The sequence below is a fragment of the Solanum lycopersicum genome, chromosome 8, assembly GCF_036512215.1.
Source record: "Solanum lycopersicum chromosome 8, SLM_r2.1".
In the NCBI taxonomy this organism is placed as follows: domain Eukaryota; kingdom Viridiplantae; phylum Streptophyta; class Magnoliopsida; order Solanales; family Solanaceae; genus Solanum; species Solanum lycopersicum.
The window spans coordinates 62,338,317-62,445,996 of NC_090807.1; the positions used below are offsets into that span (position 1 = coordinate 62,338,317).

The following is a 107,680-nucleotide window of genomic DNA, read 5'->3' on the forward strand; positions in this document are numbered from 1 at the left end:
CATTTTATCTCGTTTAAGTTTATATTATAAAATTTATTATTGTTTTGACATAAATTTAACATAGCTAGATATCATGTAAAATAAGCAGTTTTAACCTCAAAATAATCAGTATTCGTAGAATCCAAGAATGAATTTCATTTCAAGAGGTATAATGTAAACAATCTATTCTATTATAAATAATTGTTTTTACGTATTATAATACGTGACCTATAGATCAAATAAAGATAACTTTACGTTATTCCAAAACTACCCTTCATGAAAAATATATTAAAAAATATCTCCCAACCATGTACACCTTCATATGGACCCCACTTACCCACCCACCCTCCAGCACATTATCTGATTACATAATAGTACAAACTCTGTCTCTCTCTCTCAAAATAATACAGCTTTTACATTGTCCATGTATTATTGTGTATATATATGTATATATCTTTTAGCACCTTCTTCTTCTTCTTCTTCAAAAGGGTAGATTCCCCAAAAGATTACTCTTTTATGGTTATATTTTTTTAACTTTTACTTTTTACAGAGAGCTTTGGAGCTTGAAAAAAGTGAACCCAAATTTTTTCAACTATCTTTTACCCTTATAACTCAGATTCATGTTCTCAGCATTGCTTGTCACTTTCTTTAAGGTATACAAAAATTCAACCCCTTTTTCTTTCTTTTTGCTTTTCTCCTTTTTTTGTGTGTGTTATGTATCAAAGTTTAAAACTTTTGTCTTTCTTTTATTAATAACTCTTTTCTTGACATTTCTACAAAAGACCCCTTTTTTTTAACATTAGTTTATCTGTGTGTGTTTTTATTGAAAGTTGAAATGTCTCCAAGTATTTAATGGTTGGGAAGTTAGGAATATCTTTGTTTATGTTTGACTAAATTTTGGAACATTTCAACCTTCAAAGCTGCCAACTTTGGTTTTTTTTCTTTCTATGTGTAGTTGTTTGGGTTGAAAAAGATTCTTGAAGTTTAGGATGATTTCAAAGGTTTGATCAGTTGAGTTAATTGAATCTTTCCAAATTGAGGGTCTTTGCTGAAAAGGACAAATCTTTGATTTTATTTGTAGAGTGATTGACTTTTGTAGCAGTCTATGAGTTTTTGGTTTATGCTAAGAAGTGTTTTGGTTTACCAGATGGATGGTTTTTGCAGTATCAAGAAATTGTAAGTAGTGAAATTGAGGCTGCAACTGAGTAGAAAAAACAGGAAAAGATTGAATTTTTTGGGGGGTTGAAAGATATGGAGAAAAAAGATGGAGAGCATTGGAAGGAAATGGTGAAAAGAATGCTTCCTCAGGGAGGAGATGGGGAAAATATTGAATATTCAATAGCAATGGAGTATACTGGTCCTTTGTTGTCATATGAGGTTCCTAAAGTAGAGCCTCTTGATGTGAATTCTAGTGCAATTCCAATAGCAGAACCTCTTTCAGAATCAAGAAGATCATTGAGTAATGGTGTTGCCCCGGTTATCGAACCTATTCCATTGCCGGTATCTCGTATTGCTGGAGTAACAAGTTCCCCTAGTCATAGTCCAAGGGTATCTTATAGTTCTGAGTCTCAAGTGTCTGTCTTGCAGAACCCTGATTCTTCTTCAGGTTCTCCATCAGCATCCCCGGGTTCAGTGCTGAATCACCAGGGGAGAAGAGCCCCAGTAGTCACCTTTGTTGACAGATCTGAAAGAGTAACGGGGGAAATTGAGAATCAAGTCTTTCCTGAAGATGTTGGAGTTTCTAAGGAGAGAAAAAAGAATAAGAAGTCAAGAGTCTGTCATAGGTGTGGAAAAGGGAAGTGGGAAAGTAAAGAGTCTTGCTTGGTTTGTGATGCAAAGTATTGTAGCAATTGTGTGCTTAGAGCAATGGGTTCAATGCCGGAAGGGCGGAAATGTGTGAGTTGCATTAGCCAGCCAATTGATGAGTCAAAGAGGTCCAAACTTGGTAAAAATTCTAGAGTCTTATCGCGTTTGCTTAGTCCTTTGGAAGTCAAGCAGATAATGAAAGCAGAAAGAGAATGTGCTGCTAATCAGCTCCGCCCAGAACAGCTGATTGTGAACGGATCTCCTTTAAAGCCAGATGAGATGGCAGAACTCTTTGGGTGCCTTTTACCTCCTAGGAAGTTGAAGCCTGGGAGGTATTGGTATGATAAGGAATCTGGACTATGGGGAAAGGTAATCTTTTGTGTTGAGTTAAATCAAGTTCTGTTATTTATTTCTTATGTTAGAAAGAAGATGCTAATATAGTTTCGATCATTTAACAGGAAGGAGAAAAACCAGACAGAGTTGTCAGTTCAAACCTAAATTTTACGGGAAAACTTAGTGCTCATGCTAGCAATGGAAGTACTCAGGTTTACATTAATGGCCGAGAGATAACAAGACGTGAACTCCGAGTGCTGAAGGTTTGTTTCTTTTTTTTTTATAATTAATTGTGCGTATGCCTAAACTATATGTATGACAATATATTTAATTCTAGAATTGTTGTTATCCACAATTTAAAGGCCACCTTCTATTTACTAACCTGTTGTTATGTGTTCATGACAGCTTCTATAAAATTTGTCGCTTCTTTTCAATCACCCAGCAATGAAGCTGGATTAACTTTCTTTCCTTATTTATGCTCCAATTATGTGTTTTATCGCGTCCCTCCAATCAGTCGTTGTTTGGTACGTAGGTAAGGATAATAATCCTGGGAGAAAAATTGGTATCAACTTTATCTCATGTTTGGTTTGAGGTATTAGCTAATTCCATGATTGTTTTAGCCCACCATTTGCACTAAAATGGTGGGATGACTATCCCAAGTAATCCCATAGGTGCGGTAAAATAACCCGATAGGATATCCTTGCTTATCCCATCTCACATACCAAACAGGAATTTCACTGATGGTAGATATTAATAACATCCATGCATATAATCATTTATAGATCTTAGATTCTTTCCTTTTTATCTGTTCATGGGATGAATTTTGCTGGTTGAAAGTGGTGAGTCATACCTCCCAATTCTTCTCCTAAATTTTTTGCATATGGAGATGCCATAATTTTTACAACTTCCGTTCACCCGATCTATAAACTTTCTCAATCTGTTATTTCTCCATTCATTTGTTTCTTCTCTTTCCTTCTAAGCTGTCAAACTATTGTAAGATTTCACTAAAACTAAAAATTAATTATGTATGTCCATAAAATCATTTATAGCTTCGAGTGTCTTTCCTTTCATCTTAGATGGTCGTGAAAAGTAACATTTTTTGCCTTGTATAGTAGATTTTAGTTGTCATTTTCTAGAGCTAGTGCATTAAGTAGCTTTGACATCTTTAGATTTGTATTTCGCTTTTAACTGTCCGAGCTAGTTATTTGACTGATTGTCATGTTACAATCTACAATTTTGGATCTAACAGATTTTCGTTGTACCTTCTCACAAAAGGAAAGAAATGGGTTCCAGCTGACCTTTACCCTTTTTCAAGTACTTTTATTATTCCCTTGAACTTCATCTTGTTTTTTTTTGGGCTAAAATAGTAGAATCTCAAGTATCCCGGTGAATCATATTAAACGTCCGGAACTTTCCAAAATTAACCTTTCCTTGCCTATCACCGCAACATAATCAATCAGCCAGGTTTGTCATTATTGAGCTCAGAATCTAAAAGAAGTACCTCCAGAATGTAGTTTCCTCACAGAAAAGCTTCATGCACCATATATGTAAAAAAACCAATGGAACAACCTAATTTACCACTGTTTGAAACAGTGGTAACAACCACCTATTGAGAAGATAGTAATATTCTTTCCATGTTCTTTTAGCCCAGTTCTCATTCAACTCTGCTAAGCCTGGTGCTGGCAGTTTTGATCAAACCTGTCTACCACACATGGACTTCATTGGTTCCAGAGATTTCAGTGATACCCAATTCAGGATGATCCAGTGTCGATGTTACACCTGATCCAGACTAGCTAATACGTTGTTACAACATTCAACTTAAGGCCCTTCGATTGGCCTTTCTTCAAATGATGTTCTTCCTAGAATGCAACTCTGTGCATGCTTATTTGTTTCCTCATCCTTTTATGTACAATGAGTCCTGACATAAGTATCATTTCAGTTTGCAAAAGTGCAATGCCCTCGTGACACTCACTTTTGGGTATATGATGATGGTCGTTACGAGGAAGAAGGACAAAACAACATTCGGGGTAACATATGGGAAAAGGTAGCACATTGAATTGAATGTAGGGTATGGTTTCAACTATGTCATTCAACGAAGTTTTTGATTTTATATCTAATAATTATATTGACATGCAGGCGACAACAAGGTTTGTTTGCTCTCTGTTTTCCTTGCCTGTACCACATGGTCAACCCTATGGACAGAGAGACGAGCCTAGCAATTATACTACTGTTCCAAATTACTTGGAGCAGAAAAGGATTCAAAAGCTACTTTTACTAGGGCTTGAAGGTTCTGGAACAAGCACTATTTTCAAACAGGTATTGGCCTTATGCAGCATTCCTTTTTCTGGAAAAAAGGGTTATATTCATTATTTTCTTGATTAATTATTGAAAGCTTCTTTCTATATATAGGTCAAATCTCTAAGATTTTTATCTTTGCGCTCTGAGTACGTTAACTGTTTTCAGATCTCTGTAGTATAGCTTGCTAAGTTGCGGTTCATTTGTTCTATGGACTTGAATCTGCTAGCATTCACATATTTTGTTTTGCTGCCAGAAATTTTTCTAGCATCATATTGCAGCCCAATTCCCCAATCAGTTTGGGATTCGAGGCTGGGTTAATTGATTGGTTGATATATTGAGGCTGAGTTATTTTGCTTAGAAATCAGATTAGATGACTTACTGTAACGACACCATTGTATTAGCCATCATAAATGAGGTACAAATGGAATTAGTCATAAATTTAAATGGATAAATTGTAAAATGAGGATTGACAGGAAAGAGATATCGTAGTGGTAAGGGTTCTCCTCCTCCAACCTTCGGTTTGAGTCTATAAGGGAGCTCAGTAGGAAAACCATTGTTCATCACTTAGTGTTTACCATATAATTTTCTTTTTTTGGAAAAATTCCCTCCTTTTCGAAAAGAATGACCCCTTTCTTTTTTTGGCAACACTTTAATCTCAACTTTCCACGTGGCATGTTTAAGGCAACAAGATTAAAGCGCATTTTGGCACATTTGACATAACTTTGATTTAGGACCATAAGATTGAAAAGTCTTCTTTATTTTTGTATATGTTTGAACAGGACAGATAATTGAGAAAATATTGGATTGAAGAGGCTTTACCGAGAAGTATAAAAGTGGGATACATGAAAATTTGGATGTAGTATAAAAAGATCTTATCTTTTCTTCTAGACTGTATTTAAAAAGACGGAAAGCAGAAATGCTTGCTTAATGTGAAGGGAAGGAGTGTCAGGTTTATTGACAATGTATTGAGAGATTGATCATGTATTTGCATGTCTCTATAGTGCTATTCCCTTTTCTCCTCCTCCGTTGTTTTATCCTTTGCTCCCTTCCTGCTCTGTGGTATAATTTATTATTGCATTCTGAACGTGAAATAAAACGTTCGCGGTATAATGTCTTTCTTTACCATTTAAGTGTTAGTTGGTGCTCCTTGCTGTCTATCATTTGTGTGTACTCATTTGCTTCTGCTTATAACCTTATTGTGTAGGCGAAATTTTTGTATGGTAACACTTTTACCTCTGAAGAAATTCAAGACATCAAATTGATGATTCAAAGCAATATTTACAAGTATCTGAGCATTCTTCTTGATGGAAGGGAGCGCTTTGAGGAGGAGGCTTTAGCAAGAATAAATGTGGAAGGTAATTTAAAATATATACTTTTAAGTATTGATAGAAAGGTGTTGTGTTAATAAACAAAGAGTTTCGTTAGATGCGTTAGACTGGCAGTTATCAGCTGGACTTGCAGGCTTTGCTCCCCTCCATCCTCCCCCATACCTTTGAACTCCATTTCCATTTGTGGCAAATTGTGCCAAAAGTGGAGCTCTTACCCCCTCATAACTGAATGGCATAATACATATATTGGACCCTAAACTTGGCTTCAAATTTTAACTTTGACCTCCAACTTTCATAATGCACAAACAGACACTTTAACTATCCAACTTTTAAATAAATAAACACATGAGTCCTACATGACACAATACACGTAGGACACCATGTCGGACAAAAAATGACAAGTAGGACATGTGTGTTTATTTGTTCAACTTTATACAAGTTTAAGTGTCTACTTGTGCACATTCAAAGTTGAAGGGCATAAATGTGATTTGAAGCCAAGTTAGAGGGCATATTTATGTATTATGCCTAACTCAATTGCAGAAGAAGAGATGTATGTTATATGCACCAAGTTTCATCTGCCAATAGTCAAATCTGCTCAACAGATATATTGGCATTTTTATTCTGTAAAATTCTCGAAAATGAAAGTTAGTTAGATTTATATGTAAGGTTTTCGTTTCTGTGGTTTCGGACGTCAAAAACATATGTCAGTCTACCCCCATTCTATGCGTTCATTTCTCTCAGATCTCCACTGAATGTCCCTTCTACGGAAAAGAGATTAGGGGATTAACTTGTAATTGCATAAACATTCATACTATTGGGAGGTAAATTATTTATCAGGACCTGTTTTAAATTGTCATCACCTGATAGAATATTTTGCATTGCCTTGCTACACCGTAAATGCAGCTTACATAGTTGTCATCTAGGATGGGAGAGCTTAGGTCCTCTTCTTGTCAATCCCTTCCTTCCAGTTGTGAATGAAATTGATCCTTTGTTGTGTGCTTGTGCCTTGTTGCTGAAACGATTTTGAGAAAGAGTGCAAGATCTTGTCTATTCTTGATTAAGTTCTTTTCAAAGAAAATAATCTTCAAGGAGTTCAGCTAACTGGTACTTCTTCAGTTATTGGTACTCTTTTTTCACATTCGATCAAATTCAAAGATCGTTATGACTCTAGCAGTCTTCCCCAATTTATCATATGGAAATTAAATACTGCATACCAATCTCATTGTCCACTATTGGAAGCTGGCAATGGCATGGACAAAGGACCAAGTGGCTGCAGTTTACTAACTGATCTCAATTTTTATAGATTGTAACACAGAATCTCCAGAAGACAGCAAGTGTATCTATACCTTAAATCAAAGGTTGAAGCATTTCTCTGATTGGCTACTGGATATTATAGCCACCGGTGATTTGGATGCTTTCTTCCCTGCAGCAACACGTGAATATGCTCCGTTGGTTGAAGAGGTCTGGAAGGATCCTGCTATACAGGAAACATACAAGAGAAGAAATGAGCTTCATTTTCTTCCAGATGTGGCGGATTACTTCTTGAGCAAGGTATTTTGCATATGACTCATTTTAACCAACCTATCCAATATAGTCTTCGTAATTAGTTCAGTCCACAAACATACTTTTTGCTAACTGTCTCGGATGTTTATGGAGGAATTATTTTAAGTATCTAGTTGATCCCAGTGGTGGACTTAACACTTTGTCACTTTTCACCTGCTAATTTCATCTAACCGTATTCTAGCTTCATACATCCGTTGTGTGCTATGATAAGATCTATATCACGATGTCTTCTCTAAAGATTCTACTAACCTATTCTTTCGATAAATAAGTTTGTAGTTATTTGTTCCCTGATCTCTTTTGTAATTTTCTTTTGACTTCTGGTGTGAGTGCCGATGTACCTTCATAGACATTCTAATGTTGACTGCTAGAATGTCATTCCTGTCCATGATTGTAGAATCTAGATCATTCCCCAAGGCACTATGGTTTATATGTAGCCCCACTTCTCTTTATTCTTAATTACACTTTCTTGAATGAGTTGATTTTGCTTATCATAGTGGAAGGTAAAAATGGATATTTGACTCTCTTTTTAGGCTGTGGAGGTATCAAGCAATGAGTATGCTCCTTCGGAGCAAGACATTCTGTATGCAGAAGGAGTTACGCAAGGTAATGGGTTGGCCTTTATGGAGTTCCAATTGGATGATCGTAGCCCAATGTCTGAAACCTATGGAGACAATCTGGAAGCTCCTCCCCCTCTCACCAGGTAGCGATTCTCTCTCTACTATGATATTTGTATTTTTTGTCCATGAAGCTACTATCCAGTAGTTTTTTTGATAAATGCAACGACGATACATTACATTTACATGTCTAATAGTCTATAAGAGTTTAGGGACATAGACTACTGCACTACTAATCAGCTTCAGAACTAGAATTGAAATATTTTTATAGAGTACAGCCTCTTCGATATAATATGAGTGTACTTGTACAAGTTATGAATGATTTTGGTAATTATGCTCTTTATGTCCTTCCGAACAGGTATCAGCTAATTCGACTAAATGCCAAAGGAATGAATGAAGGATGCAAATGGGTGGAGATGTTTGAAGATGTCCGTGTCGTAGTATTCTGTGTTTCCCTTAGTGATTATGATCAGATGTGGGTTGCTCCAGAGGAAAATGGTAGCGGTGCACTACTCCAGAACAAGATGATGCATAACAGGGAACTTTTCGAAACAATGATCAGGCATCCTTGTTTCAAAGAGACCCCATTTGTTTTAGTATTGAACAAGTATGACCTGTTTGAGGAAAAGGTCAACCGTGTGCCATTGGGCGCTTGTGAATGGTTCACTGACTTCAGTCCGTTGAGACCTCACACCAATAGCCAGTCACTAGCTCACCAAGCGTATTACTATGTTGCAATGAAGTTCAAAGGCCTCTATGCTTCCCTCACAAGTAGAAAGCTATTTGTGTGGCAAGCTCGGGCTAGGGAACGAATAACTGTTGATGAAGCATTCAAGTATATAAGGGAGGTCGCGAAGTGGGACGAGGAAAAAGAAGAGACCTACAACGTTGGAGCAGAAGATTCATTTTACAGTACAACCGATATTAGCTCGTCTCCTTTCTTCCGACAGGAGTGAAATAACTTAAAGACATGTTGATAGTGTAGATTAGGACACAGAGAGAGAGAGAGGGAGAGAGGAATGTAATATGGAAATAAGTTGTACTTACATTTTTTCGCCATCGCGTTTTTGCGGTTTTTACAGAGATAATGGTGTTGTTTCAGGTGAATATCTGGAGTTTGTGCCATATATTGTATGTTCTGATGCTCCTCAGAGAGATTTTGAATGGCAATACAAGGTTGAGAATAAGTACATATTTTGCATTCTGTCTCATCTTTCTGTTGTAAATTGTAGTATTTTATATCACACAACGTAGACAAACACATCCTAATTTATCTTGATATACCTCTTAGTATAGTGGCGGAACTAAGATTTTTATCAAAAAATAGTCAACATATTATTTACACCTTATAAGTCCTTCGAATATGTGGAATTTACAACACTTGCCTCTCGTTAATAGTTTGACTCTATCATTATTTAGTCGCGTAAAATATGCCCTTATACAATAGAAATTTAACCGTAATTATTTAACGAAGGAGTGTTGATCGACTCCCATAGTAATGGTAGCTCCATTCATGCTAGTACACAACAAAGAGAAAGAAAAAAAAAACTTTTCAAGTCTCCTAATTGTTTTATTTCATAGTTTTTTTGTGTATATGATATTATATTATTTTTGATAAAAATAACATCGAGATAGATTCTATTCTTTTTCATTATTGTATGATTTCGGCGTCTTATAGTAAAGGATAAAATATGAGTATTAGATAGTAAAACAAAACGAGAAATCACGCTAAATTATTTATCTATTACCATTATATAACGATGAATTTGACAATCATCTAAACAAGTTATATAAAAGCTTATTAGTGGATCTGATAAGGCTATTGATTGTGAAATGACTAATCCACCACTTAAGCTTAGTGGATGTTCACCTCTCTTGATTTTGACTAAATAAGTTGCTCCATCACCAAATATTATACTACATTGTTGTTATTTTAAGTGACACATAGTCATTATAAAGTAATTTTAAAAGATAGGTAAAATAAACTTTTGTCATCTCATTCATGTAACATACTTTTGGTACGAGTCCGGAGTTTAAAAGTTATAAAATATTAATAAAAATTTTAAAATGGTATATAAAATTTTATATTAATCAAAACGGTAAAATCACTGGAACAACAGCGATTTCCTCCACCGAAAAAAGCAAAATCGCTGTTACTGCAGCGATTTTGCAAAATGTGGTTTTTTTTCAAATTTTTTTTTTATGAAAATCGCTATTTAAGAAAATCAGTGCTATTTTCGTAATTTTTTTTAATTTTTTCAAAAATCTCTGATTTTTTTTTTTAAAAAATCACATACTGCAGCGATTTTGCTTTTTCGGCGGAGGAAATCGCTGTTTTTCCAACGACTTTACTATTTTGATTAATATAAAATTTTATATACCGTTTTAAAATTTTTGTTAATATTTTATACCCTTTACGCGCCGAACTCCTTATAAGTCTCTTTGAATTATAAATTTTTTTTACCATATGTAACTCTTTATATCAACTATGTATGTATAATAAAGGGAAAAACCACAATTATCTCTTCAACATGTGTTTATTTTCTATCACTTTTCGACCTACATGACAAGCTTAAAAATAAAAAATCAACAAATATTGAGCCCACAAAATAGTACCACATAAATTAACCTACGTATTAAAATTTGTTTTCAAATTTTAAAATTATGCAATCAATCAAATACTTTCATATAAAATATCATAGATCATAGAAGGAGTAATAATTGTAAGAGATAGCTAGCTATCCACTTGAGTTTCACAAATAATAAATTCATTCATTTAGTAGATAAACTTCACCAACAGAATGATGATAACAACACAAGTAAATCATGACCAACAAAAGCAATAACCAAACAACTACTACAACAATTATGGACGAGGAATAAAAAAGAATGAAAAAAACTAAAAAAAGAATGAAAAAAGCTACTTCTGTATCTTACTCGAACTCTTCAGAAATAACAAACAGATATATATATATATATATTTACAAAATTCGACACGAGTGATACATCGAAAACGCAAGTGAATGAGACAATACTCGTGGTCCAACAAAAAGTAATCAATACATAGAGTGAAACCTGTGAACTAAAAAAGTGACTTCTAAGTGAAGTAAAGACACCCCTTTTTTTCCTCTATAAAAAAGAACCCTTTAACTCACACAAGAATTCAATCTAAAAAAAAAAACACAACACACAAAATGGTATTCAAGTTGAGACCTTTTTGCACTTTGCTTCTTATTCTTGTCTTCATTTTCCTAAGTTCAACAGTTCATTCATCAACTTTTGTTCATAGTAAACATGGCATAAGACATGTTCATGGAGTCCATCAAAGGTGGAAAAAGGAGCCATGGATGAATCATGGAAGCAACAGAGGACCTCGAAAACACCTTGTTAATCCAACGATTAATCATCGATTCGATATACCAGAATTGCCCCTTTAGATGTTAGTTTTAGCCTTTTTATAGTTAAACATCATGTTTTTATAGAGTTAGAAGTATATTTAAATTAATGTAAGTTCATATCTCATATCAAGACTATGTTTTCTTTCTATTGGTTGATTATATAGTCGATCTCATCTTATTTTAGCTAGCTATTTGTAAAATAGTAATATTTGATTCAAGCTAGCATGCACCTCAATTATTTTATCGAGTACTTTCTATCTTCTGCTAGCACAATTGGATCCACGAAAATAGAAATAGAAATCATCCGATTGTATGCCCTGTCTTGAAAAAATATATTATAGTCCGATGACAAATTAAAATTTAGACAGATAGAAAAAAATCATCAAGATGGTTATCATTTAATATAATTTATATCTAATTAGGCTAAGTAGGGTGCTCATGTACAAAGAGTACTCATCATTGATTAACAAAAATTATTATAATACCACATGGTTTATCTCAAAGTATAGTAGTCAACAATACTAATTTATATCTTGTGTGTTTGAGAGATAAGCTTCTTCATATAGGCATGCTAAAAGTGGAAGCAAATGAATTATTCCCCCTTCTTTTTGAAGCAAAGGATATTATATAAATAATTATTCGAATTTGGCTTTACCTGACAATTAAACACTTCAACTAGTATGTTTCGTGAGCACTCAATACTAACGTGACACAAATTTGTCAAGACTCGAATTCATGAATTTTCACTAAAACATCAACTCTCATACAAGAAAGATTAAAAGAAGGTATAATATATACATTAAAATGCATTTTAACTTTGTCTCAACTGATATCGATGCTCTCCTATTTTGAATTTACACAAATAGATCTTAATTTAATGATGCACATGTTCTATGTGGTATTCTACAGCATAATTTGTTATCTTATATTCCTACGTGCATTATATCATACAAAACGTATATATATTTATTTAATTTTATATAAATTAAAGTGTCTGCATATACACAGCTAAAATTGAAAAACATAAAAGCCAGTTATGATCAAATTAAATAACAAATTTATGTATTATATATATGAAAGAAAACAGTAGAAGATAAAAATCAATAATTTGAGAAACAAAACATCAACCAACACTCCAACAGTTAAATTGCAAGTGTTTGTTTGGATGCAACAACAACAAGAAGAAAAAGTCAACAAAATGGAGAGGACAATGAAAGGGGTCACAGAAGTTGACAGCATTTCAAATAAATTAAATTATGATTATCAATTTATCATATCATAAAATTTCAAAAATTTAAATATTTTAAAATCATATTTAATTAATTTAGTATATGATTACGATATAATATTTTTCAAAGTCAAAATTATTGATTCCAGATTTCCTCGTCCATGCTGGGATTCTAACCTTCACATGGTTGGTAGAAATAATTGTTTTTTTTTTCTTCACCTTTTCCATCACTAATAATGTCTGTTTAGTACTAAGTATAATACTATTAGTATTAATTTTAAAAATGATTAAACTGTCTAAAAGTAGCTATGTTACCCTTGTAAAGCATTGTTATACTTGTTACCTCCTTACTTCTAGTTAAAATCCAACTTGTTAAACTTAGAAATGTAAAAACTATCGTATTTTATCGGGACATAGAAATATAACTCTATAAAGAAATAAGAAGGTGATAATTGTCCGCTCAAAAGTCATGATTTAATCCTAAATGCATTCATTTCAGTAACACAAATCCACCAACAGAATGATGATGACAACACAAGTAGAGAGACATGACCCTCTACAATAAAAACAAAACACCAATAATCACAGGCTCTAATTAACACAAGCAATCAATGTTCAGTGTGTGACTTTATTGTGTGATGCAAAATAATATTTCTTGTGACATATTTTTATTAAATGAAAGAAAAAAGTAACACTTTTTTTACTCTATAAGAAGCCCCAATTATCCAAGAAATGCATATCAGTTACAAAAAACACAACATAATGGTCCTGCAGTTTAAGCCTTTTTGCTACCTTCTTCTTCTTGTCTTCATTTTCAGCTCTTCTGCATCAGTTCATTCAACTGATATAGGACTTGGTCATGGGGAACTTGGCGCTAGCCGTGTCCACGATATGCATCAAAGATGGCAATGGAGGTCATGGATGAACCATGGGAGCTTTCGCGGACCTCGAAAATACCTTGTGAATCCCAAAGCTAAGCATCCATTTGATGTTCCCAAATTGCCTGTTTAGCTCTTCTAAATTTCTAAGTCACCTATAAGCTCTTAAGAACTTGTGGAAGAATCACGCGGTGTGTGTTTCTCTTAAAATGGTGGTGTCCGCTCCAGTTTGTGCATATCTCGACAATTTCACAGGTACCCTGCCACCTCCCACTAGTACAAGTACACTCTGCACCATCAAGAACCAGACAGCTGTGAAAGAAGCAATACATCTTAGTGTAAAAATGCATGTATATTTTGATCAATGAAAAAGACCTTTCATCCCCTCCCCCTTTGTTTACTTTTTGATCATGCTTTCAATGTCAGCTCATTAGTTACAGCTCATACAGGGCCTCCTTCACTTTTTTCCTAATGAGGAAATGAAATATAACCACTACTTTCACTAACCTTGCTGTCACTATGTCAGTTTACCTTGTCTGTCTCACCAAGAAAATGAACATCTCCAGATTAAGCTAGGCTGTAAAATCCTAGCTTAATGTTGCTAATGTGACAAGCAAGACCCACTACTCTTGACAAACAAATCATACCAGCACATGGTTTCTCTCAGTAGAAGGAATTGACTTTGCTAATCAACTTCTGTATTCAAAGATGAAACTTTCAAATCAAACATGCCAAAAGAAAGTCAATGAATACCCCTCCCCCCCCTAGTTGTTGAAGGAAAGGATAATATGAAGTTATGCATCAATACCAAACAAGTTGGGATTGACTATATGAATTTTAACTGACCATGTTATTCTATAGTATTTCTTACCTCCCACCCACACATCTATCGGTTGAATCTACCAACCAAGGCTTAGATGGAAAAATTCATCTAGCTTTTTCTTAACCCTGATCTCCATAGTTTTCATCACCTACCATTGACCTTAATGGCTATCATGTTTCATTCACCCTTGGGTACTTGTGCTTTATTTTTCCACAATATACCATCAGATGCTATTTAGTCTACACTGAAAAGGATAGTTTAGATATGTAGATCAACTCCCATATTGAAGAACTCTACAGTATTCCTTCTACAGAACCACAGCTTTGCCTTTTGAGTGAAAATGCAGAATGAAAGAACATTCTATGCCATTTCATCAAAACACGTGCGCAACTTCGAACTCATTCTAGTGCAAATGGAGAAGAATTTAAAAGGGTTGCATATATATCGATCAGTTTGATATCTATGAATTCACATGCCTAATCTCTATTTGACCTCAAATTGATATCTAAGGTTTTCAACATTCCTTTCACTGGATTTACATTTTACTCAATGTAGAGTCATTTCAGTGCCCTTCAGCTATAAATAATGGAGTTCAAAAGTTTCAAAAATCACATCCTATCAAAATTTACTAACCTAGTTATCCATTGTATACCTAAAAGAAATTCATACTTCATGTGAGTGCATGAACAACTACAGGTAATACCATAAATCACATAACTTCCTTGGCATGTCTTTTGAGTAAAGTTATCACAGATGGTATCATTATATAACACACCTAGATGATACAATCAGCTAATGACCATGGTGGAGCAATTGGAAACTATATTTCAATCAGTGTGAAAAGAAATATTTACACTCAAAATGTGTGAAGTTTCCTATAAAAATAGAATTACAAACATTTCATCGAAAGCAACAAGAGAAACTTGGAAAGAAGTAAAATATGAAATTTCATCAGGTTTATCTGGTATAACAAATGTACTCTGAGACAGGTTCAGCAATGCATCAGCTAAATTCCAGATTCCTCCAGTAGTTTGAGGATACTGTGTTCAGGTGCACTTATTGACGGAAGAATAACCCGATTCATCGATGGTCTAGGTTTCGTTCCAGCAGACTCAGGCGCTGCAGTTGTTCCTTCCTGCATAACAGGAATATCAGCCCTTCTTCGCACTGCAGACACTCGCTCTTTCCATATTCTCCCATCCTGTGAGTGACAAAATACATACATTCCCAGTCAGCAGTCCAAAGAAGTAGATAAACAGGTATAAAAAGGAGCTGGGAGACCAAGTGACCCTATTATTTCTTGAGCAATGTAAAGTAATCCACTATTCTCTCAAACGAGATAGGCAAATGTTTTGTTGGTTTTGACAAACCATACCACTATATCCAACAGCTGAACTTAGACACCTTATATAACCAGCATGTGAAGAAAACAAGCGAAGCAGATAGATAGTAACTGGCATTAGATTTTCCAACCACATAACCCTTAACCACCAAACTTTATCATGTCTTATGACTCTTGTCAACTCTCAAGTCATTTGTGTACAGACACAAGAAAAGTATAGCTTTTTGTTCAGAAATTGCAGCAAACCGTTTTTTTTCTTATTCATACATGCAGAAAGGAATAATCAAGGAAGGCTTCCCTTTTGAGATTGTAATTCTCATCAGGGATATAACCTTTCCTTTAAAACAATGACAAGCTCCATTGGCATACATATTCTATCACTCATGATATAATGCTAACCGACTCAAAAGCCGACAGATTACAGAAGGCAAAGAAGAATTATTCAATTTAGCATCTTAATAACAAAAATCAAAACTTTATGACTATATGTGATGAGCATAAAAGAATGTGACTTGTGTATCACATCTATCTAACAAGGCACAGAATTCAAAAAAGCAGACTAGTCTATAGATGTTTAATGACATGAAAACTGGTTATAATGTTCTGTACAAGAAAAAAAATTAAAAAGAAAAAACAAGAAACAATTCAAGATAAGATCTGATAAAACAATTGTTAGGTTATTCGAATATCAGTTTGTTTTGTTTAGATGGACATAAGAAGAAAAATCAATGAAATGATGGGAATAGAAGGCAGAAAAGAGGTGCAAAGAAGTTGAGAACATCTCTTTCCTTGCTTTTCCATTCGTAGATTTCTTAATTTCTTCTTCTGTCATTTAAACCCCCCATCGAAAAGGCAAAAGTGTGTGAAGCATTCATTCTGTAGGAAGTATTTGACAGTTAAGACCAATAAACAGAATTTGATAACCAATCACAAAAAATCCTATTTACTTTTGGAAAACCTACAAATTATGATGGTTGATTCATGTCTTACAAGTCGAAGCTAAGAAAATTCTTAATTTCTGGACAGTGGCTTCTTGGAGCAAAGATACTAAGAACCTATAAAAGTCAATTAATCAAATAATTTCTGAAAGCTAGAAATAGGTCAACAGCCTGAAGCTATAAAGAAACTAGCAATATCAAGAACTGATTTTTTCACCAGTCCTCGTATCTCTCTATAGTAATGCAATATAGTTAACTGCAACTCATATAGAAAGTTTTCTCAGTTGCGAAATGCCATTATTGTACTTGCATAGACATCTAACACAATAACAGCATTCAAACAAACATGTTTGATAGGAAAAACAACAGCATACAGGCATATCAAACACAACTTCATGATACAGAACAAAAGCAAACTTACATTCAATATTGAAGGTTCTGGTAACGGACATAGAATTGGCCGATCATTATGTAGAGGCTCAGTCGGGTGTTCAACTGGTTTGAACTCAACTGCAATTTCAATACCATGAGGGTTGATAGAAGAAGCTCCAGCTAAAGTAACAGCACCTATTGTCTCTGTATTAGGGGGCAACACTTCTGTTTCATCCTGCATTTTCATATAGAACAGAAATCACTATAAATAAAACCAGATACTATAGTTTCAAGTGAAAAAAGTATGCTTTTATAAAATTATTTACAACAACATACTCAGTGTAATCCCGCAAGTGGGGTCTAGGGAGAGCAAGATTAACACAAACCATACCTCTACCTTTGCGGGGTAGAGCTCAAATACATTTACTTACACAGTAAAATCAATCCGGACGTAAAATAAAGTCAGTATAGTTGATTTTGACAGTTAAGAACACTAACACAAACATGTCAGCAGCAAAATCTCCATAATCAAACTCAAATTTAGACTCACCTACAGGCTACACACCATGAACCAGTCAATCCCACATTCCAAAAATCTAAAAAAAGAACCTAACTTTACAAAATTCTTAAACCAAATTCATACCAACACAAAAGATTAACCCATTAACAATCTAAACCCAATAACTATTCCTTGTGTGTGATCAGTCGATCTAAAGCAACAATCTTTTCAAATGAAAAGGATCAAATAACTCATATAATTATCAAATTAACATAATTAAAGAAGAAACTATTGATTCCCAGATCGAAAAACAATCCAATTTACATAATAGTTAAAGAATTTACCAAAAAAAAAACTCAACAACAAAAAAAAACTTACAAGTGCACTTTGAGCTCGACGATGCCCAGTTCTGCTAACAGAAAATCTAGAAAAAATTCCCACCATATTAGTCTCTTCACTATCAGAACAAAAATTCACCCAAAAGGGTGTCTTTTGATCTTATTAATTGACACAAAAATTCAGCTTCTCTTTCTAGAAATATAGTGAGAGAAACCAAGAAAAGGAGATGATAAGTTAGCTTGCATTGATGGTTTTGTCTAGATTCGATTTTAATTTTAATTAATTTATATTTCATTAATATTTTTTTTTTTAAATTCCTCCCATGTCATGATATTCATATTAAAATCGAACTAAATCTGAAATGGTATCAAAAATTCAGCACTCCACTTTCAATTTGCTATTTTTATTTTATTTTATTTCGATATAAAAGCTATCAAAATGATTTTCATTCTTATCATATTTTACTGAAAATCGAAATTAAGAAATTACTTAAAATTGTTTTTATAAAATTTTTAGAAAAAGTAAGACGAAATAAATTGGAGAAAAAATGACTTGATTCGATTACTTTGAAAACTTAAAAAAAAAAAATTATCATAAATTGGATGTAGGAAATATATAGTATAGTATTTATTTGGTAGTTGAAAGTGATACAAATTGAAAGTTGCCAATAAACACAAAGGGACGGTTTGTCAAGATTCATTGATTAGACAAAAAACTAAATTAAAATATCCAATTGGTTGGAGGGGAAGCAAACTACTTAAATTAGACGTAAGTGCCATGTGAGTGTGTTCATAATTATACCGGCGGTGGTAACAAATATACGAATTCTAAATTCGATTATAATTATTTGATATATGTTATTGATTCTATCGTATTAATTGATGTAAATTATTTCATTGGATTTGAGAGGTGCTTAAAAGATCATTGCGATGTTATACTTAGAGGTGAACCGATAGGAAAGGGAGAAGTTACTTACTAAAAACAATTGATTCAGATATGTTTATAGTTTAGTCTTGTATAGAGGTAATAGGATTTAATTTAATTAACGTGTGTCTGAGATCTCAATCATGTTAGTTGAATTATTTTTTGATTTTATTCGTTTATTCATTGAATTCACAATCACAAGAGGTCGGAAGTCAATCTGTACTGTTAAACACCAGTTTTGAATCGAATAATAATCTAGTGATACTTGTGTCTTTGTCCTTTTTAAAAAGGGAAAAGGATCGAACGTGTTATCAAACTTTGAGAAGAAACTCATGTATGTCATTTCTTAAAAATTTAGTTCATTTATGTTATTTTCGTTTGAGAGAACGTTTATTCATATTATTATGTTCTAATTAAAATAACATAAATAAATATTTTCTCGAAAGTCGATGACATATTTAAGTATTTTTCTTTTTTTAAATGGCATGTGGCTGTCTTCTTCACTGTATCACAGTGGATGTGGGGTTATTGAGAGTTAGATTGAGAATTTTGAAGATTTTAAATATAAAATTTAGTGAAAATTAAAAATATTAGATTATTATTTTTATTTATTCTAACTCTAATGAATATAGTTATGTAATACTTGTTGATGTTAAGTTGTACATCAAGATCACAAAAAATTACAAAATCTGAAATAATCAACATTTAGATATTAATATTTTAAACACAAGATAGAAGTTGGTTTAATTATTTGAAAAATTCAAATTTCACCTTAAGATTATAAAAACAAATTTTAGGTATTGCCTTTTTTTTTAAAGCCCCTATATTAATAAGTAATATAACATTACATGTAATGATAGATGCATTAATACAATATAGTTATGAAGGAAGATATGTATCAATTCTCAGTCGAGCTCGTTGTACTATGATTTACGTCTCATATATAATTTATGTGCCATTGATAAAAGTGGATTACCCAATACACACTAAATAAGGCTTGCAAATTTTCCTCGATCGAGATTTCCACAAATAAAAATATGATATTGATTATTATGTACATAATATTCTTGTATGGATATTGTAAAGTACATTTATAGGATTTAATATTATCACTTTCGTTATGTTATTAATTATTGACATAACTGAATAATTAAATCGAATAAAAAAAATCAACCCAAATCAAAAACCGATAAGTCCAATTGGGTTACATATTTACAAAATCAAAAAACTTTAAATTCGAAGTGAGTTATATTTTTACAAAATCAAAAATCAATACATTTAAATCGTATCAAATCAAACCAAAACATCGAGTTTTATTGTATGAATAATATATACGATTTTACATGATATAACTAGAAATACTAAATTTTATAATATATGGTTATAATTGTTTTTGTTTTTATTTTTTCAAGTGAATTAGTCTATTAAAAAATACATAACTAATGATGATTGTTATATGTAGTTGACTTTGACCTAAGAAAGTCGTTAGAATTAAAGTTGAATAGTGTAATTGTTAAAGGAAACATTTTTATGAGCTAACATTTAGGTAGAATAAAATTAAGCAGCCAAATAATGAATTGTATATCTTTTTTATTTTAATGAAAAATGTTGAACTCAATATTAAAGTAATTTTCCAAAGTTGACTTCATCAAAACAATGTCCTAATCATAAATTTAATTTATTTTTTTTTATCAGTACGTTCTCACAGGAAATATAAAGAATTAATGTATTTTTTATTTATTATCGAAAAAAAGGAAAATTTGTATCTTTTAATACGAAGATCGAAGGAAAAGTTATATATACTTAAGAATTTTCTCCTCGAAATCAATGTTGAAAATAAATTAAAAGTTACATTGTTTATGTGGTAACTTCTTAGTTTTATGTATTTATTTTAAACGGATCAAGATCATTTATATGCAATCCACAATCCAAATTTAATATCAATATCTCTCTTTTCGCACGTAGTGACCGACTAAATCCAAACCAACACCATTTTAGGACACATAATTCATACACACAAATAATTAACTAGACCCAAACCAATACCACACATACCAAACAAAATTGACTATTAACACGAGGAACTTCTTATTCACAATATCTTAAACATTATTCACTATTTTAGTAGTTAGTTATCAAAATTTTCAATTCCTAAGAGACGAACTCGAGTTGATATTTAACTTTACACTTAAAATATATTTGATACTGTCATGGTAAGTAGCCCAAGACATAAGAGTAAACACATTTTTAACTTTAAATTTAACACCTTACCTCTTCAAGACATATTTCCTTTAAATCAGGATAAATTATTTTAATTATTACCTAAATTATATCATCTATAAGGACTCCACATAATTAGACATTCACTGTAGTATAAATTGTTTATAACATCTTTCAAATATTTGATCAAAACATCTCATGGCTAACGTATTTTAAATAAAACATTTTTAGCAAATAAAAATCTAATGGGCTACAAATGACCTAAAAGAAACATTTGGGGAAGAAAAAGGAAATACCAAAAACTATTGGGAGCATTTTGACATATCACTTAAATTACTGTCTCTTTTCGAATAATACTCTGACAAAAGGGGCAAAGCGCGCGAAAATGGAGAAATCGAGCAGATGAAAAATATAAACTGAAAAAAAAAAGAGAAACCTTTACAGCAATGGCGGACGAGGGTTTCGACGAAGAATGGGACGCAGATTTCGTCGACCAACTTGTTCAAGCTGAAGAGCAAGCATTGTCCATCGCCACTCAGAAATCCCTTCTACCTCCGCCGCTACCGCCGCCGCCGCTGCAGCAATCATATCCGGCGGTGTCGTACGTCGAGGTTAGCTATTCGCCTCCGCGGGACTTGTCTCAGAGAGTTCCAGAAGTTCCTAAAGGTTTCAATCAGTTACCCGATGTCGACATTTTCTCCGCTGCCGCTGCCGCTGCCCGCTCCTATCTCCCTGCTGGCGGGTCCCACAATGCCAAAGAAGAAGAGATTGATAGTTTGAAGGTTAGAAAATGCCACTAGTATGTAATTAATAGTAATGTTGATAAATGAAGTAGTCATTCTCTGATCAATTGGCTGGGCAGTAGACTACTTTTACCCTCCCATTATATAGAATGTTCTTTGAATGGATTGGGCTATTTTTTTTTAATTGCAGAGGGAGCTTGGTAGAATTTCAGAGGAGCGGAATCGTTTGGTACGATCATATACCCTACCCATCAATCCTCTCGTGTATTCTGTATAAAATTTGAATTTTTCGAGTTCGGGAATTTAAATGTTTTTCTAAGGTTTCTATATGATTGTAGAGGCATTAGGGTATCAGGTATCTGTTTGAGTTGATTTTAATCAGTAATTGAATTACAGTTGCTTTTACATGTTATGGATGTTAGCAAACACTTGAGTGCATGACCTCATTGAAGGAACTTTTTAATTTTAAGCACCCACATTGTGTTGTACTATTTGTTTAGCTGGTTCCACTTGGATTATGTCTGATTCATATCACTTGACTTATCAGTTAGCGTTCTTTACACTGGTTTACCTTGATGGATAATCTTTATGTGCATGACATCGACATTGAGTAGATGCTGAAGACGTAGTATAGTTGTTTTATGACATAAGTTGTCTTCAATGTATTTCTGATGAGAATTCCCTAGTAGATAATGATCTTTTGCACCGCTTCAGGAGCAAGAGTGCATTAAGCTCAGAAAGGAAAGAGATAAGAAAGAGAAGAGACTCAAGGTTGCTCCTCCAAAGATTGTGAACCTGTAAGTGCCTAGTGGAATTTGTGTTTGACAGGTAGTTGCAGGAAAGTTTGGTTATGGTGTTCTTCTTCTAGGATATACTATAGCTTATGCATAATAAAAGTTGACCACAATTATTCTTGATTAAGGCACGTACCACATAAGATAATAAGGAGATAGCCTGATCCGACAAGCAATAACCAGACATTTTTTAATAATCTAATCTTCATAAGATTCCTTTTCTTCCCTCTGTCAATGTGCATGCAAAATCATATAACTACTCCTTAGCCTATATTATTCATAATGTTATTGCTCTATCCTTTTAGTATCATTTTTGTTGCAAGTTATATTATATTTTCGGTTGTTCCTATTTCACTTTGATAGTTTGATTATACCTTAGTTAATATGCACGATTGAGATAGTATCTAAATGGAGGTGAATACAAACTATATAAGAAGTTTAGTTTCAATAACTTCTACAATTTCATAAAATGAAAATTTGTCATTTCTTCTCCCTTTTCGTCCGGCAATGAACCTCTTTTCATTGTGGCATTATTCCAATCATTTTATCACATTGGTGTGGTACATGACAAAGAAGTGTAATGCATGGCTATATTTCAGAGGGTGGAGATTTACATATTATCTCCAAATTATAATTCAACAACAAAGATGCTAAGAGATGAAAAACAAGGAAATATATGCATCAGGGGCACAATATATCTTGAAGAATAGAATGTAAAATGTTTTAAATTTCCTTTTAAGAAGGTTTTGGAAGAAAAGATATCAAATTTATTTATCAGAGTTAGTAATGTCATTCTCTAAGGTTCCTATGAATCAAAATTGGTACAAAAAAATTTCTTTGTAACAAACCATGGTCACATGTGTCATTCTACTGCTAGTTGACAAAGTGCCAAACCTTTTGCAACTGTGCTGATTGTTTTGAAATTTTAGGGAAAAAATACATATATTGTGTGCTTAGGAAGGAACTTTGTGATGCAATATCATGTTCTTTCTCATGTTTTTTGGTGAAACTTTAAACTTCCCAGTTGAACACTAAAAGGGAAATAGAAGAATTTTAGTGAAGGTTGCTTCTTGTAGTGTGTAAAAGTTGAAGGAGTCATAACGTTGGAAAAATTCTTATCTTTGCTAATATGCTTTATATGAGTTATATATATTCGATTGCTAGTTTCCTTATCCATTTAATTTGACTTTTATCCTTGTTATTCTGGAATGAGAATGATTAGGTTTTAACTGTCATGATTTGCTTGCACTGCAAATGAGGTCAATCTCATGACAGTTAAAACCTAATCATTCTCATTCCAGAATGATTCGAGTGACAGTTAAAACCTAATCAATCTCATGCTTTATGGTCTCGTCTGTGTTTACAGTAGTGTAGATTCGAGTTTCAACATCCAAGGAGACCAAATAAAATCCCTCGAATTCCAAAACACACGCTCTATGAATGAGCATATTGGCTCTAGCACAAAAATTGGTTAGTTCAAACTGACATGTGGAATTAAAATCAATTATATGTCATGGTTCCTGAAAATAAGTTCTTTCATGATCTGCTCATCCATTCTTCCTTGCATGCTGAATCATAGGTACAATATCCTCTAAGGATGTTGGGATCCAGACTGAAAGACCTGATAGATCTACCAGTTTATCAGCTGAAAACAATTTATCTGATACTTTTTGCCTTCGAAACAAGTTGTTGGATGCATGGAGCTCGTCTTGTGGCCAAAGATTAGGAAGGCTTCTCATTTCAAAGTTGTACGCGACATGTGAAGTTGATTTCCGTGTCCTTTCTGGATACCTAAACACGAGTTTGCCCTTAAGGACAATTGTGGAGTCAAAGATTTCTTTGAAGGATAATCTGCAGTATACTCATTCTGGTGAGAGTGCAAAAGTGTCTCATCTTTTCTCTGTATTGACCAAGGTATATCCATTAAGTGATATCTTTTTTCACTTTGACTACACTTCACCTTCAGGTTCTTGTTTATCTAGATGTGCATGCTAACAATCATTAACCAGATGATAGATCTCTCTCAATGTTTCGGATTTTTCTTTTATATGAATTGGTATTCCTTATATTTGTTACTCATTCACTATTTACTTTCAACTCAACCACGAAAAAGGAAGTTAAGGGACTGGAATTTAAGATTTTCCTATTTTGACTTGCTTGAACCCTTTTTCTCATATTTTGCTTGACACTTGCTTTGGTCATGCATTTAAATTAAAGGCAGTTGCCCTCTTAAAAAAAGGGGAAGCCCAATGCACAAAGTCTCCCACGTTAGCAGGGTGGGGGGAAGAGCCGAACCCAAAGGGTGTGATGTAAGCATCCTACCCTAATGCAAACATTAGTGGGCTGACCAAAACAATTGCTCTCTTAAGCTAGTGTTGGCCCTAGATTGCCAAATATTTTTGGTAAACCAGATTTGGGTGAAGTTTGGATTGAAGTTTCAAAATGTATTTGGCTCATAGTTTTTGGAAAGATGTTTCACTTTTTTAAAAAATAAAATAAAATGAAACATGACTTAAACCCATAAGTTCTAAAAACTATCAAAAATGCTCATACGTTTAGCACAAAATTATCATTTTTATTATGAACTAAATAGTACCTTATCCTAAAATTTTAAAAAATATTCTAACATAGTAACATAAAGCTTCCTACTTTTGAGGGTCTGATATGCTTATAATTATTAATAATGCTTTCTATCAAGTGTTTCTCTAATACATCAATACAAAAGTATAATGAGTTGAAATGTTTACATTGCAAATTTAACCTGGATGAGTTATATTTTACCAATTCTGATTGTAGTGACAATTTAAATTATTTTCCATTCCATATTGCATTTTAAGTGTGACTTTGGTTAGTTTTGAATTCACTATCATAACATATTTGAGTTCCTAAGATTAACAAACAAGTTATTTTTTTTTGTTAAATAGTAACTTGATTAGTCAAATATAAAATTTGTTCTTTCTTTTATATTTAATTGTTTTAGTTTTCTTTCTTGGAATCTTGCATAATAACTTCTTATAAATTCCTTTATAATGGGGAAATAATGGAAAGAGTACCAATCAACATTTGAAGTGAATATTATTCTCATAATGTAGGTATAAAATATCAGTAACAATAACAAGTATGGTTCAATCCCTAACTAGTTGGGTTTGCTATGTGAATCCTCACTATCCGTTTTACTTAATTTGGATCCATTTACATTATTTATAAATTGGTATTCTCTTAATTAGTGGGTATTTCCATTTTCTACTGACAAATTTCTTAACAACCGAAGACTTACTATATACAAGAGTACCAACCTGATTAAACCTTAATCATTACTTGTTGCTATTCTTTATATGGATCTTTTGCTTCTTGTGACTATGCTTTTATACGACACCAGTTGGGGCTAACTATGTGAATCTTCACTACCCATTTTGCTCCACTTGAACTCGTGTGATTCCAAACTTCCAATATTCAATAGTTTAAGGTTCTCTAACATAAGATTTTTTTTTTTTGCATTTTGAACTGACATACAATCTCTAAACAAACTCTTAGTAAAAATTGGACCCTAATGTAAGTACTGACTAAACCTAAAACCTTACTATGAAGTCTCGCCTATATGGATCTTTTGCTTCCATTATGTTCTATTTTTCTCCCACTTGGTGAAATTCCAACAAAATTACAATAAAATGAGATAAATAATGTTTTTTCCGAGTACCTTTATTTCATTAAAAAGGCTTTTCCTACACTTGATCTGCACCACGTTTCTTTTTATTTTGCAAATACTATGCGTAGCTTATTTACCTTATTTTGTCTTCGACTCTTAGTAGGGTTGAGCTCTCATAATTTGTGGTCTTGTATCTTGTAGATTAATGATGAAATGGTGAGATTCGAAGATTTGTTAGAAGCGTTGGTTGGTCTTTGCAATCTTAAAAATGTGCGATTGTAAGCTTTGATATTTATCATTTCCTTCTGCTTTAGTTGTTAATGTGGAATTTACATTTTTAAACGTGTAAAACTTTTTAATGGCAATATCCATTTATCTCAGTAAAACGTCCAGGTTAATAGTGCAGACTTTTGTAATCAGAGCAATGATATTCCTTTTTGAATGGTAAATTTGGGTTTGAGTATATCTTTGTGCTGATGATGTATGATCCTGTTACCATTCTCAACGAAAAAAGTTTTCAGTCCTGCAAAGCTGTATCCATCTCATATTCCTGAAAAGAAAAGGAGAAAGAAAGCTGGTAGGCCACAGTTCTAGCAATTATTTGAAAAATCGTTTTTCAGTATACACAATTTCCTAATGAACTTAAAAAGTGAAAAATCTTGGTTTAATTTTTGAAAGCTCTGTGAATATTTCTGAAAATCTTAATAGTACGAGACACGATCCTTAACGTACTAGGTGTGTGAAATCTATCTTGACTTTCAAGTAGCTCTTGATTGAGGATAAACTCCAAATTCATCCTTTCTGGTACTATGCCTATTTGCTTCTCTTCTTTCAAGTGAAAGATAAGGACATCATTGTTGGGACCACTTTTTGCATTGGAATATGCCTCGCACACCTATTATACCGGTTTGCATCAATTGGCAAACTGGTCTGTTCGAGTTCACCTTCTTTGTTCTACCACTTAGATTCTAATCTTCGTTATGCACCTTCTTTCTACGCGACTGATACATACTGACAGAACTCTCAACTCCACAGGAGGATAGATAGGGTGATTTGGGTGAGATCCATTGTACATCCAATTTTTGATTCACTAGTGAGATCCCACCCACCATGAAGATCCTCACCCCCACCTTCCATAAATAAGTTATAACTTGATAATCTAGAATTGAGGTTCAAATCCTACCCAAAATTTCCACTCAACAAGTGACCTGCGGCAAGAGCAAGAGAGTATTATGGAAATCAGAGTCGGATGAGAGGTGGCTGATTGGCCAAGGAGCAGAAAACTATGCAAACAACAAAACTTCTAAGAGTAAAGGATATATATTTAAAAATATAAGTATGTATCGATTACTAAGTTTTTTTTTTTTTTTTTTTTTTAATAATTTCTTTGAAGGATTACAACAACTATGTCTCAGTTCCAATCATGTTGGGGTCTGCTATATAGTTCTTTTGAATGATTACTGTATCATGTTGAAGTAAAAGGGAATTCATAAAGGCTTCATATTTGTATCATTCCATAGAAGTTTCTTGTCACTAGCTTCATAACACTATTCATTCCATACAGGTTTCTATTATTCATAGGGCTTTGCATATACTGCAAGAGGTTTTGAGTTTCACTTTCAATATGGAAAGAAAAATTGGTAAAAGGTATATATTACTTACTCAAATGCAAGCTCTTCTTTCTCTATTCTGTTTCTGAGATATTGTCGTGGATTCTTTTAGCACCAATGCAGAAGAATGATTTGATTTAAGTGTTTGACAACTGTTTAACCATTCCCTTTGTGTAAGAAGCTTGCATTTGTCTGGATTCATAAGGAAGCTCAATTAGAAAACAGAAGCAAAAGTTAGAATCCACCGATTATCATGCAAACTAGTCTCTCCAGTCATTTGATTCTTCACATTTCAAGATAGATCTTCAAGTGTTTTTCTGTTCTCTTACTAGTGCTAGTTGTCTATTTCCTTATTGGGGTAAATGATGTTTCCGTAACCTCAAAAAGTTAAGACAAATAAATAAAGGAAAGGAAAAAGGAGAAAAGATTGTCTCTATCATCTGATCCAGGAATATTTTATGTGCTTTGATTTGATCTTCCCAGTGTACTCTATCAGGGACAATATTGTTGTTGACGGACCTGTTTGTTGGAATAATGCGTCAGAACTGTATGAATATGGATATCCTGGAAATAGAGGACTGCCGCATGTCCATGCTGAGAAAATATTTGATCAAGACCACACTGATGGCCTGAGAGTGAATACTCTTGAAACTTGCACCAGAATAGGATTCATCAATTATGAATCTAGCTGTTTGATATCATCTTCTTTCAACTACGTTCCTCTGTTTGAATTAATGTGCGAAATTGTCATGATTCATGACGTAGAACATATAAGACTTGAAGCAGTTTCAGTCATGAATCTGATTGTTGCAAGAAGTAATGCCTATTTGGAGAGGGACAAGTAAGTTCATATCCTTCTCTTATTTGCTTGCGAATATTTTTGGAGCTCTGTAATATGCTTATGCTATTTCCTCTTTTGTATAGGTACGGAACAGATATACTATTCCAAAGTATTGTAAAATTATTGAAGAAGGGAGCCCGCTTGCATGTAAAGAAGAAAACTGTGCATCTTCTTCATATGCTACTGAATTGTAAGCACATATGTTTGGTCACGTGTTGGGCACATGTTCATATATCAATTTGATGTTATCTGGCTCCTGGAAGTTTGTTCTTGAACTTGCTTACTGCACCTCAATGTTCAATATGTAGCTTTTACTACTTGAACTACCACGTCTTGTTATTTATATCATATTTATCTTCCTACAGTGTCTCTAGTTATTTATATCATATTTCTCTTCCTACAGTGTCTCTAGTTATTTATATCATATTTTCTCTTCCTACAGTGTCTCTACTATCTTATGGAGAATAAGCCAATATATTCTTTCTGATCCAAGTTAAAGATTGATGCATTTTCTCCAAGTTTATTATTAAGGAAGAATACTTCATTATATTTTAATGTATTTTACTCATGCACCACAGTGGTAGTTGTAGTAGATTGCTGCTAATTGTAAGATATACTCTGATGAAGATATAAAGGTTATTTCTGAGAAATTAATCCATCTCAAAATCACTAGCAGTTTGTTTTTGCTTTGTGTAATGGTTTACCTGACTATATTATTCAATAAAGGTCCAAGAGTAATGGCCTCATTCTGCAGCTGTTTCATGGAGGGAGATGGCAGTGGAATGGTTGACATCAATTCCAATGAGAGTTCAACTTTTTCCGTAATCAGTGTGATCTTTGAGAGTTTGGCAGAGTGTATCACCTGCACTGGAAGTAATGCCGAGGTAAGCCTAGTATTTAACTTCAATTAGCATATCTTCTCACCTTTTCTCATTTCGTATTTTCATTCTCTCTCTAAACTCCTCTGAACACTGCTAGCGTATTTAACATGGATTTTGTCTTGAATTTACCAAGAACGGAATTGACCCCTTCCTGCTGTTTGTTACCCTTGAATCTTGATTCTTTAATTATTCAGGAACTGCAGCTTCGGAAGCACACTATTGTTTTGCTAGCTTTCTTCGCATCATCCGGAAAATGTGGTGTTGAAATTCTATTAAATTATGGGCTTCCAAGAGGAAAGGATTTCCCAGCAATTATTTTGCAAAGCTTAGTATGCGATTTGGATCTAGAAGAATCAGATACTGCTCAGCAGCCAGAAGTATTCAAAGAGAGGTATCTTTGGGCACTTAAATGTGTTTGAGGTTTATTTCAGTCTTCCAAATATATGCATGAAGTGGAGTTAGTTTATTTGAGTTTCCATGTGGTGAAGTACACAATGATTATCTAAAACTGAACATCAAAATGCTTTCTTTTTTTACTTTTTAGTTTGACAACCCACTTGTTCACCACCTTGAGTTTGAGTCCTCCTTGATTCTCATAATTAGCTTTGTTTTTTTAGATCTTCTGAAAGGACCTTTGCATTTTCGAAGTAATTTTTCAATTTGATTGTATTGAAATTTCATTTTCTCAATCTTTTCTGTCTTATTTGCCAGGACTCTGCTGATTCGAGAGGTACTCATACTCTTGAATAGACTAGTTTCACATCCAAAGTACTCCAGCCACGCTCTGCGTGCATTAACAAACAGTCGAGAGAAGGCCACTTTGACTGTTGATGTAACAAACAGATTATCCAGTAAGCGCACATTCTTTTGGCAGGATGTCAGTATGTCTCGGCAGATTAGGGAATCTGAAATCGTAGATTTAGCTCAGGTGTTGAGAAGAAGAGTGTTCACGTTTCTTGGAGGTAGCAACCAATGAAAGAAGCATGAAAACTTTTGCTGTGCATACATGCTTGAAGAAAACCGCCCATGGAGCTATCGAGTATGATGATACTATGACAAGAATGGGCATGGAGCAACGTTGCAGCTTATGTGCTGAGATCCCTTCGAATAGGTTGTCTGTAAAAGTTGCATTACCGATCACCCTCATGTATAAGGTGTTGTATCGGTTTTTCTGTATATATATTTCTAATGTATGTCATTGGCTGAAGAATAATGTTCGCAATTGCATTAAATATATAATGTTAGAGCTTCAGAGATGAAGCAGTTTCCCCATGGGGGACATTGCAGAATGCAACTTTTTCCTAGGAGTGGCAGTTTATAGATCGCGCTCATACTGTCCAATGCAAAAGATGAAAAGTACATTTGTGATGTAGTCTTTGTTACACCAACTTTTTCAATCTACTTGCAAACCTAAGCAAGCAAGTCTCCACTTTTTTTGAGTGTAGGACAGAAGTTAATACTAAACTTATAGCACAGAATCCCATCTCCAGCAATTGTAAGGTGCAATAAATATACAATCAGTCATTTAAGAGTTAACATTTGTATTCTGGTAATGAAACGAATTACATAAAAGAATAGTAAGATTCTAAAACACTATTATCTAGAACACTGCAGTGCAATAAATTTAGACATGAGCACATAGCTGTGGGACATCATCTCTTGCACTCTTCTCACAACGATCCACTACTGCGTGTATCCACCAAATGATTCTGTAGTGTCAGGACGGTGAAGCTTGGAACCAATTCAAAGGAGTTGTGCTACACTGCTGCTACAACTCAATGACAAACTGGCACAATTGATATTCGTTTTCTCAATCTTCATTATCAGAATCACCAAATTTTATTTTGGTGGCCTTTGGAGCATTTGCATCAATTTCTCTAAAATGAGCACCATAGAGCTTGGACTCCTGTAAATTGCAACTCAACAATGTAACAAAGAACATGTGCAGCAATAGAAAACTAGCAATGCGGGTGGAGAAATAAGATTCAACAGTTGACAATTACTAACAGGAAGGCATGTGTAGTAGATCTATTCATCAGTCTCAATCAAACAAATTGTGCCAGCAAGAAAACACGCAATCACAAAGTATAACTTTTTGTAGTAATACATTGTTGCTTCACCATCTTGTGGATATCCAAACTGTTATTGTAATTAGGTTGCAAAATTATCCCAGGAAAACGCAACTCCTTAGGCTCGGTCTCACTCAATTTTTACCAGCCCATTTATAAACTCGGCAATTTTGACCCTCCTAATTCGGTCCATCCAATCATTGGGTTGATAAGTAGGTGTTTAAATTGATCAATGAGGAATCTTGTCAAAAGTGTTTTTAAAACAAAAAAAAATATTATATTTCGATACGTTATAGATTAGCCAAATAGCCATAAATAAAGACAAATTTTGTTAGGTACATGAACAAATAGACTAAGAACATAGTAAGAAATGGGGGAATTGGGTCAAGATTTGTTTAGTCCCTTTCAGCCCAAGTTACTTTTGTACTAGTTAATGGAGATGGTTTTAAGCCCATCTGCCCAACTCATTTCAGCCAATGTAAATTTTGGGCAGTTCACATTTACTAACAACTCATTTTGAACCGTTCATTTGACACCCCTATTTATAGATACTATGTTGTTAAGACTATGCACAAGCAGCTGCTAATAACATTCTGGGCTTCCTGCCAAGAACATAACACGACATGATACTTTGTTTCTTAGTTTGGGCCAAGCCACATAAGATCCTTCTTTTTTGAATAGATTCTACTTGCAATGCAAGCATGACATGTAAAGACAAATACAGCTACTAGGATATCAAGAATTAGGCAAATCCTTGTGTCAGTTGTGTGAGGAACAATAATTTCTTCCAAAATGAGATGCTGAAATTTAGGAAAACTATAAAATCCTTTTTGGATTGGCTTAAAAAAAAGTAGTTTTAAGTCAAATAAAAAGTCAAAATTGAAATGACTTTTAAGACAAAAAATAAGGTTTTTAAGTTATTTTTAACCTTGCCAAACACTTTCTAACTTATTTTACGCCATTTTTTGACTTATTTTAAGTTATTATTATTTTTGTCAAATACTTCCAGAAGTCAAAAACTGACTTAAACGTAGGTTTGACCAACTTTTAAGCCAATCCGAACACCCTCTAATACATTTGCATTTCAAATCATACGCAATAGCCAATATGCAAATAGAAAGCTTACCTTTTTCTTTACATGGGTTCCAAAGTTAAGAAGGGCAGCTGGAACAGTCTGTCCAGCTTCTCTGAGGACATTTATCAACTCCCCAGAAAGTCCCTGTGATAGACAGGCTCGATGTAAGAATCAAACTAGCAAAGCACTGAGACAATAGTATAAGAAAATAAAAGTGAGTTCTCTATCCTAAAGATCAGCCAAACAGTACCTTGTTATCTTTAGTGAAGAATGTATGAGCTACACCTTTTTTACCAGCCCTTCCAGTTCTTCCAATTCTATGAACATAATCCTCTGTTGTCAAAGGGAAGCTATAATTTATCACAACTTCAACATCAGGTATATCAAGCCCTCGAGCAGCTACATCAGTAGCTATCTGCAGAAGCATAAACAATTATGTTAATGAGGCTTTAGCATGTTTCAACACGCACGGAAGAAAAATGAGCAAACACAGCAAGATCATTCATGAACAGTCGATCCAAATTCAACCGGAAGTCACAACACAATTCCCAGCCAGCACCAGAGCAACACAAATAGATGTCATCGAAAGTTTGGGAAATATATCTTGCAGGAATGAGGAAGAACCGAAGAAGCAAAATCTTGCAAAACATTTTAATGGGGAAAAAAGAGTAAGCATCCTATTATTCTTGGACGGAAGAGGATTGGCTAGAAATGAGAACTCCAACAATACAGATCAGGTTTAGTCAAAGAATAAACTGATGTAAATTAGTATATGATAAAACAAAACCAAAAATATAGCAATATCAGTGGTTTTAGTCAAGAGTATAAAAACACATCTGAGGTTCTTCTTTATTAAAAGCACATTTTCTTTGGTTCCTATATGCTTAATTAGTTGGCCTTCATGGTTTGCATCTTCTTGAGATTCTATCCTGTTAGTCTACCTATCAAATAAACATCACTGGACGTGGAAACAAAGATGATGATAGGAAAACAGTGTGTACCAGTAGAGGACAGCTTCCATCCTTGAAGAGTGACAGGGCCTTAGTACGAGCATGTTGTTGCTTGTCACCACTTATAGAGACAACTTTCCAACCCCTGAGGCAAAGACACTTTAAACATTACAAAATGTAAACCAGATATGATACACAATACTACATGTACCAATGTTGCCAGGGTCAAATTAGTTGGAACATGTATTATATTATTATCAGCAAGTAATTAGAAGCTAGACATAGGAATCTAATGTTTCACAACTAAACAGAATAGCAATAGAATTACCTTTTCTGTAGCATAATTTCTACACGAGATGCTTCCTTCTTGTATAAAACAAACACCAATACTCTATTCCTGTTCAAAGTTTGCAACCTCTTGTAAGCATCCATTATAAAGAGTCCAAAAAATCAAATACCAAGGTTAAACGCCAAACAGGACAGAAATAATGCAAACACTATCCCCAATAACTGATGATTGAGGAATGTCTAAAACCATTGCTACGAAGAACAACTGTGCTAGACAATGGATAAGGAATTAAAGAAGAATGATACAACAACGGAAATCCGCTGAGCAAGTACAATGAACTCATCCACAATATGATTTTGAAAAGAAAAAAGGAAGAGGAGATGATAGAGTGTGTGTGTGTGCGCGCGCGTGACAGAGAGAGAGAATGCACTTCCCCCGTGCCCCATGGTTCGATAAACATACTACCTCCTAGTAGAAAAATAGAACCACTACTTTTAGGCTACCCCTCACTTGGTCAACCATCTAAATAAACATAGGGGGACACCAGAGGACTGTGTTTAGACAACATTGGGCACCAATAGAAATTAGCAACCACACATGGGCAGATAATCATTTTCAGACTTTTTATGAGAAAGGCAAGTAAATATTGAACACAGGCACAAAGGCGGTGCTGGTCTAGTCTCTTTGCACTTAAGTCACTTAAGAGTGATTTTAAAATAAAGAGAACTGTTCTAGTTGACTTAACAGGAAAAAAGCAATCCATTCAATTCCTACAAGTACAAGAGAATTACAAGCCTACTTTGTACACAGGTAAGAAAGCAGGATATTAAAACCACACGCAAAGACCTAATACATGAATATCATTATTCATATACTATATTATAGGAAGATTTATGGATGTCAGCAAGAGACAACGAACGCAGGCTTTAGAGATATATGATATTAGAAATGTGTTGGCAGAAATTTTTGTTAAGATACCTTCTAGACTTGTGGTATTTTTCCAGCAAACATTGTAAACGCTCATCCCGTGCTCGATCTTCCAAGACCTACGATGTAAAAGGAAGTGGACAGGCAATTCAGTAGGAAGAAATGGAGATGAACTTATAAGTCTTCTCCTATTTGCTCTTTGAATTTTAATTTTGGCTCTCTATTGATCTATTGGCTAGAAGGGAGGCAACAATATGAAAGAGTTGGAAAGAAAAATGCATCTAACAAGTCCTTAGAATTTCTATAACGCAGTTTACCTCAACAATTTGCATGACATCATGGTTGGCAGCCAAATCTTCTGAACCTACAACTACCTGAACAGACTTCAGTTTTAAGCCGGGAAAGGAACCAAAACAAATTTGAGAATATATTCTGAATGGTAAATGAGACCTTGATTGGATTGGGATCCATGAACTCTTGAGCTAATTGATGAACTTCCGGAGGCCATGTAGCACTGAACATAACCATCTGCCGAACTGCACAATTTGATGGAACTTAAATGGACACAAAAAATGCATGTACACAATTTAAACTTCATCTAGCTATATATGAAGTGCAAAAAACAAGTAACAAAGTCCTACCATAATGTGGGAGGATGAGGATATGAATCAAAACACTACAAGACTTGAAACATTCACAAGATTCAACTTTTTTAAAAAAAATACTTTTTTGGTATTACTATATACTGAAAAAATGAAACAAAAACAAACTTTAACATATGGATGTACTTCATTTACAAAATGGATCGGAAGTGAAACTACAAAATGTCTCATTGGGGCATATATATTTTTACTGAGGTTAAAAAAGGGTACTTGGAGATAATACAATAAGCTATGAAAGACATTCAGATCCAAACATTTCATTTTAAAAAAAAAAGACACTAAGCAGGCTAAGTCTATATAATGAGATGTCCATCAAAGCTCCAGCTTTAAGAATTCAAGTGATGGAACCAAACGTAGAGGGCATTATTCATACCAGAGCATGTTTGGCTTAATATGGCACGGACCGCTGGTTCAAAACCTAAATCAAGCATGCGATCAGCTTCATCTAGCACCTGTAGCAATATTAGTAACATCAGACAAAGGTAAAGGAGCATGACAGTTAATGTGTACCACATTTATATTAAGTTCATACTACATAGGGGAAAAAATCAAATCATATTTAAGAAGTTATCTCATGAACATGTCATGGAATCAAGATAAATAGAAACAGTTCTATTTCTTAATTTCTGATCACATTACAAAAAATGAAGGATAATACAATCTATATGCTTTCTTCTGTCACATGACAGTAGTCACCCTATCATGGTAACTTTGAAACATTTATTACATGGAGCTAATTTGAAGGCTCTTATTCAAGTGCCAGTTTGTCTCTGAATAAGCTGAAAATGAAGGATATTGGTTCAGTTTATGATGATCCAGAATAAAAAATGGCAAAGCTTTGGGCCATTAAAAGCATATCGTTTGTAAGTTCTACAACAGCTAAGCTACAGAAATATGTACATCTGTATATTTTCTAGCATCAACTACCAAGACATTCAAGTAACCCTAAAGATAAACTCCGCAAACAGTCAAGTAATAGTACAAAGATGCTAAACAGAATGTTAACGACAAAAGGTGATTATCAGGCATATTTTCAGCCTGTATTTCAAACAAGACCTACATTTTAAATACCTCACAAAGTTCATGTTCAACAACTTGAGATTACCCGGAAAAAAAAAGGGAAAATACTACTCCTAAACTAAATAATAAAATAAAATCAAAAAGTACTTACACAAATTAGATGACCAAAAATGCAGAACAAAAGCATCCAAACTATCTACACTAGTTGACCAAATAAACTTCCATGACATCATGCATACTCAGACTTCATCAAAGATCCTGAAAGTCCAAACATAAATGAAGGCCATAAAAGCACTCACCACAAAAGAAACCTCTTTTAAATTGCAAGCTCCCATTTCCATCAGATCTTGCAAACGACCAGGGGTTCCAATAACAATATCCTGCAAGCATAGGATATGATCTGAGGTGCCGACAAGAAAACTTCAAGTATGACATGTGTGAAGCACGTGTAACATCCATTAAAAAGTCTAAGAAAGCAAGCAACCATAAGACCTTAAATTAACTTAGATATTAATTATATGATACTGAAAAAATCATCATCCAAGACTCATTGCAATAATAAATTCAGAACGAGTAAATATAAAAGAATCTTAGAAAAAATCATCATTTAAGAACTCATTGCAATAAAAAATTCAGAAAGAGTAAAATCAAAGAATCTTACCACGCCAGATCTAAGAGAAGCCTTTTGATGGTGCTTATCAACTCCGCCATATAGACAAACTGACTGCACACCAGTAGGCTTCCCAGCCTCACAGAGAACATCTGATATCTATTATAAAAGAGAAAGTTATCAATAAAGAATAAAATATGCATTGGCATTTTGTATTTGAGAACACAAGGCAAAACATGCATATTGATTTAATAAAAGAAAGCATAAGGCAGGAGTTGAAAGACACTCTGGGAAGATACTACAAGACATCTAGAACTAAAAACTCACATAAATTAGCCTTCTACAATTTATTATGCACAGTATAAGGTTGTATCTTGGTAATTGGGACCAGATGATTTTCCCCTACTCTTAGAAGTTAGAGCAATAGAAAAGCAATAAAACTGTCTTCACATATAGTTTTCTTACTTTTCTATTGCTCTTTGAAGCAATAAATATCAGGTGTAAACATAAATTACACTAAGAGACACAGACAAGGTTCTCAATATCCGACAGTAGGAAGATTTACTAGGATGCAATGTGGGACTATTACCAACTAAATATTTAGGTATACTGTTTGGATGTCAATCACAGAGAATACTAGGAAGGAATGACTGAAAAGTGAGACAAGAGACTAACAAATGTACTTGTCCTTGGGATGGAGGTTCTAATCATTAGTGTTTTGGATGCACCCCTACTTGAACTATGTCTCTATTTCAATACCTAACAAGATGCATAAAAGAAGCAACAAATTAAACAGGAATATTCAGTGGCACGGAAACAACTAAGAAGTCTTTCATTTAGGCTATGTGGGGAACAGTGATCACCAGTAAGAAGCAAGTAGGCTTGGAAGTCAATAATATAAGGCCACGGAACATTCTCCTCCTGAACTGGCTATGAAGACTTTGCAATGAGGAGGAGGCACTGGACAAATGTGATTATATAGAGAAGTATAAGGTGGAAAATTCTTGGAACACGTGAACACAAATGCATTTGTACGCAATTGGAAACTGAATAGATTAGAAACTTATTGAATATATACTAAGAACACATTCACATTATAACCATGATGCCACAGAAAACGATTACTAGTCTACTCATTGAAAACATGAAATAAAACATTCATTTTCCCTTTACCATGCTAAATTTGAAAAAGAACTACAAAGTTCAAGCTTTTGATGAGTGACAACGCTATTCAGTAAGTGAAACATTACTTCAAGTGAAATCAAACTCACACAACAGAATCAGTAAAATACCAATAATGCAAGAAAGCAAACAACTTTAAACAGTCCAGGTGTAGATTTGAAGAACATACTTGTTGAGCTAACTCTCTTGTAGGTGAAAGCACAAGGCAAACAGGATTCTTAGACTTCTTACTCTTCCGCTCAGTCGTGATGTGCATAATAGCCGGAATACCAAAAGCCAATGTCTTACCTGATCAAACAAAAATATAATTTAACTGAAAAATCCATAAACCATAGCCTACTACCGCACTAAAAAGAACTCAATTCAAATGTTATACCTGATCCAGTTCTAGCTATGCCAATGAAATCACGCCCATCTAAAAGAAAAGGCCATGAATGAGATTGAATTGGTGATGGTTTCTCAAAATTCTTACAACATTCCAACACCTCACTTGGAAGCCCTGCATCCACAAACTTCTCTAAAGCTTTGTACTTTAACTCATTAGCACCCTTACCCGTAACCACCACATTTGTACTACTTTCTTTAACCTTCCCATTAACAACAGTAACATCCGACCCATCATCCAAATTCCCTTCCTTTACCTTACTCTTCTTCTCCTTCTTCGACTTCTTCTTTTCCGATAACTCAGCTGACCCATCAAATATTTCAGTATTTCCATTCGACCCATCAAGAGTTTCAGTGTTCCCATTGGACCCATCTTCTTCTTGCTTCGGCTTCTGCTTCTTCTTCTTCTTTTTCTCTTTTTTGGATTCTACAACAACTTCTTCAACCTCAGCGTCTTCAAGCTTTCTCTTCTGTTTCTTGTGAGATTTGGATTCATAGTTGAGGGTTTGTGGTTCGTCATCTAACTGTTTTGCTACCATGGCTGCTCAAATTTATGGCGAAATCGCAAAACCCTAAGGTTTAAGGAAACAAATGGATGTTGTATTTATAGAAGTTCGCTATTACCGAATTTCCCAAACAAACCTCTGTTTTTAGTGAAATTACAATGAGAAAATAATCAAAATGGTCCTTTATGTATTGGGTTTGGTTCATTATGATCCTTTGGTGTATATAAGTTAACAGTTATGATCCTACTTCACTGTTTTTTTTTAAAATTACATAAATATATTATAATAAAAAAATAGTTATCATTTATAGTAATAATATTTTTTTTCACTTGATCACTTTTAATTTATTTATAATACAAGTTTAATACATATTACAAGAATAATTTATTATTCACATATAATAAAAATTTTAATGATGAATAATACTTTTATCACACATTTTAATACACTTATAATACAATATGACAAAATTTTACCAAACAAACATGATATATTTCATAAAACAACTATAATTTATATATATTGCATACATAATTTACTTTTTTAATACATATTACATATTTAACAAAGCATTGTTATAAATCATAATAAACAAAAAGTATTGCTAACATCAGTAATTATTTTTAAATATATATTAATTTATATTTTTATTATGCAAATTACATGTTATATCCTTCGAATTGTCGTAAAACAATAGTCGTTTTCACATGTAAGTCACTTTTAATGTTGTAAGGTAATTTTACCGTTGCCACATGTAAGTCACTTGTAAGGCAAATATGTATGTACACCATTAACATTTGGCAAATTGTGGCCAAGTTTCATATTTTCATTAGTATAAATAGGTAGTATATTTTTATTTAAATGTAAATAAGAGAAGAAGTTTGGCATACGTTATTATACTGCCTCTTTGTATGTTTTTGTTCTTAATTTAGTTTATTAATATTAGTTTGTTAGCTATTTATTTTATAAAACGTTATCAGCATAAAATTCTGTCAAGTTGTGCTACTTTAAATAAGTAAAAATGGTAAGAATTTTATTTTTCTAAAAAAAAAAGATGTCTAATATTTATAAACTTGAATTTGTTGCCTTGGATATATCGGGTAAAGAATACTCATCCTAGACACTAAATGCTGAAATCCACTTGGATGCAGTGGGAATGGTAGGAGCCATCAAATAAAATAATCAGGCATCCAGTCTAGAACGTGCCAAAGCAATGATATTTCTCCGTCACCATCTTGACGAGGGGTTAAAGATGCAATATCTCACTATAAAAGAGTCTTTTGTACTGTGGAAAAATTTAAAAGATAGATATGACCATCTGAAGTTGGTCATTCTACCACATGTGTGTCATGAGTAGTTTAATCTGAGATTATCTAACTTTAAAAGTATAATTGAACATAATTTTTTCATATATATAATTATATCATAGTTAAATTTATACGAAGAAGAGGTCACTGAACATGATAAGCTTGAGAAAACATACTCCACAATTCCTACCTCGAGTACGCTCCTGCAGCAGCAATATCGAGGAATGAATTTTAAAAAATATGTTGAAATACTTTCACATCTTCTTAATGCTGAACGAAATAACGACTTTTTTGATAAAAATCATGAAAATCGACTTGTTGGTTATATGTCACTCCCTAAAGTGAATTAGACAAATTATCACCAACGAAGAAGAGGTTGTGGCTCCTATCATGGTAGTGGCTCCGGTCATGATCGTGGTCGTAGTCGTAAAATAAATTATAATCACGATGGTCGTCTTGAGCTACAATGACCAACAGTATAAAAGGAATGGAGCCAAGAAGTAATACAAAAGAAAATTTCAAAAAGTGTATGTCATAGATGTGGAGGAATGGGGCATTGGTCGCAACTTGCCGATCATCTAAACGTCTGGTTCAGCTTTATCAGGCATCCTTGAAAATGGGAGATAGTAATCCAGAAGCAAACTTTATCTCTGAAGTTAATGTTAAGCCAATGCATAAGATGAATAATAATACAGAAGCAAAATGTTGAGCTATGCATCTGGATGTAATTGATTTCTTTGTATTCCCTGAAGGAAAAACGATCAGTGACGATTTCGCAATAATCTAGATAATTTTTCTTTTCTGTTTGTTTGTATTAGTTGGTATGTTTGTGTTTTTCTAATCACTGTAAATATAATAGTCATGTTTAATAGTTATATTTTACTTTGTTTATGTCTGTTTTTGAAGAAAATATGGATATGCCCCCAACTTTGTTTAGATCAATGATCAATCATAAAAATATTTGTGTAATTGATAGTGGAACAACGTATGCCATATTCAAATATGAAAAATACTTCTCTTACTTGCTTAGAAGAAAAGGGAATGTTACTACAATTTCTGGTAATTCAAACTTAATAGAAGGCTCCGAAAGAGCTATTATATTCATGCCTAAGGGGACGAAACTTGTTATATAAGATGGATGCATTGTTCTCTTCTAAATCCCCAAGAAAGTTGTTAATTTAAAGATATTTGCCGAAATGGATATCATATTGAGCCAATAAATAAATGAATGTTGAATACCTTGGCATTACCAAGATTGTCTCAAACCAGAAATATGTGTTGGATAAATTATCAACTTTATCTTCTGCTTGTATTATGCAAAAATAAGTACAGTTGAAGCACATTCTATCGTAAATCAGAATTTTACTGACTTGAAAACTTTTGTGCTTTGGCATGACCGAATGGGTCATCCTGGATTAATAATGATGAGACGAATCATTGAAAATTCAAATGAACATCCATTAAAGAACCAGAAGATCCTTACATGTGATGAATTTTCATGTGTTGCTTGTTATCAAGACAAATCGATTACTAGGTCATCACCAATGAATGTTAACACTGAAATATAAAAAAAAATCGATTCTATTCGGTGTTTCAATTTTTCAGTGTTTATGCCCACCCCTATAAATACATTTCAAGATCTTGAATATTGATAATTTCGCACACAAAAAATCATAAAAGAGTATATTTAAGCAAAACACATTAACATAAATTAAAACCATTAAAAATCATAAAAGAGTATATTTAAGCAAAACACATTGACATAAATTAAAACCATTAACTAATTCTTTATCAGTTTACTTTAATTCTAGGTTATCATATCCGTCAGTAATAAAATTGTATAGAGAATAAGTGGTAATCCTAAAATTAGATGAAGCACAATTTATTGAGTTTGAGACTTAATTAATCATGCATGTTCATCAAGTTTTCAATCTAACAGATGAATTTTGTTCTTCATTATATATTGTTATGATTACTTTAATATTAATTGTACAACTCATTTTATATACAAAAATGATGATCAGTGATATTTTTTTATATTTTGGATCAGTGATTTAATTATTTTGAATTTTTATAAATTTTATTATTGAATTTGTCAAGATATTTATTTATAGTGATTTATCTCTTTTATAAATTACCTATATATTTTTTTCAATTGAATCTTTTACATTAGTAATTTTCTTTTCCCACATCCCGACTTGAAAAAATAACCTAAAAGTTTCTTATAAGTTTTCAATTTTTTTTTAAAAAAAGAAAAGGGACAAGATGACCCTTTTACTTTTTCTTTATTTTTTTTATTTTCAGTATTCATAAAAGGACTAAACTAATAATATCTTTATCACTGAAGTTATTGGACAACTACTGAAGTTGTCAAACGACTAAAAACGTTGTCCCTGCAACAACGACAATTGTAAGACTAAAATACAAAAGAAAAAAGTTTGTCTAACAATCACTTCTTATTGTATCCTCAAATACGAGCTTTCATTTCACCCATTAATTTTAAAATAGTATATGACGTCATTATTAGTCACATTATCTCCTTAAATTATTATCCAAGATACATATAGCTTTTTCTCTTGAGAATGACTAGTATATCAGTAATCTACGTTAGGTCACTAATCTTTATTATATATACTACGTATTTTTTTTCTTAACTGGAAAACCTTAGGCTCTATTGCTTTGCGTCCTTAAAAAAAGCAAACAATAAAAAGAAAAAAAATAGATAAAATGAACAATTAGGACCTTCATATATATCTCGTTAAGTTATTACCAATTGTAATATATTATTAATTTAAATATAACATTATTTTAATTGATATTTAAATTTTATTGTATCATATGCATTATTAAATTTCGTTATGTAATAATTAAAAAACCTCGTATTACATAACAACTAATTAAATGTAATCGCATTATTAACTTTTTATTTATCTTTATTAATTATTTAATGATTTTATTTTGTGAGTTACTCTATTTTTCTACCAAAAATTGCACCTTAAAATTCTCATCCCAATTATATCCATTCGAGACAAAAGGACCAACCATTCGGGAAAGGGATAAACTCGTAATTTGACACCATAAAATACAGTATACACAATGATAACCAAAAAGCCTCCATCTCATCCAATTAATACTCGCCACGCAACAACATATCCACGTGTCATCCTGAGACGACAAGTACAAACTCATTAATATACACCGAGGATACACTAGAACAAAACTCAACCGCTTTACAAGTGGCATTCGCTGGTGATTACACAACCTCCTGATGGGCAAATATGTAAATTCAAACTCTCGATTCGGTATCCCGCGTCACCAGCAAGCACACAGGAGTAGAACTTCAGTCACCTTTGCTTTTTGTATGTATTTCTTCAAATTGCATAAATTTTTGCTGAAATTTTTCACTTTTCATATCTGAAAAATTCTCTGCAGATTCAAATTTGGAATAGTTGAAGAAGAAGAAGAGGAAGAGAAAATGAGAGGAAACGATCCGAATCCGTTTGATGAAGAGGAGCCTGAAGTCAATCCTTTTTCAGTAACCGCCTTTCTCTCGATGCTCTTTTTTTACGTTTTTTTTAATATATTAATTTGATGCTTTCCTTAGATCTAGGCTGTTGTTAACTTTATTCGTATAACATTATCATTTTTCAATGTTTTTTTTTTCTGATTTTTTATCGGATGTTTTGTGGTGGTATTTGGAATGAATTGTTTGATTTGATCTAGATCTGCGTACTTGGATGGTGGAAGTATATTAAGGAGTTTAGATTTTGCCTAATTTTTCGGGTACATTGTGGTGTTTAAGATTGGCTTGTCGGCGTGGTGAAGTTATACAGTATTTTAATGAGATTAATGCATAAATCTAGCTGATTTTATATGAATTTTAAGATAAATTAGCCTGTATGAACTTAATAGAAGCTTAACTTGAAAGGTTGGCTTGAGAGTCGAGCCTGGGGATTGATCTTCATCCCGTTTAATTTAAAATGGTTGTAATTTGCTTGGATATGGACATTTGGCCTTTGGTGTGAAGTTACTGGTCCTTACTGATTTATGATGAGGACTCTTAAATGAAAGATGTTTTTTTTTAAGGTCGGTTTGTTTTATTTTTAGGTATACATATGCTATTTTTTCATGCGTTTAACTGTTTAAGGGTAAATGGAGGTTTACGAAAATAATGACAATAAAATTAACCCTGCTTTTCCTAGTTATTGAAAAAATAGATGGAGTCTAAACATTTAAAATTTATAAGAAGAAAAACAAGCAATGGAAATCAGTCTGTTTTTGTTTGCCTCCTCTTGAAATGAAGAAACCAGTTTTGTGTAATAGTTGGCTATTATGCTGCTGATAAGTGACGTATGATATGTGTATGTATGTATTGACAAGAAGGTATCTGTGAGATGTTTCAAGTTAAGTGAGAAAGCTACAACTTTTTAACAGTTGCATGTCTTGAAACACTCCGTATGGAAAAATACCAAGTCAGTAAGTGGACATTAGACAAGCTTTAATACCCGATAGTGTTTAATAGAGGTTACTTACATTAACTAGAACATATTTTATAGCACGTACTGGTGAGTGGCATAAAATGGTTCTCTTTATCAAATGTCACTTGCTGCCCTGCCCTGTTGGGACATGGCTTCCATATCCTTCAGCAGACGCTTTCTTACCTCCTTGTTTGGATCCACAATCATCCATATATCTCATAGGGCCTGAAAATACCTAGAACCATCGAAACCCACTATTTGTTCTTCCATAGAGATTATATGAATTTCCTTCATCTTTTAAGGTTGTGAGTATTGTTAGTGCCAAAAAGGGCATGCTTCAGTTCTCGAATTATTACAGTGTATGTGTGTTCAACTCGCAATCACTTTCTCGTAAAGCAGAATTTATTTTTACATTAAAATTACAATTATAACTTCTTATGCTTTATTTACTTTGAATGCTCTGAATGTGCAAGATCTCACAATCAGTTTCTCGTAATGCAGAATTTATTTTTACATTAAAATTACAATTATAACTTTTTATACTTTATTTACTTTGAATGCTCTGAATGTGCAAGATCCTCCTCACTTGTATCATCTGTATTTTCTTGCAGAAAGGTGGCTCCGCTCCTGCTTCGAAGTCACGCTTCCCTCAAATGATTGCTAGTACTCTTGGTTTTGGCCAAAAACATGATGCAACTGATGACGTCCCATTGGATTCAATGAATGTAATGAAGTTGATATGCTTTTGTTTGCAGTCTTGTAAAGAACATTGTATTCTGAATATGTTCTTCTCAATTGTGTTTTAGGGCTCCAACAAGAAGCAAAAAGAATTAGCAACCTGGGAAGCAGATCTGCAAAGGAGAGAAAGAGTTGGTTCTTTTTCTTTTTATTTAAAATTTGTTGTTTGCTATGTGCATTACTGCGAATTATATTATTTTTTTTTGATTTCTGATCATCTATTGCTGCAAGGGTGCAAATTTTTGAAAAGTTATGTTCCTAGTTTTTTGGCTAAACTATTTACTACAACCTCCTGTAGTGTATTTTTAGTCTATATTTTTTCCCAATTCAGTTCAAGGCTTGTGAATGCTTTCAAAATGTTACTTTTTAGCTAAATCTGTTGTTATGAGTTCCTTGATCTGTAGTTTATTCTAGTTTATATTTGCTTCAACTCAGTTTGAGGGTTATGCATGATTCTCATTAAGTGCCGTTTAACAGGATATTAAACGAAGAGAAGATGCTGTTGCTGGTGGTAAGAAATGACTTAAGCTAGTTTCAGATTGTTATTAAATCGTCTTATTTTCTCTTTAGCATGCTGAGATAATGCGTTTCTATGATTCAATTCAGCTGGTGTGCCAACTGATGATAGGAATTGGCCGCCCTTCTTTCCAATTATTCATCATGATATAGCAAATGAAATACCAGCTCATTCTCAGCGGCTGCAGTATTTGGCTTTTGCAAGCTGGTTAGGTAGCATCTCGCTTCTGTTTCTTTAAAAGAAGAATGTTTCTTTGAATATCAAAAACGATTGTCTACTAAATTTTCTCTAGTTTCCGCTTTCATCAAGTACCTACAAGTTTACCATTTGATTATGATTTGAGTGTACTTTACGAGTGCAAAATGTTGGAGTTTTGCATGAAACTCTTCATAGTTTCTTTACTTTTCTGGGCTCAACGTGTGCAGTGCATCAGTTTCTCTGCTTTTTTGTCTGGATTTTGCTTGTAATGCATGAGATATGCTACTCACTCTGTTTCATTTTATGTAACCCTCTTTAATTGGGGAGATTAAAAAAGAAAGGAAGACGTGCCAGGTTTTAAACATGCCATACATAACATTTGTGTGGCTGTAAAAGCTTGTCATTAGGATAAAATGGAAAGTTCTAATTATACTGTCTCCATATGTAGAAACGAATTGGCTCTTGTAACAGACTAAAATAGGGTCACAAATCGAACAGAGGGGGAAACCTGCTTTTCAGCTCAAGTTTCTGGCAAGAGAAGAAATTCCTCTCCCTCTGTTTCTGCCTACTGTCTGTCGAAACAAGAACCAATATAATTGAATAAATCTTGATTCATTGAGGTGTTTGACAGAAATTAAGACCCCTATGTCCCTAGTAGATGGGAAGTGCAACCCTAAATTTCTCTGTTGAACTGATAGCTAAATGTTATATCTGTGAAAGTAAACGCATACAGAGAGAGCTTCATTGCACATAGTTATTAGTTTGATGCTATCGAATGTCTCTTACTATATTGAGATGGTATTTTAAGACATAAGTTAATAACCAGTTGCTTTCATCTTTCGTCAAACTACATTTTTGTGTTTCTCCTTGACAAATTGCCAATATATTCATAGATCCTTTGTCAAACTACATTTTTGTGTTTCTCCTTGACAAGTTGCCAATATATTCATAGATCCTTTGTCAAACTACATTTTTGTGTTTCTCCTTGATAAATTGCCAATATATTCATAGATGATTATATCTAATTAATCATGGGGTGACCTATGAAGTGATCTTCTTTAGCTTATAGAAATACAGATAGTAGAGTATTATTTAATAAAGGCAACCATTGTTGTGAAGGACGCAGAAGTTAAGGAGATAGATTTTGGTTTTCTTGGAAAGCTACATTTCACTTCTATGTTCCCCCTTCCCCGAATTTATTCCTTTATTTATTTCTTTTGATTTTTCCGATAAGGTACATTGTAGTTCCCCTCTGTTTTGCAAACCTCATTTTCAGAAATCGCGGAGAACATAATGAATAAGAGAACTAGAATAATGGTATTCATTCGCTCATTCAAGGAGTAACTCTTGTATAAAGGTTATCCCATCTTTTATTTTTGTGACTTGGATGATCTATTGTTGTACATGTCAGGCTTTACATTGATGAAATTTTGCTTACTGATTTAAAAAATAGTGTATGGGAGAAACATTATTTCTATGTTTAACACTGCTGCCTTTCGTGATTAGGGTCAAAAGACTTTAGCCTTTCTGCTTATACATCTTTTTGGGATCCAAGCAGCATAAAATTAGTAGCTGCAAGTTTTGAGTTTGTGTTTTCAAACTTCTATAGTAGTTCAGCTCTGAAGTTACAATTATCCGATGTTTTGATTGAAATCCAGCAATGCTGTTTCTTTATTAAAAGTAACAAGACCCAATTGATATGGAACCCAAGAGCAAGCCGTTTGGCAACTTCATCCATGTGAGTAACATTTTAGGTTGAGATGCGAGTAATTTTTATAGGATGGAGGGGAACTAGTAGTAGATTTTTCTTTTGTTAAAACGACAGGGTTTATAGCTGTTGTGTAAAAGAATAAACTGGGATAGATGACTATCTTCTTTATGGGCTATAATGCTTGTTCAACAGCGCCCTCTCTCTCACAAATGTTACTCTTTCTTTCAAGGGCTCTATGAATCTTGTATTATCTTGCTCTTTATTTGAGTGTTATATGAATCTTTCTATTTCATAACCTCTTTGAGTTTGCTCCAAAATCTTTCTACAGGCATTGTTTTTTGTCTGGCGTTCAATGTTCTTGCCGTGACTATCTGTTGGATTAAGGGTGGCGGTGAGCTTTATTCTCTCTTTTCTGCGGAAGCTCATGTGGCATTCCTTTTTATTGGCGTAAAGATCTAAAAGTAAATTCAAGTTCAATATATATCTAACATCATCTAGTTCTTGCCTTCTCTAGGTGTTAAAATCTTTTTCCTGGCTGTAATATATGCTTTAATGGGATGTCCCCTTTCGTACATTTTGTGGTACAGGCCTCTGTATAACGCAATGAGGTATGTAGTGTTGTTTCTCTTAATTTTATCCCCTTTCACCTTTTTAAAATCCCTCCAGTTGTTCCTTTTCGTTTTTGATTTCCACATAACAGATTGTTTGGATTTGCAGGACCGACAGTGCATTGAAGTTTGGATGGTTTTTCATGTTCTACTTGGTTCGTTTTGCTGACAGAAGTGATAAAGATGCTGTCTATTTTATGCCAGGAGTTGTTTTTGAGTATTTTGTTTTCTTGTTTTTTGTATGTGCAGTTCCACATTGGATTTTGCATACTTGCTGCTATTGCTCCTCCCATTGTATTTCAAGGATTATCCTTAACGTAAGTTCTGCTGCAACTTTTAGTCCATTAACCGCGCAGTATAGAGTTCAGTATTCTGTATAAGCTGCTACTTCTGGCAGGCTGTTTTAGCTTAGTAGAATTTGCTAGTCTATATGGATACACCTTTTAGGTGAAAAAATGCTTTAAATGCCCTTGTTGCCTTCTTCCCCTTGTTTCTGCAAATGATTTGGTTCATAGTGTGATGATAGAAGAGTTGAAGATCCCAAAAACCCCTTGGTGTTGCACACCACTAAAAGAACATGGTTTAGTTTTGTGATCAACAAATTACTGCTTCCCTTGTTGGTGCATCGATTTTCCTGTGGTTGTACCATATTGATTTTTTTGATAAGGATATTTGTACCATATTGATATGGAAACAGTTCAAAAAGAAATCAACCAGTTAAAGGTCTGGTTGTACTCTATAATGTTTTTAAATTAAATCTATGTATGATATGAGTCTTGAATGGTGAGAAATGCTCTTCATGAGCATGAATAAGAGCAATGAAATATTGATGCGGTTAAATGCGGTGATTTTTATCAAGGGTTTTCCACTTTCCCTTGGATTGTCATTGTTTTTTTATATTCTTCACTAATTATTGTGCTTCCTTTTTACTTCATTCCAGGGGTATCCTTGCAGCAATTGATGTCTTCTCTGACCATGTGCTGGTTGGGGTAAGTTGTTTAATTATTTGCTCTTATTTTAATGCGAGGAAAAAAAATAACAAATTCTTCGACACATCCCTTTGAAAACAATAAATTGAATGCCATTGTTTACTATGTTTAATTACAGTACTAATAGGGTGTACAAGTAATACTGGTACTAGTTGGACATAGATGAGATTTGCAACCAAACATTGTATTAAAATTTTATACCAGCATTATTCTACCTAATACACCCTACCAAATGACCATAATGCTTGATTGTAGATACTTCCCTTCCAAGTGAAAAACTCTCAGTTTCTCATTATTAGCAGATTGAATTTGATTTAACTTGTGCACTCAGCACTGTCTTTACTGTTTATTTGAACAAAAACTTAAATTTCATTTTATTTTTCTCATTTCATATTGCAGTTAGTTTGTTAACTGATTTAGCAGATCAAAAACATTTTTTGTAGAGTCATTTTCTTGAACAATAACTCAATTTCATTTGATATTCTGATTGCATATTGCAGCTAGTTTTTAAACTGAGTTACTGCATCAAAAGCTCTCTTAGATAATTGGAATTCCCAATAAAATTGAGAGTTAATGCTTATATTAGCTTATCAGGATGTTTGATCTTTTACCTTCTTAATATATATTCTTGTGTTGTCCTTTTCTTCTTTTTTTGCAGATATTTTATTTGATTGGATTTGGTTTCTTCTGCTTGGAAGTTTTGCTTAGCTTGTGGGTGCTGCAGGTGAGGTTTTTACTGTATTGCGATTCTTCATGTCAGGTTCATTAATAAATCAATTGTATGAAGATCAGCTGGGGCAATGCTCCACCTAGTGTTCTGGTATCTGCTGTTCCTCTTTTTAGAGTTTTGCTCATCTTTGCCTTGCGGCTTGAGCTTCATGTGTATGTGGCCTGAAACTGAAATCTATCAAGGGGAAAAAAGAAATCGTACATCAATTCATATTTAAGCTCTTGCTTGCTGTGTGAGGGGGGTAGTCTTTTTCGAGGAGGGTGGAGGAGAGGGGTATCGTCTGGTTTCTCTTAAATATCAAGAAAAATGCATCTCTAGTCCTTTTTGATGATTTGCCAGGTTTTCCTTTTATCACAGAAAGAAGGTAGACAATTTGCTAGGTTTTCACCCAGATATGGACATCCAAGTAGTTTTTGTTTTGGAGCATGTACATCTTTTGAACAGTAAATGTACTAACCGAAGAGTCGCTTTGTGGGGGGGAGAGAGTATCATTTAGGTAGGGCTATTCAGAACCTAAGGTTGAATTTAGTTGTGTTAGGTAATTATACTTTTTCTATGCCTGATAACAAACTGTTGTATACTACTAAAAATTTACTTTCATCTTGTAACGTTTATATCATTGCAGAAAGTGTACATGTATTTCCGAGGGCACAAGTGATGCACCTGTTTGGACGTAGCAACAAAACAATTCTTTTCCAGAGTAATGACTTGCGTGATATAGTTGCATGTTTTCTAGGTTTCAAAACATATTCGTTTCATTGTCATTTTTGTATGTAATCACAGTTTGACCTTTGATCATTAGACTACTACATTACTATAGTGCCTTCACTGGGATTCGTTTTTGAGTGATGGTGTCCACTAATAGTCATGTCCAATTGAGACTTGCAGAAACATAACAAGAGAATAACTACAAAAAAATAAAACCTAGTTAACATATATAAAGAAAGAGACTAACTACACTCTTATTATTTTTTTGCTACACTCCAAGCAAGTATTACATTGTGTAATATATGAAAACTATTGATTGGGCTCTCCTGAATACTACTGCAACCAGAAGCTTCAGGCATATAGTTTGCTGAATAAATGTATATTGGAGTAGCTGTATCGGACTAGATTTGGTTCGCACAAGAGCTGAATCTAGAATTTTCTTTTAAATTATATTATTAACCCATAGCTTAACAATTCTACACGTTGATTTCAGCTAAAACAAATTGTTGTTATTCGACCATAAATTCTCACTCTAAGAATCCTACCCCTAACTAATACTCCAATTTTCCATTTAATTCTATGGATTAAAGCAAGAAAATACTTGAGAAATTAGTAGAGTAAATAACTAATTTAAGGTTAGAAACTTATCCCACAAAAGAAACAAATCCAACACTTCTTAAAATAGATATAAATAATTCACGAATCATAGTAGCAAAATGATCTAAGCAAATAAATTAAAGGGAACGGAAGTTCAAATATTTTTGTTCATTTATTAGGATAGACTGTCTACATCACATTCTTTAAAGTACGATTCTTTTCTGAATCTCTGTTAACACGGGATGCTTTGTACACCAGATATGTTTGGAATCCTTAATCTTAACCAAATACGAAACTTGCTAAACTAGGACGTAACTAAGATCATCTAAATTTGGAATGATGAATATAATGAATTTAAAAATAAATACGTAATTAATTCTTGGAAATAGAAAATTCCTTTTCCCCCTTTTATTTTCTTATTTCATGAACTATTTTCTCTTTCTTTTTTAGTAGTAAAATTTCTTGTATTTTTTATCACACTAAAAAAGAACGTCAAAATTAAAGGATGGTTCTTTAATTAATGCTGCAGCATACTTAAATCAATTAACAAAAGTTTAGTTAGTTTGAATTACTTTATATCATACTTAAAGTTTTATTTGTTGTATTTAATGTTTTCTAATATACAAATAATAGTGTTTTAATTAATTAAATTTGAACTGAGAATGAACTCATACTAAATTGAGAGTAATAATAGTTGCAAATTGGAGTGCACATAATTTGATTTGGAAAAATATAGCACATTATATTAAATTAATTTTAGGCTAAATTTTTTCTTATTTGACGTCGCGATTAACTAGATTTATAGTATTGCCAAGTAATTTCCAATTAAGTAAAGCTATGAATACTTATTAGGAGCTAAGTTAAGCCTTATATCAAACTTTGTAATCCTCAACCAAAATACCTAAAATTTAAAAATCTCGAAATAACTTATTCATCGACCCGAACAACATTCCAAAGCAAAAAGTAGTATCCAAAATTGTTTGAATTATGGATTACACATTCTCTATCTTCTTTTATGCCATCATCCTTCTGCCACGTGTCCTATGAAATATCCAAACTGAAATAAATCACCACCAAACCTTTTCTCCATCCCTTTATCTATCACAAACATCATCTTCAATCCTTACTAACAGAATAATAAATAAATAAATTCAAGAAAAATAATAAATTTTCTTATTCAATAGTGTATGTGGAGTGTGGGGTAGTGGGGGGTAGTACAAAGTAAAATGACCATTATACCCCTAAACAAAAATTTAAAATCACAAACCATGTCCTCTTTATTCTTAGCCTTAAAATAATTATCTAAAATAGTTAAACCTAAATAGTCGTCCACCGCGCACAAACACTTAAACTAAAAGCAGTCGTTAGACGTATAATTCATGTATATCAGTGTATACCAGCTAGAAAAAAAAGAAGTAAAATAATGAATCATAAAACCTGCTGTCTAACGTATAATTCATGTATATCAGCGTATACCAACTAAAAATTTCCTAACTCGATTTTTCAAAAATGTTGACAGGTATGTGTTAAATTCTCAAAAATTAATATACTACTTTAAAGAGATTCAACACAAATACAACAACATGTATAAATATACTACAATTTATGCATGGTTAAAATTAACTTTTATGTGTATATAGTAAATGTGAACCTCCTTCGATTAGTTTGTATGTTTACCTTTTCAAATTTTACAATCCCATTATTAAAATTTTTGCTTCGTCACTGCATCACGATGTGATTCACTGAAAGTAAACTAACGAATCCTACTTGCTATATTTGCGTAAAACTCCATTGCTCTGACTCTTTGAATATACTTATAGATGTGTATTAGATTTTTCAAAATTAATATATTATTTTTAAAAGATCCGATCAATTATAAAAAAGCGGATTAATACTACCTCCAATGGTAGTCACAGAAATCCAAATCAACACACTTCACTATCCAAACAAAACAGCCATAACCATAGCCATTAACTTCTTACAAAAAAATTCTAAGCCTCACATATTTTTTTTCTCCAAAATATCCTAAAAACCAAAAAAAAAATTTAATTTTTTTTTAAAAAAAATGCCCATTCATTAATCTATCAGTAAGTCAGTGAGCACACAAAAATAAAAAATAAAAAAGCTTCCTCCATAATTCTATCTCAAAAACCTCTCAAGAAACAGAGAGATAGAGGGGCAAAAATAAAAAAAATGGCAGTTTGTACAGTGTACACTGCTCAATCACTGAATTCATCTTGTTCAATTTCAACTCCATCAAAACCCCACTTAAGATTTCACCAGAAACAAGTAATTTTCCTAACAAAAAGACCAAGGAAGATGACATGCTCTGCTTCCTCTGACGGTGAAAAAACAGTTGTAATCGGTCTAGCAGCTGATTCTGGTTGTGGTAAAAGTACATTTATGAGACGATTAACCAGCGTCTTTGGTGGCGCTGCTGAACCACCGAAAGGTGGAAATCCAGATTCAAACACATTGATATCAGACATGACTACTGTCATTTGTCTTGATGATTATCATTCACTTGACAGAACTGGTAGAAAAGAAAAAGGGGTAACTGCTCTTGATCCAAGAGCTAATGATTTTGATCTAATGTATGAACAAGTTAAAGCTATTAAAGATGGGGTTCCTGTTGATAAACCTATTTATAATCATGTTAGTGGTCTTCTTGATCCTCCTGAGGTTATTAAGCCTCCAAAGATTCTTGTCATTGAAGGATTACACCCCATGTAAGTCCCGTTTTAACTTATATGCACCGACAGTATCTCATAACTTTTACTCTTAATTTATGTTGAATTTTGAAATGTATAGATTTTTTTTATTTTTTTTTTATATATGTGGATTTTTAAAATATCATTATAGAATTTGAGTGAAAAGTTATTGAATTTTGTTAGAATGAGTTTTAAGAAAAACAAAAATATAGATTTTTTTTTTGAAATTTCTTATCTAAAATATGTGGGGTACATTTGTGTGGTTGTGAAATCATATCTTGGTAGGGGATAAAATGAAGTTTTAAAGCTAATTTTTTTTTTTGATATAATATAAGTTTTATTTTATTTAAAAGTAGACTAAAAATGGAAATGTGTTATATGGAATGAATAAAAAAAGATTACTGAACTTATTTTATGGGTTATTCTTCCACTTATTATATAAAAAAAATTATATAACTGTGAGTAATAGGCGGAGGTAGGAGTATACATGATCGGGTTGGTTTGGATTTTTCAAATATCAAATCAAATTATTTGTGTCGGGTTTTTAAATTTATAAACCAAATCAAATCAATAAAATTCAAAATTTTCAACTTCGGGTTTTTTTTTCGAGATTTTGAGTTTTTTCGATAATGAATTCGTAAAAACATATAATTTACTTGTATTTCAAATATTTATTTAATCCTATCAAAATGCAACTATCTAAGTTATTTCTCAAGAAAATAACAAAAAATATGATATAATTAATGACACTAAAATATAAAAAAAATAATAATAAAATCGCGTAAAACAAATATTGCAAATTAATAAGTCATAATGAAATTGATTATAATTTAAAGTACTAAATCATGCTAACATAAGTTTAGTAAGTATTAGTTACATGACTAAATATTAAAAGAAAGTAAAATTAGATCATGTATTTTAATTGTCTAAATCTATGTAAAACTAATAAACAAATATTCAATATTATTGTCATTTTTAGTGTTGAATTGATTTTTTTTTTTTGCATTAGTATTAATTTAATTTTTATTTAGACTTTATTATAATTACCAACATGTATAGACTATAATCTTATTACATTATTAAGAATTCTAACTTCCAAACATGAAATAATTTTATTAAAAGATAAAACTATTAAAAAATATAATTGATATTTAAAAAAATATATCAAAGTAAGTATTTTTAGGTATAAAATAAAATTTTTAAAATTATATATATAATGTCGGGTTGGTTTGGTCTCTGATTATTTTTTTTAATCAAAACCAAACCAACCCAAATATAATCGTGTTTTTTTTTCCAATACCAAACCAAGTCAAACCAAATCACTAGTCATTTTTTTTTTGGTTTGACTCGATTTGCAGTGTGATTCGATTTTCAGTTCGATTTTGTACACCCCTAGGCGGAGGCAATGTATAATCCCCTCAGCGAAAAATTATTACTATTCATACATGATTAAAATTATTTTCTAGATATATAATAGAAGTCGAACCCCCTCCCAATAGTTCATATGTTTACTTCTGAAATTTTGAAACCCTCATTAAAATTTTTGACTTTGCTACTTGCGGTGAGTATGTTATTAATAAATTTTTGAAGAAATGCAATGATGTTTTTCTAATGTTAAAACAAGACACATGCAAGAGAGGTGACACATTGAAAAGAAAACTTTGGTTTCTCCGTATATTTAGATTCTTTAATTTTTTTCTTGTCGTTTGTGTAACGAAATGTACTTTATAATTTACTTCCCTACAAAAGGGAAAAAAGAAAAAAATGAAAATGGTGCAGGGGATTCTCTTCTTTTGACATGTGTTACTTGGGATCTATAAGAATATTGACAAGTATGTGTCTTAGATTCTCTATCAATTATGATTCTTTTAGAGAATTTGATATAAATATAATAACATTTTTAAAAGATTCAAACAAAATCAGAATGTCCTCAAATGAAATAAATTTAATGAAAAATGTCTTCGATTAATAATTTGATCCAAAATATGGTACTTTATGACATTTTCCTTAAACTTAATTAGAATTTAGGTCTCCAAAGTAATATCTATTTCTGCTGCAAAAATTCGATAGAAAAATCAGTAGCAGCACTTTAAGCACCATATTAATAATGCAACTCTTGATGCACTTAGTTACGTGTATAAGAATAATGATGAATAAAATGTATTTACAGCCAAAATAGAGATGGGAGAAAAAAAAAATACGAATATCTAATGAGATAGAAGTTTCGAATATTGAGATTTGTAATGGACCGATCAATTATAATGTATTTTAGTGTGTTAAAAATAACATATATTGTATAGCTTTTTTTTTTTTTAAAAGTGAGTTTTAGAAATGTCCACGTACGTGCATTCTTTGACGTATACTTTTAGGGACTATTGCGTTTATTAATCATTCTAATGCATGTATTAATAATATTAGTATATCATAATGTAGTAAAATCTGATATTTATTTTTCATTTTCTATGGTATGAAGGTACGATGAGCGTGTGAGAGACCTCTTGGACTTCAGTATCTACTTGGATATCAGCAATGAGGTCAAGTTTGCTTGGAAGATCCAGGTAACTATCACTAAAATTTATCTATAACGACGCGTACAAGTGACCTGATTATGTAAATATCTTTTACATTGTTAATACATAGAACTTATGACTCGAACCAAATATGCATGATATCGGTTCTTTTTTGAAAAATGCAGAGGGATATGGCTGAAAGAGGACACAGCCTTGAGAGCATTAAGGCCAGTATTGAAGCTAGGAAACCAGATTTTGATGCTTACATTGGTGAACTACTTACCCTTGAAATAACAATTACCTCTGTTGCTCCACTTTTCATTTTAAAAAACCGCACGATGTGTGTCAGATCCTCCAAAAATGCATACTTTTGAAGGATCTAACATGATTGCGATAACATATTTGGAGAGTCTGAACAACACAAATAGTTAATATCATACATGATTGATGAATATGATTAGTTAAGTGGCAAAAAAATTGTTTTTTTGGTGCAGATCCACAAAAGCAATATGCAGATGCAGTCATTGAAGTGCTCCCAACTCAGCTAATCCCAGATGACAATGAAGGCAAAGTTTTGAGAGTGAGATTGATAATGAAGGAAGGAGTGAAGAACTTCAATCCAGTTTACCTGTTTGATGAAGGATCGACAATCTCATGGATTCCTTGTGGCAGGAAGTTGACTTGTTCTTACCCTGGCATCAAATTCACCTATGGCCCTGACACCTACTTTGGCAATGAGGTATAGGCTGCATTCTTTCTCTACCTGCCAAAACTTGATCATACTAATCAATCGACTCTCTCGCCTTGTGGTCAACATTCCATTCCCCATAGTCGTAGGTGCTCGTTCTATCCTGATTTGAATGAGCTGAAGCTCCCTAGGTACATATGGTTGGCCTTTATGGTGTCTCAGCAATACAAACATAGAAATAAGCTGAACTTAGGTTAGATCAATAGGGTGTATCAGATGGTAATCTAGTCCACCTGTCTAGACTCGACCCGAGGAACTCAATTGGAAGGACATTAGTTGCTGATTACTAGTCAGGCTAGAAAATTAAGCTTTGTATGTGAGGATTCATCTTAAATTGACTAGGCAGAAAAACTTCAATCCAGTTTACCTACCATCCTTTGTTCGGGTTTGGGACCAACAATGTGAGCAAGCAAGCTAACACAAGTGGTAAATAAACACTAAAAGAATGTTAAAGCTTCTTCTCGATATCTCTCGATGATATGTCACAGTTCTTTAAAGACAACATGCTAGAAAATACCTGGCTAACTCAGAGAGCGGGTTTGTACCATTGCTCAGCTATTCTTCCAAAAATCATGCCTGATTTTCACCATCTGTTTTTCTTCGTACTTGCAGGTATCTGTCTTGGAGATGGATGGCCAATTTGACAGACTAGATGAACTCATCTACGTGGAGAGCCATTTGAGCAACCTCTCCAGCAAATTCTATGGTGAAGTTACTCAACAAATGTTGAAGCATGCAGACTTCCCTGGCAGCAACAATGGAACAGGTTTCTTCCAGACCATTGTCGGTTTGAAGATCAGAGACCTCTACGAGCAAATCGTTGCCAGCAGAGCTGGAGCTCCAGTCGCAGCTGCAAAGGCCTAAACTTTGCCAAACTATATTAACAGCTAGGCCCCAGAATCATCTGTTGTACCTAGTTGTTTCCCTTCTTCCCTAAATTTTATTTGCCGACTTCTTTTCTCCACTTTCATGTCTCAGTTTCATGGTAGATAATTCCCCATAATTGAGAAAATACACTTTGTTATGTATTTATTTGTAGCTGGAAATGTGTTGAGAGTTGTAACATGGACAATAAAATGGTGAAATGAATTTCAATTCCAAACAGTTTCTGCACAACTACTCGGATGTAAACAACAGAACAATAATTGAGATTGAAACCACCAAGAAACTCAGAAAATCTGATACTCGTAAACACAATATTTCATGCAAAATGTGTCTCAGAATGCCATACTTTTGTTAGAACGAAGGAAGCATCCAAAGACTAATACGGAGAAGCATGATATTACCAGAATTTATAAGTACTAAGTTCAACATATTAACAACCTACTACTCAAGGTTTCTTTAATGCTTACCGGTGGAAGCAACAGTTGGAGGGCAAAATAATATATACATAATACACATTGAGTCAATTTTCCTCGTGTTCACTTGAGAGTAATAAACTTATTACTACCATGTTTTGCCCAATGGTCCTTCAGGTCAACTGGATTAGAAAGATCATGACCTTCAGTTGCAAGTGTACACAGAAGCTTATTATATGCTCCATTAGACATTTTTCTCCCAGCCTTACGATTCCCAGGCTTTGAGGGATTGAATGGGAGCGGATACTCAGATAAGGAGGTGGTACAGCATGATGATTGCCACCCACCACCACATTTGTAGCACCGTCTAGAAACACCTGTACAGGAACAAAACGGCTGTGGCAGGCCAGAAAAATCAGCACTAGCTCGACCGTAAACTGAACTCGGATTCTTTGTTACAGTGGCTTCTCCACATTTAGCTTCTCCTTTAGGTTTTTTAGAGGCAGAAGACTTATTTTCAAACCGTTTCTCTTTCAAAAGTTCCGATACAGTTTCACGAATTCCATTCATAGATGTTTTCTTGTTTTTCTTCATCTTCTGTGATTTGGCCTTGAACTTGACATCCACATTTTGTTCACCTGTCGGAGCAACAGAACGAATAGGAACAGCAGCACAAGGTTTTGATTTGGATCCCAATTGTGTTGCTGGGGGGAAATTATCTCGATGAATCCATGGAAAATGAGAATCAAATGTCTCTTCTTTGTGGTTAACTTGAGATGCCATTTGGTATCTTATGGGAGGAGATTCTATCTTTGTTTGAGCCAGTCCTGCAAATATGTACTTTGTGAGAATTTCGCCACAACAACAACAACAATAATGCCTTAGTCCCAAACAAGTTGGGTACGACTATATGAATTCACATTCTTTTTTTTTTTCTCGATGACAAGAGAACCCGCAGCCTGGCCCCATTGTGTGCTCACAGGGTAACCCCGACTTGTACAGTATTAGCCTACGAACCACATCGAAGAGGCAAACCACACTAGGCAAGCTCTGTGCGACGAGCCACATTCTTCATTTAAGCTCATATTATATTATCAATTCATCATACAAAATGAAATTAATATGACTAGTAAGTCTTCGAACAAGTATGAAATTCCACCTGTGTGAGCATGCTTACATAATCATTCCCCAGCCCAGAAAAAGGGAGGGAGTTGTGGTAGGCTGGCAGCCGGCGTAAAACTTGCCAATTCATGTGAGAATTTCAGTAACTAAGATGGTTTCAGTATGAGATACTGAAATCAGCCACATTAATTTACAAATGGAACGTGATTATCCTAATTCCTAACCAATGCAAGGCAAAAACTGTTCAATAACGCAGATGCATAACCAGGGGAAAAGCATTTACACGTTAGCGATTGCACACGTTGAAAGCATTACAAGTCAAAGTCATTCAGCAATTGCTGAAATATGTAGCGAAGCATATTCTCAACAAGTTTTCAAGGAAAAACTGATAAAAGTATCGTTCTTTTTTGTTTCAAGCATCCAAAAGAATGAGCTCCAACAAACAGAAATACCAGTAACTATATTATAGCTTGGAAACTGACATCAGAAGCAAAATCCTCGAATGCAAGTGACTGCGATAGGTGTAACCCAAATGTCAAACACGTACACAGGCATAGTTCCATCCAAGCCAATACTGTTTTGCAGATATGTTATAGCCCCATCGAATTGTTAACATTTGAGTAAATCATACTAACTACACCTATAATATGACACTGATAATACACTTCATGTATTTCAAAATCAAGTACTTTATCCTTATACCATAAGAACTTACACAGACATCAAATTTTGAATCATTTCTAATTTTTCATTAGTGTTTCGATCATTTCAGTACAATTTATTAATTTACTCAATCACGGATATATCCTCATGTTTCAAAATCAAACACTAGTATTCCTTATACAATGAAAATCCTACCACCAAGATTATGGTGGGATGGTAAGTGTCTCATTCATCCTGAACCAGAGGTCTTGTGTTAGAGCAATGAGAATGGAGTCAGTCACTTTTAGTAGGGAGCCTTATACCTCAATTCCCAAAGTGGGACTTCTCAGCATGGATCCCGATCAGGTGGGACCCAAGGGAGCACCGGACACCGGTTAGAAACCTAACAAGAAAAATCTTACATAGCATTTCATATATAATTGCCATCGAAATATATGGATGATCGGCTATTTGTGTAGGATTTCAACTATATATGGGGTTTAAGGGTTTGATTTGAAATACTACTCCACTACATTGTATGAGCACTGATGAACTTGTGACTAGTCTCAAGTTCCAACATTACGTCATGCACGAATTAAGCTTCATATTTAAGCGGAAGAGGTGGCGAGCCCATTAAATCCGAGTCTAGTTAGCATTAAAACATAAATTTTAGAGTCTAGTTAGCATTAAAACATAAATTTTAGATTAGATTTTGAAAATTTATCTTCAAATATTTATGAAATTTGATCTTCAAATGTTTTCAAGTGCCCAAGAACAGGCTTAAACCAGTTTTTGGGACTTCCACTTACGAAACTTCAAAAACATTTCAAAGTAAAATACATGTCCAAACACAATTTTAAATTCCAAAATCATAACTATGAAACTCAAATTTCCAATTATCAAATTTCAAACTTCAAAATTTATGACCAATCGAGAGCTAAAGGCTGCTGTTGTCGTACTAGGGTTGAACCCAGACGGATTTTTTTTGAAGTAACATGAATAAATTCCAAAAATACAGAATCCCACCAAAAATGAAAAACAAAAAAGTGAAATAGAACAAACAAAAAAATCATTCCATTTTTAAAGCATAAACACCTAATTCCACACTTGTATAGTATATTATAAATTACAAATAAATCAGATAAACAAATATTTATGAAACGAAGAACACTTACAGCGGCCACAGAGTTGGAGCAAGAGATACAAAGCTCTAATGGGGTTTCTTTCTCTTCTTTGCTTTATTATTATATATAACTTGTTTAGACGGTTCATTACGTATTATTTTATAATATATTATATCGTATGATAATATGTTTTATTATATAATATTTTATAATTTTATTAATTTTGATATTTAAATAAATTATATTATTTATTCCTTTTACATAAAGTCACATAATTTGAATGAGAAAGACATAAAAAAAAATATAATTACTAAATAATAAATGAAGATAAAAAATATTAAAATAATTACATTAAATTAATTAATACATAACATAAATCTTTTCATTAATAATTAACTATTAATTTAAATAATATGATATAATAAAAATTATATAACTATTAAAATAAATATTATATTTAAACTAATGAAAATGAAAAATCATCCAAACAAGGGGTTAGAGATCAGAGTTGTCATCAAAGTGGAGGACAAAAGTCATGGCAAAGTCCCAAATCCCAACATTATGATAAATATCTCTTATCCAAATTATAGATTATTATTTTTAATATTATTTTTTGTAAAAAAATGTAAGCGCTTGATAATTTTACTAAATAAAAGGCAAATATAATTTTCTTTTTCATAATTTTTTGAACTTTATAATTATCTATTTTCAGTTATGAAAAATATATGAATAATTTACTTGATATGAATTAAAGAATAAAAACTTGTCACTTTCTTCCTAATTCATATTATTTGTCCATTTTCTTTTTTATATTTCGTATAAAAAATAATATATATAAAAATGATTTTCTTATTAATTTACACTTTAACTATTTTCGATTTTCTATACTCATGTATTTTATCCCTAAAGATTAATAATGATGATTTTTTTAAAAAAGTTTTATAATACTTCTAATTTTAAAAATAATTAATTTTAACTTTCCAAAACCTAAACTTTGGGCAATTTGAAGTAGCGGTAGGTGTTAGTATCTAATTCGGATTTTTCAAATTTTGAATTTGTAATTCAGTAAATGATAATTAGAAGTAGATATTAAATATTAAATTTTTTAATTTCAATTTGGTAATTTGATAAACGATAAATTTAACTTCAATTTGAGACGATATTCGGTAATACTGTATTGAAGCTATAGATGATTGCATTACAAAATTAATATAATCTCTCCGATCATTTCTATTTTTTATGCGGAGATACGATAATAGATGATTAACAAGTAAAATAAATCATCTAGAAAAATAAAATTGGTACAACTAAAAAACGTATGTATTTGGATTGTATTTATGCTTATTATTTAACTTTTTCTTTGGACTTGTACTAATGGGTAATAGATATGTTGAAACATGACCTTCATTAAGTAAATACTTTGGAGTTCGAAAAATATCAATCGAATATCAATGATACTAATATTAAATACTAAACCTAAATTCAAATACCTTAATTCTAAAAATTTTCTTATGAATATCATATCAAATATCTAATTATCAAAAATTTTGATTCAATTTAATAATTTGATTTTAGATATTTTATGTCCAATCCTAATTCGAAGGCAAGCAAACTTTAGACATTTTATCAACTTGAGGCACATGTGTCTAAGGTTTAACCATTCTTTGTTTGAACTCAGGGGTATATATTTGAAGTATGAATCAATTTTTTCTAACTTTTTTATATGAACTTAAAAGCATATATGATTGAACTCAGGGGTATTATGTGATATCATTTAATTTGATGCAATATTTATATAAAAAGATTTTTTTAAAAATTTATAATTTAAAATAATTTTTATATTAGATATTTGTATGATTTAAAATCATTTCTTTAAAGATAAAAAATAAATTATTTTAAACTGTAATAAGATAACATTCTTTCTGGACGAACTAATACGGAAAGATACCACATATGAAACATGGAGTACCAAGTATACCTATTTTTTTCTTCTTTTTACTGCTCACTGTAAAAACATGGAGATTCATTTCAATTCAGTTTCATTGTTGCCGTCCTTTTTCCTCCTGTTAGTTATTTTCGTTCGAAAAACGAAAAAAAGTAACCAAAGATTGCCACCAGGTTCATGGAAATTGGCTATTATTGGAAGCATACATCACCTTATTGGAGCACTTCCACATCATGTTCTTAGAAATTTATCGAAAAAATATGGACCTATAATGCACCTGAAGTTGGGGGAAATTGATGCAGTCGTCGTATCGTCTCCTCATATGGCAAAACAAGTACTAAAAGTTCATGACCTTTCTTTTGCAGCAAGGCCAGAGCTTATAGCATCTGATATAGTCTTTTATCGTCAAAAAGACATTTTATTTGCAAAATATGGTGATTACTGGAAACAGATGCGTAAAATATGCATTTCAGAGTTACTTGGTGCAAAGATGGTCAAGTCGTTTAGTTTAATTCGACAAGATGAGGTTCATGATCTTGTTGCATCTATTCGTTCTACGCCAAATGTTGTGGTTAATGTGTCTGAAAAGGTTCTTAGAGTTACTTGCTCTGTTATATGTAGATTAGCTTTCGGAAAAGTATGGGATGATGGAGATAATTTGTTGATGTTGATGAGGGAGGTATTAGCCTTATCAGGCGGATTTGATGTGGCTGATTTCTTTCCTTCTTGGACATTACTTCACGAAATTGGTGGAATGAGAAGCAGATTGAAGCGTATGCATAAGAAGTTTGATGTAATATTGGAGAAAATAATTCATGAACATAAAGAGAATCGAGCAAATGGGAAAGAGGGAAACAGTGAGTTTGGGGGTGAGGATTTGATTGACGTTTTACTTAGAGTTATGGAAAAGAATGGTGAACTTCGATTTCCAATCACAAATGACAGCGTCAAGGCAATTGTTCTAGTAAGTTTGGTTCTATATTCATCAAAACTATCATTCATTTAGAGTCGTCTTCATGTTTACACTTATTGTTAGTTCCATCATTTGTCAAAATCATATGTATTAATAGATGAACTTCAATGTTGTAGGACTTTTTTTTCGAGGGAACTGAAACTTCATCAGTAATATTACAATGGGCGTTATCTGAACTGATGAAGAACCCGAATATGATGGCCAAAGCACAGACAGAAGTGAGAAGCGTCGATAAAAGGGAAGAATGATTTGAATGACAATGATGTCGAAGAGTTGAAGTATTTGAAGTTAGTGATCAATGAAACACTACGATTGCACCCTGCATCTCCTCTTTTAGGCCTTAGGCAATGCAGAGAGGCAACAGAAATTGATGGATACACTATTCCTCTTAATTCTCAAGTGGATGTTAACGGTTGGGTTATTGCAAGAGATTCTGAAAGTTGGGACGACCCTGAAACTTTTATGCCAGAGAGATTTGAAAAAGAATTCTGTGGATTTTAATGGAAAATCATTTTCAATATATTCCGTTTGGTGCAGGAAGCAGGATGTGTCCATGAATGCATTTTGGTTTAGCTAACGTTGTCTATCCGCTAGCACAATTGCTTTATCACTTCGATTGGAAACTTCCTTATGGACAACGACCCGAGGATCTGGATATGACTGAAACACTTGGAATATCTGCGACTAGGAAGAATGATCTTCACTTGATTGCGATTTCACATGATTTAAAATGTCATTACCATAGTATAATGATGCTTATAATTTCCTATTCAGACTCTACGCTTAGTTGTATATCAATCTTTCGAAGTGCATAATCGATCATGGTTGGAATTATACAATAACTTTCATGTATATAGATTGATGATCTCCTCATTTATTCATTGGAATTGCCTAAATATATTAAAAAAAGATATGTGTAATATGACAGTTAACTTATTTAATCAACAAAGCATATCTATTAAACCACATAGCTTGTTTTTCGCTTTGACGTCTCTGTAAAATTGCAGTCATGATAAAATTTTTATTTATTTAATCATCTGAAACTCCTAACCACACGAGTTTTCAACATATCAAAGTAGAAAAGGGATGACTTGTTATCCAACAGTATAACATGACTTCTATACTCGTGTCAATCAAAGTTTACGTAAATCTATTCAAATGTTTAATGAAGTTAATTGGAGAATTATAATTTTGATATGATAGTGAATTGCTCGAGATTCGAACTCGGAACTAATCAGTTGGAGTAGATAAGTTCCTTGCTAAATAAAATAAATGTTATAAACAAATAATTTTAGTAAATATGTTAGAGAATTTAGTATTTTGTTTTTAATTACCTTTTGTTGTAGACAAATTATTTAATTTTTCTACAATTTTATTAATTTTAAAATGGTTAGCTATTATATTTATTTTTACATTCAATTAAATATATATATTTTTAAAAAGTAACGTAAGAGAATAACCGTTCACGTGAAAAAGGAAGACGAACACTATCCATGTGACTTGACTACATGGTCATTTCACGTGAAGGCCAAACCCCTTTTATCTATTTAACCAACAATTTTTTTCCTTGCATTCCTCCTCAGTGTTAAAACATGGAGATTCATTTCAATTTAGTTTCATTGTTGCTGTCCTTTTTCCTCCTGTTAGTTATTTTCGTTCGAAAATCGAAAAAAAGTAACCAAAAATTGCCACCAGGTCCATGGAAATTGCCTATTATCGGAAGCATGCATCACCTTATTGGAGTACTTCCACATCATGTTCTTAGAAATTTATCGAAAAAATATGGACCTATAATGCACCTGAAGTTGGGGGAAATAGATACAGTCGTTGTATCGTCTGCACATATGGCAAAACAAGTGTTAAAAGTTCATGACCTTTGTTTTGCAGCAAGGCCAGAGCTTATGTCATCTGATATAGTCTTTTATAATCAAAACGACATTGTATTTGCAAAATACGGTGATTACTGGAAACAAATGCGTAAAATATGCATTTCAGAGTTACTTAGTGCAAAGATGGTCAAGTCGTTTAGTTTGATTCGACAAGATGAGGTTCATGATCTTGTTGCATCGATTCGTTCTACGCCAAATGTTGTGGTTAATATATCTGAAAAGATTCTTAGACTTACTAGCTCTGTTATATGTAGATCAGCTTTCGGTAAAGTATGGGATGATAGAGATAATTTGTTGATGTTGATGAGGGAGGTACTATCCTTATCAGGCGGATTTGATGTCGCTGATTTATTTCCTTCTTGGACATTACTTCATGGAATTGGTGGAATGAGAAACAGATTGAAGAGTTTACATCAGAAGATTGATGTAATTTTAGAGAAAATAATTCATGAACATAAAGAGAATCGAGCAAATGGAAAAAAGGGAAATAGTGAGTTTGGGGGTGAAGATTTGATTGACGTTTTACTCAGAGTTATGGAGAATGGTGAACTTCAATTTCCAATTACAAACGACAGCGTCAAGGCAGTTGTTCTAGTAAGTTTGGTTCTATCTCATCAAAATAATCATTCATTTATCGTGTCACATAAACTAAAACGGATGAAAAATGAGTGAATACTCATGTTTGAACTGTTGTTGTTCCTGTTAATTGTTATCAGGAGAGGAACATATTAAGAAACATGTGGAAATCTTATCATCTTTCGTGTTAAGTTTTGGTATATCTATCTTTCTTTCTTTTTAATAATTGTGGTGTGTAGGTCAGCTTGTACATTACCAGAAACAGGTACCAGGTAACTCTGACTATCATTTGTCAAAAATCGTATATTAATAGCTGAACTTCATTGTTGTAGGACCTGTTTTTTGGGGGAACTGAAACTTCATCAGTAATAATACAATGGGCGTTGTCTGAACTGATGAAGAACCCAAAAGTGATGGCCAAAGCACAGGCAGAAGTGAGACGTGTCTGTAAAGGGAAGAAAGATTTGAATGACAATGTTGTCGAAGAGTTGAAGTATCTGAAGTTAGTGATCAATGAAACACTACGGTTACACCCTGCATCTCCTCTTTTAGGCCTTAGGCAATGCCGAGAAGAAACCAAAATTGATGGATACACTATTCCTCTTAAATCCCAAGTGGTTGTTAACGGTTGGGCTATTGCAAGAGATCCTGAAAGTTGGGACGACCCTGAAGCATTTGTGCCAGAGAGATTTGAAAAGAATTCTGTGGATTTTAACGGAAATCATTTTCAGTATATTCCGTTTGGTGCAGGAAGCAGAATGTGTCCAGGAATGCATTTTGGTTTAGCTAACGTTGTGTATCCGCTAGCACAGTTGCTTTATCACTTCGATTGGAAACTTCCTTATGGACAACAACCTGAGGATCTGGATATGACTGAAACACTTGGAATATCTGCAACTAGGAAGAATGATCTTAACTTGATTGCCATTTCATATGATTAAAAATGTCATTATTATATATATATATAGTTTAATGATGCCTACTTTCTTATTCAGACTCTATGTAAAGTTGTATTTCAATCTTTCTAAGTTTATATGTATCCCCTAAGAAAGTAATAAATCCTATTTTATCTTTCTAAGTTCATAATTGATCTTGGTTAAAATTTTACAGAAGTACTATTAATGTGATTTTGACACCAAATCCAAGCAATTTTCATGAATATATGTTAATTATCTCCTCATTTGTTCATTGAGATTGCCAAATTATATATTGATAAAAGATATGAGTAATATGACAGTTCTCTATGGAATTTCGATATTTATGTTTTTCAAACACTTCACAAATTTATAGATACACATATCGTATATGACAATTTATGTGAGATGCCACGTATAAGGTAAATATCTATTGCTTTAACTTTATACAAATTCAAATATCTACTAATTCATATTTAAAATTAAAAGACTCATTTATATATTATGCTAGACTAAAATATATTCTCTCTTTAAAATTTTGTAATAATTGCTCAGAAATTGACAACTGAGTCATCATCCATCAACCCCTTTATACGTGGACCTGCCGACTGCGATGCTTGCTAAATTATTGTGGCTTATATAATTAAAAAATATAAATAAAATAACCAAAACTTTTTTTTAGTGGGCAGTGTTTAGTAGGTTTACTTGAGTTTATAAGATTGCGAAGAATTTGTGAGAAAATTATCAAATCGTGAGAGAATTGTCAAATATTGCGATGTGATTAGTAGATCTAATGTCAAAAAAAACTTATTTTGAGCTTCTAAAATCGTGAAAGATTCGTAAACGAGCTATTAAGTTGTCTTTTTTAAAATTTAACTATTTTGGTATCTGTTATGTGATTTTGACACCAAATATGAGCAATAAAAAATCTGGTATATGATGGTTCAAACTTATTTAATCAGCTAACAAATTTATACAACTTTTGTTGAGTTCCTGCTCAGTATAGACATATGGAGATTCTGCACTTCCATTTCAATTCTGTTTCAATATTCTTGCTTTTCTTTTTCCTCCTTTTAGTTATTTTCGTTCGAAAAACAAAAAAAAGTAACCAAAGATTGCCACCAGGTCCATGGAAATTGCCTATTATTGGAAGCATACATCACCTTATTATCACGTTCTTAGAAATTTATCCAAAAAATATGGACCTATAATGCACCTGAAGTAAGGGGAAATTGATGCAGTCGTCGTATCGTCTCCTCATATGGCAAAACAAGTACTAAAAGTTCATGACCTTTCTTTTGCAGCAAGGCCAAAGCTTGTGACATCTGACATAATCTTTTATCGTCAAAAAGACATTTTTTTTGCAAAATATGGTGATTATTGGAAACAGATGCGTAAAATATGCATTTCAGAGTTACTTGGTGCAAAGATGGTCAAGTCGTTTAGTTTAATTCGACAAGATGAGGTTCATGATCTTGTTGCATCTATTCGTTCTACGCCAAATGTTGTGGTTAATATGTCTGAAAAGGTTCTTAGACTTACTAGCTCTGCTATATGTAGATCTGCTTTCGGAAAAGTATGGGATGATAGGGATTATTTGTTGATGATCATGAGGGAAGTACTAGCCTTATTAGGCGGATTTGATGTGTCCTTCTTGGACATTACTTAACGAAATTAGTGGAACGAGAAGCAGATTGAGGAGTATGCATAGGAAGATTGATGTAATATTGGAGAAAATTATTCATGAACATTAAGAGAATCAACCAAATGAGGAGAAGGGCCACGGTGAGTTTGGTGGTGAAGATTTGATTGATGTTTTACTTAGAGTTATGAAGAATGGTGAACTTCGATTTCCATTGACAACATCAAAGCAGTCATTCTAGTAAGTTCGGTTCTATCTTTCATTTAGAGTGTTTTTTACACTTATCGTGCCACGTAAGAAAAAAGATAAGTTTCTTAATTTTAAAATCATTCATATATTACCTCTCTCATGTTTTAACCGTTTGATATAACAGCTGCTTCTGTTATCCGGACAGGTACATATTAAGGAACATGTAAAAATCTTACCATCTTTCATTTACTTGTTCGTATATCTATCTTTATTTTTTATAATCGTGGTGTTTGGGTCAGCTTACACACACCTCGACTGATTCCATGAGATACCTGCCACCAGAAACAGGTATTAGGTAACTCTGTCCACCAAGGCTAGAACAAATGGGAAGTCGTTCTTTTGTAGTGGCATAATGTTACATAGAATGGGATGTACAAAGGTTTTCTTAAGTTCCTAGATACCTCTTCTATCATTAGGCAAAATCATATATTAATAGTTGAACTTCAATGTTGTAGGACCTGTTCTTTGGGGGAACTGAAACTTCATCAGTAATAATACAATGGGTGTTGTCTGAACTGATGAAGAACCCGAATGTGATGGCCAAAGCACAGGCAGAAGTGAGACGTGTCTGTAAAGGGAAGAAAGATTTGAACGACAATGATGTCAAAGAGTTGAAGTATCTGAAGTTAGTGATCAATGAAACACTACGGATACATCCTGTCTCCTCTTTTAGGCCTTAAGCAATGCAGAGAGGAAACAAAAATTGATGGATACACTATTCCTCTTAACGATCAAGTGGTTGTTAACGGTTGGGCTATTATTGCAAGAGATCCTGAAAGTTGGGACGACCCTGAAACATTTGTGCCAGAGAGATTTGAAAAGAATTCTGTGGATTTTAATGGAAATCATTTTCAATATATTCCGTTTGGTGCAGGAAGGAAAATGTGTCCAAGAATGCATTTTGGTTTAGCTAACGTTGTGTATCCGCTAAAACAATTGCTTTATCACTTCGATTGGAAACTTCCTTATGGACAACAACCTGAGGATCTGGATATGACAAACAGTTGGAATATCTGCAACTAGGAAGAATGATCTTCACTTGATTGCCATTCCACATGATTTGTCAAAATATTGACACAAAATATCATTATCATAGTGTAATGATGCTTTCTTTTCCTATCCAGACTCTGTGCAAAGTTGCATTATGTCTAAGTTTATCCCCTAAGAAAAAAAGATTCCCCTAATGGCAAATCGGGTTTGACAGATCAAGCACTCCATTTCTCTGTGTCATCATTTTTAATTTACTTAAAAGTAAGGTTAATGTTCAATAATTTTGATAATATTTTTTGAGTTGTGTCAATGTTTAATGTCTTCTTTGACTATGATGTGGTATTGCATATAATTTGCAGGTTGAATGAACATACTGTATTTCTAACTTGATCATCCATCTTTACTAATACAAACACATAACTTGAATAAATTGATTATCTGTGGAAAATAGATATACTATGTTGGGACCGTGCTCAGCACGGACCACCCATAGATATAGATGTTAATATTTCAAAGCACAGGTACCTTATTTAATCAGTAATCTACCTAAGGTATATCTATTAATCTACCTAACTTGCATATATGCAAAATAGGCCAGACAGCTATGGTGCAGTGGATCGGGCTACTCTCTTAATTAGAGGTCTCGCGTTTGCTCCTCCCTTCATCAGAGGTCTCTGGTTCGAGCTCTGAATATGAAAAAATCTGTGTTTCGGGCTCCAATGCAGATAGCGTACAATGGGTGGAAAACCCAAAAAAAAATAAAATTGGCCACACAACCTCCACTCTTTTTAACTGTTCATTTTGGTAGCAACATCTTGATCAAATTAGTTATAAATTTGACATATTCGCTAAAAGTTCTTCCTCATTGTGATAATATGGAGATTCTGCACTTCCATTTTAACTTAATTCCAATCTTGCTTTTCTTCTCCATTCTCTTTATCGTAGTTAGAAAATGGAAAGAAATGAACCAAAGATTATTGCCACCAGGTCCATGGAAATTGCCTATTATTGGAAGCTTGCATCACTTTATTGGAGCACTTCCACATCATGTTCTTAGAAATTTATCCGGAAAATATGGACCTATAATGCACCTGAAGTTAGGGGAAATAGATGCAGTTGTTGTATCGTCTCCTCATTTGGCAAAACAGGTACTAAAAGTTCATGACCTTTCTTTTGCAGCAAGGACAAAGCTTGTGGCGTCTGATATAATCTTTTATCGTCAAAAAGGCGTTGCATTTGCAGAATATGGTGATTACTGGAAACAGATGCGAAAAATATGCACTTCAGAGCTACTCAGTGCAAAGATGGTCAAGTCGTTTAACTTAATTCGACAAGATGAGGTTCATAATCTTGTCGCATCAATTCATTCCACGCCAAATGTTGTGGTTAACATGTCTGAAATGGTTCTTCAACTTACCAGCTCTGTTATATGTAGATCAGCTATCGGAAAAGTATGGGATGATAGAGACAATTTGTTAACGAGCATGAGGGAAGTGTTAGACGTATTAGCCGGATTTTGATGTGGTAGATCTCTTTCCTTCATGGAAATTACTTCATCAAATCAGTGGAAAGAGAAACAGATTGATGAATATGCATCATAAGCTTGATGTAATATAGGAGAATATTATTAATGATCATAAACAGAATAAAGCAAATGGGGAAAAAGGCAACAACGAGTTTGAGGGTGAAGATTTGATTGACGTTTTACTCAGAGTTATGGAGAATGATGGACTTCAATTTCATATGACAAATGACAACATCAAAGCAGTCATTCTTGTAAGTTGATTTGGTTATAATCTCATTCTAACAAGTCAATCGTTAGCTAAAGTCTTCTTTTGTTTCTTAAACTCTATATAATCGCAGAATGTTACATTAAAATAATGATCTTCACTTGATTGCCATTCCACATGATTTGTCACAATATTGACACAAAATATTGTTATTATAGATTTGTGATGCTTTCTTGCCTATTCAGACTCTCTGCAAAGTTACATTTCAAACTTTTTTAGTGTATCCCCTAAGGAAGTAATGAATCCTATTTCATCCTTCTAATTGCAAAAGAGTACTGATGGTGGAAGGCTGTTGATAATTGATCTCCAGAATATAATTATGAATTATAAGACCAAAAATACATTTGAGTTTCATGCTGTTCAGCTGTGCTTACTTTCATAAAAGAAGTAGCAATTCGTTTCAATTTACAGGAGAAAACCTTACAACGAAAAACTATGGATATGTACCTCTATACACATCCTAAGTAAACCTAAAACTAGATGCAGGAAAGTTCCTAATCATGTTCCCCAAGAGTGATAGAGAAACAATGGAAACTTTAACTTTATAAACACCTTGCATCTAGAATCTGAACATTGTGAAGAAACAGCAAGTTGCTCGTTGCCTTCTGAAACTTAACTTGGGTGATTGTGCTGGCATTATCTCAACAGAATGATCGAATTGGAATGAAGAAAGATGAATGTGAAGATGAACAAGCTCAGCCGACAATTGCCAATAGGCTCTGTCTTACTGCTGGAACTGAGCATATAAGAGAACCAAATATACCAGTCAGGGCATATGCTATAGCGCAGAATGGAAGAGCTTCAGGTTCCTTAGCTGACAAAGCTGCTGTTCCGAGCCCATGAGCACTAAAAAACAAAATACAGATAGTCATTAGAGCAATATTATACAGCTTTGGTCTTCTTCTATGTAAATTTCTCAAACATAAAAATCGATCTTCACCAAATTAAAATATAATTTTACAGTTAAACTCAAACTGTTGATCCTAGAAGAGGAAAACTTGTTATCGTAAACTGAGGTTGCAAAAGCCAATTTTTATAGTTCTAGCATTTGATATAATTCTCTTTCGAAATGGATTCTCTTCTTTTTTTTTCTTTTCGAAATGGAGCATTAGATATAACTCTTACAAGGAACAGTCCTCTCATTGTAAAGCTAAATGATTGCTATCTGCACAATGAAAACGGCCAGTACCTTGATGCAGTTGCAATTCCTCGAGCAATAGGATCATTGAAGCCAAGTTTATCCAGCACAGCCTGAACAAAATTTGCTCCCACCAGACCAGTTAGTACAACGACAGCTGCTGTTAGGGATGAATTCACACCTGAATATCACACATTCAAGAAGAGTTTTAGCATCTTTTTCACTCTCGATTACCAGATAATCCATGATTCATCAAGCTTTCAGAGAACAAGATCATCAATGATATGTTCCTTACCTTCAAATAGAGAAACAATGCTGAGAGCTAGTGCGACAGTTATGCATCGTGGTAGGATCGATATAGTCAAATTTGGCTCCAATCCAATCAGCCTTCCAATGAGTGCGGTTGAATATAGTGAAAATAGCGTGGATATAATGACAGAGGTGAAAATCTCAGCAGCATGCCTTTTAACAAGCTGAGAATAGAAAATAGATAATTAGCATAAGCAAAAGACAGGAACAGGTGAGAAGCTGAAAGAGAGTGAATCCTCTGAAGGACCACTCATCTTACATTGGCTGCAAGAAGTCAGGAAGGTAAAGGATAAAAAGAAAAAAGTTTTATGTTTGTAAGAAAAGCGAAGGACAAGCAAAACAACTCCAAAATGAATCTACTGCTAGGTTTGGAATGTCATTGTTCAGTTCGTTCTATTTTTTAAGTCTTTGAAATTTGCCTCTTTTTTTTCTTGTTTTGTTGCCGTATACATCCTTCCTCACCAATCACCGGTAAACATAAAAGTTCTTCTATAAGTTTGAAGTCACTTTAAATTTCTGTCCTGTTATCAGCCTTAGTTGCAGTTCATTTCTAGTTACCTTTCTTTGCTTGAACATGGAGAAGGCAAAGGAGATGATGACTGATCCCAAAAATCCCATGAGAATGTCCCCAGCTCCAGGATTAGATGCGGCCTTTGTAAGATAATCCCCTGAATAAATAAGCAAGGAGAAAGTACAATTTGATTAGCTGAATGGACAAATAATGTTGTTCAGAAAGTTTGACGTCTCATGCTCATAATACTTATGTATTACGCAGGAAAACAAATGGGCAGAAATTGTAACATCTTACTATACATGTAGAAGCTTGACGTTTATGCATTAAATCTTCCTTAAACCTTCTTTTTATCTACTACATCATGTACCACTGAAATGGCTAATCTAAGTTGATATAGCTATAGTCAAGTCAATTTTCATGTTAATGCTGTAAGAATAAGAAAGTAAATAAATTATAACATAGAAGTAAAATCTTCACCAAGAACTGGATCAAGTCCAGACTTAGAAAGGTATCCAAAAGCAATGGCTGCAAGATCTGCAGAGACTGCACAACAGATGATTGGATGGAAAACCTTCTTTACAGCCGATGGAAGCCTGAGGATATAAAAATTATGAATGTATAGACCAGATGAACAAGAAAAAAGAAGAAAGTTTCTATGATAAACTGAAAAGTAGATTTATTCATGCTGAATCATACCCTGATCCAATTAGGTAGCCTAATACAGTAGATGAAAGTAGAAAGGGTAGGCATGTTCTAGCACTTGTTCCCAGTGCCGTCGGATAGTAAAGTGCACCAACAAATGATGCCAAAAAGATACCACTCCAAGTCCACATCTCCAAAGAAGAAAATGGAGAAGGCTTTGCCATGGGCTCAGCAGGTATCATCTCAGTCTTTACCATTTTCCTCACGGATATAGCTGTGAAACCCGCAACACAAAGAGAAGCCAACCAGCCTCCAACTGCAAAAAAAGTAAAAAACCAGTTACTCTCTTGGCATGAACAAAGAGACTTGCTCAAAGTGAGAAAAGAAAAGGAAGGAAGCTGCAGTTTTTTATAACCATATATATGTGACAGACTGATTCGGTTTGATTGCCTCGTTACCTTATTTTTCTCTTACTTAGTATTAATAATCTTATTTTACCAATTACCCTACCTTTTTATAATAACTGTAAGCTTACTCTTCAAATTGCTGGTGCGTGGTATTATGAAATGACGAGAAACAATAGAATCTATCAGAACAGTGTATTCATCACAACAATCCATTATGAACAATATGTAACAACCATTCAACGAGCTGTAAGGATATCTAGTCGAGCAGCTTACTATATGTTTGGGTACAATTAATAGGAACATGTTTGACTCTAAACAGGTCCTACTGAGCGCAATGTCCAAAAAAAAACCATTTTTGTTTCATAGGAAGATATTCAGTTATGAGTAACTAATAGCATTTTCTTATTCACATCGACTTAAAGTGTGATTATAATTTAGCAACACAAGGGCCTCTAGAAGCTAAATAGGCATCAAACTTAAAGTTAGTTGATCTTAATTCAGAGCTCTTTCTGCAAAAAGAACCAAAAGTGTGGCGATTTATCGTACAGTTAAGATGTGGTACCTAGTATAAAACAAATCTTGGCCCCAGAAGCTGCAGGAACATCCTTGACGGCAAGAGGGAGAACAACCAAAGAAGGTACATAAAACAATGGAAGCCATCTCTGGATAAACAAAAGTGCAGGCTCAAAAAAGTTCATCAATCCTTCTGCAGCCTTAGGAACAACGGAGTCAAGAATCGTTAGAACAGCAAATGTGCAAAACATTCCAAATAGAGCACTTGGGAACTTAATAGCAGCTTCCACAAATGCTTTCTTTAACAATTTATCCATAGCCAGTATGATTCCAAGTGAAACTAATAAATGCAATACTCCAAACACCTACAGCAAAACAAACACCAAAAAAAAAAATCAAAACTCAAGCTTTGAGTAGTAACAAAAACTGTTTTTTCAGGGAGTTGCTAAGAGGTTAAGCACTCCTCACTTCCAACACTTAGTTATAATAAGTTCGAGTCACCAAGGAAGCAAAAACGGTGGGAGCTCCCACGAAAGGGGTATACAAAAAAGCTAAAAAAGTAATCTTTTCCTCCATGAACTATAATATAGGCAAAACTGTTTTCCAAATTGATTAGTCAAACACGAAATACTACTCTCCAAAAGTACTTTTTAGAAAGCACCTAACAAAAAGAATATTTTCCAAAAAAAATTGTGGCCAACAAAATTTCACAATATGAAAGAGAAAAAAGATTCAATTTTTTGCCTTGCTTGGTAACCCTGTGGATGCAACACTACTGTCTGATCCCATGGATCTAACAATAAGTCTTCTACTAGAGTGAATTCTCTTAACACCCCTTTCATGGGATTGTGTATTTTCGACGAAATTTGTCTTGATATTGACTACATTAGAGCTCAAATTGGATTTCTGAGGAAGGATTCTAAGTGGGGTTTGTAAAGATTTGAGCTTTATTTGATAGAGAGTTGTTGGGTATTGGAAATTGGGGAGAAATAAACTTCTTGGAACAGCTGAAGCTGTTGCCATGGGAAATCTTGAAAAGAAGAGAATGTAGTTGGTCCATTTTTTGAACTGGCAAGTGAAGAAATTTGTGTGGATGTGAATAGAAAAAGATGATTCTTATTCTCTCCATCACATATAAAAGAGTGACTCTTTGTCTCTAACAATACTATAATCAGTTTTGTTCGTTGCCTTCTTTTGTCTGTATTTAACTTTTGAAAAACAGGACTTTTCTCGCATTTTTTACTAATCAATTCGAAAAACACTTTTAATAATATAAGCACATTTTTAGAAAAAAATTAAACACTTTTTAACTTCCCCAAAACTTTGTCAAACAAGCTACAAGTTCCTTCAAGGCTTACCAAAATATGTGGGGAGCCAGATTCTAATTTTTCACTTTGAGAGGCAAAAGAAAAATTGCTCTCAATTTCAGCAAAATATCAGGAGATCAATATACTGAACGAAGGGATTATTCGATACGTTTTAGCAGCTATAGATGGCAACCAGAGCTGCTAAAATCACAAGGTTGATAAAAAAATTGTACATATTACCAGGTAACTGGTGCTTTTGCATCTATTATAAGGAAACACAAAAAAAAGTATCTTAATCTATAACTGATTTCTTCTGTGTATCGCCGGTTAACGAACATTGTTAGGCAGCTTCACAGCTCAACAGTTGATGAAGAGGCTCTATAATTTGGAAGTTAATATGTTCCTTAACTCCTTTCTAAGTATCTTCCCAGCTGCAGACCTGGGTATGGAAGCTCTGAAGTAAACTTTTCTAATCCTCTTGAATGGTGCAACCTGTTATAAAGAATATGAAGTGATTAACAATGGAGGCGACTATATCCCAAGAATTCGTGATGCATAATATACATGTATTCTTGAGAATCATAAAATTAGCTATACCAAGAATTCGTGATGCATAATATACATGTATTCTTGAGAATCATAAAATTAGCTATGTCATACTAGCAGGGAGGAGATATGGAGGCTGCTGGTTAGGGTAGAAGGTTAGTTGAGTGTGGTCTAGTTTCCGTATCAATATTATTATAAGTACCCTCCTACTATATTATTCTTCGAGGGTCTATTGGAAACAAACTCACTACCTTCACGAGGTAGGGGTACAAACCACCCTCCCCAGACCCCACTTGTGGGATTTATACTGGATATGTGTTGTTGTTGTTGTCGTCAATTGTCATACTAGCAGGGAGACGAATGACTCGCTGCCAGATGAAGCAAGGGAATAACACAAAGAAACCCGAAAAAACAGATAGTGAAGCTGACTATTACCTGCTTAGAAACAAAGTCTATTACATCTGTTTGGGAAACTGCACACCCGTCTCTCTTAACGACAAATGCTACTGGAATTTCTCCAGCTTCCTCATCTCGGGCTCTGAAAAATCGAATAACAATAAAGTGGATGACAGCTAGAAGCCTGATCATGCTAAAAGTGGTAGAAAGAAATGATATTATGCAATTGCTCAAAGATCAGCATGGAAAATTTGGTGATAAAGAGCCAACGTGGAGTACTTTTACTGACATTGTCTCTAAATATCTTCCACAAATTTTGAGTAAAGACCGGTAAATTTTATCATGCACTTATTTCCACTACTTAATGATAACATCTTCCAATACAATTGAAGTTTTTAAAATCCAAATATCTGGGCATGCTCAGATTTGCAGTCCGACTCGTTTTCATTATATCTGCATAAAGGAAATAAGTAAAGGGAAAGCTCCTTTTGGTATGGTTGGACAGTTCCCGTGATTCAATATCTTTCATGATTGTTTAAACCAGTGACACTACTGGCTCTAGGGTAAAAGTAATGAGAGCGTAACTTACTACATCAGTCTAGACACCAAAAATACGTGAGGACTACCAGATATACTCTGAGCCAAATTGATATAAGCAGCAGGAAATCAAATTTCTTCTGTAACTCCAGCAAAAGACTATATCGTGAATTCTATTTTAAGGAAGTTCACTACCATGGTAAACCACATGAAGGAACAGTTGATTGTGATTGAAAAAAAATAGTTCTCCCCCATTCATGCTTCTACCAGGCTTAGAGGTTGATGTCAATTTTTCCGAGCGAGTCACCTTTATTTTGAATTTTTCATATTTAGCAGTCCCTTCTAAGGAATGAATTTCAGTGTCATCGAAATGGTATCATGGAGGATAAATTACTAATTTCTATTCAAATTACATGTATTCCTTTTAACAGGTATGCACCAATATCTGAAGCACAAGTCAAGCTTACCCTGTTACTGCAGCATCAATGATATCTGGATGTGAGACCAATACAGATTCTAAATCAGCGGGAGCTATCTGCAAAAATATACACAGCAAGAGAATCCATCCATCATACTCGACAAAAAATTTAAAAGAATGATTGAAATAATAATGGAACTCAGGGTAAATTTCTGATGCTACTCAAACATATGAAGCATCAAGAAAAAATTGAACGATGAACGACAAGTCGGATTTATATTTATGAATATAAGATATCAGAAGCAGCATAACAAGTTTTAGATCTCAGAAAATATGCAAGAACTCCAATAGAAGAAATTAAAAGATCTACCTGAAATCCCTTGTATTTGATAGTCTCTTTCAGACGGTCAATGACATAAAGATATCCTTCTTCATCAAAATACGCAATATCACCAGTATGGAGATAACCATTGTCATCAATGGTAGACTTAGTAGCCTCTAAGTTATTTAAGTATCCTGGAAATTGAAGCCAAATACAGAATTTTTACTTACTGTTTGGAAGCATAAATAGTTGTAAAGCCAAAACAAGATATATGGTAAGGCACTTGGCAATAACTTTGCATATCGGCTTTTGTTAAGCATTAGCTCAAACAGTATCATACATATCAGAGATACACTATGGTTATAAGAGCTAAAAATATTACAGTTTTTCACCTAAAATCTTTTTAAAAATATAAGGATGATGCATATCCACCAGAAAAAATCTTTCAAAATTTAGCGCTTAGAAAATTATGTGATGATTTAGCAGCATAAAGAGCATTTCAGAATCTTCAGATAAATAGAAACAGTAGCATTAGAGAAACTAAGTACCTTTCATTACACCAGGTCCACAAAGCCAGAGCTCACCCATGCAGTTGGGAGCTAAGGTTGAACCGGTGATCCAATCCACTACTTTAGCTTGCATGTTTGGAGCTAGAAGCCCTACTGAAGAATAATTATGCAGCTTTTCAGTATTGTAACCACGTGTTCCAGTAGCAGTTGACTCAGTCATGCCATATCCCTGGACAACAAATTATGACATATGTTCTGAATAGTGAAAGCAAAAACAAACAGTTAATTGTGCCATTCCATCTCTTTGGATGAGTAATGCTCCGAGTTGCAATATTCTAACACGTCTATGATTGCCAATTGACTCACAGGACAAGAGAATCAGAATCAGAAGAAGTTGAAGAAAGTATTTATTTTGAAGGGTTAAACCAAGGTAAAGAGCTTCAATTAGACTTATATCTAGAGCTAACATCATACAACCCAACTGATTTTTTCCCTAACGTGTTCTTTAAAATATGAGAGCAAGTAACCTGATCTCATCCATATCAAATAGAATAAAGCAAAATAGGGAAGTTAAGCAGATCAAAGAACATAAGTAAAGCACTTGTACTTTGAACTAACTAGCAACTTTGTCTTTCCAAAATGGTAGCTACTTTGACACATGTGGTAAGATGCATTCAATTGACAGTCAGTGATTTAGGGGAAATACCTGAATGAAATCAACATCCGGGAGAGTGTGAACGAAGTCTTCAATGGATTTTGGGTTTACTGGTGCTGCACCACATGAAACCTGTTTCAAGCTCTTCATACTGCTCGAAGCACCATCCTTTGCTCTTCTAGTCAATGCCATTAGTAATGGTGGGACTAGGGGAAAATGAGTGACATTGTATCTCTCAATAGCTTTCACCATCTCATCAGCGTCAAATTTGCTCATCACAACAATGGTAGTTCCCAACGACAACAACCCCATCACAAAGAGAGAAAGCCCATACACATGAAACATTGGTGTAACATCCAAATACACATTCTCAGAACTCGAATATTCATATTGTGAAGCTTCAAACCTCACAAAAGTTTCCACCATGGCTATAAAGTTCCCATGAGTCAAGATAACGCCTTTTCCCACACCAGTAGTACCAGACGAGTACAGAATTGCCGCTGTATCTTGCTGACTTATTTTAGGTCTTGAATCCCAATTAGGATCACAGGAAATCAGCTCATAAAAAACAGAACTTTCACTACAATTCGAACCAGAAACCAAAATTTCTGGCACCCCTATAACTGGAATATCTAATGTAGACAATTGGTCAACTTTATCACTAGAAGTGAATGCCAAAGTTACAGAACAATCAAGGGCTTGCTTCTTTATCTCTAACAAATTGCTAAAGGGATTCATAGTAGTTGCAATTGCACCAAGAGCCAAAACACCCAACAAAATAACAGGGAAATAAATGGAATTAGGGAGTAGAATCAAAACAACATCACCTTGTGAAACACCCCTTTGTTGAAGACCACTAGCCATAGACTTAACCAAGGGGTAAAGCTCTGAATAGGAAATTGAAATGCCAGAAGCTGAGTCCACAAGAGCAGAAACCCCACCATTTTTGTGAGAAAAAATGAAGGAAACAACATCAAGCAAAGGGTCTTCTGGCAATTTTATGGAAGGGTACTTACTGCTGTATATACCTGTTTCAGCACAGTACCAAAAGGGAAATGAATGGGTTTTAGAAGGGTTTTTCTCAACTTCACCATTCCCACTTTCTTCACCCTCTATGACATGGGAGCTCAATTGGGTTTTCAAGAATGTTACCATTTTGATCCCTAAACAAGGATTAATTAGTGTTGTATCAACTCAAATCAAGAAAACCCACTCCACTGCATTTATAGAACAAAAAAAAAATCTAGGCTTTGCCATCTTGGCAAGTAATAAAAATTAACACTTTACTTGCTAAGACGCAACACACAAAAAATTAGTCTTTGCCATCTTATTAAAAACAGATTGCAAATATCTATCGATCATATGACTCGATTAAATTTAAATGGCAATAAATTTATTTAAAAATGACGTTTTCAATACAACATTTTGTATTTTTAGAATCTATTTCTATACAAAACTTTACCTTTTTTGATTTTATGTGATAAATTTACAAGTTTATAACACATTATTATTTTATGTAAAAGAATTACTGTGTCTTGTTTAATTGTACTATGAATCTAATATATTGTATAGTATATTGGTCACAATATTTGTGACTTTTAAAAGAATAAATTAAGAAATATGTAAAATTGGTTTAAGGAAAAAGAAAATCAAATTTAAAAGAAAATACATTAATGAAAATGCAGTTGGATATGAAAAGTTGACATGAGTGTGTGAATAAGTATTGTATATAAAGCCAAGTCATATTTAATTTTGGTTTCACAGTTTTGTCGTACTTAGAAAATGATGATTTTAAATTAAATTTTACATTTGAAAAAAAAGAAGAATAATTTAATTTGAAAAAAAAGAAAGGCTTATATTTAAGTTTGGTGCAACGAAAATGATTATTTGAAAAATGTGTGGGTTTTAAATCTTTTTTTATGTGCATTTGATGAATAAAAAAGAAATTATCTAGAAATATTGATTTATAAGTAGGGATATTCACTGCAAAGTGAAAAAGCAATTGATAATTAAAATGTGGTTTAATTATGGTTTTAGCAAATGATAATTAAAATAATCGGAACAAATCATTACTTTTTTTTTCCTTTTTAGTTGATATGATTTTATTTTTAAGAGTCAAATGTTATAAATTTTGATTAACATTTAAGATGTATTTTTTTATTAAATTGATAAGAAAATAAATTGCAAAGTATTTTTCGTATAGTTTTTGAATACTTAATTTTTTTATTTTAAAATATTATATTAATGTAATCTAATTTAGTTTGATAGTTAGTCAAATTGATTCTCAAAAAATGCAACATGACAACTAAAATAAGAACAAATGGAGTGTATTTCTTCGTCCCGATTTAATTGTCATAATTTCCTTTTTTTTTATAATCAAACATATAAACTTTGATTTAACATTTTAAAAGGACTCAAACTCAAAATTCTGACAATTTTAGAATCTATTTCTACACAAACCTTCACCTTTTTTTATTTTATGTGATGAATTTATAAGGTAATAATAACATAATTATTTTATGTAAAAAATTATACTCGCTTATTTAATTGGACTATGAATCTAATATTTATACTATATTGGTCACAATATTTGTGACTTCTAAACCAAAAATTAAGAGAACATATAAAATTGGTTTAAGAAAAAAAAATCAAATTTAAAAGAAAATACATTAATTAAAATGTAGCTGGATATGAAAAGTTAGACAGGAGTGTGTGAACAAGTGTTGTGCATGAAGCCAAATTATATCTACCTTTAGTTCGACGGTTTTATCGTATTTAAAAATTATTGGTTTTAAATTAAATTTTAGATTAAAAAATAGGAATATATTATTTAATTTTAAAAAAGAAAGGTGTATATCTGTGTTTTGTGCAAACGAAAATGTTTTATATGACAAAATGATATATTTGAAAATGTGTGAGTTTTAAATCCTTTTTTATGTGCATTTGATGAATAAACAAGAAATTAATAATATGGTTTAATAATGGTTTCAGCAAAAGATATTTAAAATAATTGAATAAAATTGATTACTCTCTTTTTCTTTTTTTTTAATTGTTATGATTTCCTTTTTAAGAGTCAAACGTTATAAACTTTGACTAATATTTAAGATGTATTTTTTTTATTTATTATATTAATATGAAAAAGAATTGTAATTTAAAGTATTTTTCTTATAGTTTTTAAATACCTAATTTTTTTATTTTAAATATCATAATAATGTAATCTAATTTAGTTTGAAAGTTAGTCAACTTGATTCTTGAAAATGCAATATGACAACTAAAAAAGAATAGGTGGAATGTACTTCTCCATCCCGTTTTAATTGTTATAATTTCCTTTTTTTATAGTCAAACATATAAATTTTTACTAACATTTTAATATGCATTTTTTCATTAATTGCTATGAAAAATATTCAAATTATAGTACTTTCCATGTAGTTTTTTTATATCTAAAATTTTCTTTTTATATAGTGTATTAATGTAATCTAATTTAAATTTAAAATTTAGTCGGATTGACTTTCAAAAAACTTTACATAACAACTAAAACGAAACGGAGAGGAACGCCTATTTTAGAAAATATATTTGTGTCCTTTATTTTTAGGGAAAATGCACAAGTACCCCCTCAACCTATATCCGAAATCCCAGAGACACACTTATACTATACTAAGGTCCTATTACCCCTGAACTTATTTTATAAGTAATTTTCTACCCCTTTTTAGCCTACTTGTCACTAGCTTTTTTAAAAAAATCAACCTCGTTGGGCCCACAAGATAGTGCCACGTAGGTCGAAAAGGGGTAAAAAATTATAAATAAAATAAGTTCAAGGGGGTAATAGAACCTTAATATAGTATAAGTGTGTCTCTGAAATTTCAAGCATAGATTGAGTAGGTACTTGGGCATTATCCCTTATTTTTATATATATGTACTTACTATATGTGCATATTTTTTTATATAATTTCCTCTTTTTAGAATTTTACGATTATTGATATATTTCCTCTTGCTTTGTAATCTAGTCCTTTAAATTTATCTATGCATTCTCATTTGACTTGAAGTCTTTATCTTGAATTACTGATAAATTCAAGACTACATTTCATGTTAAAAATAATTTGTTTTAGTTGAATTCTTGATTCACTAGTGTTTAATTCAATTATCATCAATAGTGTTATTTTGTATCCTAAAAAATTCTAACATATACTATAATATCAATAAATATTTCAACAATATTCAATACTAAGAACCTTAAAAGTTGAACCCATCAAATTAAAATTCCGCTGATACACCTGCATTACAATGTCTTAAGACTTTCCTACTTTACCTAGATTTCATCTTCTTAACAAACAAAGAGGAAAACAAGAACACGTATTTTTTTTTATGACAAGGACCCGCAGTTGCTACCCTTTGGGTGCGCACAGGATAAAACCTCACGCCTATGTAATAGCTCGCAAACCACAGAGGAGAGGTAACTGCACTAGACAATCTTGGTGCGACGAACACATGTATTAACATCTCAAAAAACTTGTGAGAAAATTAAAGAGACTAAAATGCATTTACATTGGTGGACACAAAAATTATAACTAGAAGGGCATGACCTGTTTAGCAAAATGTTAAACTGGTCTTAAGTGAGGTGGTTAAGGCAATTAAGCTGCTAAACATCAATCAAACTAAGGATTAAACCTGGCTTCAATAATGATATCCGCTATGTTGATATTGCGAATCGTGGTGATACTGTGACTGGTAATCATAGTGATATACATGACTGGTTTGTTCATATTCATAGTGAAACAAGTCCCCTGGTTGTCCGACTTCATAGTGCTGGACGTTGTGAGATGTTTGAGACGTCCCAGATGGCTCGACTTCCTTGAGGTCTTTGGCATCATGAGTTGGTGATGGAGAACTGAGTTCACTCAGTGGGGGGCTGGGGCTGTGAGGAGGAGGCTTTTTGTCGATTTTAACGTCCTCCAGTTCAATCTCTTCAAATGAGTGGAAAATAGGATGTAGATATGCATCAGCCAAGTATGCTTTCAAGTTGGCGTCAGATTCAGAAGATCGGTCTTGCAAGTCCTTTTCCATTGCTTCCTGAAAATGATCATGAGATGTGAGATGTTATTCCTTTACTATTTGTTGACGATATAAGTACATAGACTAGTGGATGTTCTCTCTATCCGCTTAAGCTTTCAGACAAAGTTCCCTATAATGAATAAACAAAAGTTGTTGTTCTCTCTGTCAGCTAAAGCTTTTAAATGAAGTGGTTGCAAGATTCATCACGGAGAAATATTAAGAAACGGAAGCATGTGTTAATATGCCAGAAATGTGTTGAGAAAGACGTAATATATGACTAGCAAGTGAAGGTTACCTCAATGGGATACTTTCTGAATGCAGGTTCAAATCGACTCTTACAATACTTGTGAAATGTTAAGGTTAAAACAGGCAACACCACGAGGAACGGAGTAGACTTAGCAGCTTTCTTTGTGCTCAACAGACCCATCAGAAGCAGTTGAGATATTACTAAGCTTGCTATAATGCGCCCATGAACATGGGGCCAAAACGCAGCACAACTTTCATAACGTTGGTTGTACACATTGATTACCTGTATAAAACAAACTAACAATCAGAAATCATGGCTGATGAATACACCATATAAAGCTATGTTCTTGAAGAAGGACACTACTTCCTCCCTATACTGGACTATTTAACACCGCCACCAAGTATCGGAAATTGACTCCCACAATACTGCAGAGTATATTCATAAAAATGATAAACCGGTAACATGCGTATTTTTGCAAACACTCTAACTACATTCCCCGTAAAATGCCACACAAATCATTAGGTCTCAATGTTTGATCACTGATGCAATGAATTGCTCTTATAAATTGCTTCAATACAAAAAGAGCTACTTCCAGCTATGTGCGTTAACAAGGTTTATAAACAAATCGACAAGTTAAAAAGAAAATGATAAAAGGATAAGGACTAACCTGATGACGGTAAACGAGATAAGCAAAGGCAAAGAAGATCAGTATGAAAGGAAGAAGGATTGGAGTAACCACAGCATATACTATTCCCAGAAGAAAATATAGTTGAAGACTTGGAAGTGTCTCGGGAAAATCTATGCTCCCAGGGTCCATTGCTCTCTCCACGTCCCTTTCAGTTTTCACAAGGAACATGTTCTTCAGATGAAAAATAACCAGAGGTTTCAATCTGAGAATTTCACCAGCAATACCAGCCCAACCATCAACCATTATATATGTCATAAAGAAAGTTGCTTTCATTGGTATTGATACCCCAATATTTCGCGGTATCCTGCATGAAAGAAAACAAAATGCTATAGAACTCCAAACTTCCTCAAAAACAAATGTACTTCTGTCTCAGAAAAGTGCTGCTTTTTCATATTTATTAATGTCTAGTAAAGAAGCACTTGTTTATTCCTTATGTCGAAATAACAAAAAAAATATACGCCTTTTCTATAACTTTGCACCCTTTAAGTTAAATGGCTAATGCATTACTAAGTAGTTTAAGTATTTTAACTTTTGAAGAAAAATGGTAGCAACTTAAGATGGATCTCCATCTATATATTTTTTTCGAAATTCCGATCTCCATCTACAAATTACATGAAGGGGCAGAAAAACAAATGAGAAGCAATATAGATGATCTTTGAGTTGCATATATTCTCTTTCAAAAGGGGAAAGATTCACAAGGTCCACAAGGCTATGTTGATATTGGCTATAAGATAGCCCGAGTTCCATTACGAACTCAGCATTTGTTCTATTCTGATGCACATCGTCAAGGTTATTGGAGGTAAAAGAAATAAGGAAAATGAGAGCAAATCAAGAATTTTAGAACATTCCAAAGATAACAATAAAGTTGGTGTTAACCTAAGCTAGTGTTGTTCCTTTCACTTGGACCATGTCTTGGTCAAAATTCAATAATGTTCTAGTTTCATATTTCTCACCCTTAATCATTGTGAGAAATTTTATGACATCGATTTATATTCAATGAGCTTTATACTGATTATCACACTATCAAAGAATGAGGTTAGCATCTATGTCCCGACACGCATAGGCATACATCTTTCATTGAAAGAGCAAATGGATCTATCATGTATCAAGAACTCATGAGCATAGTGCAATCATCATAATTCCTAAACTATGAGAATGGACCTAAATAACCATAAAGGGTGCTGGTGAGTTGACGACAATCACCCAATGATATAGTAACCCAACGGGTTTTGAGAGAGAGAGAGAGATTACTGGGTAGCTGATTCGTGAAGGAACGCATGAAGTTGCTGGAAAGCTGTCCCTGCTACTATGCTCCCCAGGAATACATTGACCAACATAAAATAATAGTATTTTGCAGCTGTTCTCCTCTCAAGCACTGATAATGCCACATGTCCCTCAATCTTTGACATAAACATCAGTATGGCAGGAAGAACAAACAAGAATACTTTAAGAGCCAAACCAGGAAGAAAACCCTGTAGAAATGACTTGATAACCTTCCTGCAAGCATTTAGAGAAATTTTGCTTCACAAGAAACTCTTTAAATACAACGAGTGCTGATATGAAAGAGAGTTATAATACATGTACATAGAAATAGAAGTAACGGTCTTAGTCAGAACTCAAAATATATAACAAGCATATCTGAATAAAGAAAAAGCTCTTTGACACCTAAAAGGGGAATCTAATGATAATAACTGAAGTCCTCTCTTTTTGTCTGTTATACTACGTAAACTAGGATGCTTAATACACAGCAAAATAGAGTGGTAGATTAAAGCACAATGTAGTCTCAAGAAAGTTGCTTAGACATTCATCGAGTCTACTGTGTCTTCAATAGCTGACCTCTATCTGCTGAGATCAAAAGAAGCAGCAGTCAGACACCAAGATCATTTTAGATGGCATTTCTTAAGGAGATCAAACCAGCTGATTGGCTAAAGTTTTACAGTTGCTTAGTACCAGCAGATAAACTGATGAGAAAATCTGGACTATGACAATCTGAAATAGAAAGATAATATTTGCTGGAGAAGGTTCGGAAAATGCTAAAAAATTTACAAAGTCAACAGGAGTATCATATATGATTTAATGCAGATTGCAGAGTAATGAATATTCATGACAACTACGGTCGCGAACTTAAAACACACACTAATACCCGATGTGGCACTGCACACTGATATTTCCTCATTAAATCAACTTTTCACATAAGGCATGAATGAACCAGATTACCGAAATACTACTCTGTTCCAAAGCAAAGACAATATGCATTCTTCTTTGAAAGCAGAGAAAATGTTCTTACCATTCAATAAGTGGCCTGAGGAAAGGTGCAACCTTTTCTAAACCTTCCAGATTAGCCAACGATTGCACAAAGGCAATAGGAATCATGTAAAAGAATACCAAAGCAAACACTGCCACAGAAATCAAAAGCTTGCGGAGGGTGAGAGAGAAAAAAGATATAGACAGATTTCTCCAATATATATCTCGTGGCTCAGGGGCCCAATTAGTCAGCCACAATGTTGGGTTCTTGCTTTGCTGTGTTTGTGCACAAACAGCTGCCCCACATCTTGAATTAAACGATACAAAGGCAGCAGGCATGATAGATTTTGAGTCCTTGAGAATGCTTTCACGTTCCATTGTCAACTAGAAAAAGAAACATAATTACAAAGGATAAGTAAATTAGTGAAAAGGAACCTGTATTAAAGCTTGACTTAAGATGCGCCTCTCCTTTCCAAAGACAAATGTTGTTGGAGGGAGAAAAAGGACAACTTTATGCAACAAATGTAATAAATACATCAATTTTAACTCCTAAAAAATATATATATAATTAAGATGCTGACTAGAATATTCATTTGGTCAAGGACAACAAATAAGCTAATCAAACTAGCAACTAAACTCACTCTTCTATCAAACTCCTTAAGCTGCTGTTTGTAGTACTCAATGGAATCAACTCTCTCACCCCAAAGTCCAAGGAAGCCTTTCTGCAGAAAGAGGAGATATAGCATGCTGTTAAAACATTAATGAAGTACAAAAAGGATGAAAACCACAGCATGAGAATTTATCTCTTTTTTAAAAAAACGGTAGCAGTGCCATGAGAAGTTCAAGCTAAAAATGTCGCTTTTCCTGAGTTCTATCAGCTAAAAAGTACCTTTGTTAATGGCCTCTTTTCTGGGTTTCTTTCAAACTTAAGCTGGTAGTAGTCCAGCCAATTTTGAAGCCTACCCCTTCTCCTGACAAGTTTGGCAAACTTGTTGGCATTGTAGACAGCCTTATAAAGATAAGACCAAAGCAACCACATGAAGTAAGCAATTCCAGCTCAAGAAGAGTTAGCAAATACTAGGTAAACACCACCTCACTACAAAAATGACCAAAAATTATCCACTGTAGAGTGACATGTTACCTGGTGGCAAAGATAGTGGTCTGGATGGTTCTTCTTAAAGAAATTTTCAACACTATCTGTTATTGTGCGTTTCGATTCATAAGGAACATTCCTAACCAGAACCTGAAAGGCAAGATATAAAGGTTCATTGTAAAATGGAGAGAAAATTTTCCATTCATATTTGGTAAATTCTTCAGCTTATGGATAAAGATCATCAAACTTAAGAACAAGGAAACCAATCCCAAGTTAACCCACCGTGAACTGTTCGGCATGCCTGTCTTGTGAAGCCAAAAATTTTAATCTCATCGTAGCTACTCTACCATATTCCTTGTACAGCATAAAACAGGTCCAAAACGTGAAAAAGTATTCCATTGCTATGTGGACAAAAAACCTGATTCATGTGAACAACCAATTGAGATCCTTTTTAGCATAAGATCCAACAGAATATACACAGAACAAGAACGTTCAAACAAAAAGAGGACAAGACAAATTACAGTACTATTTGTAAGTTACCCTGTACATATCTTCGTCCTCTTGGCAATACATCAACTACACTAGCATTTTCCTTCATTTTTTACCCTTTACCAGAACATAAATTTTTCCTCAGAAAATGCGTGCTGATACAAAATAAGTAAATAAGTGTTATATCATTGTTTCTCCAGGTTTAAGAGTAACCATATCAACCCTCCCATACTGAAATAGGGCAGCCCAGTGCATTAAGCTCTCGCTGTGCGGATGGTCCAGGGAAGGGTCGGACCACAAGGATCTAAGTCTGCAGTCTTACCCTACATTTCTGCAGGAGGCTGTTTCCACAACTCGAACTCGTAACCTCCTGGTCACATGATAGTAACTTTACCAATTCCTTCCGAAATCTCTATAGTAATATTTTCTCCTGTCTGCAGACAGTTTCTTGCTGAAATAAGTCCTGCCATTACAAGGACATTGACTTCAAAGGACTCTTCTATCACTCAGCCTCCAACTTTCTCAAATTCCTTGACCGAGTGGAAACATGGTCCAAAAAGAGAAACTAAGGCAGAATAAAACTTCCAACCATGTTATATGCACGCAATCTAGGTTTTCTTTTTTGGCCAGTTAAATACATAATTCCAGCAAAATGATGTTCCAAAGACTAGAAGCCCATGCACTAATTCTAAAAGAAAACTGCTTTAACACATAAGTCGTACTGGACCACAATATGAAAACAGTAGACTTGTTTTCTTGACCTTACAAACCAGGAATTAACTAATCAGGCAGTCTATAGTTGACTAAACCGATTAAGTATGTTAGTATATTAAATCAAACGTGTCAACATGATCATCAACTTGAGCAGTTGGATGAAGTGAAAACGTTGAATTGCAGATGAACTCGGAAGCAGATGTTGAACTCGGAAGCAGATGTTATGACAACAAACTTCATGACAGAAAACACAGCGAAGTGGGAACCACATATGAAATGAAATTTGCATAATTCCCAAAATCACTAGCTTGGATCAACATTAGTTTTCTTTCTACTAGCAAACAAGCCAGCCTACCCGTTAGAGGCTCGACTTTTCTAAAAGACAAATTAAAGCATCACCCTTCTAAATCACTGAAAGAGCAACGCGCACACAATTTACATTTGGCTCTTAAAGATGGAACTTTGAGAAAACTATTTCTTTTTTAAGGAACATCCAAAAATATATGCCCCTTTGTTTTTTTAACATCCTTTTGGTGCTCCTCAATAATCTCCCTGATAAGTAAAGCTTCCTCTGTATAATACTAAGCTTTCAGACGGCAGATATCAGAGATCCAATAACAAAATATAAGGAGAGGAATCAGAGTAAGCAATGGTAGAAGCACAAATCAGAAACATATATACACGGTAGACTTACTTCAGGGATTTGGGCTTAATATTGGATATAGAGAGCTTATCAATATCACTGACAACCAAATCTTTGCTGAGGAAAAACAATATCCCATCTGACACATTAACTGGAATAAGAACCAGAAGTGCCACAAGTGCAGTTGGCAAAAAAATCTTCAAGCTGTCAAAGACAAGAATGCGGGTATATGATTAGATAAAGTTAAAGCAGCAGCTTTAATTGAATCTTAAGAGCTGACCTATATGAAAAGTCGTGAAGAAAAAAAAAAGATTTATACAAGGTTATATGCATGAAAGTTTGGGAATTGGTAGACTGTTTACACTTTTTTTTTCAGTTCACTCTAGACTACACTATCTTATGTGCTCGAATATGATAGTAACTTGTTAGCTAAACTACAAAAAAAATGGATCAGCCTCCAGATAAGGCAAAAAATTGCAAATCAAGCAAACAAATTAACTGCCACAGAAATTCTTGAGCAGGGAAACTGCAAAGGAGACACTTCAACATATAGAGATTCTCATTAAGTACTCCGTCTGTCGCAATTTATGTGTAGTAACGAGGGTCAGAATACTTCATTTCGACTACTGATTTGGGTATAGAGTCTTCAAATATTCTAAAATAAAGTTCACACATTTGAAAACCACACTTTAAGTACTAGAAATTAGTAGGCCACAATTGAATTGGGGAAAACTAAAGTAAAAATTCTAATTGAGAATTTCAGAGTCTATCTTCATATGTATGTAATTAGCTCCCCTCCCCCTCTATAAAGAAAGAGGGAGCCAACTCAAGTAAATTCTGAAACTGATCAGCAGAAATACCATTGGGATTCATCAATTGAAAAGGCATTAACCCCAAAGATTGGATTTTTACACCACCCCAGATAGAAAAATTCCAACAAAAAAAAAAACAAGACAAAAAGTTGACAACTTTCCCAATACAACATAAATCAAGAAAAGATAGCTTTTTTTTCCATACCCAAGAGTATATATCCTCAAGAAAACAGCAGAATCAAGTCCAGCATGTTCAATAATTTGAGCTTCACTCATCTGCATAGCTTGAGGCATCCAGTTGAGAAAAGTAAGATAAGTCTTGAAATTGAGATTAACAAACTTCCCCACAAAATTCCCAACATGCCTTGGAGCACTCCTCTTCCCATTAATGTACCACTTTGGGAAATAAACCCTGTCATTGATTGGCTGAAGTCTAAGCAGAGCAAAAGCCAACAAAAATGCAAAAGCACCAAGAATATTGATAATTGCTGAAACCCCAATATCACTAAGAGTTGCCATAACCTTAAAACAATGAGAAAACAACAAGTAACACAAGTATAAAGCTGAAACAAAAGTTGGCTTTAAAAAAGGAAGATTTTGGTATATAAACAGCAAGTAAATTAAAAATACAAAATGGGAATTCTGGCAATGGTGAATGGCCTACTACTACTACTTTTTTTAAAAAAAAAAATCAATTTTTCAATATGATGATTTGTATCTTTGTGGGTTCAAGAAAAAATGGTTCTTTTCTTCTTCTTTTTTTTAGTATTGGGATTCTGGGCAACTCTAGAAAAATGAAAAAAGAGACCTTCTGAGTTTTTTTGCTGACTCAGTTAACTTCTGGTTTTGTTCATACTAAAATAGAATGTTGCCTTTTTTTTTTATGTCTGTCATTTTATAAAATTAATATTTTGATTTTACCTTAAAGTTATTAATTTAAAAATAAAAATTTAATCAGTATAAGAAAACTAAATAATTAAATTAATTAATTTATATTTATTTATTAAAATTATGACTTTAATAGTGCACTGAATTTGTGGATAACTGTAAATTTATATAATTTTTTAAACGACGCTTGATCAATACGAATTAATAATTTAAACTTTATGAATTTTAATAAGTTAAAAAGTATTTGAACTATTATTTAATTTTATAAATAATTGGATTTGATATTAAAAATTGAGATGGTCGGTCAGTATGAGCTACTTTGTCTATTTTTTGTTATACTTACATGCTATTTTTGGACAAAAAGTAAAAAAAAAAATTATAACATAAATTATAAACTATACTTCTATAATATGTTTTTTTTTTAAAAAAATGGTGAGTCATCAAATTTGGTATTTTTCCATGTTTATTGACTTTTGGAACATGAAAGATGGGTATTTTTGCTGTTATAATTATTACAAATCCCACATTAATCGCCTAAATATTGGCTTCATTTAAGCACTCATGTAAAAAGTTTTCTTTTAATTTTTCTTGTTTCTTTTAAGTACCTTTTTATTTTTCTAATAAAGTTGTTTTCTTTATTTAATTCTTTTTCTAAAAGAACATGCTCAGATTCCAAAAGTCAAAAAAAAAAAGGCCAAGTTTTTCTTTGTACTAATAACTTCTTAATGCTTTATCATTAATCAGAAATTTTGTAACTAAATATTAAATATAGAGAAAAGTTGATTGAAAGTATTATTTTCAAATGATTTTATACACAATTTTAAATTTTAAATTCTACATTAGAAAAAAAAATGTAAATAAGTATAAAACAAGCATAGTGATAAACACATTATGGCATTAAATATTGACACTAATAAAAAATGTTAAAGTTTTTATCAGCATTAGTTAAGTGTTATTAGAACCAATGTTTCTAAAGACTTTAGGAACATATACAAAGAGTGACAATTGGCGCTAAAAATACATATTTAGCAGTAATTAAAAATTAAATGCCGTTAATAGTTATTTTTATTTTTATTGTTATTTTAATAAAGTATTTGTTAGACGTAAGAATGTCCATTAAGTTTGGATTGTATAGGGTTGTTACTAATGATTTTATACTCTACGATTAATTTATAATTCTTTTCATTCTCTATCTTTCTGTAATATTGCTTAATTAATTAAGTTAATTAATGCTTAGTGGAGTAGTTTAGAGCTTACTGTCATACATGTGATGTACCAAAATTCCTCTAGGACACCAAGACAAAATGTTAAAACGCACCAAAAGTAAACTTAATTATTTTTTTAAAAAAAATTATTGATAAATAATAATATGATCACAAAAATCTAAAAGAAGTTTTGGTCATCATATTATAGACTAACATTATCAACGGGATTGTTTTTAACTTCTTTCGCGCAATAAGTGTAAATTTGATTTTTACTATTTTTTTTCTCGTTCTTAATTATCTCTCTTAAAGTGATAGAATAAAAATAAATTATAAAATATAGTTAACGATATTGTAAGATTCTTTTAAAAAATATTTAATTAATTATCTCTTATTTACACTTCAAATATGTGATTTTTTTCAAATGGCAATAAATTCAGTATTCTTATAATTTTTAGCTATTAGTCTTATAGCTTTAAATATCAAAAAAGTGCCTTGCTATATTAAACGCAACTATCTTACTATAGCCATTTTAATATTACAAAATGGTATGACTATTCGACGATAAATATAAATTTGTCATATTTTACTATAATAAAAATAATTTTTAGCGGCATTAAATATTGATATTAGTAAAGAGTGTTAAAGTCTTTATTGATATTAGTTAACTGTCATTAGAATCAATGTCGCAAAAGACTTTAAGATTAGATACAAAGAGTGTCAATTGTCGCTAAAAATATATATTTAACAATAATTAAGAATTAAATGTCGTTAATAGTCATTTTTGTATACAAGCTCATGAACTGATGCAATTTTGTTTCTACCTGTTTAATTAACACTTAGAAAACTATTTTGTTTTATGCTTTTGGAAAATAAAAATAAAAAGAATAGTAGAAAGTGATAATCAATCCACCTATATAGGTCATGCCAAAAAAAGAAAAAGTAAAATAGGACAAATATAATTTCAAATTATTGTTTATGATAGGGAGATAATACCGTCATACTTTTGGGACAATGTCACCCTTGTTCAAAATCAAAGTATATATATTCTTCACTTCAATGGAAGATTAAATAGGAACATACGGCGCAATTTTATTCGTCAATTCGATATTTAATAAATATCGATCGATTAAAAAAAATTATGACATGTTTTTATATTTAGTCTTTCGTTAGTATAAAGAGTATATATGTTCTAATTTCTGAAATATAGGAGCAACAATGTCCCAAGAGTATTACGAAAACATCTCCATATCATTTACGATAGTTTGAAAATATATTTATTATTTTTCACAAAAAGTATATCAATAATTTAATTAATTAACGATCTAAATTTTTACCTCGTTAATGAACGTCATAATCTTCTCCCACATTTCCTATCCTAATTATTTTTCATCACAACTAATTAGAAAGTAACTTTATTTTTGAGGGAATCTTGTCTACTAAACCCTTAACAACTAAATAACAACTTTTAATCACGAGTTTAATTAAAAGCTATATGCTAGTGGTCCATTTTTTATTATATTTTCAATATAATATATGATTCCTATCATTGTCAAAATTCCACAAACAAAAGAAAATCATGTGCATTCTTGGGGTCCATAAATATTTCATTTTGATAGACTTATTCCATTTTAATTTATTTTTTCTTAATTTAACTGAGCATGGTTAAAAGAAAAATAAAAATTAAACCTTATATATATATATATATTAAGTGTAACCCTAATAAGTAGTTTATATATTTTCGAGTGCAATTTTCTCTTTTATAAGTATGTGTTATCTAAAATTTAATTATAGTCTTATAATAATCTCTAAGTGAAAAGTATTGATTATCAATAAAAAAATATTTGTGCCAAATAAATGGATGCAAAATTTATATGTTTGATATAAATATATTTATCACTTAGAACTGTGATTAAGTGATACACATATATTTTATTTTTTTATTTTAAGATTGAATGCGAATAAATATTTTATTTAAACCACATAGTATGGGAATGAAAATGACAATATATATAGTATTTAATTTAACAGCTCATAGTAGCCCTCTCGTGACCTTATAATAAGTGATAATATTATCTCTTTAATATTTCATAGCGTGATTCAATTATGACATTTGTCTTTCCTCTAATAATATAAAAATTATACTTTTTGCTTTGGTGGGGGATAGTTGGGGTCTTTCTCATAAAAGCATAAAGCCAAAAATATATTCTCCTTTTTCAAATTTATTTATTTTGTTTTTTGTTTTTAATTTGTTTTAAAAGGCAAAAAGTTTTTATATTTAATAATTTTTATAATCAATTTCATATGTAACATACTTCAGATCACAAGATTTAAAAAATATTTTAGTATATTATATATATTTATGATTTAAATTACGAAATTATATATATATCATAAAATTTTATATCAGATTAAATTAAAAACGAATAAAAATACTCCGTAATAAGTCAAACTATCATCAAAGTTTTAAAGAGGACCATTTTCACAACCCCCAACTAGGTAGGATGAAGACTTGTTTGTTTGGTCTACAATAAGAGGGAATGGTTCTTGATTGAGAAAATATTGTATTTTATTTGAAATAAATCCATTTTAAATCTAAAAAAATTGATAAATTATTTTTTTATAACAAAACACAAAGTAAACACTTATTTTCTAAAAATAATTTTTGGAATAAGTTTATTGTACAAGACACAGATTAATACAGTAATTTTCTTAAAGATAATGAATTATTAATGGAAGTATTGATAAGTAAATTTTTGCACTGTTTTTTTTCTTCTATTTCTTAAGGGGTTGTTTGGAAATCCATGAAGGAATTGGTTTTGTGTTGTAATTGAGTAATATAATTTTACCGTTGATAATATCATTTAGTTATGTATTTGAAGTTCCATTATAATATTCTGAAGTTCGAATAAGTCTTATCATAAAAATTAAAAATGAAGATGGTTAACTTGTAAGGGAATTTCATACCTTAACATAAATATAGTGTGATAGAAGTTTTACTCGAAAAAATTTCATATTCGTATTTACTAAATCAAAATTTTTACATTTTTTAACTAGGATCGATTTGTCCAATATTTTTAGACTTTTAAGATAGAAAAGAATGTAACTTAATAGTATTTGTTGTGTAATTCCTAAACATCTAAACTTATGAAATAAATTTAATATGCAATGTAAACATTGTCTCGTCGTATATTTATGAAAACTATATTCACTAAATAGTCTAATCATTATTAAAATTAGTATTATTATAATCTCATCCCTATTGATCTTGGAACGTGTTCACTCGACCAAATGACCCCTTATTGTTAATTTGATGCTTTCTGGCCAATTTTAAATATATATATAATAAAGTAATTAGTTTACAAAGTCATATTTTTATTAAATTAAAAATAGTTAAAAGCTATAAAAAGTATATATGGACTATACAACATAATTTGTCCAAAGTCATAAAAGTATACTTTGACTATATAATATAGTATACTTATGCATGAGTTATTCATTAACTATACATTATAATATATGGATTCAAAAGGCTGAATATATCTTCACTATACATGAAATATACATTGACTATACAGAAGTATACACGGACAAATTCAATCTTGATCAACTCAAAATCATTAGATATGAAATTCTCTCGATGTTTTACGTCTTTTGATATATAATATGCTCGAAATTATTCACGTTTTTGGTACGTTAATTTTTTAATTAAAAAACGAAGAAGAAGAAGAAGAAGAAGAAGAACATATTAGGCCTATTTTAGTAATTAAAAAAGTTGAACCAATTTCCCATTTTCTAATACTTTGGGCTCAATTGGGTCAATTTAATCCAATTCCAACCCACATACTTCTTTTAAAAAGCCCATTTGCACTTTTACCCTATTTTGTGTTTTGTTTATGCCTTTATGATAGATAATTTTTTCATAAGACATAATTTATATTTATGTATCATAATATTTCATAAGTTTATGTATAGGCATAACTTCAGTTTTTAAATAATTTATGCTTCACTAAGCATAAATTCGATTGTTCAAAGTAAAAAATTAAAAGTAACCTATTTGAAGAGCAAAAATGTGCAAGTTAATCAAAAAATATAATGATTTAGGTCCATAGTTCACTCTGAGTGAAATGAAGAATATCTGGATAGGAGAAAAAAAATGGTAAAAGTTACATAAATTTCTTAGTGTTTAGAGTTAATTATATTATATTTCTACTCTTTTTTAAATTACAAAAATTCCATAAAATTTAAGGATTTCGGATATTTCACTCAAGTTTCAACACACCGCGTCGATTTTGGATACATCACTTAACGTCCTGATACATTGTGTTTCGATACATTAAGGATTTTGAATACATCACTTACCGATACATCACCTTTATCGATACAAGACACACCTGTCCCGATACATTACATTTGTTGATACAAGACATACTTGTCCCGGTACATCACCTAAGAGTGATATTTCCTAGAATATGAGAGATCAAAATTTTTCAAATGATAGAAAAATTTAAAAAATATGATAAAATAAATTGTGTATTTAAGTAATATTTCTAAAAGTGAAGTATACTGTATATATCGATATATAAAAAATATTTTTATACGTAAATATCAAATATTTAATACCATTAATGAGCTTTAGGAGTATTTTTGATCAAATGTCATTTTCAAGCTTATAAACATAGTTACATTTCAAATGGTAATTAACTAGTGACAAGTGGACTATGTCTCTATGAGCATATTCTCAACTACTATATTTATAAAACCTAATTAATTCAGTAAACTTGGTCATATTTTTTGACCAAAACATATATAATGTTTGTGAGTTTGTCTACTCTTTCAAAGTTTGGTGAATTCTTTCAACTTTTTTGAGAATGGAAGGTAAATATAGCTTATAGGTAGTCTTGAGCTGACTAGTAGTTTTTTTGTTCAACCACCTAAACCTACTACATCCATTTCAAAGTGGTAAAAAATATTTACCATGTTGGAATTTTTTCTTTTCTTTTTTGGAGTAATAATGATATCTAGTAGCAGACTGTAGAGCCACGATTTTCATTAAGAGCGTCAAAATACAAAGAACTAAGCACACAAAAAGTCAAAGAAATTCAACGTATAATATATGTATAATTTAATATTACTTTTTACCATCGTACATTTATAATTTTTCCGATCCTTTTGACAAGAATGGCTCCGGTATTGATGGTGTACTCATCAACAGAGGTGAATTCAAGATTAAGAGTTTGGTGTTCTAAATTTCATAAATAACCGTCAATCAATTTCATTAAGGATACACAAATTAATATACATATATATTTAATTAATTTTCTGGTATAGATATAAGGTCCACAGAAAAGTTATTGAATTCGTCTGAACCATGAACTCCCACCTAGCTCCGCCTCTACTCTTTAAAAAGTGCATGAGACACTCCTCTTAGTTAATCTAATTTGAAATTTTGAAGAAGTCATGGAGTTGGTTTGAAAAACAAAAAAATTGACTATATGAATTTGGAAATACTCAACAGATGACTTAAAGAAATGACATTTTGCTGCATTTCAAGGACAAAATATAATAAGCAAAAGCAACTATAGACTTGTTCAAATTGTGTGCACTATGCACCAAATTGGTGTGAAGATACTAAAAAAGGAATTGCAAGAAAAATTGAAGCTACAAAGAAACAAGAATGTTAATAAAAACATTATCAAAAGAATCTAATTTTACTATTTAAATATCTATTTGAGGCTTTGATTTACAAACAATGTATTGTATGTTTTGCCATTTTCCTAATGAACATTGAACCATAAAACAAAAATTCAAGGACAATAGTGGTGGCAAAATCCACATAATATTCAAGGCCTTTGTGTCCACATTTTGTTACAAAGAGGGAAGAAAAAGAAGTAGAAAAACTAAAGAATAATCTGAATGGAATGCATAATGGAACTATCAAGGGAACTGGAATGAACCTCCAATTTCACTGGCACCAGCAGGGGGGTTAATGGCAACCCACAGCAGCGAAATGGTGATGGCGATAAGTCCTGACCAGACAAATACGATTGTTGGTGTCCTTCCGCGTCTTCCCATTAGTCCCTTAGCGAAAGGATAGAGATGAGCAAGGACCCAAAAACTGAAGAAAACCCCTCCGAGTAAACGGCTCCATTGTGGTATTGTGCTATATATTGTCCGGCTTACACCAACAGCTATCGCAATCAAGTTAGTCATCATGATAACAATAGGTGGGATCATCAGGGAAGTCCATTTGATGATATAGAGATCAGCATATTCATCATCATCATCAGTGGCAGATTTTGATGTCAGGGTAAATGAAATTTCAATGCCAGCAATCACTTTTAGAAGCCCCTGAAGCACAGCAGCAAGATGGGCACTTGTACCTCCAATTAACCAAAACTGCTCATTACGCCACCACTCTTCCAGGGCAATGCCGGACCACTTGATCTCAAGCACTGCGAGTGCGCAGAGAGTCAATGTAATCACGAGGAGATATGTGAGGAAGGTGACGTTCAGGGACTGGACGATGAACTGACCAGAGAATAGTGAAAGTGCTGGGAGGAAGCAGTACACGATTAAGAAAATCGAGGTGAAAGGGTAGATGCCGCAGTTGAGGTAGGCGATCCGCTGCAAAATTTTCATCTTAGGACTAGCCAAAAAAGCATTGTTGCGAGAGAAGAAGATTTCAACAGAACCAGTAGCCCATCGAAGCACTTGGTGAAGCCTGTCAGTAAGATTGATTGGTGCAGTGCCACGGAATGCATCTCTCTTTGTCACACAATAAATAGATCTCCAACCTCTATTATGCATCCTATACCCTGTCACCACATCTTCAGTAACAGACCCATAAATCCATCCAACTCTATTACCCCATTCAGTTTTGTCCTCGTACCAGCACGAAATGACACTAATTGCTTCAGCAACAGTGGAGGCATCAAGAAGTTCCCTTGGAATAGTTAGAGCACCAGGCGGTCGTCCATTCTTTACAGCAGGGTGATCGGCAAGTGGTCTGCCTTGGAATTCTGCAACTGGAATGGAATCAATGAGGAAACTTGAGTTACCAAACCTTTTAGGAAATGAAGCAAGATTCATTTCCTCATCATCAAAATCCCCCATTCTAAGCGCCCTGTTGTCATCAGAGACAGAAGACACAGTGGCATTATGCTTGCGCCGACCAAAACAGCAGCTGCAGCAACCAGGGTGGTATTCCTTGTTTCGTGGTGGGTCGAAACCATAAAGAGCAGTCCTACGGAAGAGACAACCAGTCCCAACATACATTGGACCTTGAAGGCCATCAAGGGCACGCATGTTGACATCAAAGAAGACAGTATTGTGGTTTGCATAACGGTCAGAAGGATCAATTCCCTCAAAACGTTGAGGAAACTGAACATAACAGATCCTATCTCCACCGCGGTCCATCATAAAGCACATTCCCTCCCTGATTGCCTCGGAGTTGTAGATGTAGTGATCACAATCAAGGTTGAGGATAAAGGGGCCATTAGACATGATGGCAGAAGCTCTGACCAAGGCATTCATGGCACCAGCCTTTTTGTTATGATCATAGCCAGGACGCTTTTCACGAGAGACATACACCAGCAAGGGGAGACGAATATCAACTTCTGTTGAATCAATTAGACCATCATCGGAAGAGGTTCCATGTAAGGGTTCATCACTTGGGGGTTTTAACATAACCTGTAACCAAAATAAGAAAAACAACTAAAAATGTTAAACCAATCCTATTACTTCAAGAATCTAACATACAAGTTATTATCAGCTGAACAAGAGTATAAAATAGCAAAATAAACATGCAGTTGGCAAAATGAGAAGCCCATAATGACAAGTTATTAATAATCATGGAAAGAAAATAAGTTTCTTTCCTCTTCTTCCTCATCCTTGGAGGCAGGAACAAAAATGAGTGGATTCAGCATGGAATCATATGTGCATCATTAATGAATCAAACAATTATGCCCTGATCAGTAAATAATGATGAAGGCAACAAATAACTAGACATGATTAATATGAAGAATCAATACCTGTATGATTCCTGCGTGATCACCCCTAGAGTGCTCGGGAGCAGAAATCATCCAAGTACCAGGCCAGTGGGTTCCATCTGCCATCCAAGTGGCCTTAGTTATCTTAATGGGTTCCAAAAGATCATCTCCAGCTGCCTCTCGCTGAAGCTTCATGGCCTTGATTTCTTCTCGAGCGTTATAGGCATCAGAACGCCGACGAATTGAATCAGGGAGGCTATTAATTCGAACCTTAAATTCATCATATTCACGTTTCACCCGTCTGCGGTCCTTAACAAAATCTTGACGTACTTTATTCTTGTAAGGGTCTTTCTTCAAGCTGAAGTAGGTTTCTGGGTTCCTTGGTTCAATATTATGTTTACGACAAAATGGGACCCAAATGTTGGCAAAACTTGCAGCTTCTGCCATTGCTTCAAATGTCAGAAGAGCACCTCCATCATCAGAAATATAACAGGAAAGCTTTTCAACGGGGTAATCAGCTGCAAGGATAGATAGAATCGTGTTTGCAGTGACCAGCGGTGGCTCTTTCTCAGGATCTGCAGTAGAGACAAATATGTCTATGCCTGGAAGATCAGATTTTCCTGTGGGATTGGTCGGGGTTGGTGTTTCAAATTTTTCTTTCAAGACATTAAGATCGGTAGCACGGTTAACAGGGCATAACTTTGGAAGCTGGTCAAGCAGCCAAGAGATTGCAAACCAAACCTCACAGATTATGGACATATACCATAACCATATAGCATCATTGTTCGGATTGGTAATCCTCCATTGAAGAAATAGTCCAAGAACAACTACGCGAATAAGAATCAAGAGCCTGCATAAATGGAGTTGCGTCAAGACAGTTCTCAAACCAAATATAATTAAACATAGTACCAATTAAGTGCAGTAGGTATTAAGCAACTGATCAATGTCTACAGAACATGATTACCTAATGGTATCCACCAAAAGTTAGATTTGGTAATCCATCTCTTAACTATGGTATACTCAAGAAGCTAAGCTTGTAATGTAGTCTTACAATATACAAGAAAGAACTTACACATGTTTTTGGAGAGCCATCTACATAATACAAGAACTTACAGTTAAGAAAAACTATGATGACTGTTTTAGCATCTTTCTTTGATTAGAAGGAAGCATTTGTGTTAAAACTAATTTGTAATTTCACTAGCCACTTCGATGTGTGTAATCTCACCAAAATTTGTTTTTGAATTCAAAGAAGTAGAGAAGTTGGGGACGAAAAAATTACCGGTATGGGCTAATAACTCCAGCGGGTATCTTCAGTTTACGAGTAAGCGGCCTCCAAGGCTTGTTCATAAGTTCAGAAGGCTCACCAACATGATCTTCTTTGTCATTTCCAAGCCCCCCATCCTTTGGCCATATAGCATTTCCATAGCCATACGTCCCTTTTGTCTCAAATAACCATTTATTGTGATCAAAATCCCCTGTCTGACTCCTCATCAACCCTGAATGACTTCTTATTATCGCTGATTTATTACCTGATCGCATCAACGACAACCTCCTTTCCATTTTAGACATACTAACATTTGAAGCTAACGTTAGAGGCCGTCCAGAAGGATCTACAGCATTCTCAGCCAAATCAGTGCTCTTGTAAGACTCTTTACAACCAGGACATATCCCATCACCAGTTTTGACAGCATCAACATAACAATCCCGGCAAATTTTAAAATCACACTCACAAGGAAGTATATCTTCACCTCTTTCATCACTCATGACTTTACCATCACAACCCGGTATAGCACAAGAAGAACCTTTTGCACCAGCCATCTGAGGATGGTTAGTTTCTGATTCAATTACCTTATCCATCAAGTGAGCACGAGTTACACTATTATAACCACCGGTAAACAAGGAATTTGACACATACTGCTCTTCAACCCTTTGAGAAATTGAAGGATCCATAGGTTGATTATCAGGGGTTGGAGGAATATGCACTGTGTAGTTCGCAAATTCAATGCCGCTAATCTCACTATCCAGAGATTCCCTCGATAAGTTCACATACCGACCCGATGAGGTCCTCCTTGCAAAAGTAACACCAGAAGGCTTGCCCTGTTGGGAATCAGAGGCTTTAAAGGACCTCGAAGTCATGTTGCATAAAAGTTGTGCTAACAAAAGTTCACTTAATGATCAACAAAACCTGAAACTGCACAAGGACAAAAGCAACATGAAAGTTAGCTAACTCTAAGTTGAAAGATCAATACTAAAAACAATAGTGCAAAAGGATAGATTCAATATTTTTTGAAACAAGAAAATGAATATCCTTTGGAAATTCCTAACATGTCAATGATACTAATAATGAGAAAACAAAAGCATCACCAAAAAATACCCTTTCTCTTTTACCAAAGCCACTCCTCTCACTTTATTAGTTAAAAAGCACTAAAGGAGCCACCTTTTTCAGCAAAAAAACACTTGATTTTGTGTGAAAAGCATCAAACCAATTCAAAATATAACAAAAAAAAAACACAGAAGAGAAGATCACCTAAATCTTGAAGATATACACCACCAAGAATCAAGATCTTCCTAGACCATTTACAGGAAAATCCAAAACACCTCCCCAGAAACCAAAGTGGAAAATGAACCAGAAGGGAAGAAATGCAAGTTCAAGAACACAACCAGATCCTTCTCTCTTCACATACAAATCTTCCCTATATACATCTAAACCATACTAATAATTTTGCACAAATAGAGATATAATAGACCTTCACCAGTAGCCCAATACTTATAAGACAATTAACATAGATATGTAAGACAAAGTTTATAAAAACAAAAGAATCAGCCTCCTAAAGGCGTGTAAAGAAATATTCAAAACATAATATCAATAAAATATAAACACACACTATTTGCAAACATATACACACTACAAATTACTACTTTAACAAAGCTTTCATGGGGTCCCTTTTACAACTCAGACTTAGTCTTACATTGTCCAATTAAATCAAAATTGCTGTAAAATCAAACTATTAAAAATCTCTATTACGTAAGACCAAATACACAAACACCCATTTTCCTCCCTCTTTCTTCTGTCACCCCCATAAAAAAACATTAAAAAAATGAATAATTAATTACTAGTACTTACTAACCTCAAAATTTTGAAAAAAAATACACATCAACTAAAGAAAGATTCAAACTTTAACCTAAAAAAAGCTCTCTTTTTTTTTTTGAAGCTTACAACAGCCGGCTTAAATAAAAACACAAAAGCCCTGATACCCAAATACACAAAAGGGTCATAAAATGTGTATATATGAATTTTTTTAGAAATAAAGTAAGAGATCTGAATAATGAATATCCATTTGTGGGGTTTGTTGAAAATTTCCAAAAAAAAAAGTGAGATTTATGTAATTTTTTTACCTTATCAACTCTGCTATGAAGTTTATTAGTAGGGAAAGTATGTGCATTTGAAGATGAGTTTTGGGTATGAAAGCTTTTGCCTTTTTTACTGTTTTTGCTGGTTTGAATTTCTTACTGAAGAAGACAAAGTGAAGAAGAAAGAGTGTATATTTTGTTTTTTTTGGAGAAAGAGAAAAAGAAAACGGAATTTAAGGGGTTTAAAATGTAATTAATCGAGAATATAGGGGGTCGGTCTGAATATGCTTTATACGCGGCTACAGGTGATTTGTTTCCTATTTAATAATTTTACAATCTCCTATCCTCGATAATTTGAAGTCGTGTCATGTCTTATTTAATCACTTTTTTGTATTTTTTTTGTCTTTAGTTATTTGTTTATTTTTTAATTGATATATCTATTAAGAAAATAATTATTTATTTAAAGAATTTATTATTTCATCCCGGTTAATTATAAAGTAGAATTTTAAGAAATTTTATCTTCTACAGAATAATTAATTGACGTTATAATAAGTAAAAAAAAATTATTTATTAATTTATCAAAATAAATAAATAATTAAAAATAAATGAAAAAATATATAGGCAAGTAGTTAGAGACAAAGCGAGTAATATTTTTTGGTTTAACTTTTTCTCTCCTTGTGCCTACTACATCCAACGTTTTGAACCTTCCCATTGAGGATGTATATTATCTCTACTTAATTCATACGTTAAAAATAAGAGTTTAACTACTATTCACCGATGGTGGACAAAAAATTACACGGACATATTATTTTTGAAAATATTTAATTTTTTTAATTAATATATTTTAATATTATTAATATTAAAATAAAAATAATAACAGAGTGTTATATGGTAACTTGAATTATAAATTAATTGTACAAATTTAATTAGGATTCTTATTTGTCTTACCAAAAATAAAAAATACATAATTTCTTGTATTTTCTTATTGGAAAGCACTTCAATCCTTCAAAGAAAATCATTGCCAACATATTATTTTTTTTTATAAGAACCGGTACTTGTTGCCATTGAAGCAATGCTAGCAAAATATTAATATGAAATTATTCCAGAAACATAAAGTGCAACAAAATCAACATATTCAAACTTATAAGAGTAAGCAAACAAAATCAAACACTATTAAATACGGCCCATGATTTAATCACAATTGCATGCTTGGTTACATTTTTTTAAACGAAATCCTTCTTTTGAACAAACAAACTCTTGACCAATAATGGATTTATCTTT

At 33.0% G+C, this 107,680-nt stretch overlaps 12 protein-coding genes and 3 pseudogenes across 16 annotated transcripts; 8 read left to right on the forward strand and 7 right to left on the reverse strand.

Annotated features, from left to right (window-relative positions):
* Positions 1–332: 332 nt before the first annotated feature.
* Positions 333–9,113, forward strand: LOC101250038 (extra-large guanine nucleotide-binding protein 3). Of its 2 annotated transcripts, XM_010327284.4 has the most exons (9): positions 333–632; positions 1,127–2,154; positions 2,244–2,381; positions 4,058–4,162; positions 4,255–4,434; positions 5,621–5,771; positions 7,048–7,295; positions 7,838–8,007; positions 8,280–9,113. In XM_010327284.4, exons 2-9 carry the CDS (start codon positions 1,231–1,233, stop codon positions 8,875–8,877), a joined length of 2,514 nt encoding a protein of 837 aa, XP_010325586.1. In that variant the 5' UTR covers positions 333–632; positions 1,127–1,230; the 3' UTR covers positions 8,878–9,113. The 2 variants fall into 2 exon arrangements, with proteins under 2 accessions (XP_010325586.1, XP_004245917.1); XM_004245869.5 differs by lacking the exon at positions 333–632 and having other exon boundaries at positions 641–2,154.
* A 5,940-nt stretch (positions 9,114–15,053) lies between these two features.
* LOC101244515 (uncharacterized) lies at positions 15,054–18,338 on the reverse strand. The gene is made up of 3 exons (XM_004245937.5): positions 17,778–18,338; positions 16,950–17,135; positions 15,054–15,449 (listed from the first exon to the last, which is right to left on the reverse strand). Exons 1-3 carry the CDS (start codon positions 17,841–17,843, stop codon positions 15,255–15,257), a joined length of 447 nt encoding a protein of 148 aa, XP_004245985.1. The 5' UTR covers positions 17,844–18,338; the 3' UTR covers positions 15,054–15,254.
* A 2,929-nt stretch (positions 18,339–21,267) lies between these two features.
* On the forward strand, positions 21,268–30,686 carry LOC101262140 (protein SENSITIVE TO UV 2). Of its 2 annotated transcripts, none has more exons than XM_010327282.4 (12): positions 21,268–21,664; positions 21,816–21,854; positions 22,340–22,422; positions 23,786–23,889; positions 23,999–24,333; positions 26,267–26,335; positions 27,630–27,712; positions 28,172–28,516; positions 28,600–28,706; positions 29,243–29,400; positions 29,601–29,788; positions 30,109–30,686. In XM_010327282.4, exons 1-12 carry the CDS (start codon positions 21,329–21,331, stop codon positions 30,371–30,373), a joined length of 2,112 nt encoding a protein of 703 aa, XP_010325584.1. In that variant the 5' UTR covers positions 21,268–21,328; the 3' UTR covers positions 30,374–30,686. The 2 variants fall into 2 exon arrangements, with proteins under 2 accessions (XP_010325584.1, XP_004245959.2); XM_004245911.5 differs by having other exon boundaries at positions 21,269–21,664; positions 29,592–29,788.
* Positions 30,687–30,882: 196 nt separating this feature from the next.
* Positions 30,883–39,226, reverse strand: LOC101253217 (DEAD-box ATP-dependent RNA helicase 5). The gene is made up of 13 exons (XM_004245879.5): positions 38,558–39,226; positions 38,351–38,469; positions 37,051–37,158; positions 36,689–36,769; positions 35,743–35,821; positions 35,158–35,243; positions 35,025–35,081; positions 34,759–34,826; positions 33,820–33,888; positions 33,543–33,636; positions 32,792–32,956; positions 32,593–32,685; positions 30,883–31,303 (listed from the first exon to the last, which is right to left on the reverse strand). Exons 1-13 carry the CDS (start codon positions 39,102–39,104, stop codon positions 31,208–31,210), a joined length of 1,662 nt encoding a protein of 553 aa, XP_004245927.1. The 5' UTR covers positions 39,105–39,226; the 3' UTR covers positions 30,883–31,207.
* Positions 39,227–43,624: 4,398 nt separating this feature from the next.
* Positions 43,625–51,192, forward strand: LOC101265852 (secretory carrier-associated membrane protein 4). Its single transcript, XM_010327280.4, has 13 exons — positions 43,625–43,737; positions 43,811–43,913; positions 45,468–45,581; positions 45,663–45,725; positions 46,072–46,105; positions 46,201–46,323; positions 48,349–48,411; positions 48,535–48,628; positions 48,738–48,783; positions 48,878–48,945; positions 49,569–49,617; positions 50,276–50,341; positions 50,973–51,192. The coding sequence occupies exons 2-13, from the start codon at positions 43,854–43,856 to the stop codon at positions 51,003–51,005; spliced, it is 813 nt and encodes a 270-aa protein (XP_010325582.1). The 5' UTR covers positions 43,625–43,737; positions 43,811–43,853; the 3' UTR covers positions 51,006–51,192.
* Positions 51,193–53,496: 2,304 nt separating this feature from the next.
* Positions 53,497–58,725, forward strand: LOC101255322 (phosphoribulokinase, chloroplastic). Its single transcript, XM_004245887.4, has 5 exons — positions 53,497–54,381; positions 56,837–56,921; positions 57,059–57,143; positions 57,368–57,612; positions 58,234–58,725. The coding sequence occupies exons 1-5, from the start codon at positions 53,846–53,848 to the stop codon at positions 58,483–58,485; spliced, it is 1,203 nt and encodes a 400-aa protein (XP_004245935.1). The 5' UTR covers positions 53,497–53,845; the 3' UTR covers positions 58,486–58,725.
* Positions 58,726–58,962: 237 nt separating this feature from the next.
* BBR/BPC3 (GAGA-binding transcriptional activator) lies at positions 58,963–61,879 on the reverse strand. Its single transcript, NM_001279190.1, has 2 exons — positions 61,859–61,879; positions 58,963–59,746 (listed from the first exon to the last, which is right to left on the reverse strand). Exon 2 carries the CDS (start codon positions 59,700–59,702, stop codon positions 59,043–59,045), a length of 660 nt encoding a protein of 219 aa, NP_001266119.1. The 5' UTR covers positions 59,703–59,746; positions 61,859–61,879; the 3' UTR covers positions 58,963–59,042.
* A 1,943-nt stretch (positions 61,880–63,822) lies between these two features.
* Positions 63,823–65,573, forward strand: LOC101265570 (premnaspirodiene oxygenase-like; annotated as a pseudogene).
* A 711-nt stretch (positions 65,574–66,284) lies between these two features.
* Positions 66,285–68,276, forward strand: LOC101257397 (premnaspirodiene oxygenase-like). The gene is made up of 2 exons (XM_004245895.5): positions 66,285–67,208; positions 67,523–68,276. The coding sequence occupies exons 1-2, from the start codon at positions 66,318–66,320 to the stop codon at positions 68,129–68,131; spliced, it is 1,500 nt and encodes a 499-aa protein (XP_004245943.1). The 5' UTR covers positions 66,285–66,317; the 3' UTR covers positions 68,132–68,276.
* Positions 68,277–68,869: 593 nt separating this feature from the next.
* On the forward strand, positions 68,870–71,266 carry LOC101265266 (premnaspirodiene oxygenase-like; annotated as a pseudogene).
* LOC112942070 (premnaspirodiene oxygenase-like) lies at positions 71,169–72,955 on the forward strand (annotated as a pseudogene).
* A 114-nt stretch (positions 72,956–73,069) lies between these two features.
* LRGB (plastidal glycolate/glycerate translocator 1-like) lies at positions 73,070–77,401 on the reverse strand. Its single transcript, NM_001365676.1, has 8 exons — positions 77,043–77,401; positions 76,348–76,663; positions 75,433–75,694; positions 75,214–75,329; positions 74,781–74,890; positions 74,209–74,386; positions 73,965–74,094; positions 73,070–73,621 (listed from the first exon to the last, which is right to left on the reverse strand). The coding sequence occupies exons 1-8, from the start codon at positions 77,319–77,321 to the stop codon at positions 73,471–73,473; spliced, it is 1,542 nt and encodes a 513-aa protein (NP_001352605.1). The 5' UTR covers positions 77,322–77,401; the 3' UTR covers positions 73,070–73,470.
* Positions 77,402–77,721: 320 nt separating this feature from the next.
* LOC101255909 (4-coumarate--CoA ligase-like 6) lies at positions 77,722–82,326 on the reverse strand. The gene is made up of 6 exons (XM_004245889.5): positions 81,040–82,326; positions 80,373–80,562; positions 79,873–80,018; positions 79,552–79,619; positions 78,587–78,689; positions 77,722–78,097 (listed from the first exon to the last, which is right to left on the reverse strand). Exons 1-6 carry the CDS (start codon positions 82,141–82,143, stop codon positions 77,984–77,986), a joined length of 1,725 nt encoding a protein of 574 aa, XP_004245937.1. The 5' UTR covers positions 82,144–82,326; the 3' UTR covers positions 77,722–77,983.
* A 3,131-nt stretch (positions 82,327–85,457) lies between these two features.
* On the reverse strand, positions 85,458–93,837 carry LOC101249476 (CSC1-like protein At1g32090). Its single transcript, XM_004245867.5, has 11 exons — positions 93,173–93,837; positions 92,207–92,359; positions 90,592–90,727; positions 90,358–90,459; positions 90,106–90,225; positions 89,858–89,938; positions 89,260–89,600; positions 88,224–88,469; positions 86,952–87,276; positions 86,333–86,566; positions 85,458–86,055 (listed from the first exon to the last, which is right to left on the reverse strand). The coding sequence occupies exons 1-11, from the start codon at positions 93,484–93,486 to the stop codon at positions 85,660–85,662; spliced, it is 2,448 nt and encodes an 815-aa protein (XP_004245915.1). The 5' UTR covers positions 93,487–93,837; the 3' UTR covers positions 85,458–85,659.
* Positions 93,838–100,749: 6,912 nt separating this feature from the next.
* LOC101249747 (cellulose synthase-like protein D3) lies at positions 100,750–106,694 on the reverse strand. 3 transcript variants are annotated; one of them, XM_004245868.5, is made up of 4 exons: positions 106,445–106,694; positions 104,328–105,239; positions 103,091–103,898; positions 100,750–102,749 (listed from the first exon to the last, which is right to left on the reverse strand). In XM_004245868.5, the coding sequence occupies exons 2-4, from the start codon at positions 105,182–105,184 to the stop codon at positions 100,995–100,997; spliced, it is 3,420 nt and encodes a 1,139-aa protein (XP_004245916.1). In that variant the 5' UTR covers positions 105,185–105,239; positions 106,445–106,694; the 3' UTR covers positions 100,750–100,994. The 3 variants fall into 3 exon arrangements, with proteins under 3 accessions (XP_004245916.1, XP_010325578.1, XP_069144659.1); XM_010327276.4 differs by having other exon boundaries at positions 105,576–106,513; XM_069288558.1 differs by lacking the exon at positions 106,445–106,694 and adding an exon at positions 106,177–106,420.
* Between the last annotated feature and the right edge of the window lie 986 nt (positions 106,695–107,680).

Coding starts and splice junctions, on each gene's coding strand:
- LOC101255909 (XM_004245889.5), bottom strand. CDS start 82,143: ATGGTAACATTCTTGAAAACCCAATTGAGCTCCCATGTCATAGAGGGT. Junction 78,690..79,551: donor ATTGATGCTGCAGTAACAGG/GTAAGCTTGACT, acceptor TCGATTTTTCAG/AGCCCGAGATGAGGAAGCTG. Junction 78,098..78,586: donor TAGACTTTGTTTCTAAGCAG/GTAATAGTCAGC, acceptor TCTTTATAACAG/GTTGCACCATTCAAGAGGAT.
- LRGB (NM_001365676.1), bottom strand. CDS start 77,321: ATGGCAACAGCTTCAGCTGTTCCAAGAAGTTTATTTCTCCCCAATTTC. Junction 75,695..76,347: donor CAAGATTTGTTTTATACTAG/GTACCACATCTT, acceptor CTTTTTTTGCAG/TTGGAGGCTGGTTGGCTTCT. Junction 74,387..74,780: donor CCATGTTCAAGCAAAGAAAG/GTAACTAGAAAT, acceptor TTCTATTCTCAG/CTTGTTAAAAGGCATGCTGC.
- LOC101262140 (XM_004245911.5), top strand. CDS start 21,329: ATGGCGGACGAGGGTTTCGACGAAGAATGGGACGCAGATTTCGTCGAC. Junction 24,334..26,266: donor TTTTCTCTGTATTGACCAAG/GTATATCCATTA, acceptor TGTATCTTGTAG/ATTAATGATGAAATGGTGAG. Junction 29,401..29,591: donor GCACTGGAAGTAATGCCGAG/GTAAGCCTAGTA, acceptor TTAATTATTCAG/GAACTGCAGCTTCGGAAGCA.
- LOC101249476 (XM_004245867.5), bottom strand. CDS start 93,486: ATGGCAACTCTTAGTGATATTGGGGTTTCAGCAATTATCAATATTCTT. Junction 90,460..90,591: donor GGCATGCCGAACAGTTCACG/GTGGGTTAACTT, acceptor CTTGCCTTTCAG/GTTCTGGTTAGGAATGTTCC. Junction 88,470..89,259: donor CTCAGGCCACTTATTGAATG/GTAAGAACATTT, acceptor AAATGCTTGCAG/GAAGGTTATCAAGTCATTTC.
- LOC101250038 (XM_010327284.4), top strand. CDS start 1,231: ATGGAGAAAAAAGATGGAGAGCATTGGAAGGAAATGGTGAAAAGAATG. Junction 5,772..7,047: donor AGCAAGAATAAATGTGGAAG/GTAATTTAAAAT, acceptor CAATTTTTATAG/ATTGTAACACAGAATCTCCA. Junction 8,008..8,279: donor GCTCCTCCCCCTCTCACCAG/GTAGCGATTCTC, acceptor CCTTCCGAACAG/GTATCAGCTAATTCGACTAA.
- LOC101249747 (XM_004245868.5), bottom strand. CDS start 105,184: ATGACTTCGAGGTCCTTTAAAGCCTCTGATTCCCAACAGGGCAAGCCT. Junction 103,899..104,327: donor GGAGTTATTAGCCCATACCG/GTAATTTTTTCG, acceptor CCATTTATGCAG/GCTCTTGATTCTTATTCGCG. Junction 102,750..103,090: donor ATCACGCAGGAATCATACAG/GTATTGATTCTT, acceptor TTTTGGTTACAG/GTTATGTTAAAACCCCCAAG.
- LOC101253217 (XM_004245879.5), bottom strand. CDS start 39,104: ATGGTAGCAAAACAGTTAGATGACGAACCACAAACCCTCAACTATGAA. Junction 36,770..37,050: donor CTTCTCTTAGATCTGGCGTG/GTAAGATTCTTT, acceptor CTATGCTTGCAG/GATATTGTTATTGGAACCCC. Junction 34,827..35,024: donor ATGTCATGCAAATTGTTGAG/GTAAACTGCGTT, acceptor TTTACATCGTAG/GTCTTGGAAGATCGAGCACG.
- LOC101257397 (XM_004245895.5), top strand. CDS start 66,318: ATGGAGATTCATTTCAATTTAGTTTCATTGTTGCTGTCCTTTTTCCTC. Junction 67,209..67,522: donor GCGTCAAGGCAGTTGTTCTA/GTAAGTTTGGTT, acceptor TCATTGTTGTAG/GACCTGTTTTTTGGGGGAAC.
- LOC101244515 (XM_004245937.5), bottom strand. CDS start 17,843: ATGGTGGGAATTTTTTCTAGATTTTCTGTTAGCAGAACTGGGCATCGT. Junction 17,136..17,777: donor GTCGAGCTCAAAGTGCACTT/GTAAGTTTTTTT, acceptor ATGAAAATGCAG/GATGAAACAGAAGTGTTGCC. Junction 15,450..16,949: donor CAGAACCTTCAATATTGAAT/GTAAGTTTGCTT, acceptor TGTCACTCACAG/GATGGGAGAATATGGAAAGA.
- BBR/BPC3 (NM_001279190.1), bottom strand. CDS start 59,702: ATGGCATCTCAAGTTAACCACAAAGAAGAGACATTTGATTCTCATTTT.
- LOC101265852 (XM_010327280.4), top strand. CDS start 43,854: ATGAGAGGAAACGATCCGAATCCGTTTGATGAAGAGGAGCCTGAAGTC. Junction 45,726..46,071: donor ATCTGCAAAGGAGAGAAAGA/GTTGGTTCTTTT, acceptor GCCGTTTAACAG/GATATTAAACGAAGAGAAGA. Junction 46,106..46,200: donor AGAAGATGCTGTTGCTGGTG/GTAAGAAATGAC, acceptor GATTCAATTCAG/CTGGTGTGCCAACTGATGAT.
- LOC101255322 (XM_004245887.4), top strand. CDS start 53,846: ATGGCAGTTTGTACAGTGTACACTGCTCAATCACTGAATTCATCTTGT. Junction 54,382..56,836: donor ATTGAAGGATTACACCCCAT/GTAAGTCCCGTT, acceptor TATGGTATGAAG/GTACGATGAGCGTGTGAGAG. Junction 57,613..58,233: donor ACACCTACTTTGGCAATGAG/GTATAGGCTGCA, acceptor TCGTACTTGCAG/GTATCTGTCTTGGAGATGGA.